Source organism: Sinohyriopsis cumingii, chromosome 18 (genome assembly GCF_028554795.1).
Source record: "Sinohyriopsis cumingii isolate HCF-2022 chromosome 18, ASM2855479v2, whole genome shotgun sequence".
NCBI lineage: Eukaryota > Metazoa > Mollusca > Bivalvia > Unionida > Unionidae > Sinohyriopsis > Sinohyriopsis cumingii.
In genome coordinates, this window is record NC_142978.1 from 20,474,541 (window position 1) to 20,618,719 (window position 144,179).

Here is a 144,179-nt window from a genome sequence, read left to right on the forward strand (position 1 = left end):
TTTGTAAATTGTTCCATCAGTTTGACTGTGCGAAAATATTTATCTTCAAAATGTTTGACATTATGTAAGCAAAATCATTATAATACTTTTAAGAATTTGAAACACGCCTGCTCGGGTGAAACATTTCACTACAGAAAGGAATTCATTACATGTTAAAATTTAACCAGTTAACTAAAAAAATAAAGTTCTACATCACTAATGTTCAACAATAAGGACCTTTAAAACAAATATGAGCATTTTTATGAAAGTACGCATGAATATACACCAAAAACAAGACCCTTACAATCATCAGCTACGACAAAACATTGACTACAAACACCAGTTCTCACTGTCACACATGTTCAGTAGGCCTATCGTTTTATTACATTCTAGTATGTTGTGACTGTCAGACCAGATGACACTTTTATCGATATGTTTTGACTGTCAGACCAGATGACACTTTTATCGAGATGTTTTGGCGGTCAGAGGATCACCAGTCATTTCTAAGCACTGCGTAATATATATATATATATATATATATATATATATATATATATATATATATATATATATATATATATATATATGTGTGTGTGTGTGTATGTATGTATGTATGTATATTATTTCGCAGTGCTTAGAAATGACTGGTGATCCTCTGACCGCCAAAACATATCGATAAAAGTGTTTACTTTTTACATTCGTAGAGTGAATTTGGCATTTACATGTTCTAGCCATAATAAAACACACTGCAACTTTTGTTTTATAAATATCAGAAAGTTCTGGAGTTTTAAAAATTACCAAAAATCTTGGAGAAAAGTGTTAAGATAAACGATGAAATTCTGGACCATCTTTCGAAACGTTCTACAGCTTGATATCATTTCAAAATCCCTATTATGTTCACATTGTTGCATTATTCATAATTCGTTCATTAACAATACAAGAAACTGTACTTAATTTCTGAGAATTAGAAATGACCCTTTCTAGTATATTGTTTTGTAGATTGGGCTGGTGAACCAAACTACCGAAATAAAGAATCAATATGTCTTGAATAGGACAGAAAGTCTTCGCAATATATATATATATATATATATATATATATATATATATATATATATATATATATATATATATATACCTTGAACGCTTGTGAGGATTAAATCCTTTGTTTCGGTCAAAAATATTGCAATATCAATTTTGATTGTCAATGATTAGATGGCTATTATTGGCTTATCCATCAACTTATAAATTAAAAAAATTTACAACTTGATCCAGTTGTCTCCAATCAAATAATAAGTATCTTTCATAAACCTAGAAACTATTGCTTTCAATATAGTTACCCGTGTCATATTTCGATTTCAGCTATTTCGAATGAATTAATCTACTTATTTTTAGTTTTTATTTTATTATTTGGTTTTGGAGCGGTTCGGAGTTGGTAAGGGGGAAAAGTAGCTAATATCGAGGCTTCAGAGATCACATAAACAATTAACGAGACTGGCCAGATATCACATAAACAATTAACGAGACTGGCCAGAGATGCTGCAGATGGTTCAATAGTCGTCATGTCGTCGTCATTGCATCACACAGGTAATTTATATGCTTCACTTTCACGAACTAATGAAATCTTTTTATCATTTTCAAGTCGTGAAAAAGGAGGAATCTTTCTGAGAAAAAAGAAAAAAAAAGAAGAAGAATGACATGTTTTTTTCTAGTCACATTCAACACGCTGTATCACCAAAAGTACCTTTTAACTGTCTTTGTCATTACACTTCATTCAATCAGATTTATTTGTTAGATAAACACAACAGGAAACAATAATAATAAAACTAACCATATGATTCTTCAGTAACATCGTTTGAAGGTATACTTTTAAGTTTCTTTTTACTCCCTTTACTTTAGAGCGGCGCCGTTCAAAGTTGTAAAGGTGAGTAAAACCTAAATAATATAAATATAAGCACCTAACTAAATTTGATTGTCTTATCGACTCAAAACCATTTCTCGTTTGACCTCGGTTTCAGCGCTATAGCCTCCCTTTCAACATAAGTCTGTTTTAACTTCCCATTTTTGTCCAGCGTCCATCTACACAAACATCCTCCCTGATCTGACGAACTCATTTCAGAGTCTGTATTCCTCCGCGGTAAGAATCCCTGGTTCTCAGAATAAGAAGCACTTTTACATGACCCATTGCGCGCACGCCGGTTTCCGTTTACACTAGCCATTTGACATTGAGAGAACTGCAGCACGCGCGGGTCAGGCTTCTTCAGGAGCCTGTACCATTTTTTTTTAATTTCCATCTGGGCCTGAAAGAAACGGAGAATTATATATATATATATATATATATATTATATATATATATATATATATATATATATATATATATATATATATATATATATATATATATATATATGTATGTATGTATGTGTATATATATATATATATATATATATATATATATATATATATATATATATATATATATATATATATATATATATATATCCTTTAAAAATCATTTGATCAACATAAAAATCTCTCTTGGTTATCATCATTTAATTTTCTTGTTTAGCGAACTATCACATGTAAGACACTGAAGGTTCCAGTGATAATTTTTATACGCACGAATGACAGTAAACTATTACCCCACCGCTTTATACTTTATCGACAAAGAATTCGATAGGATTTTTTTCCACTATACAAACGCAGGGATAGTTCTGAAATCTGTGGAAAGGGGGAAATGTGGAGAGGTTCGTAGTAGAAAATATTGATATTCTCTGAACATAGTCGAGAAGGTGTTGCATGTTTCAGATATGAACGATATATTTGGGAATACATTATTATATAAATGCTAACGTCTGTGTACATGTGAGTATTTGCAATTACTCTTCTACGGTTATTTTGATGATGTTCTTTTCTCATTTCTTTTTGTATATATGTTATTTGCCAAACACAGTAACGCATTCAGCTCAGGAAGATACTTGCATTTCCCTTCTCAATATCTTTGTCTTCAACGTACAGTCATTTTGTCTTTCTTTCTATTTATTATAATACTAAATTTGCCGACTCTGAAACATCCATGCGCCACATTTATATGTTAGTTCCTCAATCAGTACCGTTCATCATCACATCTGGCTAAAAGGTCATGCGGTTTTCGTTTACAAGCCTTTAATAATGCCTATAAAATGCATCTGCAACATTTCTGAGATACAAGAAAGGAATGGACTTCAACAAAATCATAATGTTACTTGCCGCCGCAAGAGGCAAAATAGATATCGTTTATAATTTGTTCTTCGTTCTTTATTTGTTCATTCTGTATTCGCTCAGCGTTCGTACTGTTTTCGTTTTCCGTTCATTCATCAATCATTCATCATCCCTTTTGCATTCTAGGGTCTCTATCCTTATTGCACTCTCAGCTCCTCATCTAAATGCATATATATATATATATATTTGTTTATTTATTTTGAAGGAATGTAAGGAATGGTATAAATAATATGATTTTATATATATATATATATATATATATATATATATATATATATATATATATATATATATATATATATATATATATATATATATATATATATATATATATATATATTAGTGAAAAAGGGGTGTCTAAAGCAGCATTATACTGACCTCTGGATTCAAGAAGCAGAACAAAATTGCAACAATAAAACCCTGAAAAAAATTAATATATATTTCCAATTATTGTGAATTAAATGGGCTTTCTGCAATATGATTGGATATTAAAGGTCACGTGATACTGTTCTGAAATTGGTAAATTATTGGACTACTTTCAGTTTCAAGGTCTGTTTATACAGTAAACCAACATTGCAAACACGTCAGAGTGAAGCGCTTGTTTATTCTGTCAACTCTGAAAATCAGTATAAATATAAACTACATCCTGTTTCTCATTTCCAATATCCTTTCATTCAACTGCATATTCTACTAAACACTTTTGGCGTTCGTCTGATACATAGTCCAGCAATGTGGCCGATTACAGTGAATTTTTACTGCACCTTTTTGCTGACTTCGAGCAATCAGATGACAAGGAGCTAGAAGCAATTCTACAATCACCAGAAAAAGATGTATTTTCTGATGTTTTAATGGATATGAAAAGCGTTGAAGATTAAACATAACCACAGAAAATTACTGAAGCCCTCCAAAACCACCCTATTACCGCCGTCATCCAAGACATGCACAGCGCTAATAATAATAACAGCCTGCGAAAACTGGATCAGTCATATTTAAGGCTAATGAGGAGCATTTGCAACGTTTCAAGACGTTATCTTAGGATAAATTAATAGCCATTGAAATAAACCACCAGACGCAACAAGACATAACACAAAGTGAGACATTTACGTTTCCATAAACAGGAATTTAAAAGACACTGGAAAAGAAATCGACATTTTATCAAAGACAAATAATTACAACGTGCTGGTTCAATTTACGCAAATGATACAAGTACTTGTCTAGGGAAATCTGTACAAGTTTTCTAGAAGAGATCTGACAAACCAGCAAAGACCTTATTGGCACACTGCAGCAAAGAAGCACTAAGACGTACTGAATTAGTTACCGAATGATAGACACGTGAACCTGCAAAACCACCAGGGTTCTCCTCCTTCATGCCAGACATTTGCAAGAATGCAAGAATTTAACGCCACACTGGTAACAATTCAAGCTATGAGTGATATTTGGTTTGCTTACAGAAATATTTTGTTTATAACAGACTACAAACGAAAAAAGTTTCTCAAAACATATTATCGCAGACCAAGCATTAAACTAAAAACAAAACAACTTATCAGTTCAGTTGTAGCCAATATGACCACTGGTGGTCCAACTCTGTATCAGCACCTAACACCCCCTTTCACTTCGGATCTAAATCTACATCCCTCATTAAACTCTCCAATCAAACGTTCAAACACTATAATCGTACAGTCCTTTCTGTACTCCAAGACTCGACACTGTACCCAAACAAAGAATATAGCTGATCTTGCGATGCACTATAACTTTAACAACTGCACGTTACACTTTAGAGTAGAATATATTCATATAATGTAAGACGTCTTCCCAGATATTTATGTTGTTTGGGTCGAAGTCTTGCTGTCAAAAGAAATGGTGTTGTGTAGCGTTTTCTTGGTTCGACTTACAGTGAAAGCAGAGGCCCAGATTTCAGGAATATCTCACACATTGTGCAGCCCATATTGACACATTTCCACCAAATAATGCCTAATTGCTTTATTCGGACTATGCCTATCTTTTACCTAATGGATTTAAAATCTGACACAAACAAGTGGACAAGTTACGTTGACATACATTTTAGTTGGTTGAAATGCGATGGAAGCCAACAAATGCTTAAGTTAGTTTAAGATGGAAAATTATTTTAAACGAAAGGAAGCAAAAACTTGCAAATATTGACGTAAGCGATATAAAAATTCCTTTCGTTTTTCGTTAAAGAAACTCATCTCTCCTTTAACCGACTTCGGCATTCCTCGGCTCCTGTCACTTTTTCTTTTATTTTCTTCCCTCACGTAAAATATTCGATGTACTTTTTATATTCCTTAAAAGGGATACTAATAAAGAGTCAAGTTATGCATCTGCTGTATAAGACGTTTGAATATTTGAGATTTATTTATTTTATTAAGTATGCTCTAACTGAATATTAGTATCTAATGATGTTTAAAATATATCAGTGAACCTATAATTACGATTTTTAACATGGTATTCATCATTTAGTGATTGTTTCGTAACTCGCATTTAACCAATCAAAGGCTCATATTTCGATAGGAATATGCACTGAATCTGATGATTTTAAGTCCTGTCTCTTTCCTGATATATAAAACTGATACATAAAATCAATGCAGCATATACACATTCCCTTCCCAATTGCTTCAAAATTGATTTTAGGAAAGCATACTATAACAGCATTAGAGATTCTTACGGCAGTTCCAGTTACCAATATTTGAGTCGACGGGATGTTTTCGGCCATTGTAATTAAATATCTTACAGTAAATTAAATACATTTAAGGAAGGCGATATCATGGATCTCGAAATAAAATATTTCTTAAAGATTAGATACACATGATCAGTGCTGGAAACAATTCTTGAAACCTACCTGGAATGAATTGAAGAACATTTCAAAATAAAGTTTAACGATTTCTGCGGTGGCATTCACATCTTCCGGTAGCCCAATAAAGACTATGTAGTGGACTCCAAACAATGGGATCAGAATAAGAGTTGACTTGGCTATCCGCCTGCAACAGCACATGAAATCTATAGTCATGCAAAGTGGCATTTATTCAGTAATGGCATTCAGACTTTCTTCTTTATACAACCACAGTCACACATACAATTTTCATCACAACTACTAACTACAGCTGGTGCTAAAACTTCAATTGCTACAAATACAGATTTCATCAGTTTTAGCACTAATCATCCTGTTCTTTGATCGAAGTCCTGATCTGAGTCACCATCATCATCTTTTTCTTCTTCTTCTACTGCCGTTAATGTTAAACGATAGCTCTCATGGTGCAGAAGCAACTAGAGTAAGAGCAATGGCGACAAGAACTGGGACACTAACAAGAACTATAATGAAAACAAAAAAGAGAAGAAAATCGCAATTAATGTTACTACTGCTTCTACCACCATAATAATCACGTAAAGAATCACATATGTCAGCCTGATAATGATAGGAAATACATTTAACATCAAAACATCAATTTTGCTTCCAAATATTTGTCTGCATTTTGAAAAAAAACACACATTAACTAGTACATTTATGTTTTTAGAAACCAACAAACCAGGTTACTGTTTCCCAATATTAATGTATGCGGCCTTCTTAAACTGCATCTGCAAAGCAAGTACCAATTTGGAGTGTCGTCAGCTGTGTTGCAACCATCGAGTCTTTCCTAGTGATTTTTATTCTAACAGTGTTGAACGCTTAATGACTTTCCGAAATTGTCCTCAGGGAACTTAACTCTATTATGGCAGAAATATTATGAAAACGTAACTTTTATATTTCCTGTTTTGTACATTTGTACCACTCTTATTTTGCCTGAAATTAGAGCTCGCCTCCTTCTCAATTGGCGTAGAAAATACTGTCGAGTATAGGCAGTGCAGCAATATTGATTCTTGTTTGGTTTTGATCACCTAAGAGTTCAGACTATTTCTGTCCTTCCTACCTTTTATCACCTCGGCCAATGTAGATATGTGAGAAAGCTTGCTGGTAGCTTCTCGTGGGTCAGTAGTTCTTTCCGGGGTTTTCAAGGGTTCTTCCTCCACCATTAATACTGGCCGTCATGTATAGCCTATCTTATGCTGAAAAATGGCGTTAAACCCTATAATAACAACAACAACCTTTTATTACTAACAATTACCTGTATCTATTTGTTCTTTTTCTCGGCTTTTTAGGGTCATGTAGCTTTGTAAATAAAGCTCGCAAAATGTTGATAAAGAACACAAAATTCACCTGCAATGATAAAAGCAAGCATTTGACATTGCACATGATTGTCTCTCTCTCTCTCTCTCTCTCTCTCTCTCTCTATATATATATATATATATATATATATATATATATATATATATATATATATATATATATATATATATATATATATATATATATATATATATATATATTCATTATACGCAACACAATGACGACGAAATCAAACCATTTTTTAAACTAGCCTATGCACCTATCTTTCTCAAAGAGTCTTAGACAAATGCAGACACAAAAGAGAGACAAGATAAACAATAAACACAAAAGGCTTGAAATTACAAAGTTTACATGACTATTTCTAATGGAATTAAAGCTTCAAAAGGTTTTATGTTTCGCCTGCTTCAACTTGACGATATAGTAAACTAGTTGATATTGATTTACAAAGGGATAGGCTGTAGTGCCATCTGTTTTCGTTTTAAATGTAAGCCTAAATTATATCCCAGATATTTCATTAGTTTTGTAATACGAGGAATGACGAGTGTGTGTGCCTGTGTGTGTGTGTGTCTGTGTGTGTGTGTTAGTGGGTTTTTAACGTACGTTTAACAATTTTCAGCTATATCGCTACGACGTATTGATTTTTATGATGTCTAGCACGGGGGTATCAAGACGAATTTAATAACACCAGGAAGACCTCTAAGCAAAACAGCAGTAATTATATATGAGCAATGAGCAGAATGAATGAATCATTTATTGTAAAAATGATAGCTGTAAACAGACGATAATTTTATTTGCGTGTGGTTTTCAATCTGAAGTCTTATTAGTTTCAGCTTCTTCGTTTCCGTTTTCTACGGCGATGTATCAGGTATGATTCCGTTTCACTCCTGATTTCAAAACTCTAGTTTGGCTTGTAAACAACTGCAGTTATTGTTCAGCGACTAGTCTTAAAAATATGGTGCCATAGCTTCTTTGTTTGCAAGTCAATAAAATCAGTCAAGCTGAAATAAACTAGGGAAATGATGGAAACATTTTCAGACTTCGGTGCCATTACAAATAACTATATACAATTTTGGAATTTCAACACCTTTTTGCGTTTTCTGTTTGTCTTGTGTCTGGTTTGTATTTATCGCTAACAAAGGACTCCATAAGAGCCGAAGCGTTTCGGCAGGTTAAACACTAGTTTTGTTCCATCAGCCGTCAGTTTCTCGCATTTATCTTAATCAATCCCAGACACACGAGATGGCTCATTCATTTAAATATACATTCTGAATATGGTCAATCTATATACGTAAATGTTGCGACCAATAGAAGTACCCCCCCCCCGCCTATTCCCATTTGGACTAAAGTTTATGTTTTAACATTAGTCGAAAATAACAAAATTTATTTAACATTTTTTAAAATGCCATCTACCTCAGTAGAGAAACATATGCTTTATTTATATCTAACAAAGACTGGAATATATCACCTAAAATTTAGAAACTGCGAGACACGTTGTTGCAAGACTTTTCGCAGGTAGTTTCTTTGTTTAGCAAATCAGCCCAAACAACAGGAATATTTTGCAACCAAGACTTTTCGCTTTGTCTATTAGTTAACAAAATTGGTCTAATTATCCCCGGCACAAGTGGTTGGCGTTTGATAAAGAAATATGATCATTCCGTCAGTCCATTCGTAAGTCCATCACACTTCCGTTTCCAGAGCACACTTAAAACACCGTTAACGATATGTCAATAAGACTTCGTACACATTTGATACTAGTAGTCCAAATGTGTATTTTGCTATTCACCAGTTTTTCAAGTTATATTTAAGTCCGTTTGTTTGTCAACTCGTTCACTACTAGCATTCTTTTTACGCGGTGGGGGGGGGGGGGTGGGGGGGTGTGGAGATCCAAAATTCGTAAAATATATCTTTGTGACTTATGGTACATGTATTAGAATAGTCACCTAGTACTGTTGACAATTATTCAGTTTCAACGCTTTTAAAGTTTTGTCGATATGTGTTTTCATCTACCCATCCATCGTTTACACTTTCGTTTAAGTTATCCAAATGAAACTTGGTACTTTAGACTTAGTTGCCCAAACACGTGTTGTTATATTCAAAATCGTTCAGTTTTATATGCTTAATGTTTTAAACGTTAGTCGTCCATCCATCCACGATCAACATAGCAAAATTCCACAACTATCTGGGATATTCCTATGAAATTTGGAACACATATTCGACTAGTGGGATGGTTCGCCTTTTTCACAACTTTTCAGTTTCACTAACTTGTATGTATTGCATTATATTTGACATCCATCTTTCCACAATTTATACTTTAATTTCCGGAGCAAACTACGAAATCCTTCAACATATCTTAACCAAATCATGCAGTTGGATACCACGATGCGTACAACGGTATACCACAGATATGTATAAGACCAAAAATATAATATCTAGCAAAGGTGCCTATCGCTTCTTGTTTTAATTTCCGCTTTGTTTATTACTTGAACATCTTGGTCTGCTTTATAGTCGTACAAATGAATACCTTTAGTCAACGCATTAACAAACGGTAGTAAATAACTAAGAAAGGTTTCTACAATCCAAACGTTTCCATAATTTGCAATTGCCTCTAAAATCAACCACCCGCGGTAACCGGTATGTTGGTAATACTGCTTAATTCTATTATACACAAGTATTAGATATGAGGTCTACAAGCAAATTTTGGTATTATGATGTCTTCAGTTTCATTAATTTCTACGTTTTACGTATGCCTGTCGATCCATCCATCTTCATGCACACTTTCGTTTCTAGAGTAAAATTCCCAAACTGCTCAAAATACCCCAATGAAATTTTACATACGTGTCTGTTACTTGGTCAACGACAAATGCGACTGTCGCATAATATACGCTTTTTATGGAGCGTGCAATAAACTTGACTCTTTCTCTCTCTGTGGTCTGTCTGTCTGTCTGTCTCAGTCTGTCTGTCTGTCTGTCTGTCTGTCTGTCTGTCTGTCTCTCTCTCTCTCTCTCTCTCTCTCTCTCTCTCTCTCTCTATATATATATATATATATATATATATATATATATATGTCCCTTCCCGATCCAAACATATAAGTAATGATGAAACTTATGTTGTTTTTTTATCGCAAAAACGATATGCCACAAAAAAGAAAATAAAGAGCACCAGATTTCACAGTATATTTTGCGTTCTGTCTCTTGAGACGATTTAGTCTCACAAAGTAATAAACTATATATATGTGTTTCAAAATAAAACAAATAAAAAGTCATATTTTGACTGCCAGTAGCACTTTAGAATTATCATGTGAAATGAGGGGACAAACATAATACGCTTACCAATATACTTAAAACGATCGGCAATTTCAATATCCAAAAGTATCCCGGATGGTTATTTGTATTCCAACATCTGAAAGGAGAACATAAATATAAATAGTTTTCATTGCCAAATAGACAGTTATATAATTTTTAAGGATGGCAATGATCCAAGACCATGGTAAGCTCCATGAAGTCAAGGGAAAATATAATTAATAAATATCCCAGAGTGTAATATAATAGTCAGCGTCATTTTCACGTTGCATCCTTTTAATTGCCCGTGTTCTTCAGGACCCAAAATTAGCAATCTCAGAGCAAAAGTAGTCCAGTGGCCCCGGCATATGATACCACTTACTAATCAGCCTTGTTGGTTCGGACATTTTAGTCCAATAAAATGCTCTGCTGACTGTGAGGCAGACAAACTGTGTTTTGATTCCTTGACATTATACAAAGGCTGAATTCAAACTTCTGGCATCCGATTGGCTTGCGTCACAGATCACTGATCAGTCAGGGTTTATAATTTTGAGCTTAGTTTGAGTTTAACTAAAAATATTTCTGTAATCTCCAGACCAGGTCAAAATTGAATTTTTATACTACTACAATATTTTCTGCTTTTATAATGATTAAATCCTGATTTCTTTTTTGGTATTAATAATTGTCAAAATAAAATCACAAGAAGAGAACATACAAATTTCTGGCATTGTCAGATAATGAATATTTCTCAGAACTAATCAATTTGCAATGAATATTAATATAAAGCAGAAACACGTTTACCACCTCTCCTCGAAAGAAACGAAAAACATATCGCAAATATAAATTTTGCATGTAAGATTTCTAGTGATACGAACTCTGAACTTTACGGAGAACTTACATTTCTTGAATAATGTTATTGCCAGAGTTTTTTCATTGGAATTATCTTATCATTTAAAATATTGTTTTTCCACTGAGTTTCAAAGAAAATTGCACTGATACAATTACTTGTCGAAAGGCGAACGCTCTGTCTACTCTGGCCACTGGAGCAGTCTAGATAAATGGAAATATTTCATGACTGAAGCGGAAACATTTTATTGTCACGAGAGGCTCAATCAGGAGTGACAATACACAATTTTTCCACTTCGCGAGGGAAATAATTCCTTAGATATTCTGAAAAAAGCATAGAATTTTTTTTCTGTTATAGGGCAAAAACATCCGACTTATATAGATTCGTTTTCCATTTTGTGTCAATGCATGTAACTACTGCATTACTACATCAAAAAAAAAAAAAACTTATCACAATAGTTTCAGGAGAGCATCTTTTTACAACAAATTTATATGTTACATATAATGCTTTAAATTGTATATTTTGTTAAATTAATGAATGTTTTCATGCGAAAATTAAGACATTTTATCGTTATCACGTTTTTTGTGCGGATTGATACAGTGAACAGTGCTGGGGTGGAGATGCTATAAAAATAGAACAGAATGGTAAAACAGACTTCAGAGCTTAACATTATAAAACAACAGATTTTAATGAGTGTGGGTTTACTTGTGATGATTTTTATTTCTAGCTTTGTTTGTCCCGGTAACAGACGCTGCGTGCAAACTTCGACAGTCATTACATTTAAGCCTACGATCGACACTATCCAATGGCTGATTTCTTCATCCTCTTTAAACACGAATATGATGACAGTTAAACTCGCTACACAGTTTTATTACTACATGTAATAAGGAGCTTTTTAGTAAAAATACGTACCATTTGTCGTTGAATGTAACAGGCAGACGATACTTTGTTGGTCACAGAATATCAACTTGCAACAGGCCGTGTATGATTGATGTGGAAAACAAAGGATGTGTGGGTAGATAATTTTTTTGTCGGGTACCCGGCCGGGTCGGGGTGATCCATTACCTTTTTGTAAAATTTCCCCACCCACCATTTCTCACCTTCGTTTTTGTCTACCATAAAACAAAGGGTGTGGAGATACCATAAAACAAAGGGTGTGGAGATTTTTTAATTATTTTCTTACTGCCGCGACAAGTTCAAGATTTTATCGTAAAACCCTGCCGGGCATTTCTGGATAGTGCAAAAGCTGGCCAGGCCTGGTACCCATCCATCCCTGTGGAAAATTATAGAAAGGTTAACACATGAAGCCTAATCTTTGTTGTTTGGGGTTTTAGGAGTTCTTGATGGCTCCTTCTCACTAATTACATAAATTTACACAAGAGGGTCGATTTTCTGGACACATTTTAAGATTTATTCATCGTGATGGAGAAAGCAAGACAAAAGAGGGAGGGGAGGAAAAGATTGAGGTAAAAGAAGAAGAAAAGCATCAAATATGCCTAAATATGGAAATACAAATCTGAAAAACGTACATGAAGGTAATTTAAAAAGGAAGTAGTTCCAAAAGCGATATTCCCGTTGTGACTATCAAGTGGTATAGCTACTATGACGATACTATTTTTCTCCGACTGATATTTTGCAATACTTCATTATGAATATATATATATATATATATATATATATATATATATATATATATATATATATATATATATATATATATATATATATATATATATATATATATATATATATATATATATATATAATATAATATAATATAATATAATATGATATAATATAATATAATGTAATATAATGTAGTATACTATAATATAATATAACATATACCATTTCCTCATACAAGGAGGTTAGAACATTTAGCTCCGATATCGTAAAGGATATGCAATATAATCTGGGGGCTAGGAAGATGAATCTGTTGCAAATCATTATTATTATTATTATTATTCCGGACGTTATCAACACAAGCGACTTAGATCTGAACTATTTTTGCAAGTGTATTATTGCTAGTTTAAAACATTTTTGAGATGCAAATAAAGTAAGCATTGAAATATTACGATTGTGATCGGTATAAGGACTGATACGCTGATTTTGAGGGAATATTGGAAGCTGGTATTTTTATAAGTTTAGTTTTTGAACGCATCGTTCGCTATTATTTTATAATAAAAGAATATAATCAAGTGATGAAACAATACGTAATAAGAAAGCAGCACTAAAATCGACTAAAACAGAATTCAAGTTTATATTCTGTTCACAGAAAGATCTAGTAAATTTGGAAGTAAAAATCACATTCCATTTCAGTACTTCAGTGCTAGTGGCAAAAATCGTCAGCTGAATAAAAGAAATTAAGATTTTCTGTTCTGACTTTTCTCGTCATGAACGAATATGTCATGTCATGAACGCATATATATATATATATATATATATATATATATATATATATATATATATATATATATATATATATATATATATATATTGTCTATGTATATATGTCATGCAATGGTACCGTTTGAATACGTTTGCAAGATCTGAAAAACGATTTTCCCAATACTAATATAATTAGACTCGTAAAGTTTGCTTTCCGAATAAGAGCACATCAAAGACAGTATATAGAAATAATGAATCAATCACCCTATCGATTGTTGCATACATTCATTGGATTATGAAATAATTTTTTTTATTATCGACTTTTTATTGATTCATTCATTCATTATTCGTATGCATTTGCATGCTTTGTTTTCGCGCTTTGCTTGAAGTGCATTCGATGCTCATTTTGCAAATGAGTTCGTACAAAAATCATTTTCTAAATGCATTTTTTTCCAGATTACTTTTTATTTCCTTCATCCAAAACTCCTCAACTTCTTTCACAAAGTGAGTGTGAGAATTGTTGAAGTAGAATGAAGTAAAAAAAACTAAATTTTGACAGATCAGCAAAGAAAGCAATGTTTGTTGAAGGAGGCTCAATTTTCATTAATCACAGCTGTGATATACGTGTAACAACACTATGCGTGTGTTTATGTGAGGTGTGTATATTGTAGAAAGTTTGGAAATGTCTCATTTTGATAGAATTAAGTAGGTTGTCGAAAATGTGGAATAAGTCGCATAGCAGCAGGGAAGTTCTACAGACCAGGTGGCTCAGATAAAATTAAGCCTCCCACACAAACTTTATCCGTACAACCCTCAGATTTCAAAAATAAACCCTCCTGCGCAAATTAATCAGCGAAATTTCGACCCAGGATGCAATTTCAGACATAAAAAAAAAACAACAATTTTTTTTGGGGGGGGTATAGTAAAATTTGTGTGCGATTGCAAGGAAAGGACTGCAATTTTATGAATAAATTTGATCAAGACCGACTCGATACCTACTACGCGGATCATGAAGATTAATCGTGACAAAACCGTGTGGTGTTGCCTGAGCGTGACTGAAGAAATTTTTAAATTTATTTATGTCCATATCGCCGTTGCACCAAGTTTGATGAATGTTTCTCAGCGTGTGAGTATCAACGCCATTGAACACTGATAAAATGTTACAATTATCTCTAATCACCTTTGGAATTTGCGTATATCGCTGTGTCACGTAAATCACATCGGTGTTCTTATGTCGGCCACGCGAGAATATCCTAGCTGGGTTAGTTTGCTTATCCAGCATCACGTCATCGAAAACAACAAGATTATTAGCATCACCGTTTAAACTTTCCACCGATGGAGTTTCATTGATATCCGTTATAAATTCTATTGTACCATCATCAGTATTATCACTAAATTCCTTCAGTACCTGATAACATCGCTGATCATCAACAGATGGCGCAACCAAATACAATTTGTCCCATTTTAACCATCTCATTATCAAATTCAACAACAGCTGCGTCTTTCCAGATCCCGACGGTCCAATGATTATCATTCTTATCGAATTTGGTAATGCCGCGGTGTGTTTTGCTTGCTCGCGTTTCTTCGTGGCTGAAAAATCAATTACATTCATGTTATTAGAATATTATGGATTCATATTGTGTTAAGTGTCGCGCTCGAACTGCTACGATAAATCCAATCGAAGTCGTTACACGCAACAACAGGAATGCAATCAAGGGTGAATGCGCAGTTTGCGGGACAATCAAATTTAGATTTGTAAAAAAAAAGGTAGAAGAACCGGAGGAGACATTGCCGCCTCCATGAAAAATCTGCCTGGGTTGCCCTGGGCGAAATATCCCGGAGAGAAACATTTGCCAGGATATAACTACTGCGGACCCGGTACAAGGCTAGATATAAGACTTAACGATAATAATCAACCAAACCCTGGAGAAGAGCCAGTAAATGCCATTGATAACGCATGCTACCATCACGATCTTGCATATCGTAGCGGAGATTTAGAACAACGACACCTCGCTGATATTAAATTAATTCACGCAATAGACGCAGTACCTAATAAAAAATTCAAAGAAAAATTGGCAACTTGGTTAATAAAAGGAGCAATGAAAGGTAAATTAGTACTCGGTGCTGGTAATTTATAATGGAGCAAATATATTATTCTCCGCGAGGATTTTGGCGAGGAAAATCAGCAATTGCTAAACTTGCCAAAGCGGCAAAAGTAAAACAATCTACCGCTGCATCATGGTTATCAAAGCAAGCAGTTTGGCAAATTTATCTTCCTCCGCCTAAAAAAATACCATATGCGAGTTTCTCCGTCAGTGTACCTAACGAAGTTCATCAGGCTGATTTAATGTTTCTTCCTCACGATACCGTTGACGGAGTCACATACAAATACGTGCTAACTATTGTTGATATTGCTAGCAGATACAAAGAAGCAGAACCATTATCGAATAAAACAGCAACGGAAATTTCAAAGGCGTTTGAGAAAATTTATTCTCGATCTCCATTAACATGGCCGAATCTTCTTCAAATTGATCCAGGACGAGAATTCCTTGGTGCGGTTACTGCGTTAATGAAAAAAAATAATGTTAAAATCCGACGTGGCGTAGTTGGTGTTCATCGTAGTCAGGCTATCGTTGAAAGATTCAACAAAACACTAGCGGAACGATTATTCGGATATCAATACGCGAGAGAATTTATCCAAGATAAACGATCTCACGATTGGGTAACAAGATTACCTCACGTGATTAACGCACTAAATAACGAAGTAACACGAACAATATCAATGAAGCCCGCAATTGCAATTACAAAGACAAATATACCACTAAAGCGAAGTTCCACAATTCCGCCTGTGCTAGGTAGTGTTATTGTAAGGTATTTATATAAGGAAGGAGAAGCGGAGGGTGACAGAAAAAGAGCAACTGATCCAACTTGGAGCGTTACGACACATAAAATATCAGCCGTAACAAGATCATCAGGAAGACCAGCAATTTATTTTCTAGATTCGCTAGCTCCACAACGAGGATTTACCAAAGAGGAATTACAAATAATACCGAAGGATACTCAATTACCGCCATCGTCACTTATGTGAAATTTAATTCTACCTAACTGAGATAATTTTCTTACTCGAGACACAGCTAGATAAACTAAATTCGACCAGGAAATTCTATCATCGACGAGCCAGACCTGGCCATCTACTGTTAATCCCTGCGATGAATGTATCGTTGCTGCGTATCCGAGTTTCCATGGAGATCTTTCCGCGTTTATCGCATCATTGACAAGATTAATATCAACGAAAATAATATCATTCAAAACTAATGTTTTTTCTTCTCCGCATGGCAAAGTAACATTAATATTTTGTTTCCTGGTATCAGCGGGCCTATAGCACAACGGTACCTGCAATGTTGGAAATTTATCACAATGAAGTTTGAATAGCATTTCCTGAATAGCATCGCGAATAATTTTCCTACTAGCAACAATCAAATGATCAGGACGCCACAAAGTTAGAAAAATATCCATCGGAGTTTCGTCAATTATTTTTCTCATCACATCACATTGAAACTTATTAGGTTGCAACCGAATTATTTTTTTAAACTCGGTCAGTAAAATATCATCAGATCTATAATCAGCGTCGATTTCTTCATAATAATCAACAAAGTTTCTGAGCCATTTATGAGGAGATTCACCATCAATAGGATCAGGTTGGCCGTGATCTCCGCACATTATTACTGCGGTGTTTTTTTCTTCTAGCCAACCCAGAAACAATTTTAACATAACTAAATTTACTGTACAAATTTCATCAAATATTATAACCTTATTGATATATTTGTTTCCCATTCGAGCCGAATCCCATAATCCACCGCTGTACTTGAAATAACTGTGATACGTACAAGAATTAACGCCGCGTTGTCTTATTTCTCGCGCTAATCTGTGAGTTGGAGTCAACACAACCATATCGGATTTTGAAAATAAATTTATCGCTCTTGTTGTTTTACCACTACCACCAGGACCGTTCATGTAAACGAATTTGTTACGCGAAATCGGATCGAATGCGGATGCGGCCGTTGATACTTCATCGCATTTATCCTTATGAAATTTATCACAATCTTCCACATCCGCGTCCTCGCAATAATCTAGAATATCTTCGTTTTTTATTCTCCAAGTTCCCCAAGACCCATCAGTGATTAAATTTTCCAATCTACACTGATATTTCTTATCGATATAAAACGAGTCCGTTGCAACCCTTACCGCGATATCAGAAAATTTATTTATCATCGATAACAAATTTATACTGACGTAAGCGAGCATTGACGACCTTAAATGCGTATACTGCGCTGACTCTCCGTCAAGATAACTAATCACGGTACCTAACTTCGTTCCATCAATAATAATATTTTCTCTATTGCAAAATATTCCACGCGACACCGTATCGGCAATAATAAAATCCATCTCGGCATCATTGATAAACAACCTAGCATGTCGGTGTTTATGATCAACTGATCCTCCTTGAGTAAATTTACCAATTATTTTTCTTCCGATATCCTTCGCATTTTCACAATCCGTTGGCAACCACACCTCGGTCTGCTTTCTATACGATATAATCGCTTCACTCACCGTCAATGATATTAACATCGACGAATCCAGCATATATCTCAACAATACCGTAGGGACCCATCTTCGCTGAGATAAATGCCTACCAAACCAAATATAACAAATTTTATGTAAATTTTCAGCAAACTCGAATGAAGTAACATAAGCGAATCCTGTCATGACAAAATCAGGTAACGGTCCGTTAATCGCAACTCTCGTCATCTCACTGGTAGGATGGCCGAATTTAGCAAAGTAATCCGCACAATCACCATATCCGAGGAAACTTCCAGGATAGCATGCGCTCATATCAACGGAAATCATATCCTCGAAATAATATTTGGTATTCCATAATCCTCCATGGCCGTATTCGATACAACTAAGTTGAATATCATTGAGAAATTCATTCCTTGTAGGTTTCCACGAATTTCTCTCTCTGGCAGCGTGAGCAGCAACAGATGGAACAGTAAAGCAGTTCGTTAATAGCTGATCAGGATTTGATGAATACTTCACCGCGATATTTTTCATTGATTCGTGTAATATTTCATCACGGTAAATATCTCCGCGTGGCAAGATAAATTGATCATACTTTTCTTCGCTTGAGAATAACCAAATTGATATTGGATCGGACGCGGCTAGTATTTTGATAAACCTAAACATTGCATCGGAATTGTCTTTCCCAAATTCCACAGGATAAAACTTAACAGAACGATCCCTCGGGAATATCATTACCGACTGTGTCCACGCATGTGAATTATGATCAATAATTTCGATTGGTGTTCCTCGAGAACTATACGGTGATGAATATAATATTTCTCCCGATAATGTTTTTACCGTGATAGGAAATTTAAGTTTCTTGCTTAACGCAGCAACATCGTCAATCGATGCGCCATCAGTAACTGTCTTTGCCCACGTGTTAATTTTATCCAATCTCAATTGAGTCAAGCCAGATCCACGACGAGCGTTTTTCATGTGTTCGATAACTCGCTCGGCAACGCAATTTATTTTCGGAGATTCCTTCATCGTAGGTAGGTTTTTCACATCAGGATTATTATTCAGCCGATAAATTCCATAAACAACAGCGCTAGAAGGATAAGCTCTAGCATAATAAGGACCATCAATTCCCAATAATAATCCCGGCTTCGAATTTTTATCAAAAACGACGTTTTTCTTACCGCCACGTACTGGATCTCGTTTATCTCGAATGATCCAAGTATCATCGGGTATTTGTGCAATAAATTTTATTCCAAAGATAAATCGCTCTTCCTTGTGTTCAGATTTTATATGCTCAATTATCTTTTTCGCTCGCTCCAAATTCATCGTAGCATCAACAGAATTAGTTTTCCAAGTTGACCAGGTATGAATCGCTCCATCATCGAAGAATTCCTTCTTTGCACGATCTACCTCAGGAATGATAAATTCTGCCTCATCAAGATCAAATGCATCCATTATTATATTTTAGACAAATGTTTAAATTATAATATGCAATGCAAATGGATAACAGTCGGATCAACAAAATCATGTGACAAATCCTGCAGAGGTGAATATTGTGGCGCTCATATATACGCAATTCGACGAGGTAACAAAGGACCACAACGGTGTTTAGTTTGCCAAGTTGGCATTCGGGGAAAAACTCGATTGTGTTTCTCTTGTGGTGGGAAAAAATATCGAGAATTACGAAGATACTATGAAAAAAGATCCTCGTCAGTGATAAAATGTGAAGAAGATTATATTAATCGTTTCAAAGCAAATTATGATTTAAACAAAGAGAATATCATATATGGAAATGAAATCAACGATTCCTGCAATGAAAATCTCACACGAGTATAGATCGCATCCAACCATCGAGGGATACGAGGCATCTACCGATGGTACCGTTAGACATATCAGAACAAAGAAACGTGTTGGTCGTATTTGTAATACAGGATATTTCAAATTTACCGCCTACAAAACAAATTATTACAATCACAGATTTGTGTTCGAATGTCACAAAGGACATATCAGGAAAGGACTTGTCATTGATCATATCGACGGAGATAAACTTAACAACAAACTTTCTAATCTTCGAGCAGTAACTCCGAGTGAAAATTCAAGGGTTGGCAATACTGGTGGTATATGGCTACCAGCTAAGGCCGTCAAATCGATAAATTTAGAAACAGGTGAGGAACTTGCATTCGAATCGATGACTGCAGCAGCAAAACATTTCAGTATTAATTCAGCATCGGTGTATCGTGCGGCAGAAAAAATAACTAGCGCAGCATTTTCTTATCGATTTGGCGAGTGGATCGAGTTTTCCTATACTCGAATAATATTTGATTCGGAAATCGAGGATGAAGAATAATTGAATATTACAAAATTAATATAATGAATGAGGAAACTATAAACGACATCATTGGAGCGATTGATGATCTGAAGAAAAAAATAAATCTTTCATCGGAGTTAGACACGAATAAAATTCGATCGGAATTCGAAACAATTGTTCAAGGAAAACTTGAATACAAATACACGCTACCGTCGGAGTATAAATTAATAAAGAAAATCCAGATTGCGATATACCAATCACTTTCGACAGTCAGCGATGATCGCGTCGAGGATTTTGTTAAATTATCGATGTTGGTGGAGAATGCTAGGTTGATTTTATCAGACGCATATGAATCACGAAAAATTACAAGTTCGCGTGTCAGACAATTGAAAAGACTTGTCGATGAAAGTAAAATTAGGGAATCATCTAGTTCCTGAATAATTTCTGTAAAACAAAAAAAAAGATTAATTTTGAAATTTCCCTTGGTTTTTATTTATTTTTTTCGCCTATTTTTCTCTGGGATATAAATTTAAAAATCTCACTCACGATCTTACTAGCAAATTGATACTAACAGTTTCTCCTCGTATATCAAGCAAATTTCCTTTTTGATCCGTTAGTTTGAAATTTATTCTTGTCAACAATCGATTATGACATCGCAGGTAAAACGGATTCATTGGTTCTTTTATTATCAAATAACCAGGAGATGCGCTAGGTGAAAACGAATACAATACAAATCCCTGATTCGCTTGATTCGACACTGACGAATCAACATTATAGCTACCCTCGACAACATCCGCGTGAAGATAAATCGCGATAACTTCCGTTATATTAACGATATCCGGCGATATATGTCGTCCACCTTTGTCAGGATTGTTATTGTGTTTAAGAATCAATTCTGAATGTACTTTTTTAGTCCATGCGGCATGTAATTTCGGAAATAAATCATCAATGGTATCAGTGACGGATTTTCTCATCGCATCAAAATCAGAATTGGGAAATTTGAAATTTGGCAGTGTTTCCTCGGTTAATTCAAATACTCTCATGAATTTTTGTTTTTCTCCTGAGTTTTTGATCAACTCGAATTTGCTAATAGGGAGAACATAGTCGGTAATTGATATATCGTCGACTATCGCCCGAATAAACATATCATGATAATATTCAATATCATTCGCAAGTTGATTTAAAATCTTCACGTGCTTTATAATTTCGCTACATGAACCAGATTTATTTAGGATGCATTCATGAAATGATCCTCGCAATAAATTTAATTGTAATTCGTGTTCTTGAATAAACTCGTCTAGTGTTCTTCTTACCAAGATACCGTCTATGGGGGCTATTATCCTGTTAATGTGGGTAGCGTCGAAGATTTTCACATCTGGGGGGATTTTAGGAAGAGGCAGCCATGAGAGAATTCTTTCGTTAATAAAAGTGAAAGCGAACATTACTAGGTTAAATTTGTGGTTATTCATGAGATTGATGGCGCTGTGGATCAAAGGTTTGTGTTTTGTATTTTCGTACCATCCTTCGTCGGTTGTAAAATCCGATTTTTTTGGTTCCGGTAGTTCTGGAAGGGTTTCCTCATACCAACCTGGAATAATAACATCCGATTTTTTTGGTTCTACCAGAGGTGCGACCTCGGGCCAACCTAATATGTTTCTAATCGATGATTGGTAAATATCAACAATATACGGCGATTTCACTTCTATCATCGATGACAACGTCGGTTCATGCGCAGATATCTTTATTCCCGGAGTAGCATCGCCGGTTATATTTGATATTCTAGTGATAAACTCATTATTCAGCTGATCAATTTCATAACTGCCCGTTGGTATACCAACGACGATCCAATCAGGTGTTCCATCGGGTTTATTTTTATTTGCAAAAACAAGTGAGTTGTTTGACATCAAATTACCAAATGATTTCGATCTAACATTGGGCCAGCTATTATAGACGCGCAATTGTGTTAATGCAATTTCGTTGACGCTGATTGGTGTTGAGAAATTAATGCTAAATTCTGGTTTCGTTGAACTTAGCGATATTAACGTTGTTGTCGGTGGTGTCGTGTTTGTCACGATCTGGGCTAACTCGGACATTATTAATATTCATTTGTTCAATCTCCGAGTAGATACTGATAATCGAAGAAAATTCTAGATCGGATATAATACCGTCATTAAGACTCTCCGAAAGTAACGATGATAATTTTGAGTACGCGTCATTGATCTTAGTTAGTTTATTTTTGTACGAAGATAGTTTCTCACTTGTGCACGAGGATATCTTTTTCGCGATAATATTTAGAACACCGGCAATTGTTGTTGTTGACGAGATTATTATTGTTGCTACGATTGGCGCTATCATTGTTACCGCGGATAGAATTATTCCTGCACCAGCGACCACAGCAGATACCGCGTACACAGCAACATCAATGGTAACTAATCTACGCTGATATTTCTTTATTTTTATCTGATAATCGTCGAGGAGTTTTTTTAGCGAATCCTGCCATGATCTCGCCTGATTGTAACGGTAATCCGATGCAGTCATTTATTAGTTAGTTTATCCAATCAATTGCGGGTATTTGGTAAACATATTCGAAAATTGTAAAATAATTGATCGGTCCCATGGTGGTTCTATCTGGTGGTTCTAACGTAAATGTTTCGTTGATATTTTTAGTTAGTAAAATATTTAAACATCCGGAAGATTCATCGAAGGTATGGTACCATTTATGTATTTTTATTGTTATCTTAAATTTTATCCTTGAGAGAATATATATTCGATATAACCCAGTAATTGGCGCAGAGAAGTTGAATAAATTTTCCTCGGGTTTCCATATGTTCATCCCAAGACCGTACACCACAAACGGTATTAAACAAGTAAGATTACCTGTTCTTACCTCTGGTGGAAAACTAATATTTTTTAATAATCCAATATGTTCCTTAACTATTGTTTCTTTTAAATCATCAATTTTTGTGGCTGCGTCGAGAAGTTTATTGTTCAAACTTCGCATCGTTGAAACATCCGCGTGTATTTCTCTCACAATTTCTCTGAGATCGTCGTGTGATGTTATATCGACCTTTTTGTCAATTTTTTCGTCGTACGTTGATGTATCTAACTTTTGACGCGCCAATTCACGTACCACGTTAATTTCATAGTTGATGGATTTTATTTTCTCATTTATTTGTCCTTGCATCACGTTAATCCCCTTGGTAAATTCAGGAACAACAACATCGCCGAGTTTAATAATTTCCTCGTTGATTTTTTTGCTGAGATCGTCGATTGATGGTTTCTGACCCATCGAGATATTTACTTTGTTAATTTCGGCAAGAATATTAGTAATTTCCTCGTTGATTTTTTTTATTTTCTCGCTGAGATCGTCGATTGATGTTTTATCGATTTTCTGACCCATCGCGGTATTTATTTTGGTAATATCGGCGAGAATTTCAGTGATATCCTCGTTGATTTTTCTTATTCTCTCGCTGAGATCGTCATGCGATGCTTGATCGGCTTTTTTCTTTGCTAGTTCGTTTGCGGCGGAGGAAGTATCGCTGGATGTTTTTATGTCCTCGTCAAATTTTTTGCTAAATTTAGCTAAGGCATCGTCAAGTTTTTTAAGGTCGTTATTTAGCCTGTTAAGTCTTTTTGTCATTCTGTCCTGAAGATCGTCGTGTAATGCTTTATCGGCCTTCAGAAGCAACGTTGCTGATAACTCTTTGTCGGATTTTTCCACATCCGCGATATTGGCCTTCAGGGGTAACTTCGCTATAATATCGGCGATATCAGCAATAGATTTTAATACCATCTCCGATTGGCGAGTAAACTGACTAATGTGATCGCGGTATTCGTCTCGCTTGATTATATCAGTTATTTTGACGTTGCTGGTTTGTAATCTTCCTTCGGTATTTTGAAAAACAGCAACTTCGCCAGGATCCACCTCTGACAGCGATAAAAGATTGTTAATATCGCTCTTGGTTGCAAACTTTGATGTATCGATGTCGACTGCTTTTTTTTCTTTTCTGAAGAGGGATCTACCGTAAATGTCAACCATGATATTTATCTAAGGTATATTCAAATAAAATTTTGCGATAAGAGTTGGATGATTTTGAAATTGCATCAAGGACATTAATTGACTCCGGGCCGCATATTGGTGGATCTGCTAATGTTTGTGTTGGAAGCGTTGAATACCAAACCGGAAGTCTTAGTTTTGACACGTATTTGATAAATTCGTTTGGTGGTGCTAATCCATACGAATCGAAGTAAATAACTTCGCGAGGATTAATCGCGTAAGCAACCCAGTGAGTGCCAGGACCAGAATTTTTATCAAGATTTATTATTCCTGTCTCTGTAGAATTTGGTTTGTCAGGTAGTTGATCTCGCATAAATACGCCTCTGAAAAATTTTATTTTCTTTTTTTTTGCTTCACTTATCAAATCTAAATTTGAGGCTGGTAGGCTCGACTTAACCCGGATCCGTACGGGGGTCGTCTTAGATAAAGACCGGATCCTTGTGCTAGCTGTGCGTCCCGTCTCCTTAATGCCTTTCCTAACAATCCCATGGCTACAAGCGGACCGATAAGAAAACCTCCCTTTTTTTGTTCCTGTTGTCGAATCATTTTGATCAAGGGAGCAGCGATTGCTGCTGATCCTGGTCTTTGTAAAAGACTTTTTAGGCCCCCCCGGAAATTTTTTAGGTTCTCCTCCTGGATATTTCCTCCTCCCTTTTTTTTGCGATATCTTCCTCCGGTAATTTTTTTTGCTAATGCGGAACCTATCCCTCCAAGCGCGCCTAATCCTACTGCCTTTCCAATCGCGGGGAGAGCTCCAGCTATCAATCCTGGAATAGCGGCCAATAGAGGGAAAATACCACCTATTTTGACCATATCTCTGATTGCTCCTATTGAGAGATTCAGGCGAATACCAGTATTTGCTGATTTGGCTCTGGTGAAATGTCCATGTTGATTTTTAGTTAACGATAGTTTGTTAGGTCCACCGTGAAGCTGATTATTTTTCAAGGTTAAACTTAAACCTCGTCGCGCTGTTGTTGCTGATTGAAGCTTTTTCACCTGACCGGGGGTCAGAGTTACGCTGACGTGATCGTATGGCATATTAATAATCACTTAATCTAAATTTGGAATTTATTACATGTTCTCTACGGGAGCGTCGATGACTCTCATTCTACCACTGATGCCTTCCAAGATCATTGTTCTATCACTGAGAATAACCGCGATGGCTCTTGCGTTTCCTCCTGTGTTAATTCTGGCTTTGAAATGAATATCAACAACTGATTGTTTTACCAAATCGAGATGTTCCAGGGAAAAGTAATAGATGGGATAGAGAGTATTAAAATCTAACTGTGATATTTGCAATCCAGTATCAATATTTTGATCACGCCCCATGAAACTTAACAATCGATGATACGCGCGTGCCGTAGATAAAAGTTCAAAATTAATAGCTATTTCCTCGGATGGTTCTTGTTGACCGTTTATTCTCAATGAAACGTTTGTTGCCGCGAATTGATCGAATATCATATGACTATGCATTTGATCGTATCTATTTGCATTTTGAAGAACAATGAAGATATGCCTAGGTGCCGAAACACCCTGTTGTGACGCAATTCGCCAGGTAAATATTCCGTTAATATTAACATCGCAGGAGTCGGTTGTTGTTGTTAGCCAGGACATGACGGATTTTCCCCCTTGATTCATGAATGATAATAATTTTTCTTCCTCGAGAATCGATGGTGTTATTGCTGGCATCCACAGAGTAATTTTAGTTAATAATACTTTACCGGCGTCGTTTGCCCCCGCACCCAAATCTCGCCAGATGGCTCTGCTATTGCCAGCCTCATCTCGAATAAAGGAAATTGTATGTTTTGCCCCGTAAATAACTTTCCTGAAATGCCGGCAAAATCCAAAAATATGAGATAGTGGAATTGCACAGGAGAAATTTCGTTCCCCGGCTGTTAGCATTTTCCTTCGCGTGGCAAATCCAAGATTGTAATTGGGATTGGTGTTAATAATCATATCTTCGAAAGGAGTAGGACCAACGGCTTGAGCAACAACAGGAGGATCAGCACGATTATTCGGTTGTCTGATAATATACTGGACATGATCAGCTTGATTAGAGTTATCCTTGGTGAACATCATACCAGGGCCGGCCGATCTGGTAAAATCATCCGAGTATCTTGCTAGGCCTATGATCGTTGTTGCTATATCAACATTGTCATTGATTGATTCAATCTCTCTTCCGTCGATCATGTAAGTAGCGCTCTTGAATAACGCCATGATACCGTTGTTGACAAATCCGATTTTGAAATTATTGTCATAATCAGTATTATCGGTTTTCTTAATTTTCCCAACAAATTCGATATACGCCTCAGATGGAAGAAAATATCTCGTTGTATCGTGGACTTGAATTTCCTTACGATTAGCTGTATTTGGGTCAACTACGTCGTATGAGAAATACTGTAAATCTCGTACTGATGTGTCCCTACCTACGGGCTCATCCATGTCAAACACTTCATTTGACACTCTTGCGAACATTATTATTAATGATATCGTCTAAAACGAAGACCATCACCTGAAATAAAACTTGTATTTCCAAGATTTGTATTTGCAATTTCATGCGCTAGATTTGTATTTGCAATTTCATGCGCTAGATTTGTGTCTGCTAGATTTGTGTTTGCAATTTCATGCGCTATATTTGCTTTAGCAACTTCCTGTGCTAGATCGTTTATTTTCTTATTTGCTGCATCGTTTATGGTTTTGCTAATTTCGGGTGGCATTTCTCTGGTGATAGGTAATTTGACGGGTCGTTTTTTACGTATTAAATTTAATATTTTATTTTTGACAGCATTGAAGCCTTTACTGGCTAAATTGCCAATACCAGAAACAGCGGTCTCGCCGATCTTTCCTATTGCTTTTAATCCTAATTGTTTGATCGCAGGACCAATTTTAGGTGCTACTCGAGTGACAAGACTTCCAATAATATCGCCAAGTCCATTGCCGTGGATATATTTGTATACTGGCAATCTAGAGTTAACTACGCGGACCTGTCTTGGTCTGCGTTGATGTTTGTGAATAATCATATTATTTCAATTATGTTGTTTTAATCAATGAGTTCATCAACGAGTTCCTTGTAAATGTGAGAATCAATTACACCACCACGAAATAATCGCTGACAAATATCTGATGCTTCGTTGATTATTTCGCGAGAGTTATTTCCAGCTCGTTTTCCTCCGATTAATACTTCGAGGCGAGATACGTCGTTGACAACACTGTCAGGGCAGACTGTATATCCGTGTCCTGTTTTTGGTTCTGAACTACCTCCCCAATCTAATTGATTTATTTTTTCTATAAAATTTATGTAATCAGGGTCGTTTGGGTTAATAGATTTATTCACAGAAGCAAAATACACCATATTGATCCAATCTTTTCTTGACAAATCTGCACGAGAATACTGCGGTCTCAAATATTTTTCCGAGTCTGTAAGACCAAATCTAGCTATTTGAATTAATTTATCTTCGTCACTAAATTGTTCAAGAGCATCGTCAGTAAAAAAATTTGATGGTGTAAATGGTTTTTGTCCAATTTTTGGAATTTCCTTTGGTTCGGTTTCAATTTTACTAGATGAAGGTAATAATGCTTGTTCCTGACCAACTTTTTGCTCATGTTCATATTCATGTATAGCATTGTAAAATTCAGAATATACTGGATCATTGCGTTTAACCGATCTGACATCTCTGTACACATAATATATCCACTTTGTCCATTGCACAAATGTTACATTTTCAGCTTCACCGGGCTTCATAAATTTTTCTCGTGTTGCTTTCTTATAATTATCTGCAGTAAATTTTACAACATCATCCGGACTCATTGATTTTATCATTGCGACAGCTTCATTGGTAAATTTATCGGCACCCGACCTTACTCTTTCCCCCCTCTGGGGTTGATCTTGTTCTTCTTCTTGTTCTTCTTCTTCTTGTTCTTCTTCTTCTTGTTTTGGTTGTGTCTGTGTTTGTGCTTGTACTTGTTCTTGTGCTTGTGTCTGTGTTTGTGCTTGTTTTTTTGCTTGTGCTTGTGCTTTCAACACTGCTTGCACTTGTGCTTTTGTTCGTGCTTGTTGTATTTGTCCTTGTAACCTTTGTGTTTGCGCTCGCACTTGCGCTTGTGCTTGTGCTTGACGTGCTTGTGTTTGTTCTTGATGAATTTGATCAAGCCGGCCAGGAACAACTCGAGTATGTTGCTCGATATCTCTCGTCATGGGAATAAGCCCAAGATCTTTAAGTTCCTTATCCTTTTGTTGTTTGCCATATGCGACTTGTTCGATAACTCCAGTGACTGGACTCAACCATTTTGACGATACCTCACCAATATGATATTGTGAATCATCGTACTCACGAACTTTTTTCTTAAATAATTGTTTTGTTGGAATAAGCTTCTTTACTGCCGCTAATTCTTCTCGCGCTAATCTGGCAGAATGAGGCTCTCCAACTGTGCTAGTTTTTCGACTCATCTTATTTTCAATGATATTATTTTAATGTGAAGTAAAATTAACATTTGCAGTCCTTTCCTTGCAATCGCACACAAATTTTACTATACCCCCCCCAAAAAAAAATTGTTGTTTTTTTTATGTCTGAAATTGCATCCTGGGTCGAAATTTCGCTGATTAATTTGCGCAGGAGGGTTTATTTTTGAAATCTGAGGGTTGTACGGATAAAGTTTGTGTGGGAGGCTTAATTTTATCTGAGCCACCTGGTCTGTAGAACTTCCCTGCTGCTGTCGCATTTTGATAGAACGGAGTATTTTATTTATTTCGAAATAACATTCCAACAGCAGGTACGTGAAAAACTGGATATAAAAAAAATGTAAAACGCAACGAATCGGTCGCAATGACTCGCGCAAGTGGATTAGCTGATATTCACTCATATGTTTTAGCAATGTCATTTTCATCTGTTAAGAGAAATAGGTGCTCGTCACAGGCAATTTATTTTTTTATGAGATATGAAACCAGTCTGTGTTAGGTGGTATATTATATACCCTGTTTAAAAATGACAGCGATTTATTGGCTGAATAGTGGAAAAAAATGGATATAATTCAGAATAAACCTATTCAAGTGTAAATTTTACGCAAAATGTTGACTCATATTTAAAACCATTTCCATTTTATTGCTGTCGCAGCAAAGGTACTACCAGATGTAAGCTGGGAGATTTCACTGGGATGCAAATGTATTGTGGGCACCTGCAATTTTCTGGTAAACGAACAGCGAAGCCTATCATTTTCTTCGTTTTGAAAGTATCACATTGGATAGATCGTCCATAGAATGAAATAGGCTTTTGTCGGTCTTACCACAAACGAGAGTATAGTAATTTGGATAAATAATAACATTACTGTCTCTAAGAACTAAATTAATTGTATTTGCCTGTACAACAAAACAAAAGACACTTTACTTCTAAATTGGCAATATGGACAAATTACTATCAATGGTTCAATGCAAATCAGTAGGGCGGTAGCATTTTATAATCGTATTGTTTTCATTATCCATATTCTCTAGACACGCAAACCTGTTTTATGGGATGAAGGATGCGATTATCTCCTAGATGTTGCTGTAGCATAATTTAATTTGTTGTTGAAGTGCTCTTGATGGAAATTTTAGCTATTAATGGGCCGATAATCACCGTGGCAAAAAGTGAATTTATATCAAGTCTTGAATTAAACGTTTTCGTTTAGACCGTATGATTTTGTTGGTCTTGTTGATTTACGGCACAAGTGTTTTGTGCTACAGCAATTGAAGTAAAATATCATGCCAAGGGACACGCAACGCTAGCCAATCCAAGTTGATCTGATAGTAGGATTCGAACCCGCACCCTTAGGTCGCAAATCTTACACTCTGACCACAGAACCACTGCTGCTCCTGCCTCCATTACTCGACCCTTATGACATGCAGACGGAGCATCGGGTCTATCCTACAACCACATCACTCCTTTTGCTTATTAAGATCAATTACAAGTCTGTTTTCCATTTTGATGTCATCCAGTGTACTGCGAAAATCGTAACCAATCCAACAGTCTCATCAGGGTACCCACGCATATGCAACCATGAATAACACAATGAAGCAAATAAAGAAATCATTTACGTTATAGTTGAATGGTAAGTAGGGAAGATTAAGAAGCTAAGAAACAAGCAATGCATCTGCGATGGAGTGGAATTAAAGAATTTAGATCATTTAGCCGTTCGAATTATATCGAAGCGAGTTCAAGATCGGTGAGTTCAACTTAATAGTTCTGTTTCGTAAATAAGCAAAACAAATACGATCTTATACACCTTAATAGCAAACAGTGACAGCACGGCCTCCATTTACACATGAAAGGTACTACAATCAAAAGACATATTACAATAAAGTGATATTATTTTATTTGATGAAGGGACCCATTAAGTAAACAGGAAGACTGATTAAGATAATTCGAAGGAGGAAAAGAGGTTGTAATATTTACGCACAGAAAGTTTAAAAAATAGACTGAGGAACTCGTCATTTGATTCATTTTGATTTTCCATCAATTCTGTTAATCTGCATTTGATTAATACCGATCAAATGCGTCATTATACATTATAAATTTGAATGGTATCTCTTTCATGACAGGTTCTAACAGTCTGTTTTAAGTTTTATTTTAATTTTCTTTATATCAATCTACATCAACATATATTGTCAGGTGTCAGAATAAATTTTCGATCTTGTATTGTCCCTTAGAATGCGTGATTCATAACACATGTACCAACAAAAACAAATTATATCGGTTTTTATTCTGAGGCGAATCAAAAAATATGTTGCGTTAGCTAGAAAACACTAAATTTGACCTTTGCTGTCGTTCTTTTAAGTTTATATAAACAGTACAACCTTAATCGTTTTCGACTCCTATTGTAATCATGCATGCACAGGTTTGATATTAAATCAATAAAATCCATTTTAAGTAAGAACAGGTGGTCTCCATAATAAAGATAATCATAGTCTGATAGTCTTAACCAGAATTTATTTCGAAATCTCAATCTCAATACAGGTTGAGCCTCCAGAAACAATCTAAAATTGCAATAATCAATAAGTTTAAAAAAATCTGTACAAAGTTCTTTTTTGTTATTTAAAGTCTGGAAGAAATACTGTTCATCCTTATGTCAAATTATTTTAAACACTGTTTGTTAATCTGGTCATAAAATAAGTTATATTGGAACAGGCAACACAAGAGTAATTGGAATTTAAAATTAAAATTAAAAGTCATGCTATCAAATCTGACAAAACTCTAATTTTATTGATTCTGAATATTTATAGCATTAAAACAATCGGTATAAAATATGAAGCATTCATTACAGTTTAGCAGTTCATCAAGTAGTCCAAATAAAAAATTGAATGTCTGTCTTTTTAGCAATCACGAGTTTTTCATTTAATTATGTAAAACCGTAAATAGCAAACTATCTCTCTGCAACTTTTATCTATGTCTGATACATTATGTTTTTTAAATCAGAAAAACTGTATATAAAAAACAACAAAAACAATTTTCGAAAAGAACGAAAATGAACAGTTTCAAGAAACTTAAGTCATATTTAAGACTAAATTACCCCACCCACTAATTATCTGAAGAATTTTCCACAAGAAATCGTTGGCCATATAATTTTAGAGACATTTATCGGCTGAAAAAATACTAAGAACCACAAAGGTAAATATGCGGAAATAACGCAAATTCCATTTCATTGTGCAGATATTAGAATATGTTGACTGCTCCGGTGGCCTATTTAGTTAGAGTGTCCGCCTCGGGTGCGGGAGGTCGCGCGTTCTAGGCCATACCGAGTCATACCATAGACTATAACAATTTTACTACCAGCTGCCTCGCTAGGCGCTCAGCATTAAGAGGTTAGTCGAAGGACTGCTCGGCCTGGTGTCGTCATAATGTGTCTTGGTGGTTCATGATGCTACATGTCTGCGGCATGATGCCGCAGTGCTAGACATCACTATAAACTGCCACACACAGCAGAAATCATAGCGATATGACTGAATAATTGCTAAAGCTACCTTAACAAATCACACGTACACACGCGCACAGAATATGTGACGTTTCCATTTTTTACAACGTCAGTGCTGAATACCTGTCTAAAGTTTAAGTCCTTCTTTTGCCCAGGTAACTTTGCACCTCCTTTTGTAACCCCTTTGTGAGGGTCCGTAAGACTGATACATTTAAAAGCAAGAATAAGATGCTATCAATTCTTTGTTTAATTGCAAAGTAGGGAGTAGACCGGAAGTGATGTTGGACTGTTTGTCCCGTGCTGCCACCTATGGAATTAATGAGATTCTACTAACTGCGATCCCTCATTGGAAGGCAGTCAGCTTAGACCTGAGGTGTGTAGTTTCATTATGTTGCATAATGTAGGAGAACATGTGAGTAATGTTCCCACAATCCATATTACATATACCTATTTATTGTGTATATCCCTTTCTTCAATTGTCTTTAATGTGCCTTACCTCTGTTCGAAATTAGTATTACTCCAAAAAGGCACAAATTAACTGTACCTATCCAAATGGACCGTTCTGGTGGCCTAGTGGTTAGAGCGTCCGCCTTTGATGCGTGAAGTCGTGGGTTCGATCCCCGGCCGAGTTATACCAAAGACTTGGTAATAACAGATGCCTCGCTTGGCGCTCAGCATTAAGACGTTAGTGTTAGGACTGGTCGGCCTGGTGTCAGGATAATGTGACTGGGTGGGACATAATGCTACGTGTCTGCGATATGATGCCCCAGCGCTAGACATCACTATAAACTGTCACACAGCAGACATCGTAGCGATATGACTGAAAAATTGTCAATGCTACGTTAAAATTCCAAGTCACACACACACACACACACACACACACACACCTCTATCCAAATGATTGCTGTAGTCGTGCAATCAAGGTAGAACTGTTTGTTTGCATACGAGATATGAGCGGTGTTACCGAATTAGACTGCACGATGTTATATAGTGTCAGTGAAAGAAAACGATTCATAATACATACATGGCCAAAATTGGATATTGATAAAGAATTCTAGACTGGACCCCAAATCTCATACTCGTCTTGTAATTTAATGCAGGTACAGTAATATATTTTGACAGTCTTGGCTAATCATCGTTATCCTACATCCGAGTTTCGAACTTTCATAAGACTGTATTGGTTTTCATTGACTTTCCAGAGTGCTTTAAATTAAATCGAATTCAAGATGATTATGGGAAACGTATTTATGTGCTAGCAAAATGCAAACGGTTACAAAAATCCTATTAAGACTTGACATATTGTTTTAATGGCCAAAATAAAGAATATCATATGCTAATATTAAAATTACACATATATGTAAATAGGAATGTAGTATTTATATCGAGTATCTGTTTCATTCAGTTTTTATGCCTTATCCCTTAAAGTTGTTAGACCATGTGCCCAATCCCAATGTATCACACTGTGACAATAAAATATATTTTGACAATTCCTTACATTTTGAAATGACATTAATGTTTACGGAACAAAGAAATTTTTATTGTCATTCATGGTGAAAGTAAACAGTTGTCTAATGTCACACGCTTTCTCTTCATCGAAAAATTTACACATGTACAACCAATTTAAACATGTACAACCAATACACAAATCTTATCGTCAGATCTTACTTGCAATTTAAAAAAATGAGACGCAACGCCCATTAATAAAAATCAACAAAATACGAGGGTAAATTTTGGAAAGAAAAGCATACCTACATGTCTACCTACCTACCTACCTACCTACATACATACATACACACACGTACATACATGCCTACCAACCTACCTGCCTACCTACCTACATACACACACACATACATACATACATACATAGATACATACATACATACATACATACATACATACATACATACATACATACATACAAAACACGCACACACACACACACATACATATATACATACCTACATACATACATACATACATACGTACATACATACATACATACATACATACATACATACATACATACATACATACATACATACATACATACATATATACATACATAAATACTGCTGAGATCTCTTTTCTGGAACAATGGTAGGAACGGATACTTTTAAAGTAATGTGTTCGAATAAAAAACAAAACAAGCTATTTTCAGAACAACAAAAAGTAAATGAAATATGCAGATTTGTTCCCCCCTTTATTTAGGTGTGTCCATTTAGCCAGCAGAAATAAGATTTATTCGTCGTCTTGTTTAATTGGCTCTAATGCTTTTAGTTTCCTACCAATACCTTCAGTTGCATTTTGATCCTCGAATTTTGTGTTTTGACTGGTAAAATGGTAAGTCTCTGACAGATATGCAATATCCTTGGCTTCAGTATTCTTTACTATACTATTTTTTATAAACCCTAGAAAGGTTACTAATATTTCTCCTAAATATATGTTTAAATGATCAGAATACACACGTTTTTCCCCCTGATTTAGGTGTGTCTAACGTAAAAGCCCTTTATACATGTCCAACCCAAACGATAAATGTTTTCAAAGAAGTTCACATGTACAGCAGCAAGTCATTAATATCAGGTACGTTGTAGGGAGCAAAAAAATGTGACAGCCAGACAAACAAGTGAACAATCATTATACAGACACAACGCTTCTCTTTGTTTTAATTCTTTTTATTTACTGTTTTAACGATACTTTTTATTTGTATTTATTTCTATTTCATATCATTATAATGTTCAATAATTTAAACTTAAGTTGTATGGTTTACATACTGAACGATGTATCATGTATCTGAAACTTTTCAATTATTAGTAATTTGTTTGTTTAAGGAAGGCTTACTCATTTCTCTAATCATATTGGCATACTCGTCTTCAAACATTATTTTCATTACGCCATTTTTTAAATAATTTTCCACACTGCATGAAAACCCCATTTTAATACTACCGGGCATGACAAACATAATCATCCAATTATTGTAGAAAATGTTAAACTATATGAAAAATGTTATTTGATGAAAAGCCAATTTTGAAAAATATCACAAGAATGAAAACTGGTTGACATCATTGATACAGATGATTCGTTTTTCACACACTGAAACAAAGAAGTCGAATTGAAGAGTTTCACATTCAAGACATAGGACACTTCGCTGAATGAGATATACACTATTTGTAGTATTTGTACTATATGACATGTACTCACAACGTATTTTCATTGGTTATTCTCACAGTAACCCAGGGTAGGACGCTAACCATTGGAGTACCTGAAATAGCAAAGATAGAACGAATACTAAATATACAGTTTGTGATTGTATAACATCAAGGCAAATTCAGTTATTAAAGTAGTACAGAATGGAAAAACTATCCATGCAAATCGGTTTTTCCTGTCTTTTATTCATTCCTTCTTTCCTGAAAACATTAATAATCTAATTTTTGTGTAATATAGTTACTTTTCATAAAGTACACAAACACCGGAGTACAAGAATAAACCGTTGTTTTATGTCGAGAAGGTAAAATCTTTTTAGATATGTTGAATCAATTGCTTATGACTTTTTAAAATATGAAACAACATCAAAATACTAAGATGAGCTGAAACAAATAATTAAAGTATTCATTTTATTAAATGTTTGTTTTCTCGGGTATATAAGATACTTGGAAATATTTTTTACCATAGATTGCAAATCTTAGAAAATCTTTTTTGATTCTGAAGAATCTTAAAATAACATATCTGTTTATTAAAGGTAAATTAGATGTGCCCTAAACGAATAAATAAAACAACCTTTTTAAGCCAATAAAAACTGCAGTTTAAACTAATAATTATTTGATAATAGTATAATACATTTTCCACACAGTACCGTGTGTTCGAATTAGTTCTATGGAAAGAGTAAATCGAATTGAATTTATATAAGTACATTTACTTCCTTACAAACAAAAACAATCTGGAATTTCGATATCTTGTTTTTCTTGTCAGAACGAAATCAAAGAGATAAGATTGCAAATGGTACAGTGTTGCAAACGGTACAGTGTTTCAAATGATTTGGTGTTGCAAAAGATACAGTGCTGCAAACTGTACAGTGATTCCAATGATGCAGTATCCGTTGTTTCTCAATTTTAAAAAATCTAATGTGTGCAATATTGTCAGGTGCATGAGGGTGAATCACTCTTTAGCTCTTGCAAACAGGGCTATAAATATATATATCAGTAAAACTGGGGTATGTGTTATTTGTATTTACGACTCCGTATAGAGCTTTGTTAGATTATGGTCATTATTCGTTTGACTATTGCGAGTCAGTGTTGGAAAAATATATCTCAAACCAAGTAATAAGCCATTTTCTAGGAGCGATGTCATAATGGACATTATTAACGAAAATGTATGGTAGCTTGGATTAGTTTCGTAAAATGACCTCTAATTTCTTAACATAACGAATTCTCTTGATATTCAAATGTTGGAATGTTTAGTAAGTTAATAATTTAGTAGGACTAATTCTTTGTGTTAGGTGTGTGGGTCATGTCTTGTGGAACATGGCGTGAAGTACTTATATTCGGCTTTGGAAAGCTTTTTGTTGATTAATACAAATATGAAGCAAGCAAAATCATGCAAGTGTGAAATTAGAGTTTCATGATGTGTGGTCATTTGGTGATTAGATGAAATTATTTGTTGTCACGTTAACAACGAATCTTGTATTGAGGTCCCTGGAAATAGAAGAAACGATGGGACTCCAACCTGAGTCACGCATGTGTTTGATTCGCTCTGTAGCGAGAACCTTGATTGTAACAATACCATACACATCATAATTTGGGTTAGCGCATGCAACCACCCATGCAAAGACCTGCAACAAGGACCAATCCGAATTAAACCCGGCTTTCTTCCTTTATATGTTCAGTCGTCATTCAGTTTTCAAAAACTTTTAAAATAAAAGCAAAGTTTATTTAAAGATATTTTCATAAATATTTAGTCATGTCGCAGTCAGAAAAAAAACTTTGCAATCTAGTTTACTATAATTGATTTAATAAAACATATATTTTATTTAAAATATGCCTGATTACGTATTTCGTTTAGTTATTAATAATGCAGTAATGAATCACAAATGACCAGAGTCACTGACTCCTAGTCTGAGACAATCATAGCTCCTGATCATACTGCGTTACCGTTCTTTAAATCTCCTGAAAGCAGAGAATTTTAAGGAAACATTGCTGTCTTGCTTGGTTTTGCTGATTTGTAATGGCACAAATGCGCTGAGATACCAACATAACAATGTAGAAAATCTATTGCAAAAAAAACCCAAAAAAACAAACAAAACGAATAGCTACATTAGTTTCGATATAGCGATTATGATGGTTTTTACTGGTTATATAGAAAAGCATTTTTGTAAAAGTTAAATGTGTTAAAACGACAGACATGGGTTCAGAAATAGTGTTGATGGGGAAGAGGCAAGAAGTCTTTGAAATACAAACCCTGGTCAAGAACTAGGGGGAGAAGTTCCCATAATCCCCTGTTTTTTTTTTTTTGTTGTTGTTGTTTTATTTTTTATTTTTCGTTTATTTGTTGTGTTGTATCTCCTTTTTCAATTTTCCAAGATTAATCTTACGCAAGGATACATTCCGGTTTTTGTTTCGCGCTCATATTGAAGAAAGAGTATCCGTCCCCCCTCCCTCCCTCCCCCCTCCGATCTGCCGCTGAATGATAGTTTGCTTTGGTTTATACTTATCTCAACATAGCCTGGAAATTCTTCCTTACCCCAACCCAGAAGCAGGTACCACCGGATGCTTCCTCTTTCGGAGAAGACGGATACCATGACTAATGTGTGGAGATAGAGTCCCTCGACAAAAATCCACATATAATTGGCTGACAAGATGTAATGAAACAGGGTGTATAACAACTTGCATTCCCAGTGCTGTAAACATAAGAAAAATATTCATATCTACTAAGCCTTTGTAACACAAATTTATATTGTTAAAAATAGCATGATGTGACAGAAAACACGATAACCCATTAATTCACGACGCCGGAAGGAAACTACTTATTTGTTTCCATGCCTCTTTCTTTTGTGCTTTGATAATAATTGCAAATAATGGTTAAGCTAAAATTATGTTAATAATTTCTTGAGATTCGTTTTTATTTTTATACCTGTTATGAAATTATATGAATTTAGTTTCATGTTTACAGAATTAATGAATTCTTGACCCTTTATAATTGACGACACACTGTGCACGAACGCCCATCTCTTTCTTTATGGCAATTCACACAGTGTGTACCTGATTTTCTGGCCTACTGACTTAAAAAAATAAATACATATAAATGACCAGCAAAAGTAAATTATAAACACATGGATGATTCTGTCGGATAGCAGTGATTAATTATATATATGTAAGGTCAAATAGACAAGAAAATCAAAGCATGAAACAATACGTTATAGAAATATGCTATAAAGTTGGTAATGTCCAACAGGCTTTGCATCCTGGGACCAAGACGATTCTTGTCTCGATGTCTGCTCATAATAACGCTGGTTAATGTCCATTGTTTCAATGCATTGTACACAATCAGGAATATGTGTGACACACTTGAAAATGTACAGATTTTAGATGGCTTAAACGATTTTTGATTATTATAAAGTCTCAACTTTATTCGTTTGTGTAACGTTCAACAATACACATAAGCAAGTTCTTAATGTACGACGACAAAGGACACTTAAAAAGACATAACAAACACGAATCACACAACTGATATATAAAAAAATGTGTGTACATGTTTAATAAAAAATTTACTGAAACTCCTTATCTCGCATCCATATAACAATATCGGCAAAACAGTATTATCATAAGCATACAATTGTAAATCTAATTGTAAAGATAAAGTACTTGTTCTTTTGGAATTACGGAACAGACGCGCTGTTGAGATTGAAACATGAAAGCTGGCTTTTGATAGAAATTACTAACAACGGCTAGAGATCTGGCGTTCGATAGTAGTTGTTCAATCCGTATTCCGTATCAAAAACCTAGGTCTGAAATACTTAATTACCTTCTTTACGTACGCGCATTTATATTTTTAGGTTCAGTAAAACGTTTATAAATCACGTTTAGTTTTGAACTTCGTTCATACAGTAAAGCTACTAACATTTACGCAGCGTAAGAAAGGGGGTATGAAATAATTACAAAACCGCATTCTTGGAACTCGTCTGATATGGCATATATATATATATATATATATATATATATATATATATATATATATATATATATATATATATATACACACACAATATTTTTGTATGTATGTATGTGTGTGTGTGTATTACATCATACCGGTCCTTCGGTAATAAAAGTTACTGTGTTATTGGCTGTTTCCACATCAGATGCAAATCCCAATCCCTCTACCATTAGCAAGTCTTTGACAAGAGAGATGACGGCACGCAGGATGAAGGAGAAAAACATATTTACATGGACGGTATTTCTTGGACAATGAAGTTTCCTAGGAAACAGAGAAGAATAGGACAATTATATTAAAATACATATCTTAACCAGTAAATCTTACAATATTCTCTTAAATAGCATGTTCTCTAAAGGAACGAATCTTGTTACCATAGCGTTGAGACATATGAGACAGATCATTTATTTTATGGGCGAGGGGGAGAAGGGGCCTGGAATTTCATTTTTTTTATCCGGCACCAAACAACTTGAAAAAAATATTCTTGCTGTGATTTTAGATTAAACATGTAATATATACTGAGAAATATTCTTTTAAATGAAACCCTCCTAATAACGGTACAAAAGAAAATCCCAGCCACATCCCCCTCCATAACTTTTAATGATCGTTTCCTAAAATAATTCTTGAAATCTACACAATTTTAGTTCTTCATATTGATTTCAAATAATCCTATCAATTTTTCAATATGCAATTTATTTTGATAATAATACATTGAAAAACAAAAAATAAACACGCTCATTATTTATTGAGTTTAATGTTTTTTGCTAATAGCACTAAGTATGGTCAATATAGCTAATAGCACTAAGTATGGTCAATATAGCTAATAGCACTAAGTATGGTCAATATTGCTAATAGCACTAAGTATGGTCAATATAGCTAATAGCACTAAGTATGGTCAATATAGCTAATAGCACTAAGTATGGTCAATATAGCTAATAGCACTAAGTATGGTCATATAGCTAATAGCACTAAGTATGGTCATATAGCTAATAGCACTAAGTATGGTCAATATAGATAATAGCACTAAGTATGGTCAATATTGCTAATAGCACTAAGTATGGTCAATATAGCTAATAGCACTAAGTATGGTCAATATAGCTAATAGCACTAAGTATGGTCAATATAGCTAATAGCACTAAGTATGGTCAATATTGCTAATAGCACTAAGTATGGTCAATATAGCTAATAGCACTAAGTATGGTCAATATAGCTAATAGCACTAAGTATGGTCAATATAGCTAATAGCACTAGTATGGTCATATAGCTAATAGCACTAAGTATGGTCATATAGCTAATAGCACTAAGTATGGTCAATATAGATAATAGCACTAAGTATGGTCAATATTGCTAATAGCACTAAGTATGGTCAATATAGCTAATAGCACTAAGTATGGTCATATAGCTAATAGCACTAAGTATGGTCAATATAGCTAATAGCACTAAGTATGGTCAATATAGCTAATAGCACTAAGTATGGTCAATATAGCTAATAGCACTAAGTATGGTCAATATAGATAATAGCACTAAGTATGGTCAATATTGCTAATAGCACTAAGTATGGTCAATATAGCTAATAGCACTAAGTATGGTCAATATAGCTAATGGCACTAAGTATGGTCAATATAGATAATAGCACTAAGTATGGTCAATATAGCTAATAGCACTAAGTATGGTCAATATAGCTAATAGCACTAAGTATGGTCAATATAGCTAATAGCACTAAGTATGGTCAATATAGCTAATAGCACTAAGTATGGTCAATATAGCTAATAGCACTAAGTATGGTCAATATAGATAATAGCACTAAGTATGGTCAATATTGCTAATGGCACTAAGTATGGTCAATATAGCTAATAACACTAAGTATGGTCAATATAGCTAATGGCACTAAGTATGGTCAATATAGATAATAGCACTAAGTATGGTCAATATAGCTAATAGCACTAAGTATGGTCAATATAGCTAATAGCACTAAGTATGGTCAATATAGCTAATAGCACTAAGTATGGTCAATATTGCTAATAGCACTAAGTATGGTCAATATAGCTAATAGCACCAAGTATGGTCAATATAGCTAATAGCACTAAGTATGGTCATATAGCTAATAGCACTAAGTATGGTCAATATAGATAATAGCACTAAGTATGGTCAATATAGCTAATAGCACTAAGTATGGTCAATATTGCTAATAGCACTAAGTATGGTCAGAAACCTTAAATCCCTTAAATCTAAATGTTTTTCTGCTTCCGGAATAACCTTGAACCTGAAATATTTGTTTTCAATTCTTCGCACAGCTAAATGGACCGGTTGATCTTTCACAGGAGCCCATTTCAAACTTGAAATTAAATATGTCTTCCACGTATCACAAACAGTGCTCAGATTAAATGTAATAGTAATCAGTGTTATTTCTAAGCTGATGTTGATAGATTTATTAAACCTTTCACCCAGAAAATGCAGTCATCGTCTTGGAATCGTGGTTAGTGGATCTAAGTGAAACAGACCAGAGCAGGACAGAGTAAAACTTCATTTACACGTAGGTCACGAAGATAATGTTTTTTCAACAAATTGCGTACGTACGATGTTAGCTAAATAACACACAGTCATTTTTTTCTAGTCTTTATATATTATTGATTATATTTCGATTATATATGAGTTCAGTTTCTTTTAACATCGATAAAGTTGCTACATAACCAGTTGGGGTTTATTGTTGCAATTGTTGGTGTGTTTTTAAAATTTGTCAGAGTTACCATTCAAAGAAAAGTATGGTATGCAGTAAATCCTATTATTATCTCTCAAATATGGACATTCAATACTATAACGATAAACATTTCTGATTGTATTTCTAACAGATGGTAAATAGAGCCTTTATTCTCTAGGAACATTCCATCATCGACCAGCTACGATAGGAAATTAGCTATTAGAATATCTGCATCTAGGTTAAACGAGGACAAATTCGATAAATTTAATACGCAATTTGTTACAATATAATCTACTTTTAATGTACAGAAGTTCGTACCTTCAAAAGGATTCAAAATTTCTGCGGGTTCGAACGACGGCCGAATCATACCAAAGACATAAAAAATGGTGCTAGCAGCTACCTAGCTTGGTGCTCAGCATTAACAGGTTAGTGTTAGGACTGGTTGGCCTGGTGCCAGAATACTGTGACTGGATGGGACATCATGATACATGTCTGCAGCATGATACGCCAGTGCTAGAAAGACATAACTATTAACTGCCTTAATGCAGACATTGTAGTGATATGACTGAAAAATCTGTAAAACTACGTAAAAAACCCAAATCACCCAAATATACACTATTTACGAAACTAGGATTGACAGCGATGTTATCTATGCTCGAACTTTTTTATCATTCGTAACCTATTCGACAATCTTCAAGTCAATCCGATCGTAGAGATACTGGTGTTGATTCCAACAGATTGGATCTCGTTTTTGGTGATGTAATTTCTGGCGAATAAAACGTATGATTTTTCTGTAAATTACTGCACAGATATTCATCCGAGGCATCATCTGGTCGCAGAAAACGTAGAGGCGGTTCTGTATGGGCTACTCTTAAAACAATCCTTTAGTTTATGCTAATCATTCTGATCTTAACATTTGTAAAAAGTGGATGACGACCAAGTTAACCATATACCATTATAAAAAGTGGATGATGACCAAGTTAACCATATACCATTGTCAAAGTGGATGACGACCAAGTTAACCACATTCCACGGTAAAAGTGGATAATTACCAAATTAACCATATACCATTATAAAAAGTGGATGACGACCAAGTTAACCATATACCATTGTAAAAGTGGATGACGATCAAGTTAACCACCTTCCACGGTAAAAGTGGATAATTACCAAATTAACCATATACCATTATAAAAAGTGGATGACGACCAAGTTAACCATATACCATTGTAAAAGTGGATGACGACCAAGTTAACCACCTTCCACGGTAAAAGTGGATAATTACCAAATTAACCATATACCATTGTAAAAAGTGGATGACGACCAAGTTAACCATATATCATTGTAAAAGTGGATAACAACCAAATTAACCATATACCATTGCAAAAGTGAATAACGACCAAGTTAACCATATACCATGATAAAAGTGGATAATTACCAAATTAAAAGTATACCATGGTAAAAGTGTATAATTACCAAGTTAACCATTGTAACGTGAATAACGACCACGTTAAACATATACCATTGCAAAAGTGGATAACGAACAAGTTAATCATTTACCATTGCAAAAGTGGATAACGACCAAGTTAACCCTATACAATTGTAAAAGTGGAAAACGGCCATTCAACCATATACCATACATTTAGGAGTAGTTTTGTTAACAAATTCAAAATGTAGTTCGATTATTCTATTATTTTAATAAATTATTTTTAAGTAATGGAAAAGTTGTTTTATAAGTGGAAGAAAGTACTATGAACTACAACTGTGATATGTTGTACAACATACTTTCCAAAAATCACACATAGATATATAAAAATCCTAACACCAAATACAAAAATACTTAAATGTGACCTCCATTAGTATAGTGCTCTGACCTGGAATTAGTTTCTATACCATTTCCAACAAAATTCAGCTTTCTTGTTATGTTTAAGAAATGCATCTTGAATAAATGAAAGAGGGCGAGGTTTAAATGGTTGATTTTATTCCTTCGTACTTTTATGAAACATAAATCTGAAAAAATATAATAATCTGTGTAAGGAGAGGTAGCCTTGGAAGAAGAAGTTTTCCAAAGTACAAATAAATAACAGTTTGATGCTTCAAAGGGTTACAATTGTGGTACGTAAAACACCTTTGATGCTTGAAAGGGTCATAATTGTGGTATGTAAAACATCTCTGATTCTTCAAAAAGGATGACAATTGTGGTACGTAAAACACCTTTGCTGCTTCAAAGGGTCACAATTGTGGTACGTAAAACACCTTTGATTCTTCAAAGGGTCACAACTGTGGTACGTAAAACACCTTTGATTCTTGAAAAGGTCACAATTGTGGTACGTAAAATACCTCTGATGCTTCAGAAAGGGTGACAATTGTGGTATGTAACACACCTTTCCTGCATCAAAGGGTCAAAATTGTGGTACGTAAAACACCTTTGCTGCCTCAAAGGGTCACAATTGTGGTACGTAAGACACCTTTGATTCTTCAAAGGGTCACAATAATGATATGTAAAACACCTCTGATGCTTCAAAAAGGTTGACAATTTTGGTACGTAAAATACCATTGCTGCTTTAAAGGGTCACAAAAATGGTACGTAAAACACTATTGCTGCTTCAATGGGTCACAACCGTTTTACGTAAAACACCTTTGATTCTTCAAATGGTCACAACTGTGGTACGTATTACACCTTTGATTCTTCAAAGGGTCACAATTATGGTACGTAAAACACCTTTGATTCTTGAAAGGGCCAATATTGTGGTACGTAAACACCTTTGATTCTTCAAACGGTCACAACTGTGGTACGTAAAACACCGTCGATTCTTCAAAGGGTTACAACTGTGGTACGTAAAACACCCTTTGATTCTTCAAAGGGTCACAATTGTGGTACGTAAAACACCTTTGATTCTTCAAAAAGGATGACAATTGTGGTATGTAAAACACCTTTGCTGCTTCAAAGGGTCACCATTGTGGTATGTAACACACCTTTCCTGCATCAAAGGGTCAAAATTGTGGTATGTAAAACACGTTTGCTGCTTCAAAGCGTCACAGCTGTGGTACGTAAAACATCTTTGATTCTTCAAAGGGTCACAATTATGGTATGTAAAACACCTCTGATGCTTCAAAAAGGGTGACAATTGTGGTACGTAAACACCATTGCTGCTTCAATGGGTCACAATTGCGGTACAAAAACACCATTGCTGATTCAATGGGTCACAACTGTGGTACGTAAAACACCTTTGATTCTTCAAAGGGTCACAATTATGGTATTAAAACACCTCTGATGCTTCAAAAAGTATGACAATTGTGGTACGTAAAACACCTTTGCTGCTTCAAAGGGTCACAATTGTGGTACGTAAAACACCTTTGCTGCTTGAAAGGGTTACAATTGTTGTACGTAAAACACCTTTGATTCTTCAAACGGTGCCAAATGTGGTACGTAGAACACCGTTGATTCTTCAAAGGGTCACAATTGTGGTACGTAAAACATCTTTGATTCTTCAAAGGGTCACAATTGTGGTATGCAAAACACCTTCTATCGATGATGTATAAAGATACCGAGTCTCATCGCCTACCTTCTAAAGGCTTCGACTTTATGGAGCGGATGGGAAGTTTGATAAATGTGAAATATTTAGCCATGACATCGGCTTTAAAGAAAGCACCACCAATAGTATGGTACTCAACATACCTGCTGATAATGATATAAAAGTGAGCACAGTCTCAAACAGCTTCAAACTTAAATGGCTGATGAAAAATTGTGATTGAAATATAAAATAATGAGCTGTCACCTGTACATTGACGCTCGAACTCCAAATATGGCATGTAATACACCTTCTAGTGACAAAGTACAAGTGTACCAAACCTCACCACTTAATCTTAGACGTCTTTAAAGTTATCAGTCAGAAGGGATTGTCTGACGGATGGACATACAACCAAAAGGACTGACAGAGACGCTGATACTGTACTCACTTTTCTTCAACAAGGCGGGGGACAATAATTTAGACATGAATCAATATATGCGATGTTTTCATGATATATTCATCGATAACACCACCAATACTAGCGACAAAAGTGATGGGAATAACCTCGTCAGCTGTAATATGTCTGTGAAGGACATTGTTAAGGTGTTCAAGGCTAAATCTTATGTAAAACATTTAGATTCTACGTTGTCAAATGTGCTTTAAGTCTTTAAGAATTAAAATAAAAGTTATCAGTGAAATATTGTCATGAACGTTATTGTCGGACTTTGATTTTCAAAATTTGCCTTATGTTCATTTATCTACATTTTCGTTGCATTCTAATAACCCTGCTTTTTCCTTCCGTAATCACTTTCTCCTTGATATTTGTTTGCTGAAGTGACACGTAGTTAGTGCAACCTTAAACTAAACGCAGTTCAAACAGTCACCTTTCTAAAACATTTCCTGGTTTAGAAACACTATTTGTATACAATATACTAGAAACGTTTTAGATAACATCTTCTGGAATAAATCATTTATTTTGCCACCAGTGAGATCAATAAATACGTAAGTAGTTTTTGTTATTCAAACGATTTAGAATATCAATATTTTGACTGCCTATCAAGATGGTTATTTTACGCTTCGTATAGTTATCCTATTTTTTGGTAAGACGTAAAATGTTTTATAAGCATTAGGTTTATGTTGTTTAACAATTTAATTAATAAAAATAATTAACTATTAATTATTAAAGTATGAGGGTTGGTGTAACCTTCTGTAACAAACGATGTTAAGAAACATTTACATAGCTGTTTACAATAATTTGACTAGTCCTTCTCAAAATAATTCCATTCGATATAACGCACTTCTCCTATCTCGTGACGAAAGTACACCAGCCAGTCATGTAACAGCATTCGTAGCGGCCCAGTGATTAACTCTCACAGTTTTCTTCTGACGTAATGATTATCCTGTAGTGCATCTTTCAATCTTTCAGCATTTGAAAAAAAAGTTGCAAGGTGTTAATATCTGGATTGTATCATGGATGATTTAGAATTCCAAGGCCAAGGTCTTGTCAGACCTGCATTACAAACTTGCAAGTGCGTGCAAATGCGTTAGCAGCAGGTCTGAACACCTTTTGCTTCACAACTTCATGTAAATTATATGGCATCTAACGAATGTGGCAAATTATTATTTATTGACTCTTGTGTCATCTTTTACAATGTGGGCAAAAACTATTCTTTATATCTTGAACTAATGTAATGAATGCAACCTTTCGAGACCATTTAGAAAGACGTGCCTTTAAAGGCATTGACAAACTTGTGTGTTCCATACACTATTTTGTCTCTGACTCCTGGGTTCAAAATAATACATACAAGTTTTATCACATACAACGATTTTATTTAACTGATAATAGCGTTCTACTTTGTACCTGTACAATAATTCCCTGCTAATCTTCAAAGTTAGGTCTATGTGTTTTTTGTCAAGCAATCTGGGAACCCAAAAGGCACAAACCCTGTGAATTCTGAATTCCACGGTCAGAATTTCCTTTGCACTTTCGTTGCAATATCCGAATTGTCTGTGATCTCTCCGATAGGAACACAACTGTTTTTCTTCAAATTTACTTCCACATTATAGAATGTGTATTTTAAAAGAGGTGTTCTTGGACTACGTTTGCTTATATCATCTTTAACAGCATCTTTATCATAACTATAAATGTTTCATTCATCTACTTATTCCAGAACTAAAAATTGCCTTTAGGTAAATTATCAACGTCCATGTATATTTTTGTGTAAAGGATTTTCCTGAATTTGCAGAAAATTGTAGTCACTCTGTTTGAAAACAGACTCATTTGCCGGTTTGCCCATGAATATATATATATATATATATATATATATATATATATATATATATATATATATATATATATATATATATATATATATATATATATATATATATATATATATATATATATATATGTATATATATATGTATATATATATATATATATATATATATATATATATATATATATATATATATATATATATATATATATATATATATATATATATGACATTGTCGGTACAGTTTTTCTATAGCATGTGTAGTTTCATATTTCTTATATCACAACGTGTTATATATCACTTCGTGTGATTCTAATTGGTCCAAAATAAGCCCATAACATTATTGTACAACATTCTCTTTACTGATGGGGTGTGGTTGTGGGAAACCCTTTTTAACCCCAAGTTCTGGAATGTTTCGTTTTCAATGAACATTTTGGCGGCCATTTTTTAACTCGACTCAAAAAAGGAAGTTGGGGAAAAAATTTGTATCTGCTGTCTGAATATGGACAATTTCCCCCACAGGTTTTGGGTGAGTCATGTATAACAATATGATCTTAAGAAAGATATCGTAAAACCCCAAGACAAGAACAACAAGAAGAAGTAAAACTAAGGATATTGGTCTAGCTCATCTGATAGCGGGTGTGTGGGGTGGGGTGGGGGAGGGGGGCGGTGTATCTGTAACACAGCATCCACCCTATATGCAAGCGTGGTTTAAATGTTAACTTACAGAAGTAACTAAGCTCACCTCTGTTCGCAGGAGAATGTGGACGTAAACCGGTCTCCAAACTGACAGAACCTTATCCATCTAAAGCATATTTACGCAGTAAATACGTGATGCAAATCCAACTCAAAAAGAAATTTGTTTACGTCTTATTTACAGTATAGTGTTCCAAATCAAATACTGCAAATATCCGGTCACAAATACATTACAGTAAATATGGAAATTTCTGCATCCAGTAATCCTTTTTGACATGAAAATCACAACAACGTAATGTTTCGTTGTGAAAAGTGACATTTTATGGTAAACATGTACTCTGTGCCTGCTGTGTACCATATCAAACAATGTGACATCAACACGCATTGATCATTCAGTTTTGAAAAAATGATTTGATGGCTATAAAATGTTCTTGAATGTTTTTTGATTCATAGTTTGTATAAAAAAAGTACAATCTACTTTTACCTGTTCAAGTTTGTTTGGGACCAAGAGTCAAGGTTTCGCCAAAGCTGGACATCAGTTAACTATTTTCATAAATTCAATATCAAATCATTACCCAGTTGAGATACTCTATATATAAAACGTAGGAAAATATCACCTAGCACGTGACGTCATGAACAAAAATAATACGCCACGTTCTAAACTGGGACGTTTTTACATAAACACGGGCCAGTTTTGATGATTTTGGACTGCTTTGTTTAAAAGAGATTTTATGTCACAGGAGTTTTCGATCAAGTATGGTAATGATGTCAAGTCGTGAATTACTGGATTTTCCAAGTGCAATAATTCTGATAAGCCTCTTAGTGAAATACAATAAAGTTGTTTCCTGCATCGACGACATTATGATCAATAATATTTTATGCCTGTTTTTAATGGCAAGTATGGCAACTTCGCTTTCAGTCCAGCCAAGATGAAATGTAACAATGTGTATATACTTGTTTGTTCAATTTTTAAATGTGCTATTTTACCCTGAATTAATAAAGAGAATCACGTTACAATTTATTTTCTGTGCTAATAAACACAAAACAACTTATTGATATACGATATAAGAAGAAATCTACTTCAATCTGTTATGCACATTGCTAGCCAATACGTTTGAGCTTAAAATAAAAATAAAATATGTTTGTTCTTAGTGAATAAAGGACACATTTCATATCGTGGGTGAAACACTTCAGTATTTTCACTAATGGCTATGCCACTCCTGAAAATACTGTTGTTTCACCCACTCGATGAAATATATCCCCAATTCTCGTGTCAAGTAAATATACTCAGTCTGTTTAGGACAGGGTTGGCTAACTAGACGACCTTTGTGAGTTGCAATACTGGATGCCATATTGGAAAGATATGAAGACGAGAATAAAGGATTTAAGACAGAGTGGGAAGAGGAGTTTGTTTTTGTGGAGAGTAATGATACTATACAAATATTTTTTTGAACATTATTCAGCGTTAGTCAGCAAACTTTGATATAAATAAAAAATTTGAAAAAAATGAGTTATTTCAGGTACGTCATTAAAACCGCACCACAGACAGAACGTATGCGAATATCGGAAATAATACCCTAAATTCCTTTGATGGTGTGGCTCTGATAATTCAGACCCTTAAATATGTGTTGATATGGATGGAGGATTTGTTGTTTTGTAACCAACAAAGTGTTGAAGGTGCCGTTAAAACCCAACCCTATTCTATGAATAATACATAATAATACGACCGCTTCGGTGGCCTAGTGGTTAGAGCGTCCGCCTCGGATGCGGGAGGTCGTGGGTTCGATCCCCGGCTGAGTGATACCAAAGACTTACAAAAATGGTACTAACAGCTCCATCGCTTGGCGCTCAGCATTAAGAGGTTAGTGTTAGGACTGGTCGGCCTGGTGTCAGGATAATGTGACTGGTGGGACATCATGCTACGTCTGCGGCATGATGCCCCAGTGCTAGACATCACTATAAACTGTCACACTGCAGACATCGTAGTGATATGACTGAAAAAATTGTCAAAGCTACGTTAAAATCCAAATCACACACACACACACACGCACACACACACACACACACACACACGCACACAAACACATAATAATAATACATAATCCTTGACAAAAATAAATATACCTTTTGACTGTTAAAAAAAATTCTTTTGGATTTTCATACAAGTATACTCAAAATTATGCAGCTAAAATATTGTCACGCTCGTTTAATTTTGTTTCAGTAAAGCATGAAAAAATATTTTGTTGCACACATTTAATAAACTTGGGATATTGCGCATGTCTGTACAGTCCACATATCTTTAATAACGAACATCGTCTTTGTCTCTTTCCTCCGCCGTAATGTGTCATGTGAACAATGTAGTTCAGAATATAGTTCGCAATGGCGGTACATTACATTCGAGGTTTTTCTCGACTTAACGGAAACGCCAAGAATGTTCCGATTGGTCCTGCTTAGAGTCCAAAAAGATGGCGGGTGAGTTTCGTTGCGTTATCATGCGAAACAACATGAGGCGTGAAACGCCCATTGTAACTTAAGCAGATGTGTTCGGTAATGTATTTTAATTTACATATCAACTGATATCACTTAAGTACTGCAAATAAGTGATCTTCTCTGCCGCTAACCAGAGATTTTGAAAGCCACGTTTGAATCGCCTCAGTATTTGTCTGAGTGAACGGATTTGTCAATATTTCTTGAAATAAAGACAGTCCATGAGCCATTTGGGTTAGTCGGTACAACACGGGAGGTCAAAGGGTCATTATGATATTTGGCATGATCTGGATCCGACGAGACAGAAAAAAGTAACAACAGTACATAACTCTTTGCCTTCTCTGTGTTATTAACACATTTTCAACCATACCCTCGAATTCACCAGGTGCTAGATTTCTAAAGTTGTGCTACAGGGTCTTTGTATAAATTTACTATAAAATCTATTGGTTATGTCGGGCTATTCCAAATAAAACATAATCACCTCCATCTGCCAGTGTAATAAAAGCAATCATTTATCTTGACTAATTTGTCTTATCTTAAATTCATTTTCCCAAAACAAGTTTTGACGCTAAAATCTGAACTAAAAGTTAATTTAAGTATTTCAAGTCCTTTTATAAGACATTCTCTGTATACTTAGTAATATTACAAACGGTTAATGTCAGTTCATAACCTTTTAATTTTCTTGGCGCTGCAGTCATTTGTTTATGGACCACAATTTTCTTTTTTAAGTGAAAAATTGCTCCACCAGTCTACTAATACCGTAAAATGTTTTTAAAATTCTTGCTTGAAAGAGCTATTTTATCTTACATAAATATATATTATATACTGTCTACTTGTCTGGTCGGCCACGTCATTTCGAAAGACATTAGTTTGTTACTGGGAAAGAGAGCTGTGTGTCCTTGTGAAAGGCATCAGTTTGTCCTTGGGAAAGGCATCAGTTTGTCCTTGTGAAAGGCATCAGTTTGTCCTTGGGAAAGGCATCAGTTTGTCCTTGAGAAAAGCGTTTATCTCCCATTTCCTAAGCTTGATATAACCAACAATGTGTTGAAACTGCGATTACAAGCTAATCGAATCTAATCAATGTAATACTAAACCATTCATCCGTGCCAAGTAAAAGCAAAACTATCAATTGTAATATGACGGAAAGGGATGTCTGTGAACGAACATAAACAATGGGAAAGAAACTGCTATTAAGAAAGTTTATTAGTCTTTAAAACGAACCCGTAATCTACTACCGATATTTTTAGTTTGGCCATGTGTCTGGGTCACTTTTATTTCTTTTTATCGTAATGAAATGTAATTGATTGTCACTATATATTCCTATCGGACCAATGAAATTGTGTATGCAATATAATAGAACACATTGAGACTTTATCTCAGAATTTGGTGTTGTTTATGTATTGTTAGTCTTAATCATTCTAGAACACAAGCACTAATTATAACTGAGTGAGATGTTTTGTTATTTACAAATATTTTTATTTGCTTTAGAAAACAAATTTATTCCATGTACTACTATAGCTAATTGATACATATTACTGAACTCAGTATTAAAAATGAATTTCTTTCCACTACAAAATATTTTTCTTTCAACACTGTTGGTTTTGTGGTTTACAGCATTGGAATAATGTAGGGAAAACAGAAGATTTTGCAATCTTAATTAAAAATATTTTAAGTACATTAGAAAGGTCATTAAAACTACTTTACATGGCTATTTTAAATATTGTTTTGCATTTCTGTAGAGAATTAAAAACACCTTACACATCAAAAGACAGTGAGAAGCGGATCGGGAAGGCAGGTTCCTTACCTAAAATAGAGCATTATGAAAACTGCAAAGATGAGGGACACCAGAGATACACAGTAACCGGTTGTGTATAGGAGCTGGATATACTGGAGATGAACCTGGAATAATTTAAATGCAAAATAAATTTATGTACCAACAGATATTGAAAATAATTAAGCTGCAGTAAAATAACCTCCAAAGTTTGCTGAAAAATATGGCATCATGAAAAATACTTAAGAGTATGAAGCTACAAATATACGAACATTAACGGAAATCAAAATCAAAATATATTTTGTACGAGAGTAAATTATTAACAGCAAGTTTTGCTTACAAGCAAAAGCTCATCTTGCAAAAAGAAGATGGCGAAGGCACAAACACAGTTTAAAACATAATGTGTTAGAACTCCAAAGAGCTATTTAGAGTTAGTTTTCAATATGAGACATACATATACATATATAAACGTATCTTCTGTTTCAACATCTATCTGTATGTCTGTGTATGTAAGTTTGTCTGTCGATCTATCTAATTTGCATGAATGCTTGTGTGCGCGTGCCAAAGTATGTATGTATATATATATATATATATATATATATATATATATATATATATATATATATATATATATATATATATATATATATATATATATATATACACACACACACACATAATCATATATTTTTTTATTTTTTTATTTAGTAAGTTAAACAATGAAAGGTGAATATTTCTTTGCTGCTGGACTACTATTTAAAAATCCGTCTGCTTAGAGTTCTATGCTGATTTCTTTGAAAATGTTACTGCATATAGAAAAGTAATTCAGCAAATTATAAAGGTGAATAACAGAAACGTATTAATGAATGTTAATGCCTTATGAACGCTGTGTATCTTTTACACCGACGACTTACATCGGTATATTAGATTCTCCATTCTAAAATAACAAAATGGTTTAGAGATGAAAATGAAGATTTCCATTACTAAAAACCCAAAAGGCAAGAAAGACAAAGAATATTCCCTCTTCGGAAAAGTTTGTTTGTAATAGTCAACTTCGACAACCCCTTTTCCGATACAAGTCATCAAATGCCTAGAGCAAAAAGGAAACTTTAGAAATCAGAACACATTAAATGACTATGAATATTTCACGGCCCTAATCTTCTATCAGATTTACTGTCATTCTATATGGATGTACTTTCATTCTATACGGATTTACTGTCATTCTATATGGATTTAATTTTCCCGGTGCTTAATCGATTGCTTGAATGCTTTTGTCTCTTCACTACACTCCATAACATCCCGTTTTCTTTTGTGACACAATTCAAGAATAGTAGATTATTAGAATGGGTCAGACTCACCCATCGATAGCTGTCGATCTTTTTAACAGTTTGATTTAATAGACTAAACAAAGCGAAAAACATCTAAAAGTACTGTTAACTGTAAGACGTATGTACTCGAAAATGCGAAAATGCAATTCAGCTAGTCTCTAAAGAAAAACAATAAAAGAAAAAACACAGTTTTGACCTGTTTTCCGATTTAATGCTCCCTTCCCAGTTAAAAAACAAATGATCAATGCTGATTGTTGTTGTCGAGGGATTAACATGGCTATACATGGCGGCCAGCATAACTAAATACAGGAATAAGCCGAGAAAACGCCGGTAAGGAATACAGATCCACTAGCAAGCTTTCTCACATATACATATGGCCGAGCCTGAGACTCGAACCCAGGCGGCCAGAGGTGACATGGCAGTGATCGGTAAGGTCTCACTGGATAGATTCGTATTGTTAAGGTTGAAGGCATGAACCTTATTATTGTAAGCCTTGCATTTATAAATTCACACAGAAGCTAATTATGTAATGCGGATTAGATTTACTCTGAGTTAGCCTTGAAGATGGGTTGGCTTATTTGATGACTGCCTCTTACAGTTAGACTAGCAGTGGGTATCAAATGCGTAACTTGGGCTACAAAAGAACAGCCGACTTGCCTTGCATATTTACGTATGTCTGCTACAGAGGTAAATATCTAAAAGTCGAGATGGTTGAGGGGTGATGAAAAGTATGCTAATTTGTTATAGTACTAGTGAACTTTATTCCTACATAAGGCACATACTGATTCTTTTAGCTGCCTTGTCACAGGAAAATATTCAAAATAGCTCTTTGTTGTAAAATATGATCGTAAAAAAGAGGGGTTGGTGGCAGTGTTGGTTCAGTATAAAAGCCACCAGTTGTATAAGGAATTAACCTGATATGGAATTAACCTGATTGCCGCAGTTAAAATCTGATTGATATGCATGCTTTCTACAAAAATCATTAGTTTGTTTTTATTTGTAACTTCAGTGTAAAATTATTATCGTTTTTCTGCAATAGGTCATTGTCGGATGAAAATTAACCATATAAACTGTCATAATGGAAAGCGCTTTTAAATCGTGTTCCCCTCCCCCAATGTATGTATGCATGTATGTATGTATGTATGTATGTATGTATGTATGTATGTATGTATGTATGTATGTATGTATTATGTATGTCTGTGTGTGTGAACTGTTTTTTTATCGTAGCTTTAATAATATAGTTATATCGCTTTGATGTCTGCAGTGTGGCAGTTTATAGTGATGTCTAGTACTAGGGCATCATGCCGCAGACATGTAACATGATGTCTCACCCAGTCACATTATCCTGACACCAGGCCGACCAGTACTAACAGTAACCTCTTAATGCTGAGCGCCAAGAGAGGGAGCTGTTAGTACCATTTTTGTAAGTCTTTGGTATCACTCAGCCGGGGATCGAACCCAAGAACTCCGAGACGGACATTCTAACCACTAGGCCACCGGAGCGGTATATGTATGTATGTATGTATGTATGTATGTATGTATGTATGTATGTATGTATGTATGTATGCATGTATGTATACAAGTATGACTGACTGACTGACTGACTTTATTTCCTCTTCAAAAGAGATTACATCAGATTAAACAAATTCAGGATAATACAAGATCATAAAATAGAACAGAAAAGTGGCAAAGATACAATAGTAATACAATAGTAATACTGTGTCAGCTACCGTATTGACAAAACGAAATATCTCAATACGTGCAATTATGCAAATCTGCAATCATTTGGCTGAGCATGGCACTGATCTTTTAACAGATTCTTGATGATGATAATATTTCGAAAATTTAATACGTCTATAGTGTTATGTGCTTAACATTAAGTTCGAGATAGCAACGAAAATGAAATGGAAAACTTATAACAGTGTAATTCTATATGTAGTCTTTTCATATGATACATGTATTTATGCATATATATACTTGTTTGCGCGTATGCGTGCGTGCATGCATTTATCTATGACTGACTGTCTAAATGACTTAATTACCTCTTCAACAAAGGTTATATCAGGTTACTAAGATACATGTTATACATATCATAGGATTATGAGACACAGTATAGACGAGAACGCAAGCATGATATATATATATATATATATATATATATATATATATATATATATATATATATATATATATATATATATATATACATCGTCAACTAATGCATTTACAAAACGAGATATATAAATACAGAAAACCATATAGAAATCTCTAGGAAATATACATAAACAAATACAAAAACAAATACATAAACAAATACATAAACAAACACACACACACATACATACATATATACACATATACATACACATATATACATACACACATATATCCATATACACATACATACACACACATTCATGTACATACATACATACATAAATACATACATATACATATATACACATAAACATATACACTGTATACAGCTGTCATACAACAAATGTGTGTGTGTGTGTGTATGTATGTATGTATGTATGCATGTATGTATGTATTACTGACTGACTGACTGACTGACTTTATTTCCTCTTAAAAAGAGATTGCATCAGAATAAACAAATTCATGATAATACAAGATCATAAAATAAAACAGAAAATTGACAAAAATACAATAGTAATACTGTATCAGCTACCGTACTGACAAAACGAAATATCTCAATGCCTGCAATTATGCAAATCTGCAGTCATTTGGCGGAGCAAGGCACTAATCTTTTAACAGTTTCTTGATGATGATAATATTTCGAAAAGTTAATACGTCTATAGTGTTATGTGCTTAACATTAAGTTCGAGATAGTAACGAAAATGAAATGAAAAACTTTTAACAGTGTAATTCTATATGCAGTTTTTTTTTCTTCATATGACGCATGTATTTATGCATATATATACTTGTTTGCGCGTATGCGTGCGTGCATGCATTTATCTATGACTGACTGTCTAAATGACTTAGTTAACTCTACAACAAAGAGTATATCAGGTTGCTAAGATGCATATTATACATATCATAAGATTATGAGACACATTATAGACGAGAACGCAAGCATGATATATACATCGTCAACTAATGCATTTACAAAATGAGATATATAAATACAGAAAACCATATAGAAATCTCTTGGAAATAAACATAAACAAATACATAAACACACACACACAAACAGCTGTCATACAACAAAATTTGCGGATTTGACAAGAAGACTTTGGCCTTTAATTGTTTATATTTAATGTTAATGTACTACTTACTTTTAATATCATGTTAGGGCATGTTAGTTGATAGTAGGACACACATTTTATTGTAGAATGAAGCTATGCTGTTTGCGGTCACCAACATGAGCCTATCTGATACGTCATCGTCAATAGACGACATGCAGTCAACCCTGCTTCCAAGAAGTGTCTCCAACAATATATCGTCTTCTTGATTGAATAAGTTAACCCCGTCTCTCGCTTCTAAAGAGTCAATCACTCTCTCAAAGAAAACGTTTCGTTCCTCAAGCAGCATTTCGCAGCCTAAAATAAGATGTTTCGCTCTGTCGTCAGTCTCTTTTCCACAGAGTTTGCATACCATAACTTTACCAACAGGCATGATATATAGTTTCATTACTTCAGAGAGAGGCCATAACATGGATGGAAATTTACGCCCAAGAAACCATACATTACTTGGTTTTAAGTCCAAATGAATGTTTCTGAAGTGAATTAAATCATCCCTTAGTTCCATATTTGCTCTCCAGGTAGTTTCTTCATGGTTTTGGATAATATCAATAATATGTCGATTCCAGATGAGTTTTTCTTCAGTTTGTACTCTTTCTGCATAGTCTAAAAGAACACTTCCCATACCATATTTCTTAGTTATTTTGTCAATATCAGGTATAAATCCCGTCTGTTTTAGCGGGTTGTTCAGATACTGACATAGGCGCATAATGAAAATCTTTTTCCAGATAAAAGTCCAATCGCCCTTACACAATCGGTTGAAAAAGAGCAATTTCATCCTGTATATGTATGCTTCCATTGACCAGAGTCCTAAGGTACTACTCGTTGCCTCCGTAGGCGAATATTTATCGAAAGCTTGCATACGTCGCGCTGCATATCTCTGGCATAACTCAAGTTCTTCTATATTTGTTTGTGATACCTGACCATAGTTCACATCCATATAGGACCGAGGGTAGAATAATTCTTTTCCAAATCTTCAGACTTGTTAGAGGTTTCATTCCTCCATCTCTGATACCAATAAAATATAAAGAGTTTAACAAGTGTTTGCCTTTATCACATGCTTCCTTTATCGCGTCGTTTGGTTTTAAGTTGTATTTTAGAGGTATGCCGGCATACTTCTTACTTTTGACTGCCGGAATTGGAGATTTGTCGAGCATAAAAGAAGGTATACCAGTCGTTCTTTTGTTAGTAAACAAGATGGTGCAACTTTTATCTGCATTATATCTTAATCTCCACCTTTTCGCATAGTCGGAAATTGTATCAAGCAGCTGTTGCATTGAATGATGCGAGTTAGACATTACAGTTGTGTCATCTGCTAATAAGACACAAGGCAGGTGGAGATCAACAAGATTTAGACCTCGCCAAGTGTGATCTAATTCCGTGATCAAATCATCTATCATTACAAGAAAGAACCAGGCAGACAAGATACGGCCCTGTCCTACACCCTGCCTAATATCGAAGCGTTTGGACAGCTTGCCCGCATATAAAACAGAGCTTGTTACTCTCTCAAACGAATCTTTCATGATGCGCCAGGTCTTCCCTTTGATGCCAAGTCTGTACAACTTGTAGAATAACCCGTTATGCCAAACTGTGTTGAAGGCTTTAGCATTATCAAGAAATGTAGCATAGACAGGAGTATTTTTATCCAAATAGTAGCATGTAGATTCTTTGATACAGAACGCTGCAGTGATACTACCGCAATTATGTACATGTATGTATGTATGTATGTATGTATGTATGTATGTATGTATGTATGTATGTATGTATGTATGTATGTATGTATGTGTGTGTGTGTGTATGTATGTATGTATGTGTGTGTGTGTGTATGTATGTATGTAGAATATTTGGTTATTTCACTTTCGATCAATGAAAATACACATACATATGAATGCGTACGAAAAGTCACACACACACACACACACACACACACACACACAGATATATATATATATATATATATATATATATATATATATATATATATATATATAGAGAGAGAGAGAGAGAGAGAGAGAGAGAGAGAGAGACGGAGGTTGAATAAGTGGATACATCGTATGCAAGTAATCGATATGTACCAATGTTTTACTTCTATGTACAAGTCAAATTGAATAGCTCAGACATCAATTACTCTGTTACTCGATATAACTCGATTGTCCGGGACCGTGGAAATCTGTAAACTATCTTAGACTATAACATAACAATTACGATCCTGTAGGACATACATACATACATGCATATGCATATATATATATATATATATATATATATATATATATATATATATATATATATATATATATATATATATATATATATATATATATATATATATATATATATATATATATATATATATATATATATATATATATGAACATTCCAATACAGAGACCTGACCAAAAACATCTGGTATACAAAAAACATTCCAGGTTTAAAAGCTTTTGCAAAAGATATATCACACATTCAAACGTTCCGTAATAAGATACAAATCTGCAACTACAATGTTTCAGATGAGTTATTATTAAAAGCACAGTACGCTGGTATGATGGAGATTATACTGATACACAACAGTGTGAACAATATGGTGTGTGTGTTTGTCGGTGTGTTTGTGGGTGTTTTGGGGTTTTAACGTAGTTTTAGAAAGAATCAGTTATATCGCTACGATGTCTACAGTGTGACAGTTTATAGTGATGTCTTGCACTGGGGCCTGATGCCGCAGACATGTAGCATGATGTCCCACCAATTCACATTATCCTGACACTAGGCCGACCAGTCCTAACACAAACCTATTAATGCCGAGCACTGTTAGTACCATTTTTGTAAGTCTTTGTTATCACTCGGCCGGGGATCGAGCTCACGATCTCCCACATCCGAGGCAGACGCTCTAACCACAAGGCCATCGGAGCGGTTACAATTTGATGCACTTTCCAGAGTAATTAGTTTCGAAAATGATTACACGATGTGAGCGAGTGTGCAATTTGTTAAACTTGTATTACTCATTGCTCTAACGATGTCACAAAATCTGTGACAGCGTTTTTAAAATTAAGATTTTTTCGAGTCGTGTGTTTTTCTCTTTTCACAGCATATATAATTTGTGACAGTTACTCAACTTTGCAATTATGCTGAAAATTTAGCTATGTTTAAAATGTTTAAGGAGTAGAACGATTACACAGAAAGACGCATGAAAATCAGAAATATTTGTATTAATTTCTTTTCTAACTGTTCCCTTATTAACAGAACATAACACATCTGAGAAGTCAACTACAGCAGTAGCCTGTAGTTAAATAAGAAAGTTGTGTTTAAGTATAAAAAAAGAAGTATTGATTATAACAGAACAACTTATGACGAAAAGAACATACAAATTGTTTTTAGTAAATTATGCCTTTTCTCAGATAACGGTCGTGATAGGCAAAGTAATTTCCTTAATGTTACACTTAATATTCTTCATCCCAAATTGGCATCGAAATAACTGGAAGGGCCACTGAACTTCCAATTATTAAACAGTGTGTTGAGGTCCCCGGGTTTTCTTGAAAATCTGTTACGGGGAGTTTCGTAACAAACGGAGTGAAACCAGTCTTCGGTGCAGTTTCCATTCTAGAATAACCATTTTCACAAGAACTCCTAAACAAAATTTTTGTAGACATGAGTCTCTTTTAAGCAACTTTTAACTTCGAGAGATGCTGTTTAACTGTATACCAAGTGTTTATTCAAACATTCAAGGTTGTTTTAATTCCATTTTCCAAGCGCCCGGCAGCATTTTTTACTTACATGTTTTTTTAGTCAACTCACTAATCTGCAATCTTTTTCTCCTTCAAATTACTTGGCATCAAGTCGTTCCAGGAAAAGATGCATCATGTTCGTTGTAAAATTTAAATACTGCGTATAATTTAAATGCCACGTAATGTTCCTCATAGATTGCAATCTGAACCAATAATTTTAACATGTATGTATACCTTTCTTTACCATCGACCAACGTCCTTAAAAAGTATATATATATATATATATATATATATATATATATATATATATATATATATATATATATATATATATATATATATATATATATATATGTGTGAAGATCCATGTGTGTAAATAATTTACCGAGATGAGCGTAGACACTTCCGATGAGCTGGAATGTTTAATACAGTCGGTATAATTGGTCCAGGAGGTATTTGTGTCGGGATGTATGTACCATCGGCCATCTGATATACATTTACGTGTGGCATATCCTGGAGGAAACAAAAATAACCAGTATCAAATATAAATACGTTTTCCGGTAATATTAATTGTGATGGCAAATTATATCAATCGTTTGGAAACCAGACCTCTGGAAAGCAACAACCTCAATAATCTGAAGAATTTGCATCTTAAACACGAAAAGATTAAATATTTATATATGGCAGGCTTGAACACTTCAAACGTATAGTAATTTTATATGACCCTTGGGTGTTCCTTTTGAGTCTCTGCTTTCTTTGGTTTACTAAATAGAATTCACCACTTGTGTGTTTCTTTTGAGTCTCTGCTTTCTTTGATTTAGTCGATACCACTTGGGTGTTTTTTTACAGTCCCTATTATTTATTTATTTTTTCGATCCCATTCGCCACTTGCACAAATCTGACAGATGACAATGTTGAATCTGCGGTAAATGAAACCTGAATGACATCGTTAAAAGGTAGGGTTGTTTAAGTGCATCATATCAGACCTGAACTCCACCTTGATAAGAACACACGTAGACCGGTATGCCTATAGAATATATACAGAGTGACCGATACCAACTACAGCACCGATACAGAATGACAACATACTTGCTAATGCGAGCCTATAGTTTGTTAATTTTGTCATGAATGAATGCATTTTGCAATACTATATTTTCTTTCATGGCTTTACAGTTATGAACATACAGAAAAAAAAAAGAAACAAGTTAATTAAAAACTTGTAATGATGACAAAAGTAGTTAATTAATTAACACCATCATTATCCTGTTTATTTACTGATATCCATATACGATCATGAAGGTGATAATTCATTTAGACGAAGACTTCGTCTGTTGTGAAATCCGAATTTAGAAATTGATGAATTGATAAAGTAAACAAATGGGTGGTATTAGAAGGTGCTTCTTTAATTTTTTTAATCGTAATATATCATGCAGCTATCAACACGGACGTTTTGGTCGCTTGATCGTGCGTCCGATCATTTTCTAGCCCAATTACGTGGTCCGTGATTATTATCATTTTGGATGACGGTATTCCTGTTTAACTGTGCCAACGCTTGAGGTGGTCCTTACAGATGACCATGAAACAGACTGCACCCGAATCTCGAGTAATTAAAAGCTCCCGCAAAATATTAACTAAAGCGGAAAAGAATACGTATTGATACACGTTTGGCGCCATTTAACGCCACGGCGTACTAAACTGTTAGCGCCATTAAACACCACGACTACTAATCAGGATAAAGGTCATTAGGTATGCATAGCCCATTGTGCGAGATCTTTACATAATCGGGAACGTTTTGCAAAGTTAAGTTTGCTATAAGTTGTCACCATTCAAAATAAATGCAACCATTGAAGTTACATATGTCTCATCATTTCATATTTATTTTACACTCTTTCGGGAAAAAAAGTACGTGGAAATACTATACCCGTGGAAAAGAAACCGTTAATGTAGTTAGGGCAAGACTGTTTCCGGATCTGATTTACTGGTGTCGCCGGCCAGCACATAATACCATCCCATGTCGCATTGCATTGTGGGCCTGTAATCGAGACAAGAAATTTATATGTATGCAAAATGTTATTTAACTTGAAACACTGTATGTTAATTTATTTTTTTCTAGGAAACACGAATAATTAGTATTTATTTAATAATTGAAGTAGGCCTTACAAAGTTTAAGAGCTTTATCGAAAATTGGAAATTCGTGGAAATACCTTTAGGTCCATTACACGGCCCAGTAACAAATGTTGATACTATGCAAAGGTATTATTGTTATATTCGTATCATTATATATATATATATATATATATATATATATATATATATATATATATATATATATATATACACACATACACACACACACACAATAGTTAATTAAGGTAATTAAAGCAGCGACATATGCGCAACGGGACAGACTTTGGTCTAGGAATAGGATGTACAGACTTCACATAAGAAACGTAAAGAAACATAAAACATGTTAATATAATGTGTTATTCCCTAAGGATCGCTAGTGATGACAAAATGAAAAATGCGTCGTGTCAGGATCGACCAAATGCCGCCCAGCATCTAGTGGCATTATTCTTGAAGCGAGATAATTATTCAGCATCCAGTTCAAGCCATCACATATAAGACACATATAGTTTGCAAATGCAGCCCAATAATTCGATTTATGTATCTTTACTGGATAGTTATGATTGATTTCAATTTTGCCTTTGACCCAACACACGCTTCTGCGTTGCTAGTAACTCCGTTAGAACAGAGACAAGGTCAACGTAATAGATCTCCTTATTGTGAAAAATCACCGACTTGTCAAATGTGATGAATTCCAATAACATCGACTTGTCAAACGTGATGAATTCCTTTAACACCGATGTGTCAAACGTGGTGAATTCTTATAACACCGACTTGTCAAACGTGGTGAATTCATATAACACCGGCGACTTCAAGTAGTGACTTTCTGCTCTGCTGACACATCTGAGACGACTTCGATGCCAATTTGTTTTAGGAAGATCTTAAAATCCTTTCCTAGAAGAAGTTTATGGTGGGGAAGCAGTCAAAAACTAAAAAGAATACACTGCGAAATGTGTGGATACCAACAAAAGAATGATACCTAATATCTTTTCCACTAACATAGAGTAATTGTAGACTATAGCAAATAAATACATCGGCATCAAAATAGTTCACCTATGGACATCAATACAAGTGAATACATCTCCAGGATAGGAAAGCCTGATTGTTTCTTATTAATTGCTCAAATAGTTTCTTAGGTAGATGAAAATATTTGAATTAGAAAGGCTAGGACTTAAAAAGCATTAAGTTCTCATCGCATGAACATGCGTTCTCCCAAAACAATAATGCAGGATGTCATGCACGACGCCAGCTAGTAATTGGCAACAAATGATACACTCAGCATAGTATGTTAGCGCTTGAAAATAAGAACAACAAATAGAAAAGAAAATAAACATTTTGTTAATAACTGAGGTTTTACACCGACATTCTTCTATATCAGCAATCTGCAGTGGAACCAGCTATTAAGTATCGTTAAAGCACCAGATGACCAAAAAGAAGTCCACGCCAGCTTGGGACCATTGGCAGCAATCTTTCGTTCAGCATATGCTTGAATACAACGTTTCACACGTACAATATCTCCTATCCAAATGTGTATATCCCTTAGCTACGAAGATGCAGATAGCAGGCCTAGTACATCAATTATATACGTATGTACCAGTAATCTGGTACCCTTCATTCTTCTTTACAAACCTTTACAAACCGTAAGTAGCGTTGAAAGGCAAGGTATGGACTTTAAATATAACGAAATTCCATAGAATATATGAGGCGTGGGAGAATGAGATATGGATAGATAACATGTCTATCCAGCTGTAGGAAATTCCTTTGATGAATCTTTAGCAAGCGAAGAAGAAGAAGAAAAAGAAGAAGAAGAAGAAGATGATGATGATGATGATGATGATGATGATTATGATGGTGGTGGTGGTTTTGAAATGACACAGATTCAAACCAGCGTTCAAACAGCGCGAAATGTGAAATTAATTATGCATTTTTAGCTTATGTCACCGCAGATATAATCATGACGGAATTTATAGATCTAGTTATAGTAATATGATTTAGTTGTGTACATATTCAGCAAGGACGCCAATTCCTTAGCTTATCGCAAGTACCCAATAAATGTCCACCAAATCTGTATACAAAATAATAAGGCTAAGTTTGATCACAAGGATATGGCTTTTATCAGCGTACGAGACTAATCTACAACGGACAATGATATCCGACTACATAATTGATCGGCCTGTATCTGGGTATTAAAAGAGAGCTATCATAAAACAAGAGTTTGGAACAAGAGTTACGTAGCAATACAATTAATATCGATACTTTAGAAATTAATGCATTTATCTTCTAAACGCAAAGAGGAAAACGGTATTATTTTACATAAATCGACTATCTTGCAAGTTTCAATGTGTTTCTTTGGAAAGATATGCTGCAACACTTACGCTATTCATCACGACGCAAAGGAAGCCCGCAAACTTTTATGTTAGAATACTTGAGCAGAGAATTACATACAAGTGATGGGGAATATTTGATCAATAGCTCTTAAAGGACCTTTATGATGCAGGTGAAGCTTCATAAATTCGCCCATGCATCAAAAAGATGGTGTGAGGAGCATCCAAAATGGTATGCATACTTAAAATGGGATAATCGAATGATTATTTTGTATCATGTTTTCTCTGTCTACCAGGAAAATGAACTAATTTTCATTCGAATATGCTCAATGTGTTTCAAATGGCAGTATAAAGGTACCCTGACCGTTTTCCCGAGCCTCATCCGGACAGGACCGTTATGATCGGAAATTAAAGTCTCGGTTGCGGTATCTATAACGCTGTACTATAATGACGCCGGAAGTATTTTGATTCTGCATGCTATCGATTATGTTGTTGTATGTTGGGAGTATGTATTGTGGATCTTTTGATTTAGATGTCATTTGAAATTATCATAACTAATGTCCTGACGTTGGCGAATCTACTTGCTTCGTTTAGAGTACGATCTATAGACGTTTTCGAATGCAGTCGAAGTGATATACTTATACTGAATACATGGTGAAGACGATGCCTTTTACGTCAATATAATGAGTTACTAATGACACTGTGTTGCCATGTTTATGTATACATGACGCAAAATTTACATTCTTAGGTTGCCATAGTACCATATCTATAGGACAATACAGATATACAAATGTATTACCATATATATTTAATCGTGTAAAGGCACAGTAATCAATAATTCGTCTTTTTGGCGTAATAATTTTGTCTTGACCACCTAGATTAAAGAAATATCCAGTCATGACAATTCAATCTTATTTATTTAGTCATCTCTTTCAATTTGGAAGAGCGGCTAGATATAAAGACAAACTTAGTGCTAGATGGATAGAAGAAAACGCTTTTGCATAGATAGATAGGTGTACATATCAACAGATATGCATACTTACATTCATACATACGTACTTACATACAACCTAGCAGATGAACAGCAGTAAATCACACAGGAATACAGACAGCAGAAAGATTCGTGATTATATATACAGTGCAAAACCAGTTCCTGACTTACCTGAGAGCTTTCGACTCTTAGTATTTTCAAAGGTAAACATCAAATAGAGACCAAACAAACAATAAACACAACAAAAGTCGAAATGCTAAAACTTTACATACTTTTTTCCATTGGAATCAAAGCTTGAAAATATTTTTATGCTTTTTATGTTTCGACTGGATGGCTTCAGGTTGACTGATGATGCCATCGTTTTTTTAAACTTAAATTGAGGACACTGTAAATTATATCCCGGATATTTAATTGTTTAGATAATAATTGCGGGTGAATGAGTAACTAATGACCAAAATAAAAAATATTTAAATGTAAATATGATTGCTGTAAAAAGATGATTTTGTTTACAAATGATTGTCTTTATGTAGTCTTCTTAATTTAGGCCGCTTGGATTCAGTGTTCTAAGGCGGCCTATCCAGTAAGATTCCTTTTCTAAACTGCTTTTGAAACTGCTGTTGGAGTTGTGAGTAATTGCAGTTAGTGTTACATCACTGAAAATGATTTGCAATTGGACTTCTGTCCAGCATTTTTATCATTCAATCCGATCTGTAAATATTGATCCTTTTGTGAACAGTTTTTCAGTTTTTCCAACATACAGATCTTATATATGATGTGATACATTACACTCTCTGTTTGGACCATGTAAGTTCAATTTTTCACTTGTTGCTGTCCTGGAGACCGTGCTGGTCTCTATCATATGTTGACAGGTTTTGCACTTTTTATGACAACAGGGACCAGATTTGCTAGGGGTGGGGTGGGGGTATTGGCTTGTGATTGGTGTTAGCTTCGCTCTGACTAGGGTGTCTTTGAGGTTGTTTGGTCTGCAATAGGCTACTACTGGTTTGCTCGGGAGAAATATTGCTTAGTGTGTCACAAGATTCCACATGCGGCCATCGGTTCTGGATGATTTTACCTATTTTGCGGTTTTCTGAATGGTAGGTCAGGATACATATTATGCGATCGACCTTTTCATTCTCTCTGTAATTTAGTAGGTAATTGCGGTTTGTTTACTAAGCCCTTTGAGCTGCCTCATTCGTCAGGTCCTTTTCGTAGCCTCGGTTCGTCAAATGTTCAGATAACTCTTCAGATCGTTTGTGGAATGGTATGTCTTTGAAGCAGATTCTGTGCCTGGTTATACAGGATCTTCTGAATGCAATGTTTTGGATGACAATTGGATGTGACAAAGTTCAGGTGTTTATCAGTCAGTTTTGATTAGATGCCTATATTATGTTTGTTTTATATCAGTCTGGTTGTTTGATTCAGGAAAATGTTGTTTGAGTTGAAGACTTCTGCTGTTGATTTTACTGAATTATGGAAGTTGTTTGTTTTTGCTATGAAATCATCCAGATTTTCTCTCCCATCTTGCCATTTCATTTCTATATCATCATTTCTGTTGTCATTGCGTTTACATTGAGATTTGGAGGTAGGTTTGATATAGCTGTCATTATTAAGTGAAACGTTATTGAGTTTTATGACAAGCTGTCGAAATGTAATTAGGAAGTTAGTAGGCGGATTGTCCACAGTTCTTGTCTCCCGTGCTTCCGTACATGCCTGTATCCCGGTCCAGCAAGGGATCCCGTGGATATATATATATATATATATATATATATATATATATATATATATATATATATATATATTAAAATGAAAAGTGTATATGTGTACAAAGCTATTTACATGTACTTCGCTACATCAATGAATAACATACCTGTGTATGTCCCAGTTGATATTATAGTGGATGCTTCACACTCAGTACGAGCCTCTACAATAGCTTTATTCTGCTCGGACTCGCTTATGATGACTTTTCCCTTTAAAAAATAAACGAAAAGGTAAAGAACTATCAAACCATCAAGACAACGCAAAGTTAATTAATGGTGTGGCATACAAGACGAATAAATCTTATACGATATAACAATATAAGCTGACGAAATGAATCTGCCAAGAAAACTGGACCATATCAGCATGAAAACGTGTATTTTTATGTACACACACATAGAAGAATATATATATATATATATATATATATATATATATATATATATATATATATATATATATATATATATATATATATATATATATATATTAAACATATATAAAAATTGCAACAAAAAAGAATGGCACAAAAGAATCTTCAAAATTTATTACCGTCTCAAAATATTCGAAATAAAAGTTTGCACACAAAACAAAAATTAGTTAAGAAGAAGACTGGTATCTCTGTATATCAGAGAGTGCCAACAAATGGCATCAGAGTGACATGAAACTAAATATTCTTGCTTTCCTAATACATGGTTGTAAACAGCTCTGCTTTTTCGCATTGTGAAAGCGGGGTAACTAAAGATGCACGATGCTGAAACGTGGAAATCAAAGAATATGGCATTTGCAAATCAACTATTCTGATGAATCAATGTCCAATCCAATCTCTAATTATAGTTGTAGGTATAAAACCGAGGACCATTTCAAACGCTAACTATAGTTGTAGGTTTGAAGCCACGGACCATTCCAAAGGCTAACTTTAGTTGTAGGTTCGAAACCGCGGACCATTCCAAACGCTAACTACGGCTGTAGATGTGCAACATTACCTAATTAAATAGCAACGTTTGGATGATTAGACACGAATCAGTCCATCCAATTTTAGACGCGTAAACAGTTTATCGTTCTATAAAGTAGAGAAGTTCAAGTCTGTATAAATGAAATTATATTTTTATATTTGCACCTAACTGTATCGATGTTTGTTAGTCATCTTATCTCATAGATTTAATTCTGTGTGTGATTAAGTAACTTTGATGGAAAGAAACTTCAGCTTGCTGTATAAATTCATAATTAAGATTATACCATTTCAAAGCTGTTAAGCAACATTTCATCGATTTACAAAGCCCCCATAAGTGTCCTACAAGCCTCATGTATGAAAAGGTTATATTTCCATAATACCTTAATCTCACACGAAAACTATCACGTGGATTCATAACCTCGAAACTAGCAGGAAACACTATATAATGGAGAAATCGTCACCAACCTTTTTATGCACGCTAATTAGGGATCCATATTTATTTGGAAATAACTGGTGGAAATATTGCGTCGAACTAGAAATTTCATCATTTTGTGTTATTATCCTTATATTCGTGTGGACGATACTATATCCAGTAATGTACAATAGCATCGATGTCATTGACAGGACGCTGTCAAAGAAGCTTGTCTCGTTTTACAGACTTGATACACGAGTAGCGGCATTTATCTCTGCGGAATAATATAATTCCTGCTTAATGCTTTCAGAAATTAAACTTGATCTTGACAACATGAACTGAACACACACACACACACACACACACACACACACACACACACATATATATATATATATATATATATATATATATATATATATATATATATATATATATATATATATATATATATATATATATATATATATATATATATATATATATATCCCACGGGATATCTTGCTGGACCAGGATACAGGCATATATATGTGTGTGACACTGTTTCCATATTCTAGCAGGTGTTCTTTTGAATTATGTAGATAGTAGCATGGACTTCTAACGGTTTTCACGATTGTTTTTATTTGCTGAAGTAACTGATTACATTATGCACAGATTAAAATGCGTTTTGTGGATGTTTAGTTACCAGCTTTTCCTCACAAATACCAAACTTATGTCACAAATCTATAAAATGGATCGGTAGCGATATTATGCAATCTTCAAAATCCGAGTTTTGAAGACATAATAGGTTCATCCATTGTATGATTCACACAATGTCGCATACTATTCATTAATGTACACTCAGTATGCTTTTGGCTCTCTGGTTTTTGATACAATCTTTATGAAGCTGCTAACTAGACGTCGACCATACAAATTATAATGCTGCATAGAGAAAATGATATGAACAAATATGTACAGCACCACTCGACGATATATATATATATATATATATATATATATATATATATATATATATATATATATATATATATATATATATATATATATATATATATATATATGTATATATACCCTATATTGTGTTTATTTAGTTACCTATATACTCGTATCTTCATGAGTATGTATCGATCACAGAAACTCTAAATAATTCCAGTGATCTTTCCCATTCGTGAAAAAGCAAATAAAATATAAAATTGCCACCCACGTAATGCTGTCATTTGGAAAATGATACTAATGCGGGAGTAAGACCAGACAATCGAAACGTTCAGAATGTCTAATTTAGTAGAACGCATTGTTCATTTATCATTGCTTAAAATCATTCGGTTGAAGTAACATATAATGTTGTTGCATGATAAATGCAAATGGGTCAGACATTTTTATTGGGAGTTTAGCACAGTGTTAGGATACAATATGCCGCGTAATAATTCATGCCTTGCACAGAAATTAGGTTAGCAATCAGAATCTGTAATAAGCAAAACTGTGGGACTTCTGGTCTTATTCTCCACTGCCACTAGTTTGATATTTACGGAATAAAAATGAAAATTACTGTAGAAGTCTAAGATGAGGAAGATTGCATTTTTTACACTAGAGGTCTACAATCGGCATGACTATATTTGCAACTGATATTTGATCATTGCCATTGATATTTATACAGAAGTATTTTATCTGAGTGTAGATTTCACTCTTGACAGTTTGCTTCCGTGCATTATCGAGAATTCAATACGTATAAAGATAGAACGCTCTGCCATACATCACAAAGTCAGGTAAAGCTAGTCCTGAAAAATGAACATCGTAGGTGGAACAGAATATGGTATGTTGCAAGCCCTTTACAAGGTATTGTATTAATGTTATGCCATTGAATCCGCATATGGAACTCCTTACAAAGAACTGTATCAATATCACGAGAACAAATGAGAATATTTTTCTAAGTTCCACTATGTATCGAGCATTTTTATCAATTACCCCCTTCATAGCCACCACTTCCAGCTCACCAATCGCAGGCAAATCATGGGCCATCTTCATGGATTCGCGACGATCCTTAAAATTGAAAGTTACAGGATATGGCAGAGAATCACATCCGTAAACGTTATCCAAGTTGGTATTGATGTCTGTCACAGAGTTTCACGGTATAGTCTTTGCATAATAGTTGCTCTCCTTCTCTGACATTTTTACGTGATAGTCATTTACCTTTGATACGTCACAAGCCTATATCCTAAGGTATCCAGCGTGCTTCTTCAAAATATAGTATGTAACGTTATTTCGTCTGTCGATTGGCATTTATTAATAGGTTCAATAAAACAAATATGTTTTACAAAATATTCAAAACTTTTGAAATACTCCTCTTATGTCATGAAGCAGCGTGGCATATATTACTACGTGAATTATGTGACGACATAGCAGACATGCTGTCCTTGAAACTGACATCAAGACGATAAAAAGGGGAACAGCGCGTAATAATGCGTGACATGAATACTTCAAAGCATCTCTATTTTTTGTAGATGTGTGGGTATCAACCAACCAAAATCTCATCCTAGATATCGTTTTGATTCCGACTATTATTTTCATATTGTGGCTCAAGACAACTTGTTACATCTATCTACCCATTTACAATTCAAATGAAACGACAAGCTATGCAACTTTGTGACAGAACTGCGTGAAGAAAAAGATCGTAAAACAAACTCTTGAACCATTTAATGATCACTAAGACAATATTCACTTTCAAGCCTTAATATACGTACCCTTATAAAGATTGATGTTAATTTTAAGCCACCACCACACCCCCGGCTCGTAATTATACAGGTGTACAATGTTTCAATACAAAATTACTTTCAGTTAAGATAAACTTAGCAGCTACGGTACCCTTTATACATGTTTACATTAAATATAAATATAAATAGTCCGCAATAAGATGCAACCGCATCATTAAGGAAGATATGCTGATCTATAAAAACGACATCGACGGACGGTACTAAGGACAAAACACAGCGGGTAGGGGGGATAGGTGAACTAAAATGGAAACAGTAAACAGCCATTTTGTTTAATTCATAGAATATTGACAATAAGCCAATATCTGTTAGACTGATTTACAAGTGGCGATATGCAAGAAATCTGTGCATCAAAATGAAAAAATATGTTCGATATTGCTAATTCTTGGCCTGGGATCGGTCTATCTAGTATGTAGTCAATAAATCTCTTTTCTCTTTCTTTTTATAATTAGGTTTGAATTTACAACCAATCCTGGAAACAACGCACGTGGTCGAGACATTTTGTTTTTTATTTTTTCCGGACGTATGATACGGATTTGTTCTTACTTTTACACGAGAACAACGCATCTTTAATACCAAGCGCTAACGCTACTGGTTACAAGTAGGTTTCCGGCAATGTTATAACAGAAAGTCACAAGATACCTATCAAAATAATTACTTTTCCGTTGAATACATATCTGCCGACGTAAATGATGAACTTATTTTTACTATTTATCTTTACGTAAACATAATAATTTTAACTGCATGCAGTACATAATTACCAAATAGGCAGAGTAGGCACCGGCCTAGGGGCCCCGCGACAACGGATCAAAATAATATTGATAAAAACGTATTAATAGATAATTTGCGAGGGCGGCCCCAAGATTTCGACTGCTTAAGGGCCTCCACATAATTTAATCCGGCACTGACTAGATGTTCATATATCGAATATTGCAGGGTATTATTTACAGACTGACCAAAACTAATTGCATATCCTCGCATTACAATCATGACATAAAGCTATATAAAAAAAACAACAAGTCGCATGACGAGACTGGAAGAATAAGACACTCTATTGAAATACCATATATTTATAAACTGAACTGATTTGGTAGCATAAATCCACATACCACCATATAGGAACCACCCAGCCTCCTTTTTTACCCTGGATTAGTCAGCTAACTCACCAAGCAGCAATGCATGTGTTGTGTAATGAATATGGTTGACTATATATATATATATATATATATATATATATATATATATATATATATATATATATATACGGCGCCGTAACAAAAGCGCGTAGAAAAAAAGCGCGCCGACAACTGCGCGCAATGATAAACAACCCGACAATTACGCGCAAGACAAAAGAGCGCATGTATAAAAAGATAAGGTTGAGAAGACAATTAAAAAGGTTAACTGAGAAGACAATAAAAAAATGTTAACTGAGAAGATAATACGCACAAGTAAATTATACAATCAAAAGTATCCAAATCAAAGTACGTTCGTCTTAATCGCCGTCTCCAGACTTTGGTCCCAACATATGGGACCGTACCGTTAGAAGATTATTTGCGAGGAATAGCTCATAACATTAACAGCTAACATTTCTACTTATGATTTATACATAAATCAGGTTAGTTTTGCACAATATTCTCCTTTTTCAATATTTTAATATGTCAATAATAGGTTTGTTAACATTTCACAACAAGTGTTTATAACGTTTCAACGGAAGTGTTCAGGACGTCAGCAATATAGCTGGCCATAAAGGATGGCAGATGGTTTAGAACATAGAAAAGATGCTCTTGAACCTCTCAGCTAGGTTTACTGTGTTTACCAAACGGATACACATGTGTAAACTGTGAAAACCAACTATATTTCTGATACACAAGTAAGCTGCATGAGCAAAAGTCAAGGACCAAGTATCTAAATCAAAATGTCTCTGTTTTTCCAGTATCAATCTGAAGAAACACTTTCAATCGCAAAAGGTTCAAGTACTGAATCACCAGTGCCGCTCATTAGTTTACATATAGTTTTAGTTTTCAATTTGTCCTAAATGTTGTTTAACAGAATTAGATGTTAAAAATCAAGCAGTTAAAGCCTGAAACCAGCAAAGATTTCTGGTGACGTCATCAACAGACTTACACACCATGGGTGAACAATGGAAATTTCAGGCTTTGCGATACGTGAGAATCAATTTTCGCAGTTCTGTTAACAAACTGTTTTTTAGTTTGGTAGTATGTATGTATGCATGTATGTATGTATGTATGTATGTATGTATGTATGTATGTATGTATGTATGTATGTGTGTGTGTATGTATGTATGTATGTATGCATGTATGTATGTATGTATGTATGTATGTATGTATGTATGTATGTATGTATGTATGTATGTATGCATATATTGTTGTTGTTGTTATAGGATTTCACGCCATTTTTCAGCACAAGATAGGCTATACATGGCGGCCAGTTGATATGGTGGAGGAAGAACCACGGAAAAACCCGGAAATAACCACAGACCCACGAAAAGCTACCGGCGAGCATTCTCTCATACTCACATTGGCCGAGCCGGAGACTCGAACCAACGCAGAGAGAGGTGAGATGGCAGTGGTATGTCTGTATGCATGTATGTATGTATGTATGTATGTATGCATGTATGCATGCATGCATGCATGCATGCATGTATGTATGTATGTATGTATGTATGTATGTATGTATGTATGTATGTATGTATGTATGTATGTATTTATGCATGTATGTATGTATGTATGTATTGTGGTGTGAGGGGTTCTCATGGAGGGGTAGTACGTATGGTAGAGGAAGCAGTGGTACTCCCTTGGGGGTACCTAGATCAAATTTGGTACACACTTGGCGCTCAGCCCTCACCTGTGGCTCCAAGAAGCTGTAGCATGGGCAGCGGCCACACCACGGGCAACGTCTTCGACTGGCCGGCTTAACCAGGTTGAGAGTAACCGACGGATCTCAAACACTCGGTGAGTTAGGGATTGTCAACCATTGCATGTGAAATCTGGACACGGTGGATTGAGAGGATGAACCACCAGCTGGTCAACGGGCAGGGAGGCGGACCCAGCAAAGCGATGTGGAGCGCTAAGAGCACAGCAAGACACGTATGACTCTTTGGTCATCCATTACATCCACGTCCTGCAACTGGACAAAGAGAATGAGGCTGACACAGCGCAACTCCACCTCACGTTAATCCAATTCACACGCAAGTCATGTATGTCATCACCTGTGCCCAAGTCCTGCGGCTAATAATGCTGATGCTACCCCTACAAGGGAAAAAACAAGCCACACTCAACAGTGCTTATGCACCAACTATGACCAACTCGGAGGAAGGCAAAGACAAGTTCTACCCGGACCTGAAAACTCTGATTGCTTCAGTACCAAAGTCAAACAAGCTGATCTTGAGGATGTGCGCAACATATGTTCTACTGATTATACACACCGTCTTCCGTCTGCCTAACCGTAACAAACAACTTTGATGCATTGGCATCTTGATCGACTACATCTTTGTCCGAAGAAATGACAGGCATAATGCCCGCGTGACCAAGGCCATGTGTAGTGTTGAATGCTGTACAGACCACAGGCTACTGATTTCCAAGATGAATCTTAGAATTCAACCTCCAAGACGTCCACAGTGAATTAAAGTCCCAAAGCGACTCGACATCTCCAGGCTGAATGTCTGCAACACTGATCAAGCTCTGTCTGAAGCTCTGACAAGCCAGCTAGAAACCGCAGAATCTGATAACAACAACGTAGAGAAACGCTAGGCTACCTTCAAACATCTGGTGTACTCTACTGCATCTGAAACCCTTGGCGTCACTGCGCGAAAGCACCAAGACTGGTTTGACGAGAACTGTGAAGAAATATAGTCCTTGCTATAGGGGAACCATAGTCTCCCTCGTCCACACAACATCGACACCAAGTCCGCTGCAAATAAAGATTCTTTCAGTAGAGTCCGCCAAGCTGTGAAGAAGAAACTGCGCGAGATGCAGGACAATGGCTGAGCCGAAAGGCTAATTATATTCAATCCATTGCCGACAGACAAGACATGAAGAATTTCCATAATGCTCTTCGTGATGTTTATGGCCCAGTAACATCAGGCACAGCCCCAGTCCTGAGCTCCGATGGCAGTACCCTCATAAACGAGAAGGAGAACATACTGGATCGCTGGGAGGAACACTTTGTCGGTGTCCTCAACATACCCTCTTCCGTCCACGATGAAGAGATCAACCGTCTAACCCAGGTGGATATCAACAAGAGATTGGCTGACCCTCCAACAGTGCTGGAAACTCATAAGGCCATTGAGCTCCTGTCTAGTTGGAAAGCTCTAGGAGCAGACTCCATCCCAGCTGAGATCTGCAAGTCTGTTTGGCATACGATAGTGGAAAAACTAACAGAGATGTTCTTAGGATGTGGAAGAAGAAATGAATCCCCCAGGAATTCAAAGATGCCTCCATCATCCACATTTACAAACGCAAAGGCAATCGCCAAGCATGCGACAACCATAGAGGAATCTCTATACTCTGCATCGCAGGCATGGACCTTGCCAGGCTACTGCTGAACAGACTCACAGAGCACCTTGATCATGGCCTACTGCCAGTAAGTTGATGTGGCTTCAGAAAGGAGAGAGGCAATATCGACATGATCTTTGCTGACAGGCAGATGCAAGAAAAGTGTCTTGAACAAAATATCCCGCTATACACAAACTTCGTGGACCTGACTAAGGAATTCGACACGGTCAGCAGGGAAGGCCTTGGAAGATCATGGCCAAATTTGGATATCCAGAAGTCTTCACTGAAATGGGGAGGCATGTTCATGATGGCATGCTTGCAATAGTCCAGGACCATGGTAACTATTCGGAACCCTTTGCAGTTACGAATGGTGTGAAGAAAGGATGCGTCTTAGTCCCCACTCTCTTCAGCCTCAAGTTCTCCGCAATGTGGATGAATGCTTTCAAGGACAGTGATGCAGGAGTAGGTCTCGAATACCGTCTGGACGGTAAGTTATTCAACCTGAAGAGGCTTCAAACCAAAAACCAAAGTCGAAATTGAGAACATTCGCAACCTCATGTTTGCAGATGACTGTGTCCTCAACTCCAGCACGCACGGAGGCAGGCATGTTACAGAGCATGGACCATTTTTACACAGCGTGCACCAACACCGGACTCACCATCTCTACCAGCAAGGCCGGGGTTGTGCATCAGCCAGGTCCTGGAGAAGATTACCTAGAACCATCCATCACTGTCAATGGACAGAAGCTCAAAAATGAAGACATGTTCACATACCTCGGCAGCACCCTTGTACAAGCAGTCCACATCGACGATTAGATCAATACCAGGATTGCCAAAGCCAGCGCATCATTTGTCAGACTCCGCTTAAATGGCTTGGATAGGAGAGATATCAAGCTTGCCACCAAATTCAAAGCCTACGCAGCGGTGGTTCTCCCCATCCTCCTCTATGCTTGCGAGACCTGGACTGGGTATAGCCGCCATGTTACAAAAATGAACCACTTCCATATTGGCTCCCTGAGAACACTACTAAAAATCACATGGCAGGACAAGGTGCCAAACATAGAGGTGCTCACTCTGGCCGTCATGACAAGCATCCACACTAGGCTGTGCAAGGCACAACTCTGATGGGCTGGTCATGACGTCCTCATGCCGGTAGAACGCCTACCTAATAAGGTCTTCTATGGAGAGCTACAGCAAGGAAAGAGATCTCACGGTGGTCCAAAAAGAGGCACAAGGACAACCTCAAGGTGTCACTGAAAAACTTAGGCACTGACCCTGACAACTGCAAGAGTGTCGTTGCTGATCGATCTGCTTGGTGCAGTCAAATCAATGCCGGTGCGCCAGACTTTGAGCGGAAAAGACTGGTGGATGCAGCTGAGAAACGTGATCTGCGCAAATCAAAAACAGCAGTTCCACAAGTCTCAGTCAGCAACCTGTACATCCATGTCCCCACTGCAAAAGACTCTTCGAGGCCCGGGTCGGACAGAATAGCTATCTCCGGACCCACCCACCCCAGTGATTCGATGACATTGAATGGTCCTCATCAACACCGTTGAATGAACAGCATGTATGTATGTATGTATGTATGTATGTATGTATGTATGTATGTATGTATGTATGTATGTATGTATGTATGTATGTTAACGTGTGTGTTTACTTAAATAAAATTTAAAAAATATATGTAGATGCATGCAGTAATTATCCATGCTTTGCGAAAACCATCTTTATCGCGCGACGTGAAACATGCGGGGAAATTGTCGACATCAGTTGCCGCTACAAGCATAAATTGCGAGCAGCTATTTCACGAACTGACATTCACTTGTGGGAGCAACAGACGATAATTAAGTCAACATTCATGAACTCCATCTAAACGTTGAAAGTGCTCGAAATCAAGGAGGTGAAGCACCAATGATTATCTCCCCAGAAAGTTCAATTGATGTCTCGCATTTATTTATATGATAGTATTATCTTAATAAGCAGCGCAGTAATTTGAACCAGAGGTCTGCTTAGATTTATCTCCTCGCACTATACAAGGTTAATGCGAGAAACACGTCGATTTCTGAAGGAAAATGACCACTCCAATGAAAAGGAAAAACGAAGAGAGAATGAAGACTGGTACAACACAGGGACAACTGGTGCTACAAGCTTGATAATGAGAATATGTATAATTTTGACTTTGGGTCATTATTGTCGAACCTGCAAGCAGGGCCAGCAGCAGAGAGGGTGAATAGACCACACTATGTAAGGTCTATTTGCGAAGAAAATGCTTTCAACAAATAAGAAACTTATAAACGTAATAACGTCAAACCGAAGCCTATAAATGACCGAGACTTTCTCTAATTGAGTTAGCTCGGGTTGTTACTTTATCTTTGTCCTTTGTTTTCAAATTTGTATGTGTGTTTGTTTACCCGTCGGACACTCATGTTCGGTCGCACCCTCTCTGCTGCTGCTTTTTTATCCAAGGATTTTAACAAGACCTAATCCATATCGCGACCGAGAATCATGTAAATTTATCGTGATAAATCCGCATGGGGTAGCTTGCGCTTTTAAAAAGAATTTTTAAACTTAATCATATTCATGTTCCCACTACGCCAAGTCTGATGAATGTTTCTCAGAGTGTGTGTATCAACTCCATTAAACACAATTAAAATATTACAGTTATTTCTGATCACTTTAGGAATTTTTGTATATCACTGAGTAACATAAATCTTATCAGTATTTTTGTCTTCCTCGAGAAAATATTCTAGCTGGATATGATTGGTATGTTCAGCATCCCATCATCATACACTACTAGATTATTAGTAAATTCATCAAGATCATCGACACATAGAGCTTCATCAATATCGGTATAAAATCAAAAATATTTTCATTCAATAATTTTGTATTTTCATTAAAATCTTTAAGCTCATCGTAGCTTCGTTAATCATGTACACATGGTGACACTAAATATAATGTATCCCACTTGAGCCATCTCCTTATCAGATTAAGCAACATTTGCGTCTTACCAGACCTATGATAGGCCTATGATAATTGCTCTGATATAATATGGTAGCGCTGTGTGATGTTTTACTGGCTCTTGCTTTCGTGTCGCTGAGAAATCAATGATAATAATGTTGTAGAAATATAATAAATAATATGATATGCGTTCGATGTAAAACATTTGCACCAACCAGTAATTTAGCAACAATTATAATAAAAAGCAAAAGAAATGTACTTACAGGAATATGCTTAAAATGTGGTACACAAAAGACAAATTTATCAAACACAAAGTGTCTAGTGGTGATATTGCTACTTCTCTTGAAAAAATACACGGAACTCCAAGGGCTAAATATCCTTTAAAAAAAAACATCTTCCTGGATATAATTATTGTGGTTCTGGAACTCGACTTGATATCCGACTTGAGAAAGATCAACCGAAGCATGTTGAGTATTCAATAAATACGATTCATCAAGCATGTTACGTTCATGATATATCGTATAAAAATCAGAATCAACAACAACGACATATTGCAGATGTGAAGTTGATTCACTTGTTAAATTCCGTAAAAAATAAATCTCTCGGAGGAAAACTTGCCAGTTTCTTGGTGAGATCTGCGATGAAAGGTAAATTAATGCTAGGGATCGGTAATTAATCAACCCATTATTATAATTGAATCATTTATTAGAGCCCAGTAGGATATTGGAAAGGTAGAGCAGCGATTAGTAAGATTGCTGATGCAGCAAATGTCGAATGTTCTGTTGCTCCAAATTTATTAGCACGACAAGTAATATGGCAAATTAGCTACCACCACCTAAACAAATTCAGCATGCACATTTTGATGTCACCGCTCCCAATGATGTTCATCTAGCAGATATTTTATTTTTACCACACGATACCATTAAAATTGGTAGACGTTAATCACGTACATACAAATACGCGTTGACTGTCGTTGAGGTTGCTAGTAGATATAAAGAAGCAGAACCACTATCAACTAAAACAGCAGCTGAAGTTGTATCTGCGATTGAACGAATTTATCAACGAGGACCCTTGATATGGCCGAATTTACTACATGTTGATCGTGGCAAGGAATTTCTTGGTGTAGTACCATCTCTGATGAAAAAACATAACGTCAAAATCAGACAAGGCCATACTTCGATTCATCGTGATCAGGTAACTGTTGAACGATTTAATCGAACACTTGCTGAGCAATGTTTTGGATATCAGCATGCAAAGGAAATGATTTAGAAAGACGAGATCTCGTGAATGGGTTGCAAGACTACCAAGTTGATAGCTGCATTTAATAATGAAATTACTCGTTCAATTTCTATGAAACCCATTAAAGCAATCACAAATAAACATATACCAATACAACGACATGACTCCTTTTCAAAACAGCCAGTACTGGGTATTGTGACCGTAAGATATTTATATGAACCTGGTGAACGTGAAGGTGATAAAAAGCGTGGTAAGATCCACGGGTCGACCAGCAATTTACAGATTAGATTCAACTGCTCCTTGACGTGGATTTGTATGTGAACAATTACAAGTAATTCCTGAAGATACACAATTACCACCGCATTCACTTTTGTGAACTAGAGCCTCGATGTCGATTAAATTCAAGACAGGTCAGCTTCACATTTTCGCGTGTGTGACCAAAATTACTATTAAATCTGTCTACGATAAATTGTCTTGGGTTATTATTTGAATACTACCACAACATTAGTGTGTTACAGCTTGCACAATGATTATTTTTCTGTCGTTTCAGCGTCATGATAAATTCAACATCGAGTTAAAGTCACGTTTATGTTTTCCTTCACATTGTTTATAACTAACTAGATTTGTTCGTACTACATCATTTTCAATAACGTTATCGCTATTACCAGCAGTTCCTGTAAAGTCTATAATAACCCTCGGCAGCTGAGACACTGCGAGATAAACTAAATTTGACCATTCGATTGACCATCAACAATGCAGATATTAATATTAGAAATAGTTAATTCCTGAGATGAATGAATCGTTATAGCATGCCCTAGAATCCACGGATATTTGTCCATCGTTAACGCGCTCTCATCGACACCGACAGGAACTAAAACAATATCATTTAACACAAGATTTTGTTTTTCTGACGATCCTGGTATATCAACTTCCATATGTTGTCGTTGCGTATCGGCTGGTCGATAACACAATGGTACAGGGAGATTTGAAAACGTTTCTTTATGTAACTGAAATAATTGTTGTTGAAGTGTATCACGAACCATCTTTCTACTTGCAACTTTTATCTGGTTTACACACCTGCAGAAAATCATTCATGGAAGTTTCCGGATTTATCATACTTATTACCTCACATTGAATATGATTTGGTTGTAGTATGATTAATTTCTTAAGCTTTCTTAATTTTGAATCAAGTGCTCTATGGTCATCAGTTATTTCTTCATAATTATCAACAAAACTCCTTAACCATTCGTGTGGGGACGGTTTTGTAAAAGGTGATGGTTGACCATGACCAGGACACATTATTACAGCACTATTTTTTGTCAACAACCAATCAAGAAATATTTGTAGTGCTTCTAGCGGCACTGTACTTATTTAATCCCAGATAATAATCTTCGGAAAACATTTTTTACCCATTCGTTCAGATGTCCATTTGTCTCCCTTAATAGGAAAAAGCTTTGATAAGTATGTGATTTAACTCCTTGCTGTTTTATTTCCTTGGCGAGCCTATGAGTCGGCGTTAATAAAACCATATCAACTGAACTGGGATGAAATAATTTATATCACACGTGTTGTTTTACCAGAACATCCAGGCCCATTGAGATAAACTGTTTCATGCCTAGCCACAGGAACATATATTGATGATGATGATGATGATAATTTTTCTTGAGTGTTTTCATAATAAGTATTTTTACACTCGACATCAGATGTTTCATCATAACTATATAATTGTTCTTTTTAAAGTCTCCATCCACCCCATGATAATTCGGTGCCAATATTTAGTTGTTTTAACAAATCTACATGTTTCTTATCAATATAAAATTAATCCGTCGCTACGGTGAGTTTAGGAAATATAATTGCCATCGATAATATATTTATTGAAACGTATGTGAGCATCGAAGATCTTAAATGAATATATTGCGGTGATTCACCATCAATGTAACTCACAATTGTATCTAATTTAGTTCCATCTGACAAGATAACTTTTCTCGGCTGATATATGTATTGTTCGTCATTGTATCGGCGATACTAAAATCTAATTCAGCATCTCAATAACTAATCTACAACGGCTTCGTTAATGATTGCGTGATCCTCCTTGTGTAAATTTACCAATTATGTTTCTGCCTGGATCCTTAGCAAGTTTATTTTCATAGCCAATTACATCTTCATTTTCAAATGGATCCCAAGATTTTTTCTTTCTTCTGGTAAACAAACTTGTTTTTGTAGACGATATGACATTAATATTTCACTTACGGTCAATGATGATAAAATTCCTGAATCAAGCATGTATTGCAACAATAATGTTGGTGCCCACATTCATTCTGAAAAATGTTTACCAAACCAGGCATAACAAATCATATGAAGATCTTTAGCAAACCTAAATGATGTAATTCGTGCAAAACCCGTTACATCAAATGGCAGGGGTCCGTTTACTGAAACCCGAATCATTTCATGTGTTGGATGTAAAAATCTCTTAAAATATTCTGAACACTCACCCGCTCCAAGAAAACTTCCCGGATAACATTCTACCATATCAAATGATGTGATATTTCTGTAATCGTATTTGGTATTCCATAATCCACTATGTCCATATTCGATGCAACTTGATATTACATCATCGAGAAAATCAAACCTAGCAAAATGAACCGCGACTGATGGAATCGTAAAACAAAAACTCAGTAAACTTTCATAGTCAGGTGGTATATTCAGCGATAAATATCGCTGAACAAGATGTTTCATTTTCGTATCAAGAAATTCTGTTCGATAAATCGCACCATTGGGTTTTATAAACTGATCGAATTTGTTTTCTTTGATACAGATATTTCCATCAGGTTTAATTACTTCGTCAAGATTTTCTTCAGAACTCTTAAATAACCACACCGATACAGAATCATTTTTACTAATCTTGTTAATACAATAAATATATTTCCTTGGTAAAATTTGACTTTTTATCTCGTAGAAATATTGTTGCAGATGTCCACGCATGCACATTATGATCAATAATATTTATCTGAGCTACTTTCGATAAATATTTTTGCTCGTATAAAATATCTACGGTTATTGTTTTTAATGTTATTGGAATTCTTAGGTTTTTTTTCTCCAGTTTAGCAACATCGCTTGTAGACTCTCCGGTATCTTTAACTATTTCTGCCCATGATTTATATTTTTACGTCCTAGATATGTTAAATCATATCCACGTAACGCGTTTGCGAAAAGTTCCGTAACTCGTTCCGCTACACAATATAGTCTTAAAGCCAAGGATGAAAATTTAAGGATTTTTCAGTGGATATATTGCACAAATAACTACAGTCACAGGATATGCTCGTTCATAACACAGTTTATCAGTTCCTGTTAATATTCCTGGCCTGGAATTGCTATTTATCGTAACAATGTTTCCATTGTGAAGCTTGGCACGAATAATCCAGTCATTAACTTATTCGGTATCTACCAACACAAAACATTTTACTCTGAAAATATGTTTGATTGTCAAGATAATGGTTAACTTTTGCTGCTCGTTGGTCGTTCATTGTGGCATCAATACCATTTTCATTGCTATATTTAAATGATGTCTACGTATAAAAAGCACCATCGTTGCGATATTCTTTCTTTACGTCACGAATACTTTTAATTAGATCATTATTTGTTTTATAAGCTAGAACTCGCCTCCGTTAATCGGGGGCTACTTTATCAAGATCAAATTTATAGGCAAGATCATTTTCGAAATCGAATGAAAAGTCATCCATATAATATGTAAGCAAATATATGTCCATTTATTACATTCTATATTCATAATGACCGACCAAAGAAAAACAAATGTAAATGGTCGTTAATTGGTTCTACGGATTTTTGTAATCGCAACAATGAAAATGAATATTGTGCATCTCACACACAATACATTAAATGCGGGGGTAAGGTGCCAATTCGTTGCATAAATTTCCAACGTGGAGTACGAGGAAAAACACAATTATGTTTAGAATGTGAGAGTAAAAGATGCAGAGAATTAACGCAGTATTATAGAAAGAAATATAACAATGATGTTATTAACATCAAGGAGTATAGGGATACATTTTCAGATATATATAATTATGATAGAACAGTTATCTTTAAAAAATGAAATTTTCCATTCTGAAGCCTTTATCGATAAATGTGGAAACTAGGGGAATCATATATGATATATGATATATGTAATTTCCGCTAGTTTACACAATCGGCGATATAACAATTATCATCAGAAAATGAAATTTTCTAAAATGGAATTTTTCATTCTGATACTTCTATCTATAAATGTGAATTCGCGCGATAATCATATATTAGAGAATCGCGTGAGGTTTGACCCGATGGAAATCTGCAATTTGACTGATTTTCTTTGATAAAATCGACTAAAATAGGTGAAAACATTATGAAATTTAGTCAAAATTCATCAAAAAGCTTAGATTTTTTCAGTCATGAAATATTTGAATATTGCATTATCGTAGCAATGGAAGAAAAAGAATTTGTAAAACACCCGATAATTAAGGAATATGAAGCATCTCGCGAGGGATTCGTGGCAATCTTAGACCCCTTCCCCTTTTTTAGAAGTCTTTATTCCTTTTCCTCTTGCTTTATTTAGTGACATTTCAGCGGCGGTTCCAACAGCATCAAGTGCAGCTGCTTTTGCAACGGCTGGAGCTGTGGCGGCTATTAACGCTGGTATAGCTGCGAGAAGTGGGAATATACTATCTATTTTAACAATATATTTAATGGCGCCAGCAGAAAGATTGAGTCTAACGCCAGTCTTTGATTTTTTGGCTTCATTAAAATGCCTAAGGTGACGTTCCGACAATCATAGTTTATAAAGAATACTTGCGATTTGTTCTGACTTTAGTGATATATTTGTTCCAATATTCTTGTTTGATACTGACTGTAGCTTTTTAATCTGACCAGCAGTCAAGGTACTACTAATATGATGATATGACATTATAATATCATGACCGATTTAATTACACGTCGTTTTGTTAACAATGTTTACATGTTTTCTACTGGGGCATCAGTAACATTGTTTTATCGCTGAGTATAACAGTGGTTGCTCTGTAACCACCAGCGGGTAGTCGAGCTACACAACCTCGGAAGTGTATATCAACGACAGATTGCCTGAATAAATCTAAATGTTCAGATGAAAAGTAATATATTGGATATAGCGTTGTGAAATCCCGCTGAGATATTTGCAAACCAGAATCAACATTCTGATCACGCTCCATGAATGTCATCAACCGATGATTCGCACGTGCAGCACGATTTTGATACAGACTCAGCAAAACTTCTTCAGAAGGTTCTTGATGTCCGTTTTGTCCTCAAAGCAACATCAGAAACTTCAAGTGTGTCCAAAACCATTGGATTTTGTTCCTGCGAATCTACTCTGGCATTTTCCTAAAACGCGATGAATATATGCCGTGGTGCTGACACCCCCTGTGTGATGCTATCTGCCATGTGAATAACCTAACAGCATTACTTTGAATACTGTATGTGGTCAATGTCAACCATGCTAATGTTGGTTTACTACCCTGACTCATAAAAGAAAGTAATTTTTGTTCTTCGTCGATCGACGGAGTCATTATTGACATCCACGGCGAACGGTTCGTTAGTAATACTTTACTAGCGTCAACTGTGTCGATTCGCCAGATTGCATCATTGTCGGTGGCTTTTTAATAAAGTACCACGGTGTGTTTAGCTCCAAATATAATTGTTCTGACATTTCTACAGAATCCAAATATATGCGATAGTGGAATAACACATGAAAACTATTCTTCTCCATTTAACATTGATCTGCGTGCGGCAAATCTTAAATTGAAATTGTCATTCATCGATGTAACTGCGTCCCCAGCTGCATTTAGTCTCACGTTGCTATTCTCGGGGTGATCAGTGGTATCCTTTACAAACATCATTGACGGGCCAGCTGACATCGGGTAATCATAGCTGTATCTTTCCAGATGCATTATCGTCGTCGCAACGTCGATATTTTCCACGCATGATTCACTACTTTTTTTCCCGTCAATCATATATATGGCGCTGTTAAATAATGCCATAACACCATTGCTAACAAAACCAGGCCTATCTAAAAGTCCGTACGCTGCATCATCTGCTTTCAAAGGTCTACTTTTTATCTCAAACACAGGTAAGAAATATCTACTTGTATCCTGAAACTGTAATTCGATTCTTCCACGTGCGTTAGGTACACATACGAATTAAGAATAATACTGATAATCACGCACCCATTCATGTTTGAGAACTGGAGCATCCATGTCAAATGATGGATTATATACACGTTTGGACATCTTTATTATACTCGCTATTGTTTAACATGAAGTCCACTTCGGACAATTTCATATCCTGCTATCAGACTTGCAGTTATATTGTTTTCTTTTTCTGATAGTGGTACACCAGCTAACTCTGTTAATTTTTTATTTTGAGCTTGATTTATTATTTTACTGACATTTGCAGGCATAATTTCGGTGCTAGCTAATTTTACTGATTGCAGTTTTCGACATATTAATCGTGCTAGTCTGTCCTTAATTGCTGAGAATGCATTATTAGCAACATCACTAACAGCACCAATACCTTTACCACGAACAAAGTCAATAGCTTTCATTCCCAGTTGCTTTGCGATCGGTATTGCTTTTGGGGCTATCCTTCTAAATAGACCCTGAACAACATCGCCGAATCCATCTCCATAGATCGCTTTGTATGTTGGCAATTGTGAATTTATCACTTTAATCATGATCGGTCCACGTTGAGCATTATGTATAAGCATCTTATTTTCTTGTCACTGATCTAATTACATAAAATCAATTACTGTGATAATCATCAATGATTTCATCAATAAGAGACCGATACACATTAATATTCATGATACCGCCTGTAAATAATCGATGACAAATACCAGCTGCTTCATTAATGATTTTAGGGGAATTATTACCGGCTCGTTTTCCGCCAACAGAATTCCTAATCGTTGAACATCAGCAAGGACATTATTTGGACATGGAGTAATAAGACCAATTCGCTGAGTAACAAGCAAATATAAAGTAACAAAATGACATAACCCAATTAGAATAACTCGCGGTCAGTAGAGGCTTCGGTGTGACGTTATTAAGTTTGTATTTTTCATTTTCGTAGAAAGCTTTTTTTTAGAAAATGGACCTTCCAGAAATTAGTCTGTTCACCCTCTCTGCTGCTTGGCCGACAAGTTGAAAAAATTGATAAAGCAATGTTCAAAATCACACACACACACACACACACACACACACACACACACACACAAAACACGTTAGGAAGATAAACCTTTACAAATAAGCACAAACATGTAGTTCTACAAAATAATAGCTTCAAGATAAAGATTTTAAAGTTGTGCAAAAAGTAAAAGTAAAAAGATATAGGTAAAGATTTTTAAAATGTCTTAAGGACAAAGGTGACGATTTTTAAATTTTATAAAAGGTATATAACAAAGATAAAGGAGATTTTAAAATCCTGTAAAAGGTATTCAAAAACGGTAGCGGTTAAAATAAAATAAAATATATAAATTTCAGGGTCAACATTAGTGCTAAAACCCAAATTATATCTCAAATCTTTCCTAAAAGTATATCATTATAAAGTTTAACGTTTAAAGTTTATAATTATTTAAGTTATAACGACAACAACAATAACAATAATAATAATAATAATAATAATAGTAAGAAGAAGAAGAAGAAGAAGAAGAAAGAAGTACAACAAGCAAGTCAGATTTTATAATCAACACAACATCGTTGCATTCGTTGTCATTCTGTCTTTATCATTATCATTATTATTATTATTATTATTATTATTATATAGACTGCAGAACAATTTAGATAGTATTATTATTATTATTATTATTATTATTATTATGACGTAGATTGCAGAACAATTTAGATTATCCAGTACAATAATCATCATGGTACCATCCTTTGATGTAAATGGAGATGTCAGAAGATACATCTGCATCGTCCCACGGGTGACTTCGAAAATATAACTTTTGGCCTCAAAGGCTAGAATGTCAGCCTCTATGCCACTCCTTCTAGTTGCTTATATTATTTTGGTAACATACAATATTTTATTACTACTGTCTGCCGAAACATAATCTTCACGCTAAAGGCTCTTTAGATGACCCAAACAAATACAGCGACATCTCTCTTAGATGTCTTAAATAAAATTGTTACCAATATTTTAAACCAAATCTTCATTCAGTGATGGGAAGCTACAAATAGAATTGAAGAAACTCAGGCAGGATTCCGCAAAAGCTACACGGTGATATCTATTATTTCTACACTTCAAGTAATGGTTCTAACACATTTGAGTAAAAAGGGATCGTTTTTATTGTCTTTTTGTAGACTTTTCAAAGGCTTTTGATTCTTTTGATTATATAAAACCACTTACTTGCCTAGGTATCGGTGGAAAATTGTTTGAAGTTCTAGACTTCATGTAACAAAACGTACTTTTATGTATACAGATGAAAGGGCAACATACACAATTCTTCAACTGTAATATTGGCACCAGACAAGTTTGCGTATTATGCCATAATAGGTTCAATCAATAAATGGTTTAGTATCAGACCTCCGATAAAACTGCCGTGATCTGGGTATAAATACGTGCGATTATATTCCAACCACCCCCACCCCAACTTATCTCAACGAAAAAAAGCAAGAACTCGCATTCAAGCAAACAAGTCTCTACATATAGTGAGTATCAAGCAAAATAAGTTAGAATACTCACATACAATTTAAACGTTTGGGGGTATGAATACTCACATCTAATTTAAAAGTTTGGGGGTATGAATACTCACATACAATTTAAAAGTTTGGAGGTATGAATACTCACATACAATTAAAACGTTTGGGGGTATCAATACTCACATACAATTTAAACGTTGGGGGGTATGAATACTCACATACAATTTAAAAGTTTGGGGGTATGAATACTCACATACAATTTAAAAGTTTGGGGGTATGAATACTCACATACAATTTAAAAGGTGCACGACAAGTTCTGCACCAGCTTTCTTAACCTTCCGAGAAATACATACTTCCATTTTACCACTGGGATAATGTGGAAGACTATCTCTATGTTTTGATTACTATTGTACATGTATTCAGTATTGGATCAGATTGATTAGAATGGGTAATAACCGATATCTAAGATAATATTATGTTATGCTGAAAGAAATAGACGAGTCGGGTTTCAAAAGTTAAAGACATACAATTCAGATATGGATTTCACTCTAGCTGGTTCGCACAGATGTAGGAGATGAAAACAGAATGTTTAAATAAAATTATACAACGTCTTAAATAAATAACCCAAGGCTTTTCACTATAGGAAATTTTATTATACTTTTACCAATCAACTCTACACAACAATTAATTTACCAACCCATCTTCAATACGCATTAAGCAGTCTCCGTTGTTCCTATCATAAATTAACTATAAAGGAAGGAAATTATATTGCATTCCCCCAAATAAACGTATATGTATTTGATGTGATAGTTATATGATAAAAGACAAATAGAAGATGAATATCACTTTGTTTTATAATGTCCTTTGCATGCAGATCTTATAAACAAAATCATACTAAGATTTTGTTAGCACCAAGTACCCTTGTGAAGAATTCTTTTTTTCTCTGATGAAGTCAAAGAATCATGCGTTCATATCTTAACTTGCACAATACGTCTTTTGAGCATTCCACAGAAGCGATCAAATGTACACGTAACTAAATGATCTTTTAGGGTTATTGTGTTTCTCTGCCTATATAGAGTAAATCACAACTATATATTATATAATGCTAGTTTTCTGATACATATTTCGATTGTTTTAATTATTTATTTTAATTTTTCTTTCCTTTTTCATCTCACTGTGTTAAATCTGCTTGCAATTTGGCGCACTAAATCACTGCAATATTATTGTCAAACTGAATTATTATGGGCCAGTGACCTACATCACCAATTACATATTGTCATTGCAAAGTAATTGTAGCATTATGTGCCTATCGCCTACATTACCAATTACCTATTGTCATTGCAATGTAATTGTAGGTATTATGGACCTATGGCCTACATTACCAGTACAATAGTGTCATTGGAATGTAATTGTATGTATAATGGGTCTATGGCCTACATAGCCAAAACAATATTGTCATTGCAATGTAATTGTAGGTATGATGGGCCTATGAACTACACTACCAATAAAATATTGTCACTGCAATGTAATTGTAGTATTATGGACCTATGGCCTACATTACCAATAAACTAATGTCATCACCATTGCCACTGTCACTACTACTGTTTCCTGTGAACTTTTGTTTTGTAATACAATCCAACAAAAATGGCCAGAAAGATGAAAATGATCATCAGAAATCAACACCTGTGCAAATGTAGTGACAAAAACTAGATCTTTGTTTCTGGATTCTAGAGATAAAATCAATACCGGCAGGATTACATTGAAATTATTGTTTCTCGGCATGAAAACCTGTATACTATACTGTATCGCATGTTGCTCGAAAGTGTCTGTCAATGAAAACACTGAGGAGAAGACTTTCCTTCTATAGTGACAAAGACATAATTATACCAAATATAGTAAGAATTTGGGAACCAGTTAACAGTTTCTTTCGAGATGTAAATTTTTATTACTAACAGTTTTCAGTCTTATTTTAAGTATAATTTTAGTTGAAGAAAAAGATATCTCTTTTGTATACGTCTGAAACAGAGGCACCTAACGTGAAAGACGGCAACTCACATCTTAACTGGGCTTTGTCCATCACGCGATTGATACAAGAAAATGTTTTTAAAAAATGGTCGGTTCATTGGTTGTCCATAAGAATATTAAGGAAACCAAAATATACCTGTACAAAGACATAGTTTTTTCTCTATGTTATTTAAATATCAGGAATAACACAATCATAAAATTAAAGCGACTATGTACGATGGCTAAGTGAGTTAATTAAATTAGTAATAAATCTGGTTCTTTGAATGATTTTAACTTGCCGAAATATCTATAAAACACTAAACAAAAAACGTTCACTCACTGAATATGCTGGATAGAGACGGTTTTCGCTTGAATAATAACTTTGTTATGTGTATCCAATTTATACTGTGTAATTGATATTTGATCGCGGATACGGTTTTTGCCTACCTCGCTTTCATCATAGTTTTAAGATGTTTGCTAAAGTCTGAGTTTAAGACCTAACATTGTTTATGAGCTCAGAATGTTGTGGAAGCGTACTTATTGACGGTCTGGTGGAATCTTCCACCGGAAAGTTGGGACTTATAAAATTATCATTGTGTCTTGGGTCAAGTGAAATTAGTATATATAGGATTTGCTCATCTCAGCTTAATCTCAGTCTTTGAGAATCTATTATCAGAGTTCATAGTTGTATTCAGATAGGACTCTGTAAGAATTATTTAAATTATTAATTATTTAAATTATTCATTCTTTAAATTATTCATTTGATTGGCAATGTGCTCGTTGACTGTTTGGATTAAAACGCTACTTTGGGATTATTGAGAACTCACTCAAAGACATTTTGAATTGTATCGCTGTGGCACATTAAGACATTCACGAATATTTGAATTCATTGGAATTCATTCGGGACATTCTTTTATATGTAACTTAGAAGAAGAAAAAATATTTGTTGAATTTTGCTGAACTTGTTGGTTTCCTTCTTTCTTATACATAATTTAAGACCTAGAGCCGTAACAACATCCAAATGCACCAATGTTCATTCATGAAACACCCAAAGCGTGGGCTTCACCACTGATACATACAATTATTATTTTCTAATTACAGCAAAGTTTCATGTAAATAGAAGTAATTTGAGAAATTGAAGGATATATGATTTTCAATGGATGTATAATGACGAAAAGGGATGGTAAATGCAATTATTAGCTCTGTTAGTGAATGTGTTCCTTACGTCGCTGATAATCTATAGAATATGCGTATGAATCATACACGTCTTGCTTTAGATGCACCATGTTTCTGTGTTTTGCATTTTGTACTCCATTATCTAAGAAACCGATTCTTTGTTTCTTTCGTTTCTGTTGGTTTTATCGGGACATTAATTACACAGCTGGTTATATCATGAAGAGGGAGGGTATGGAAGTTTAGTTCCATTCCCAAAAACGCACAGTCGACTCAGGCTGGCATAGGAAGGTATAGAAGCCATTGGATTGCCAGTCCAATGCTCTTTCAACCAAGCTGCCTGTAATCGATGCTAATCGAAAGTGCTTATAAATATGAAGCGATGATTGCACTGTGGCAGCATATGCAAATTGCACAAAAACGCGAAGAATAATAAACGAGAAATATTTGTAAAGATATTCATATCATGCCAATAACCTTTCAGACAGAGTAGTGCCAAAATGTATTCCCGCTAACTTGGCTGCATGCAAAACCCACCCACGCCTTTCTTTAAATGTTATTCTAGTAATAATCGGTAAGCCGAGCCCCTACAAAGCGTTTAAAAAGCTGCAACATGATCATCTCAGAAACAAAGATTAATATGGGAGTATGGAGAAAACTAAACCTAAAACTACCTTGATGTAGGCAAGAACAGAACGGCAGGGACGAGAATATGATTTCGAGCACTCTGGACGTAGGACCGGTAAAAGGTTTCAAAATTTGACACCAGAAATTATTTTAGTAGTATGATACCTAATTGCCATAAATTGGATGGAATTTATCAACAAAAAAGGAAAGAAATTATAGAAGAAACAAATTAACATTCATTTAGTCTTATTGATTCATTTGACCGCGACTTCGTAACCATAGTAACATTTCGAAAATAAACAGTAGCAAACTGTAATCAATTAACGCTTAAAGAAGTTAATAAAACTGTAAATCTAAAGCTTAGTTATAGAAGTAAAGGACAGGATCAGACAGGTTAATTTCTAAAGGCATGTGTCCTTTTTCTGTAAAATCGATAAATATTTTATAAAATTTATTTGAACGCTCGTCCACACAAAAAGGAAGGAATAATAATCTGTCTACCAATAGGTGATAAACCCAAACAGTTCCTAAGAAACTGGAGACCCAATTCATTTTTCAGTGTATGAAAGATCCTAAGAATGTATACCTAGCAGGGACTAAAACATTGTCGTTGAAACCGATTTTAAAAAATGGTCTTATTTTAAGATTTTTAAGATAGATGCTTTGGAGAAAACTTTCCTAACTAATATAATCTTACGCTTAACAAGCGCACTCTGTAGCTCTGGCTCTGTCTAATTGTCTATCTCTCTCTCTTTATATATATATATATATATATATATATATATATATATATATATATATATATATATATATATATATATATATACAGATTAAGATAGACAGAGATAGATAGAGTATGATAGATAGATAGATATACTAGCACAGAACAATAACAATATATCTGGAATACACCTTTTATGGACATTGGAAAGCATTTGTGGAAAGCACTTGATTCAATCGCATTTTCTGTCGTTAATAAGTTTCCAGATTTTTAGTTTAGGAAATTATTTTAATGATGGATATCATCATTTTATCATGGTATTAAATCCGCTATCATTGTTGATAGACAATGTTCATCACAGTTTAAGACCAAGATAACACGCAGACAAGAAACTGTTCTTTTCCCTTATATATGCACTGGATGCACATACATACTGACTTAATACGGAAATGTCCAGATGTAACTGCAATTTTTATTAAGGATAAAAACAAAATCATCCACTTCATTTCAGAATTTGCATTCGCCTTGGATGTTCTAAAATAAAAGCCTCTTAAAGACTCTTTTGATCTTCTTTTATGTCTTAATATTACAATATTGCAAATTTCAAAGCAGTATGGTTCGGAAGTAGTATGGGTAATAATAATAAACTGAGAGAGAGAGAGAGAGAGAGAGAGAGAGAGAGAGAGAGAGAGAGAATGACGAAGATTATGGAAGTGTGGAAACAATGCTCGTTTAATAATAAAACAACAACAACAACAACAACAACAACAACAACAACAACAATAATAATAATAATAATAATAAATAACCATCATCATCAATTACGCATATTATGAAGTATAATTCAGAGTAGGTAGTTTTAATTCTGTCCATGCAGGTGCCACGCGCATTTATTGTTTTCGCTGCGAAAAACTTCAGATACAAGATGTTTTCATCTCGAAATGTTTTTTGGGCAGGAGTTTGAACTCTTGCTACCGAGTTTAATGTGCCAGCCGAGATTGTATATTTCGTACTTGGACGTAGCGATAGTGAACATGATGTAGATGATGAGGGACACTTTTAACTTGTTCCAAACAAATGAAAACGGAAAAAACACCTGCGTCAACTGTCACGATATTGTGTGGAGCAGAATGTATATGCATTATATATGAACAAAATGTCCTCGGGTTTCGTTTCCTCGCACAGATTTCCCCACTGGAGGTTTATTTTTAGGCGTAGGTTTTCGTAACTTGACCCCTGTCAGCTTAAAGCTATAATGTGACCTTTTCAAATGTTTTTGTTCAATAATTAAATATATTGATATATTTGTTAATTGAGTGTTTCAGGCTTGTTGTTTTTTGTTGTAGGGTTTAACGCCATTTTTCAACACACGATAGGCTATACATGGCGGCCAGTATTAATGGTGGAGGAAGAACCCGGGAAATCCCCGGAAAGAACCATCGACCCTCGAGAAGCTACTGGCAAGCTTTCTCACATACCCACATTGGCCGAATCCGAGACTCGAACCCACGCAGACAGAAGTGAGATGGTAGTGATCCGTAACGGAGAGCGCTTTAGGCCACTCGGCCACTCGGGGCCCGTTTCGGGCTTGTTTTGTTCTTGAAACTGGTGTGAGGCATATACACTTCTCATTGTTACTTCACATTATTTAGATAGTGAAATACCAATAGTTGGCTACGAAGTAGAGTTGGCCATCCAAAACAGTAGGCACGTGACGTTCAGGCAAGCAGAATAGCTGTAACACGACCTGGCCGACAACTATTTGCATTAAGCCGTTTAAATAAAGAACGCTTTTCAAAATTATCACCCAGGGAAAGGGCTTGTGCTTGCAACGTGGGCATCACTAAAAAATAATAATCGGACATGAAAAAAAAAAATTAGGTATAAAGGTGGGGTTATTGCATAAACTTCTTTTGCTATGAGCTGATATTGACTTGCCAGGTAAAGGAAGTACGATCATTATGTTCTGTTTTATTAGAGTTATCTAAAAATATGGAACTTTTTGACCTCACTCGTGAGGGGTGTTTTTGTGAATTTTTATTTTTAGGCATCTGGATAGGGCATTATATTTGTGCATAAAATCTTCATACAAAATCTTGGGTTCGGTTTATCCAATGATGCGCATTCAATGTGTCTTCAATCAGAAATCTAATTTCCACGAGTCATCTGGTCGTAAATTTGTCTACAACTAGGTTACTTGTAGCAATATTCAACTGTGTAGGTATGTGAAATATAAACGTTCTTGATATCCCTTGTATGTGATATAATTATTTAATATATTGAATGATTTAGAATTGATTCTAAATTTACAGAGAGTCAGACCTATGTCATATAACGCCATGGTATCAGACAGCATATGGCCTGTTTCAAGTTAGACCTAATTTTACCGAACAGAAAAATTTATTTTAAGTATATGTTGCATGAATTGAATGAGGAGCAACGTTCGTGTTCTTTTCATTCAGTCAGATTATTCGTGTCGGACACGGATTTATGTACAAACTTGGTTATTAGAACCTTAATCTCGTACAATAGTTCTGATGATTTGATTTAATGCGCAACGAAGCAGATTCGTATGAGCATGCGTTATTTATGATACTGTATTCCTACTTACAGTACAAATGAAATAACCTATGATATGTTTTGAACAAACCGATCACATAACACCGCTTTGTACACTGTCACTGAAATATAAACTTAATATAACAACGGTGACGTAAGTGGAACTGTGCGGTTTCGTTGCCAGTAAAGTTTACAAGGCAGCAAAGATACTCGTACTCGTTTTGCCGATTGAAGTATCTACATTTCCGTAAAGGCATCAACAACTTTCGTATATGTTTCCATTATAATGGTTTATTTTTTATGATGTCCAGCACATTAGTTATAAGATGACAAGAAACAGAATTATTTAAATTGCGTTAACAACTAACTTTGACAAAAGATTAAAATCAGCATAAATTTTATTGCATTTTCTAAAGTTAGCTATATTTTATTACAATGTTTAATGCAAATTATCTTTCTTGAAGCAGCAAAAACACATTTGCTTCTCTTGGCATCCCACGTAAAAGTCAATACGTTAGCTCAATGACTATTTTATATTCTGTTTAGGCTTTATTGCCGATGTCTGTTTAATGCAAATAATATTCTTCAATGGGTTGCAAATCGGGGGTAGGGGGTGGAGGGAACTAAGGATCATTATGATTTCGGGCAAGATCTGGATCCCTAGGGATGTACAACGTTGCCGTCTCTGTGTTATCACATTTTCAACCATACCCCGAATTTGCCAGGAACCAGATTTTTACAGTTGTGCGGCATGGTCTTTATATCAATCTCCTACAAATTATTAGTTGTTTTAGACAGGATATTAGCATTAAGATCTAAGCTACTCAAGCTATTCATTGGTTTAGACAGGGTATTAGCATTAAGATCTAAGCTACTCAAGCTATTCATTGGTTTAGACAGGGTATTAGCATTAAGATCTAAGCTACTCAAACAATTCATTGGTTTAGACAGGGTATTAACATTAAGATCTAAGCTACTCAAGCTATTCATTGGTTTAGACAGGGTATTAGCATTAAGATCTAAGCTACTCAAGCTATTCATTGGTTTAGACAGGGTATTAGCATTAAGATCTAAGCTACTCAAGCTATTCATTGGTTTAGACAGGGTATTAGCATTAAGATCTAAGCTACTCAAACAATTCATTGGTTTAGACAGGGTATTAACATTAAGATCTAAGCTACTCAAGCTATTCATTGGTTTAGACAGGGTATTAGCATTAAGATCTAAGCTACTCAAGCTATTCATTGGTTTAGACAGGATATTAGCATTAAGATCTAAGCTACGCAAACTTTTCCTTGGTTTAGACAGGATATTAGCATTAAGATCTAAGCTACGCAATCTATTCCTTGGTTTAGACAGGGTATTAACATTCAGATGTAAGCTACGTAAACTATTCCTTGGTTTAGACAGGGTATTAACATTAAGATCTAATCTACTTAAACAATTCATTGGTTTAGACAGGATATTTGCATTAAGATCTAAGCTACTTAAACAATTCATTGGTTTAGACAGGGTATTAGCATTAAGATCTAATCTACTGAAACAATTCATTGGTTTAGACTGGGTATTAACATTAAGATGTAAGCTACGCAAACTATTCCTTGGTTTAGACAGGGTATTAACATTAAGATCTAATCTACGTAAACAATTCATTGGTTTAGACAGGGTATTTGCATTAAGATCTAATCTACTCAAACAATTCATTGGTTTAGACAGGATATTAGCATTACGATCTAATCTACTTAAACAATTCATTGGTTTAGACAGAATATTTCCATTAAGATCTAATCTACTTAAACAATTCATTGGTTTAGACAGGATATTAGCATTAAGATCTAATCTACTTAAACAATTCATTGGTTTAGACAGAATATTTCCATTAAGATCTAATCTACTTAAACAATTCATTGGTTTAGACAGGATATTAGCATTAAGATCTAATCTACTCAAACAATTCATTGGTTTAGACAGGGTATTAGCATTACGATCTAATCTACTTAAACAATTCATTGGTTTAGACAGGGAATTAGCATTAAGATCTAAGCTACTCAAGCTATTCATTTGGTTTAGACAGGGTGTTAGCATTGTGATTAAGAGTTAAGCTAGTCAAGCATATGCGTTTCCGAGCATAACAAAAATAATTTTGTTATCTTCACTGTTTTGTCGTTGGAAGTATGATTGTCCTTATATGATATTCAATATCGTAACATTCGTTTCACACTAAGCAAAAAGTTAAAATTAAATAGCTTATCTCCTTTGATAGAATATTTTATTGCTTTTGTATATGTGTAATGTATCAGGGTCAAGTTTCGACCATTTGTAATTTTCTGGATACTGTAATAATCAGACCGTGTTAGGGAAATATATAGTTACTCCTATTGTCAGTGAAAAAGTGCATCACCAGCCAATTAATATTGTCCGACCTTTTCTCAGAACTAAATCGTCATATACAACATCTCTCATGCAGTATATGCTTGTTTAAAATGTCGAAAGTTAATCTTGTTGTCTTGGATAAGAGTTTCTGATGAGATCATACATTTTTTCCTTTTCCTTTTCTGTGTATCGTTGGTAATTGCATCCTTTTGCTTTCAGGTAACGTTGTTGTGGTTAAAAGGGCGTAGAAGTACGTTACTAGAGTATATGTAAGTTCGAGTTTTATTATGAAGGATCCAACAGAAATCATATATCACGGTTTTCCTCACCAACAATGTATAATTCACAAAGTTTAAACATATCCACATAAAGCTGTGAACGATAGCAGACTTTCCTAGAGGCTGCCTAAGTAGGAAATATTCTCTCAGTTCCTGTAATTGCACAGGGCCGGAACCTTCAGATGGTGGATGTACTCTCCCATCCTGCGGGACCCTTGCCATTTACTTCGGCAACCCCAGAAAGGTTCCACCGGAAGACAAACAAAGCTATTTTGGCCACATGCTTGCACACCAATGTAGCAGCAGCTAAGGAAATGCCAGAAAACTATGCTGCTGTGATTGATGAATGAATCTTGTCTCGAGAATTAGAGGTGATCAAACCAACTTTGGAAGAAGTGGATTCCATGCCTCTGAGTGGAGATAGTAGGAGCCAAAGTAAAGATGTACTGTTTGGTACATACCAAGAGACCCTATAAAGAAGAGTGAATGAACATTTAGAGGGGAAGAGCCTGGAGTTCAGCTATAGAGCAACACTTCCTAATAATGTGTTCGGCACTGGAGAAAATGTATGAGCCAATGCAGAAACAAATCAGGTTTCATCTAATGTTTGTTGAAAGACTGGAGGAAGGCAGAGGCAAAACGATAAGTTACTCTTTCAGAAGAAAAATGCTGCAAAAGCACACCTGAAGGTAGCCAGGAGATGTCTGACCTCAAGAGTGCATATGAGGAAGCAGATGGGTGCGTGTCGCTACATGCATCACACGTTGCTGAATAAAAGGGCTTATCAAGCAGTAGAGATAAGCTTAGAACAAAATCATGTGTTCATTGTTTGCTTGGCATTCCATGATTGTGTCAGGGCCCCATTGTTTAGGCAAAGTGGAACTAAAGCACCCATAAGAGTTCTTGATATCCAGCAAAAAGCAGCTGACACAAATGTTTGTCGGGTCCTTCTAGGCATGTATCCATACGGGTCCTTATAGGCATGTATCCATATGGGTCATTATGGGCATGTATCCATACGGGTCTTTTTACGCATGTATTCGCACGGGTCCTTATAGGCATGTATCCATACGGGTCCTTGTAGGCATGTATCCATACGCAGGATACGACACATTCAACACATTTGCATCTAAAAGGAAAGTAAGTGCTCTCCAAACTCGGAGTTCCAACAGATAGGCGCAGAAAGCACTCTCAGAGTTGGTGGAAGAATGGACAATGACAAACTGTTGCAGTTTATGCCTCCTTCTTTATGCAGCCTAGTCTGTTACACAGGAAGCATCTTATTTATGGTATTACCTATACTGTACGAAGAAAGGTAAGACTAAGAGTTACCAACTGCCTTCGTGCAAAGGCTGCGTAAAGGAATATACCAAAAGGGAGAATTTCCAAGCTGTGATAAGCGTAGGTGTCTGAAGAGGGACACAGGAACATCCAACATAATGGGAGAGGCTATAAGTAGGAAAACAGGATGGGATGTTTTTAATATGGGTCTAAAGACAGATTATTTAGACTTAAAATGTAGGAAGGCCCCGTTATACTCCCCCTCAACCTTTTCCCTGTACTGTTTTGATTAGTCATGCAACAGACTAACGACAGACTAAACGAAAAAGAGATAAACATAGCGATGGGCAATTAACAGATACCTTTTTAAGTCTCCCAGGCCTACCATCACATCTCTCTCTCTCTCTCTCTCTCTCTCTCTCTATTAGAAAAATACCAACAAAATGCCTTTCAAAAACGAGCGTGGCTGATTTTTTCTCCTGTGATATGAGACGATGTCTCTGGACCTATGAATGATGGTAAAATAAAGTCACACGAAACAAAGGAATGGGGAAAGGTAAAAATTGGAGATCAAAACAATCGTATGGTTGGTGACAATGACTAAGTAATAATGACTTAGATGAACTTTAAATTCATTTAAATGTTTGAATTACCTCGTGATGGTTACTCAGTTCGCTTAGTTTATATTTTCAACTCGTTTAAATATGCTAGCCAATATGTGAAATCCAACGTGCTTAGTGTTCAAGTAGTTAACCACGCTATGCTTGTAGTGTTCTACTTCGTTATCTAAACTGTCTTTCTTCTTTATGAAATAAGCGAGTCAAATACTTAGTTAATCAATATAAATGAAAACAGAAGTTCAAAATCCAAAAAGAAGCAACTTATAAATTTACAACAGAGATTGGTATTACTCGCAAAAGGTAAGCAACTAAATTTCGTAGCGGACATACTGGACAGGACTGTTCATATATTCCGTCAAAAACACAGTTGCTTCTGGTCAATCTTAACTAAATTGGAAATGCAAGTATGTGATATAAATAAAATAAATATACAATATCTTTAGTGTAATATCAATCCTCTTACTTTTAATGAAAATATTTATACTTATCGCAGTATGACCATGATACATATATGTGTGTGTGCAGCATGTACTTTTTAAAATCGTACTCCTATTAGTACATATATGAGATACATCGAGTTTTAATTGCGATGACGACATCGAAACTTATTCGCCAAATTAAAGAGAAAAACATTAGAAATAAAATCTTGTCAGGGTTCATAGAGTCATGGAGAGCAAACAGAAGACTAGGTATACCTGATATTCCATGATTCTTCCGTAGTTCTAGAATGCGTCCATTCAAGATCGAAATGATTTCCACGCAGATTTATGTAAGCTTGTAATAGTACATTCTATTGTTAATTGAATGAGAATCGTTGCCGGTAACTCGGCCAAGGTCTTGGATATAACACCGATAGCCATTTATTTGGTTTACATAAGACTCGGTAACTCGATGGATAAGATAAGAGCAACATGTAGGTGTGATATTTATGTTGCCTTCAAGGCTCTCGCAAGCGTATTAAATATTGTTTTAAAAATACACTTTTGTTGATAATGTATTAAAATGAATAACGAAAGATGGTGAAAAAAAAAATATGCAGTCCCGCAGCAATTTCCTTCACTACTTCGTGTGTGTGTGTGTGTGTGTGTGTGTGTGAGAGAGAGAGAGAGAGAGAGAGAGAGAGAGAGAGAGAGAGCATTGACATATACACTAGAATTTAATTTCATATAAGGGTCCTCTATCAAACTCGACGGTGGCATGATGCTGGAGGTGGGTCTTTTTAAAACATTCGTCATCCATAAACAAATACACAATTTTATGTATAGTATTATTATATATAAAAAGCATGTAACGAGGTCAACGAGGAACCGTGGCTCGCAAAGCCTGGACATTATTCAACGAGTTTCATAAATTAAATATTAAATCACAACCGATTTGAGATTATATTGATCACATAGTTTTATTCATTTGATGTGTGTAAAAAATAGCCCCAAACAATGTTGAACTAGTATTAACGTTTAAAAGTAGTTTGTACTTTTATGCAAACTATAAAACAAAGAACAAGCGTGTTTCCGAATAAACATAACATTTTACACAGACATTATCATTTTTAAACACAGAATGTCCAATGCCTGTGATGTTACATTGTTTGATACAGTACCAGTTACTGTAGAGTACAGTAGACGATCCATGTTTACCTTAGTGTCATTTTTACAACTAAACGTTACATTGTTGCAATGTTCATGTGAAAGGAGGATTACTGAATGCAGAAGTTCCAAAAATTTACTGTAATGTATTTGTGACCGGATATTTGCAGTATTTGATTTGGAATAGCAGACTACAGAGGACGTAAGCAAATTTCTTTTTGAGTCGGAATTGCATCACATATTTACCACGTAAATATGCAGTGGTTGGATAAAGTTCTGTCAGTTGGCTGGCCGGTTTATACCCACATTCTTCTGTGAAAATTGATGAGTTCATTTACTTCTTTAAGTTAACGTTTGAGCCCCTCATGCACATAGGGTGGATTCCATGTTACAGATATGCCACCCCTCCACCCTACCCCACACGCCCGCAATCAACTGGGCAATACCCTTAGTTTCACTTGTTGTTATTCTTGTCTTATGGGTTTTACGCTATTTGTCATATGATGATCTGTTATACATGATATAAGAAGTCCCTGTGCGCGTAAATTGGCTATTTTCAGACAGGCGAGACCATTTAAAACGAACAACTCTAGAAGGAGGGCTTAGAAGAGTTTTTCCACGATCATAGCCAATCAGTAAGAGGTTAATTTCATTGCCGTATCTGGACCAATCAGAATCACATAAAATGATGAGTAAAACTTGTGATATTAAAAATATGAAACGGCACATATTACAGGAAACTGTACCGACTTTGTGATAAAGCCATAATTCTTCAAGACCATAATTGATCAATAGTGAAACTATGGCGTAGGCCCGGTCACACATTGTCTAATATTTTCATTACATATTTTTTGCTTTGTTTCGCTACAAACATTTGCAAGAGATGTTATGCCACTTGCTCTAAATTTCGGCACGTGGTATGAATGCAAGGGGAAGGGTGCTTTTGACTTTATGAGGTCAAACGCTCATTACTAGAAGAATTAACAATTAACATAAGCAGCAATGCCTTCCTTGTGGAAAACAGCAGCTGCAACAACAACCGGAAATTTAATAAAAAGCCAAAAGAATTTATGTTCTAATATTTTATATATCTTAGACTTTATTACTTTTTACAAATATTAAGACTAAAGTGATTATCTTTGCTTTTTCCTATTAAAATCAGTAGCAACACGAGCAATATAGTCTGGATAGTTACGGGTACTGATATTTGTATAAAAACGTTCTTTGTTAAATAAATGGGAGTTGGCTAGCAGTACGTATATCAGAAGTCTGCAACACATTAGTGGCAATATCAAATTACTTTATTCTGATTAAAGAGTAAAAATTCAAATCTCCCAGGCAACAAAGTTCTGTGTCTCCATGTAAGTGTCGATATTTGAATCAGAACTGGAACATTGTGACAGCGTATCGACGAAAAAGTTAATTATCTTGAAAGTAAATTGTATAAGCGCTTAGCATTTCCTTATTGACAACTAATCGCAAATTAGCCAGAACAACTCTTATGGCAATTTCTAGTTTAGTCTCAATCAACCAGACCCTTAAGTGACTTTGACAGATCTATACTAAGAGAAGTTGGAAAAGGTCAGCATAATTTGATATTACGTGTATCGATAGATGTCGTTTTGAAAAAAAATGGATCCGATCTTTAAATATTTACTTTACGGAAGCAAATATACAAGCCAACATGAAAGCGTTGCACATCTACGCTCGATCATGGTGCTCTTTCCGTATGACGTATAAAGCATCATAAATTTTAACGGTATATAAAATTGGTACTGGAGCAGACGAACAGACATGGATCATGCACTCGATTATATCTTGGGGACATGTGACCGAGGCTTTAACGAATATGACAATGAAGTTTTCGCTACATCATTCACAGACTTTACCAGAATCTTTCTGAGCGTACACTCATTTTTATGGATTTTATGAAGACTGTCGCCGGCAATGATCTTTGGGTGTTGAATTAGTTCATAATACCTTAGAAACGTGACAGATATTACAGTTGCCAGTCAAACACACATAACACGCGACACCCAACGGAAGAATATTCCTTCGAGAATAAAGAGCATGTATTAATGTCGACTTACGTTTTGTTTACAATTCATGGCAATCTGGTGTTACCCTAGTATTATGAGTATTGAACAGAAGAGCATCTGCCGATGCAAACTCTGCATGCTCAGTGACGTTCTGATCCGCCGATAATGCTTACATGATTCTGTATACACACCCTCAGAATAAGTATTATGGGGAGACAACTCTAAATGTTTCAGACCACATAAGATTCCGTTATAAAAATGGTGCATAACTCAAAAATTTACATCGGCCGGGATCGACTTTCAATGCAACTAAACGGCCCGCTCTGTGTCTATAATAAAAGCATAAATACACATGCATTAATAAAGGACACGGCCAGCACAAAATGTGTCATCCGGCCGCATGTATGTATGTATGTATGTATGTATGCAGTTTAAAAGCATGTCAGCACAATACCGGTTATACAGTCCAGATTAAAAGTAAAGTTTCAGAAATGTACTTGCATCAATCGGTAATAGAAACAACAATCAAACTTTAGGAAGATCCGTCTTTCCAAATATAATTTAAACATAACCATGCACTCGTACAAGATTGAAGATGAAAGGTAGAGGAAATAAATAGAATAATTTTGATAACAAGCAGTCACAGAGATCCACATTGTATACCCACGGGTATGACAAACGGGCAAACTTTACCATGTAATTAGGACATAGTTATATTCTTATCCTAAATACAACATGTGACTAATTAAACCATTCATTGTCACAACGTTTTTATTCTCATCCAACTAGACTTTGATTCGTTTGCGTGAAACACATATCACTTGCCAGAGATACCCGCGGTTTCTAAAGCGACTGAGTTTAAGTGACCAACCTTACTGTTATATACAATTTTTGCATATGATACTTTCAGAGGATGCTAGTAGTGATTTACATGGCTTTTTTCATTACAATTATTGTAGTAAAGTGTCCCAATCCATCCGCGCCCAACATCTGAGTTGCAGAGTTTGAATTAAAAAAAAAAACTTATTATGCAAAACAGCTGATCCCATCCTCATCAACCAAATCACATTACGATGTAAGATGATAAAATAGTGCCATACAAACCAGAAGAAACTGTATTATCAGCATTTAGTGAGCTGCATCCTAATCTCAGTCAGACATGCAATTTCTGGGTAGTTTTCTCTTGTTGGCAGTAATTGACTGAATCCCATCTATTTGATAGGTTCTGAAGGAGTGCAAAAAGGGTTGGTCCTGATTTTTGTTGGCAGACAATTATTAGCAGTTCACACTTACTCTCATTTGTATGCATAAAAAGGTTACAAGATATCATGCTTCCAGTGCAAGTGCCCGATTACCTTCTTAAAGTACTGACAAAGTTCTTTATATTCGAAAATTACAGATCAGTTTTTAAACCAATAATCTATTTGCATACTTGACGCCAAATTTCGATTAGTAGAAGCATGAGCTGACGATTTTCTTTTTCTTTCAATGTTTTTATCTTCTCAAAACTGGCCATTAATCGAGAAAATGCCAAATATTAGATCCTGTGAAATTAATGACACAATCATTGATGAAAAAAAAAACAAAAAAAAAAAACAAAAAAAAAACAAAAAAAAAAACAAATATGCCAATGCTGGTGACAGTACAATATTTTCTGACATTCTTAAATGCTGCTCGGTTTTAGTAAGACTGCTTTTATATACATACAGTCTTACGTGTCAAGTTCGAATCCCGACGAAGAATCCAAGATGGAAGACGACGACGTATGCTGCAATCTGTAGTGTTAACGTCTACAGTTCCTTGTAGAAACAAGAATTATCACTCCGGTTTCTGTCCTATTACATGAGCACACTTATTTTCCAGAAAAATAACAGAATTAATCCTTTTGAATCCAAGTAATTTGAAATAACTCCAAACCAAGTAATTTGAAATAACTCCAAACAACACAACATACAACAACTAACAGTTTAACAGTCCATCTTCTACTGAGATTAATTCTCCAAAACATGGGTTATATGGTCTTTCTAAAACGTAAACAAGCGGTCACGTTATCATCGTCTGGAAGGTTATAGAAACTACGTATTTGTTAATGGTCACGTACACCCAGTGTGACCCTGACGAATACCAATCATTTTCCTCTAAGAAATAAAAAAAAATTAAAATTTACATCTTAAAGACGAAGTCACATCATTACCGCGAAAACAATCAATCATTTAAAATAAAATAGAAATTGTTTACGATGGTTGCTACAAATTTTGAAACAAGGTCAGGATTTAGATCAACACCTGGTGTTTATAAACTAACAGTCAATGTCACACTATTTTATGAAACAAGTATCATCTCTAGTGAATAAATTTACATTACAATATCATGTAATGCAAAATAGTTTTTCTTTTAACTGACAAAAAATTAAATTGAAATAAATATATATTCAAACAGCGACAAGTAAATCAAAATATACATACCAGTTCCCCTCATAAAGAAACAGAAAGATTTATACATAAAGCTTTCTTTTTACCACAGACTAATTATAAATGAGGTTAAAAATACTCGTATAAATTACACCGTGTACACGAAATAATACATTGTTATACACGGGAAAGTGCGTCTGCCATTAAATTATCTTTTCTCTTGTTGTGCCTGATGTCAGGATTATATTCCTGTAACAATAAACTCCACGTTAGTAGTCTTTGATTGTTATTTTTTATCTTGCCGATGAAATTAAGGAGGTTGTGGTCACGAAATACAATAAGAGAGGAAGGAGCTGAACTAAGGTAAACTTTAAAATGTTGTAATGCCAATATCAAAGCCAAGCATTCCTTCTCGATTGTTGAATAATTCCTTTGGTGCTTATTTAATTTCTTAGAAAAATAGCACACTGGATGATCAATACCACTTTCATCTTCTTGAATCAAAACTGTATCAACCCCAACATTACTTGCATCAACAGAAAGTTTAGAAGATTGACTGAAATTTGGAGCCGTAAGAACTGGCGCGCTTTTAAGTATGGCTTTCAACTTGTCAAAAGCCTCCTGACATTTTTCAGTCCAAAGGAACATGTTTTTCTTACTCAATAAATTTGTCAGGGGTTCAGCAATTAAAGAAAAATTGGAACAAAATTTTCGAGAGTATCCGGCCATACCCAAAAATCATATCAGTTGCTTTTTATTGACAGGCACGGGAAATTCAGAGATAGCCTTGACCTTAGCATATATAGGTCTAACTTGTCCATGTCCGACGATGTGTCCTAGGAAAGTTACACTAGCACGGTAGAACTCACTTTTACATAAATTAATTGCATCTGTGAGTCTGTCAAAGAATTTACGAATTGTTGCTAAATGTTCTTTCCAGGTGTCTTTGTAGATGATGTAAGAATCACAATTGTCTAGACCAGAGGTAATATTCATGAGACGTTGAAATGTACTCGGCGACCCTTTCATCCTAAACGTCATTACTTTATACTGGTAAAGTTCATCTGGAATTCATGAATGCCGAAATTTCCTTTGCTCTTTCCGTTAGTGGAATCTCACAAAAACCTTTCAGAAGGTCAAGTTTGGTGACATACTTGGCATTCCCGATCTTATCAATACAGTCATCGATTCTTGGTAATGGGAATGAATCTGTTTTTGTCACACTATTCACCTTCCTATAATCAGTACACATACGGAAAGTTTTATCTGGTTTTGGAACAAGTATGCATGGTGAACTCCAGTCACTTTAATGGGCCCTATAAAATCATTACAATTTTTGATGATCTCATTTCTGATATTATTAATCATATACGGTCAGAACGTTATTTGCTATGAGAGTCGGCATCTAACAGGTTTTACACGATAAACTTATAAAAGAGCAAAATTAAACCCTTCCATGGTTTCAAGGATAAATTCGATATTATACACAAAGACTAGTTCTTAACATTTTTGGAACAAGAGAGAGCCACAAGTCAAAGCATGTTTCCCAAAGGAGCATGTATCTGATCATAATTTATACGGACCAGTATAATACTGTTGGCGATGTCCATTCTTCATCAATGATAGTGAAAAACCCAGCCTTAGCTGCAGCTGTCCTGAAGAAAAAAATATCCGCAAAACATCCATTCATGGGTTGATTAGTATCTTGTGGATTCTAATCGAAATAAAATTTATTATGTGATCAAGTATAACAGATTTGGCCAAGTACTTTATCAACCATTCTTTTAGGACAAAATTCCTATAAAATCCGTCACTTCCCGCACACGCGGGTTTTGCCGTCAAGAAAAAAACAAGTTGACAGCCATACATTCTTGAGTATGAAATAATCTCATCAGCATGTAAAAGGGTAGCTGTTTTCCGAAGTCTAGAATTCCAGTTATATCGTAATCTGCCGTAAATTATATTTCTTTTATTCTTTTACAATAAAAAGTATGTGCTATGAGTGAATAACAGATATATTTCGTCGCGTGAGTGAAAACCTTCAGTACCGAGTTCTTTGATGAAATATATCCACTATTCACTCGTCTCAAACAAATAATCTCTATACAAGTGCCCGATCGGCGAATTTGTGAATATATTGCCAGAGTGTGCTTTACATAAAAAAGAAACGTTTATTTTGGAGAAATTCGAAGTCACGACAACACACACACACACACACACACACACACACATAAACACACTCGCTCACTGGGAGGGCGAAATAGTTTTATATTGTATTTTCTAATTTTATTTAAAAATAGCACTTATAGCATCCGTTAAAAACATCTTTCGAAGATACATGCGCAAAGGAGACTGATTTCCCTCAATTCCGCTTTTCAGTAATCTAACCCTTCGTGTGGATCATGAAGATTTCGCAACCGCAAACAATTATTTTTACCAATTGAACGTTGGATCAAATAACCCGAGCCTTGTCATTCTGGAATTTCTTCCAAAACAATTGCACTCGTTATGTGTGACCATATTGCTTTGCACCCTGGTCATAGTTCTATTATAAATGTTTGTGTCTTTAAGAGGATAATATTATTACGGACATGCAACGAGGGGTGACTTTATATAAGATTTATAACCTGAGAGCGAGTAAGTCTATTCGGAACAGCTCTAGGTTTGTGGTTACTTCGATGAGATTAAAGATTTGATAGTGACTGAATCCATTCGGAACCGCTCTACGAATCCTGCGAAAAGAATGAAGTTCAGTTCTTAAAAAAGTACCGCTATTAATAAAATTAAGAATTCCAGGGTTTTAACGTAGGGATTAGAATTAAAAGACAAGTGATGACGGGCTGCCAAAGGCCGATTGTACGTCGTTAAAAGACATTTACATGGTTCCAGACTGTGTCAGTAATATTGACCGGATCTAATATTCAGCACTTTATTGATTGTTAGCCAGTTTTGAGAAGAGAAAATTATTGTCAGGAAAAGAGAATCCTCAGCTTTTGCTTCTATTCATCAAAATTTGACGTCAAGTATGCAAATAGATTATTTGTATAAAACAAAACAACAAATTTGTAGTTTTCGCTTATAAACAACGCTGTCAGTATTTTAACAAGGTAATCTGGTACTTGCGATGGAAGCATGATATCTTGTAATATTTTGATGCATATACATGAGGGTAAGTGTGAACTGCTAATAATTGTCTGCCAACAAAAATCAGGACCAACCCTTTTTGCACTCCTTCAGAACATATCAAATAGATGGACGTCAGTTAATTACTGCCAACAAGAGAAAACTACCCAGAAATTGCATGTATGACTGAGATTAGGATGCAGCTCACTAAATGCTGATAATACAGTTTCTTCTGGTTTGTATGGCACTATTTTATCATCTTACATCGTAATGTGATTTGGTTGATGAGGATGGGACCAGCTGGTTTACATAATAAGTATTTTGGCTTCAAACTCTGCAGCTCAGATGTTGGACGCAGATGAATGGGGGTACTTTATTCTAATACTCGTAATCGAACGAGCCGTGTAAATCACTACAGGCATCATCTGAGAGGTTAAGAGGCAAAAATTGTATGCAACACACAGGTGGAGTCACTTAAACTCAGTCGCTTATGCTAAAGGACTCACGGTCCAAATCCAGCTCCCATATTAAGCCTATGCAAACACCATGATATTAAAAAGTCAATAATTTAATATTTTTGAGTGCTCATGATCAAACGTATGTTTATCAGTACAGATGAAAGCTGGATGTCAGCTTCTGTGTAGTGGAAAGGATATGAGCCGTGGTTTTGTCTGGACTTGCATGTGTTTGAAACATATGTTTTTTTTCCGCACCAAAGAGTCAGGTGCTAATTTTGGTAATGAGTGTTCCAAACTCAAGAATGTTAAAGGACTGAAATTCCATCAATAAAACACTGTCTCTATTGTTTTTCACTTATAACTCGGATAAGCTCTCAAAAGATTCTTTTTCCTAAAGTATAACTTACATTATTAACCAATCCTGGTCAGCCAAACCCATATACATATTCTAATTTGTTCACCCATTTCCAGACTGGTTCCGATTTTTCCATATCATTAGTACCATGTGTCCAATTGAAACCACATATATATCCAGGATTACTTTTGTCTATTCAGTCTCTCTACTTTTTATCTTGTACGACTGCATGCTTAGGTTTACATTGCATTTGGAAAGTTTTAACTTCCTAAGTTTGTTTGATCGGGGGTTCTTTTTCCAATTTTTACCTTCACCTTTCTGGAACTTCACTTTTAATCTTGACTGTAAATCCGATATTATGCTGACATGCTTCTATGACATGCTTACATATATTCATGCGTGCACATACATACATACATACATACATACATACATACATACATACATACATACATGCATTCAGACATACATACATACATACCTTGGCGCTCAGCATTAAAAGGTTAGTGTTAAGACTGGTCTGCCTGGTGTCAGGATAATGTGACTGGGTGGGACATCATGCTACGTGTCTGCGGCATGATGCCCCAGTGTTAGACATCACTATAAACTGCCACACTGCACACATCGTAGCGAAATGACTGAAGAATTGTTAAAGCTACGTTAAAAATCCTAATCAAACACACACACACATACACACACTCACCCCTACCTACCTGCCTACCTACCTACCTACCTACATACATACATACTCCCCAGGGGCGGATTAAGGCTCACTGGTGCCCTAAGCATTGACAAATCTTGGTGCCCCCCTTCTTTCCACGCTGACCGACAGAGGTCAGAGTGCACTGCGCCAGCAGTGCTCCTTGTGGTACACATGGGAAGATAACCCTAGGGTGCATCATGATCAAGAAACAGAACATTATGATCAATTTGTACTAGTTTTATCAATTTTGTTTACAAATCTTCATTCGTTTTTTTTTCTTTTCACCCTTTTCTCAACTTTGTGGTGCCCCCTTTGGCCCTGGTGCCCTAAGCACGTGCTTAGTCTGCTTAATGGTTAATACGCCCCGGATACTTCCCCAACTCCGAATCGATAAAACCTTATTGAAAGAAACCTTTGGTGCGGCTCTGGCTTGAGTATCGGTATTATATTTGGAAGTAGTAAATTAGGGAAAAGACAGGTTATTTGCTTAGCGTGCAAAACATTTAGGATTTGAAAGCTATAAACAAGATCAATGTACAATATTGCCTCATTCAATCTGATAAGAACAATCAGCAGAGACCTACACTGAGAACAGCCTATACGTAGAGGTCATGAACTAACAATAGATTATAAATCACGCACTGTATCAGTGTCTCCCTTATAGCAATGTCCTACTAAAATACTAGAATATTCAGCGCCAGAAACAACAGTTATGACAGGGGCCTCAAACACGTGGCCCGCGGCCCGTATGCGTATCATGTGGCCCTCAGAATGATTCGAGTCACAAGGTGTCATGCAAGATAACAAAGGTGATACGGCCATTGGGTCATCGAAAATGAACTCACGCGGTCCCAGGATGGTTTGAGTCTGAGACCCCTGAGTTATGATGTCCTTCGCGATAGGGATAAGTATGATGTTGGGTTCCTAGATGTTGCCTAAACATTGGAAATATAAAATACAGGTAATACAACTGAGACAAATGTATGGTACTAAAAAGTCGTGGAAATTTCGGAAGATAAAATGCTTATTAATGTTAAAAAGAAATATTCATTGAAAGCGCGTAACGATATGACTTTAAACAGCACCGGCCGTAGCAAACGCGCGGCCTGATGTGGTTGAATTTCGGAAGGGCATGGATTTACGTGCGGGGCCCCCTGTACGCACGGCTTTCGGAAATAAACTTTTAAACAAGGTTTAGATGATACTGAACATAAAATGTAATTCCAACACTTAAAAATTACTCTGTCTGTCTCTCTCTCTCTCTCTCTCTCTCTCTCTCTCTCTCTCTATATATATATATATATATATATATATATATATATATATATATATATATATATATATATATATATATATTTATATATATATATAACGTGCGGTGCCCCTGACTTTACAATTAGTATATTCTTCTCTGTGACCCATTGAGATTGCTGGGAAAATATCTTATTCTGATTTAAATAAAAATAGCGTCATATTATAGAAAGGCACGATGTTATAAAAAAAGCACGATATTATATCCATGCTATTATTTGTAATGGAAAAGCACGGAATGATAAAACTTTAAAATTAGGATATCCTTCCATAGGATCCATTGCTGTTTGTACCGATTAAGATTGGACTAGATGATAGCTGACCGATGATCAAATTGTATGAATGCCTTTGGATCCTTTTAAACATTTTAAACGTTTTCCAAAGCTTACCTTATGTATCTTAACGATAAGACTATCGTATCCATTTCCGCTCGAAGTGGCAAGTTTACATCGGGGTAATTATATGCCATTAGAAAAATTCGACATACATCATTCATGTAAGGCGGACGGGCGAGTCTTTTTGAAAAAGGGGTACGCTGCTGCTAAGACCCGGTATATTTGACGGTCACTGAAACAACTGATTCCGTATTCGAAAATAAGCGCGCGAGGGATGTGTCATCAACGAACCTTCTAAGTCGGGTCAGTTATTACTTCCGGGTCAGTGACCCACGAATGTAGTCCCAGTCTATTTGTAGAGCATTTATTTCTCTCTCAGTTGTGTGGTAATACAAGAGTTAGATTTAGGCACTCTAGGCATTGATTTAAAGGTAATTGTTTTTTCACAGAATCTGAGCATTATGTTACAGTTGTCTGTGTGTATTTCGGAACAGTGAACAGTGAGTACCGAGTCACTGATGCTGACCCGGAAGTGAAATATGATCCATTGTATGTTGCATTATTGACAGTCCAGCCTGTCAAAGAAATGTCGGATAGCCTATGACAAGAACTTTCACAGTGAATTCATCTTTGAAGTTGCTTTAGATTAACAGATGATTTATTATGTTTTGGATACAGTGGAAAGTTCAGTACTGAGAAATAAATGTAGAGACTAAATGGGGAAAATTATCGTAACCATAGTCCAATAGGGACCAAGACTTTCACTTTCTGGGCCTGGGATATTTTTTTTATTTTTTGGCTCTCAAATAACTGGTAAAAATAACTTCTGATTTATAGCAAGATAGCACGATATTATATTCGTTATTTGATCCGACAAAAAATAATTATCTTGAGGTAAAAGAAATTAATAACCTCTCGGCTCAAAGAAAATCGCAGCCACCCCTCGCCAACAATTAATTGGCATTTAACTTGTAGTACATGAATTTGCTATGCCTACGTTAATTATTATATAAGTTGTCATCTAAAAACTCTAACAAAAGTGGGATGATTAAGCTTACACTATAGATGACAACAGTGTATAGACATTAACCAGAATGCTGATTAGAATTGGAAATAGTGACAAGCCTACAATTGTATTGCATACACTATTCATATAATAAGCAGGGAAAGCTTGTGTGAGATGCGATACCCGAACAAGAAATGTATCAGAGAGCGCCTGTAAACGTTAAACACACGACTCTACAAACGAGAAAATATTTAGTGAACTCAAAGGGAAAACAACCGCTCTCCTGAAAATCTTAAAACTCTCGTTCTTACAAAGGATTGCACGTACTTAGCATATTATTATCGTTGAATAACTAACTTCATCCTTGTTTAGCTCAAAATGTTTCGAAAAGATGGATTTGGTCCTTATATCCATTGCAACATAACGTTCGGCAATCATAATTTCATACATAACATAACACGTGTCAAACGTGTGATTAAAGGTTCATTATATGATACTAACGTTTGACGTATACAACTATTTTGTATATAAAAAAATGCACAACTTTTGGAATTTATTTTTCGTGAAAAAAATGCTGTGAATATCATTCAATTTGAAACAAGTTTATTCAGGGATTTCTGTTCATTTCTTACGGGAAAAAAGCTGTGGTAAACCGGTATAACGGCAATACCGCGCACCTGTAATAGATACGATAGCGTTTGCAAATAAATACGGAAGCTCAGTTTAAAAGTTCAAAATATTAAAAATAATGAAAAGAATCGAATCATTTTCATACACGTTTTTAAAAATATTGTTATGGCAATGTTGTCTTTTTATTCAATTTGATCTTGACAGATGTACAAGTTGAGATGTCTCCTGTGCAAACCACTTATCTTCACTAATGCTATTATATAAATCAGGTGATCAGGTCAGGTACGCATGCGTACTAAGTTGACAAAATCAGGTACGCATGCGTACTCAGCGATTGTTGCTCTATTTCGTAAACAGTTTATGCGCTACTTTTTTTTTCTGACACAAATCAATGTATGTAAGAAATTGTTGTTGCATGCATATATATATATATATATATATATATATATATATATATATATATATATATATATATATATATATATATATATATATATATATATATATATATATAAAGAGTTTTAACGGTACGGAAGCACCATGATAAGTATATCGTGCAGAATAAGGTTCTAAAATTGTAAATACCAAGAATTGTACAAAAAGCTGAACCGTTCAAAATACTTGAAAATATGAAGTACAGCTAGAATGAAGATAAAGGGTAGAAAGACATTTAAGGACTTTTAAAGCAACCGCTGGAGGATAAACACTTCCAAATAAACGTAAACATTAAATATTAAAAGATAAAAGGTAATGATGTTAAAATTATGTACTATGTAGTAAAATAAACGATAAGAGTAACAATATAAAATCTGTAAAATATAGGTCAATATTACTTATATAAACGGCATTTCCTCAAAAACTCCTAGATTTTCTACGATGGTACATCGTCATGACCTTCCAAAAGTGAGTTCACAGCAAAAACTATATATTTGGTGCTATTGTTCAGGAAGAAGAAGAAGACGAAGAAGAAGAAGAAGAAGGAATTATGACGAGAACAATTATCAATAACATTGTTTACCTCATTCGTCCGAAATCCCTGGGCCAAACATGGAGGAATTATAATGGATAGAAAAACACTAAATGTCATTCTTGAATCCACGCCAGCTTAAGAAAATTAAGATGTTCCTGAATCGAGTTTTTACTTGAAATCAGCAGCCAATGAGTTGTGGCTAAGTTCCGTTAACATCCATTGCCATACTAGTCGACAAAGCCTGTTAAATAGTAATCCACTCGCTCTTATGCAGCAACACCTGTGAATCGATCTATGAATGTCGCAAATTGTGCTCCAATGATAGAAAATGGAACAAACTTTTAGAATACATATATCAACTAGTTCGCCTCAAGCATCGTAAAATCACATTTCATTCCGAATCATAAATTTGTTTCCGATCCCAAGAATCCTTTCTTCTATTGGTTCCTTTCTAAAGCGATTACGTTATCAGAAAGATACAGTTGAAATTAATCATTCCAATTAAGAATCGAATCTGTGGTTTAAAAAAAATATTTAATCCTCGCTACGTATTCCTCTCGTTTTGTACAGAAATTCAAATAATTAAATCATAACGTTGCTCTCAGCCTCTGATTTAAATGTTTGTGGAAATTTCTCAGCTGAAACAGTTAGGCCGTAGAACAGGTAACAAGTTCTAATTTTGACTTTCTTCCCGACATTCTGCACTGATATATTTTCCATAAACTGACAGAAAATATTCAATTCAATTTATTATCTGTTCAAGTTACTAAGCTGACAAAATATGATTATACCATTTTTTTATTCAGTCCCGGTACATGAATTCCACATGAGAAACGCGCGCTAAAATTATACAATTTTGAAAGATATTTTGTTTGCAAATCGACATAAAAATGTGATCCTGCATATATATTTAATTATGAAATTTAAATTCAGAGCACTAACAAACACTGGATGAGAGAAATTAATACAATGTATATCATGTCGATTCCGAAAGAATATTATTCAAACGGTGTGGTAGATAGCAACATCTTGTTTGGCTCCACATTGAAGTCTCTCCCAGGTATGTATGTGGCACAGTAAATCCTATACTGCTTGCATCGATCTGGCGTGAAGCGTACAATAATCGAAGTGTCTCTAATTTTACCTCCTCGGTAAAGAGATTATCAGGAACTCGGCCATATAGGCAGCAATATGCTGATCGAATCCTTATCCCATGTCTGTTTTGCAAACTATAAGAAGCGCGAGAAACACCACGAGAGTACTTTCATTTCACAAACGCGATCTCATTATCGAATAGTAATAGTTTTCATGGTTTAAGAAAGAAAGCTTAAATGAGTTTCATGAAGGAAGCACACCAAAAATCAAGCAAACAATCGAAACCGAAAGTAACAACTTCCATTCTCTTACACTGTAACATATAATTCAGTATTTAAATTAGTCGTTCAGTTGCCGGTTTACAGCTTAATCTATTGAGTTCATATCTAAATGGGACAAACAGATGTACTATGTAGAAGCCCTAGTTCTCCTGGCTAGCTACCACCAGACTTGGATTTCCCAGCAAAATAACCTTCTGGGATATAAAGAGTGATTTTGTTCACAAGGCATTTTAGCAAATATTCCTTCATAAAAACGAATCAGATGTTGCTCAGATAACCTCTGACGCATTGACGGGTTAAGACGGAAGCTAACTATCACCTTGAATACACTGACCTCACCCACACACACTCATATGCACATTTGTTGTCTTCCAAGGTCCGAGAGTCGACATAAGACTGTGAAAGCGGACAAGCTGTTCCATACGCTTGCTTGCAAGCGGTATCAAGAAAACACTTTGCCAGTTTCAATATATTTGCCCGGCTAAGTAAGTTATAAATTACATTCAACGACACTTCTAACGTGTTGAGTATGTTCACACTTGAAACGTATATATATATATACATATATATATATATATATATATATATATATATATATATATATATATATATATATATATATATATATATATATATATATATATATATATATATATAGAGAGAGAGAGAGAGAGAGAGAGAGAGAGAGAGAGAGAGAGAGAGAGAGAGAGAGAGAAAGTTTTCGCGCATTTTTGGTGGTTCTTTGCGTTCGACCATACCCCATCTTTTGGTGGGGAAGATGGCCATATGGTTATTGTGCATGAGAGTTTGGTGACAGTTGCCGGTACATGCGGCGTGAATTTGAATTCTGCTTTGAACGTATTTTAATCTAATCTGTTGGATTATATCGCACGATTGTTTTGCCTATTTTCTTCATTTTTTTTTTTAAATTTGCTAACGGTTTCTACACCTACTGGGAATGATTTATTGAGATATAAACATATATAATTTTTTCAGTTAAAGATTAATGTCTATTCTTTTTTGCATGCACATTGAATATTAGGCTGTCTTTTGTATGAACCCTACAAAGCATTAAGACCCATTACCGTAATTTCGAACATAAGGTGAACACTCTTCCAGTTTGAGTGGACCAGAATGGCCGAGTGGTCTAAAGCGCTCGCCTGTACCGAGCACTGCCATCTTACCTCTGTCCGCCTTGGTTCCAGTCGCGGTTTCGACCAAAGTGTGTATGTGAGAATGTGAGACGTGTGTATGTGAGAAAACTTGCCAGTACCTTCCCTGTGTCAGTGGTTCTGACTAGTTTTTTCCTCCACCACCACCAATGTACTGTCCGTCATATATAGCCAATCATGTGCTGAAAAATAGCGTTAAACCCACAAGAGTTATATATATATATATATATATATATATATATATATATATATATATATATATATATATATATATATATATATATATAACATTATATCACATTAGCCTTTCACATTAGCCAAACGTTTTTGTTGAGGATACATTACTAAAGCTATGTTTGTGTTTAATACATTTTAAAACAGTAATAGTATAACCAGTCGTTATTTTTATTTATTGCAAGAGCCAAATTATTAAAAGAAAAATGACTTTTTTGTCTCTTTTCCTTAACTACTAATTGTTTTTCAGTGATTAGTTCTAAATAGAGATGTTCTAAATGGAGACGAGTAAATTTTATTTTAAATTACCATATTTATTATCTGATGGTGATGTGCATCCCCAATGCTCAAAGGATGTACAAGGTGCTAATGGTTAGTAATAGCAGACCAATATAAAAGACAAATTGTAGAATATATTGTTGGAAAATTAAAATAATCTATAAAATAAAATACATAAACAAAGAACACGCATTCTCCATATAGAAATAAATTTAATAAAAACGATTTCTAAATAGAATACATTGACTGACATATTTACAATGGATCGCAACTAAGACCAAACAATTATATGTGTGGTTCAGGTTTACATAACCCCAAAAAGTAGGGTAGGTCGAAAGGCTTTTTTCCCCACGAATACAGGTATGCGTATTATAATTAAGGTTCACCGCGAGTAAACGTTCCACCTTAAGAAGCATCTTTATGTATTGATGTACCTCCGGCAGCAAGTTTTGTTGATGGAAGAAGACACCAGGTACTCTTCAATCCAGTTTCAAGTGTAGAACCAAGAACCTTCTGCAAATAAATGCAATTTCCTAACAAACAGGCTCAAGTGGATTCGGACCTCTGCAATTTATGGTGACAACTCACAAACAACACCATTATCTGTTTTATATGTTTCAATTTGTTCCCTTTTGTTATAATGTACACATTTAACATGGCAAAATTACTGAATGCTCGAGCTCTTCGATGGAAGAAACCATTTGTAAATATTTATATTTAAAATTAAATCAGAATTCTGGGACTGACATTTACATAAGTCTGAAAATATTTTAAATGGGCAGTTTCATTTCGGTTTCCTGCATGGAATGAATGTGTGTTTTATATAAAATCGGCAAGGTGTGTGTCAGACTTGATTTATACTCGAGACATTTCTTACCTTGTATCCGTCCTTGTCTGCAGCTGTCGGCAAAACCCGAACAAAGTATCCGGTCTTCTTTCATGCTGATGACTGGGTGTTTTGACTAAAACAGGCCCATGAATGTCCAATCAGGATTCACTGACAATAAAGTTCACAGCGAGTAGAGTGGAAGGGACGCTTCTTGCACACACCATGCTGTTTATAGTTAATGTCCGTTTTATAAGCAAAATGGGCCAATAAAACCGAGTATTCCGATTGCTACTTTAGTATGGTCTAAATAGGTGCAAACAGTCATTTCCGCAGGCGGGGCTGGCGACTTGCCGAAAATTTTTAGCGAAGAAAAAAAAAAACGTTGGGGTTGGAGGTTAAACACTAGGGTCGGTCGGGTAATCTCAACTACACATATAAATTCCTTGGCCTAAAACTTGTAAACATTTTTTCTAATATGCGTTCATGACACTCTCTACTTGCAAAGTAACACAACATTTTGTACATATATATTTTATCAAAACGTGTACAGGAACACAATTTTTTTACAATGAGTTGTAATTGGTCGACACAATTAAAATTTATTATATTTCCGCTCACAACAATAAATCATAAATAACAGTGTTGTTCTATGATAAAGAATTATCATTTCGTGTTATTTATATGTTGGGCAGGAGCAATAAGAGAACCTCTTTTGCCTATATGAACGCATTATGTAAGAAAGCGAGCAAAAACATATGTGGCGCTTGTATCGGTATATTTAAAACTTAGCGAAATCTGAATCAAACGTGAGTACATATCTCTCACATTTCATGTACATCACATAGTACTGATTGATATATTCAGTGAGAAATAATTAAGTCTTCTCGATTAATACTGTCCCATATCCACGACCAAATAAACGTAGAATGACACAGGCTTTGTGCCGTGATAAATTCAGAATATGGTAATATGTCCCTTGAAGTAAAGCTTGTTTCGCACTAAACGTAGTAGAAGACATTTCTTCCCCCGCTATGACACCTGCTATATAGTGCTATATAGAAAGTTTGAGTTCCGGAGTTTAAAATATTAAGTTTCACAATACATACATATATATATATATATATATATATATATATATATATATATATATATATATATATATATATATATATATATACACTATCAACTGGATTCGATATTGTTGCTACCTATAATGCAGTACATAGTCTGGGCAAGAGAAAAAAAATAGCAACATATGCAGACTGGTGGAGGGTTAAAGCCCCAATGGCGCTGTTTAATATAAATTTCACCATTCATCCAATCTAACTAAAGTTCGGAAGGAAGGAAATGATTCGTCTGAGAAAGGTATCTGACATAAACCGTTCTTTGAAATAATCAAGATGTTAGGACAATTATTATTCTACCTTTTGGACTTTCACACTAAGAAGAAAATAATTTAAAGTATTGCACATGCTCAAAGAAGAAAAAGAAGCAATGAAAAATTTCAAATAAAAACTATTTTTAAAGAAATCACAAAAATACTAGGGCCAGAAGCTACACCATACTACTATAAACAGTTGTGTGGATTGACTGAATACTAATAGATCACTTTTCTTCAAATAAGGAGACAAACATTCACCGAAAGCTAGAGACTAGTATCACTTACATCTGCATCTTGAAAACTCCTTAAACCTATCTATGTTAACACCTGCAGTAGCACTGTTCGTTGTAAACTACTTGAACATATATTCTAACACGTGCTAAACCAAAGTACCGTCATCTTCGCTGGCAAAGGTGCGAAGATGTTAACCCCATCTACACCTTGGCGGATGGGTCAGATAAATCAGTGCTTTGTCCGAGCGACGTCTATCGGATTCGGTCAATGTGGGTATGTGAGAAAGCTTGCCAGTAGCTTCTCGAGGGTCGGTGGTTCTTTCCGGGGATTTCCATGGTTCTTCCTCCACCATTAATACTGGCTGCCATGTATAGCCTATCGTGTGCTAAAAAATGGCGTTAAACCCTACAACAACGTAGATCAGAGCACGGGTGCTCGTGCATGCTAGCTAGGCGATAGAAGCCGTTACGCGCGGCGCGAGTTCAGTTCCTTCCATATCAGTCTGCTTAAGAACGACCTCTTTGACTCTCAAATAATTAACAAAGCTAGAAAAGTCAAATACTAAGGGTCTCTGTAATCATTATTTTATTGTGGCATATCTTGTAATTAAGCCTTAAAATATCAATGTTGCAAGAATTTTTTGTTTTGTTTTGTCTAATATTTTTAATATTTAATGATTTTTATGGAACTTCTGGAGAAAGACACTTAGTTGAGTAATTCTTTAAATTTGCGATTTATTCTCCAGCTGTTATCAGTTGGTACTGAAGCTAAGAAAAATTTTGAGCCATATTATGTGAGATTTAATCAATGTCATTTATTTACGAACGTTATAAAATGTGAACTTTCAGATGACTTATTTGCCTTAAAAATTTTCTTATCGGTTAAATTAAGTTTCGGTTTAAAACCATTACTTTATTTTTGAAAGTTTGCTGAAATTACGTTTTGCAAGTCACTGTATGATTATTTTCTGAGCTACACACCACAAAATCGGTAAGTAATTATATTCAAGACAATTCGTTATTTTCTCTTTTGATTAATAGTTGCACTACTATTTATAGTCGTAATATTTTCTTATTTATTTCTGGACTCTACTTATAGCCTTGTCGGGACCTGTCTCCTTATGAAATGCTAATATTTGCCATTTTATAAATATATAACCTCATCAAAAGGAATAAGATGACTTTGAAACAAGAAACACAAAATAATTCAGTCTTAAAAGGGACGAATTTTACACCAGTGACGTTAAATCAATATTTAGAGCGCGGAATTAGAAACCGTCGTTTATAAAAGCTCCGTTGTCACTAGGTCAACCTACGGTAAGTGCTGACAAGCATAAGTCATTTGATTAATTTCTTGTAAAGACAATAACTTGTTCATGCCAACAAACAAAAATTAATTATTATTCAGCGCAATAATCTATTTGTTGCCGGTCTTATTCGGAAATCTGTTTTTTATGCCTACCAAGTTTCCTTTTCTTCGGTAATATTTCTGACGGACTCTTTTAATTCGAGTAGGAAAGAAGGCAACAAAATACCAAGAGATTTTAAGGGTGGCTGTCGTAATTGGGGACAGCAGTTTTTGTGTTACTGTTTCCATCAATACATGCATACAATTATACCTCCCGAAAAAATGTAATTGTACATAATTCCAAATTTTGTAAATGAAACGGAATTTCTGCAATACGATTGGCTGTAAATGGTCACGTGATACGGATCTGGAACTTTTTACACATCAGTAAATTCTGGGACTACTTTCGGTTTTTGTACTGTTTGCAATATAAATAAACTTTGCAGACACGTCATTGTGAAACGATTGTTTCATCTTTTAAATTTTGTATACAACAAATAAATATACCCTCTACATACTTTTTCCAATAATTTTTTTTTTATTGAAATGCATAAGTTTACAATTTGGCGTTCGTAGTCTTGCAAAATGGCCGAATACGGTGATTTTTCATTGCAATTTTCTGCCGAGTTTTTGGAACAATTAGATGACAAGGAGTTAAAAGAAATATCAACAGCAGTTGAAGCAGATGAAGATGGATTTGATGATAATGCGATGGATGTTACAAAAGCTAAAAATGAAACAGATCAACAGAGATTGATAAATTCCCTCACAGAGCATCCTCTGACCTCAGTCACCCTAGCCATTCGCAACAACAACAATAATAGCGTGGGAACTGTGCCTGTCAATTTGAGGCCGCTGAGGGATATAAACCAAGGTTCAAGAAATTATCCGAGGAGGACTTAAAAGCTACAGTATTGAAATAAATCAATACTCAGAGGCAACTAGACGAAATACAAAATGGGGCATTGCGTTTTCAATGGTAATTTTTTAATTTGTTTTATTTTAGCTTTGTTCGCTTATTTAAAACAAAGGTGTGTTCGTGCTGGTGGAATGTTGTGATATGACCACTTATACAAAATAAAAACAAATATTTATGAGACCATTATTAAAAGACTGAATAGCGTTTTCAAATTGTAAAACTATCATCTCCGCCAATCTGACTTAACACCATTGAAAAGGTGATTGTTTTGATAATTTAACTTATTTGGTATGTGTAGTCATTAATTCCTTCCAGCACTCCAGCACTCAGCTATGCAACCAAACAAAACATATGGCTGGTTTTGCGGGTAACTCTACATTTAAGATAACTGAAAAGGTCTTTTTTAAGTATTATCGCTGATGAAAAAAAAATATAAAATGTTATTCCTGTACAGGACATACTAAAATTAAAAAAGAATGTTGTTGTTATTTTTATATGAAAAGAAATGCGCTGACTCCACGGGTAACCATTGCCTAAGATGTAAAATATGAAGTTGCCGATAAACGTAACTGTGACAGTAGTTACATTTCATTTGACATTAGATCACTGAACGGGTCTTCATAAGTATTAACGCTGTTCAGAATGATATAAAATGTTATTCCTGTATACAGTTTATTTAATTGTTACCTTTATGTTACTAAAGGATATCATCATCTTGGTCATATTTCCGTGTTGTTAATTGATAAAATCCATTATGATTTCAGGTGTGAATGGAAATTTAATCCAGTACACTTGTTCATTCCGTGACAGCTGTTATTATGTAAGGTCATGGTCATCTGACGTAGCAGATGGGACTGACTAAACTTGAACAAGACTGTTGTAAATGAACTAAATGTGTTGAAACCACCGGTTGCCATTGTCTAAGATGTAAAGTGTGAAGTTTCTGAATAAAAAACGTAAATGTGAAAGTAGTCAGTATGCTCGTGTGATTCTGTGCAGGTTATGTATTATGGGGCGATGTGAAGCGGCGAATGAAAGGAAAGTACGCGCTACTTAAATTGGAATGCATTGTTGAAAGAATTAAGTTGATTTGACGAAAGAAAGGACGAAATTGGAATTATAAGGATTAAATGATCATGGTTGGGTATTTATCGATGTGTAAATTTTACCTAATCACTCACAAACTTAACATAAACTCCTTCGGACTTTATTTACTTGATAAATACCCAACAATGATCATTTAATCCTTATAATCCCAACAATGATCATTTAATCCTATAATATCTTTTAATTAAGGAAATGCATTATCCACGTAGTATAAATGTAATCAACCAGTGCTGCTATTTTCAACATCTTACCTCTAACAAAACATAATGCATTCTTAAAACTTACGATTTGTTTGTGAAACAGACACTGAAATAAACATATACATTTCTTCTCCTCTTTTCTAAACTTTGTTACCGATTAACATATCAGATCCAGAAAAGGTAAATAAAATCACAAATGCATAATACAAAAAAAAAACAGCCCCCAAAACAAAACAAATATTGATGCATTGTTTTTAAATATATGGAATGTAAATGCAACATTTCTAGAACATACATGCATAATATCACATCAACTAAGCAGAATGCAATTTCATGCGTTAAGCAAAATATAAGAAATAGTCACTTTCCTACATACACCCCTCTCTATTTAAAACATCAATCACATATAAGACATACATCGACATTATTTAATGGGGAAGGGGGCTGGCAGTTCCCTTAGAATTTTCATCTCAAAATATTTGGGGTATTTCTATCGGTGATGAAATGCAAGCAATTTGTTTATTATACTGTTCTAGAAAGATTCATCAAAATTGATTACATGTTTTATACAGTCTGCAAGCACCACTGTAACTAAATACTGGAATACACATCCATATTCATATTGTTTCAGTCGTTCATTATGCAGTTTCGAGTAATGTCTTGCACATCTTTCCGTGGCTGTTACAGAATTGAAATTTGTTGAAAGAGGAAAATATATGGATACAACTAACTTTGACCAGTCGGTAAAAGATCCGTTCAGATTGAGTTGGCTAGAAGAAAAAGATTACAATAAGGTCTTTTTTTCTCGGAACCTTAACTTTCTTGGTGCATGAGCTGCAAAGACAAAATTAGCTGGAAAAAGTACTCCCCTAAGATACTAAAACGAAAAATCACAAACAGAGAAGATCAGGTTTAAATACGCAGAAGGTTCCAACGGCTTTTCAATCACGTTCCTCTTTGAAAATGGCTGTAAAAGCCTGTGGCTTAAAGAAAATGTTTCGGGTCAGCCGACCATCCCAGTTTTTCGTTGCCGACATTAGCACCTATTTCACCCCTGGGTAACAAAATTACCAATAAATAAATAAATAAATTAAATATTTTAAAAAAATCCCGAAATCGATATCGTCATCTCATTGAGCTGGTTGATCCCAGTACTTGAAGTGCTTTGTACATTATACATATATGCTAATCATTATACATTTTTAAGAGAACGAGGCACACGTTGTTCAGTGTCTGATTATGGAGGATTTGCATTATATATCTAAGTATACGTTCCATGGATATGAAGTATAAGTATCTGGCGGATGCTGCCGATATCTTCACATTTCGTTCGCATCTTCTGGTCGTAACATTAGAATCATCGAAACGATGCCACCTATAATTTCTCTATCTAGAGTGATTCTAGACTGATTGTCAAACATTGATTATTTGCTGTGCACAGCGACGGTTTTAGGGCTGTGCGGGTCCGGTGCGAAATGTGGACAATGACAAACCCCCAATTTAAAGTTTGATTCATTAAAGAGATTCTGTGAAATATCCATAGAAAAGTACAGGTTTGCTTGTATATATATATATATATATATATATATATATATATATATATATATATATATATATATATATATATATATATACTTTTATTGATTAATCCGCAGTTACGGAATGGACATATTTGTATTTTCCTCACGGTGTGTTTATTGAAACCATTATCACTAGCCAACTAGATATATACGTTCCATTGAAGGTTGAGTAGGTAGTAGTAATGCCAAAGTCGTTGCCTTTTGGGCAATTAGGACCCTTTCACCATCCAATATCAGTGTGGAAATGCGTATTTAGTTTGTTCCTTCTACTTACAAACTGGTACTAACAGCTTACTCGCTTGGCGCTCAGCATTAAAAGGCAGAAAAATGCATTACTTGCAAAAGAGCAAACAAAAGAAACAAAGAATTTTCTCTGATGGAATATATTACTCTTACCTTACATGCATTGTGTGCATGGCAACAAAATCCAATGCATATGCATGCAAAGTGTGCATGGCAACAAAATCCAATGAAGCTACATGCAAAGATTTCTATTCAAAGCTATAGGTGTTAGTCAGCTTGTTTTACATTCAGATGTTCAAAGTTTTTCTGTAATTTTCTAGCTGTTTGACAAGATTCTATTTTTAGTGTTGCACAAATAGCATGCGCTCTATCAAGCAGCTACGTCTACTTCTAAGCTGTTTTACTGACAAACCTCTCCTTCTAAGCTGTTTTACTGACAAACCTCTCCTTCTAAACTGTTTTACTGACAAACTTCTCCTTCTAAGCTGCTTTACTGACAAACCTCTCCTTCTAAGCTGTCTTACTGACAAACCTCAACTTCAAAGCTGTATTACTGACAAACCTCTCCTTATAAGCTCTTTTACTGACAAAGTCCAGCATATTTATTGATTTTTATCGTCATTAACAGCTGTTGTAAAACAAACTACATAGTTTTGTTTATATTGTATATATATATATATATATATATATATATATATATATATATATATATATATATATATATATATATATATATATATATATATATGTATGTATTGCTAAGTCAATTGATCGACACCTATTTCTTTCATATCAACTTAAACTTTGAAAAATGCTGTTCCAGGTAGATATGGTAGAACAAAATATCTACTAAGGGGAGGCAATTCAGGCCTGGAAGGAGGATTAAATTTTACAACACACAAATAAGGAATTAATTTGCATATTCATACGGTAACCATGTATCTTTTTTTTACAGCTATAGTTAGAAGTTTATATTTGTGTTTGGCATTCAGACTTGTGATCGATTTTGCCTTTAAATTGTACTCATGTTATGAAATTTAGTGTTGGCACGGAAAAGATTAAAATTGAAAGTGTATATACTTGATGAAATAAAATAACAGTACGATTTATGTTAAAACTGCGCCTTTTGCGACCAATCTTATTTATTGTTGGCATTTGTTTACCTTGACATTTTTTTGTGAGTGCCTAGTCGTGAGCACTAGTTGGCATCAATATGAAACGACTATTATAAGTGTTTTCCCATTTCCAAAAGCTATGAAACCGTTGCAAGTTTATAAATTGTTGTTTTATCCATGTTCTACCCTCCCATTTCCATTTCCTTTTCATATAGCTACAGCGATTATCACTAATGAGAATGTCTGCATTATCTGCTGTTCTTAATTAAATGTATTAAAATGTTTCATTTACACCCATTAGAAAGAGCATGAAACTGATTGCTGACTGCACATTTGTGCAAGAATAATTAACCCAGTAGAAACAGCAAGCAAACTGTTAGCTCGCTGCAAATTTATGCAAGAGTAATTTTTTTCTGTGCAACTTGTTCTAGCACGATTGTTTCATTCTGGCACTGAAAGCCTTTACCCGTTCTCAAATCGTCTTTGTGATCCCAACACGGATGTGTATTGACAGTATGGTTATGAATAATAACATGCGAATATAATGATAACGATGGAAGGGTAGAGGGTTGTTGCTCAACGATAGACCAGATTGTGTGTGTGTGTGTGTGTGTGTGTGTGTGTGTGTGTAAATAGACTGGTTCCCTCTGTCAAATATAGCGATAACATTTATATCGCCAAAGGAGCGATATTACTTTTGGAACTGTTTTCTTTTACCATTTAGGAAGTATTCCTGCCAATGTGTATGTTCTTCAGATCTGCATTTCCATATTTAGGCTTTGTTTTCTCCTTCTTCTTCTTCTTCTCTCTCTCTCTCTCTCTCTCTCTCTCTCTCTCTCTCTCTCTCTCTCCTTCGTCTCTTTCCCCACATCACGAAGAACAGATCTTTAAATGTGTCAAGACTGTTGACCCTCGAGTTCACATTTATGTAATCAGTGAAAAATCGCCGTTAAGGTTACATCAATATGAACCCCAAGCAACAAAAAAGCAGACTTCAAGTATGAAAATTGTTATAAGATGTTTTCCATATGAGTCATGCAAATTATCAGTATATCAGTAACTGAACTATGTCCTGCTTTTGAAAACAGTGGAAGAGATCATGGATGATGAATATACATGCTTGCAAACTAGATGTAGGTAACGATATAACACTTGGTATAACTAAAGGTAGGTTAACATATAATACTTGGTATAACTAAAGATAGGTACAGATATAACACTTGGTATAACTAAAGGTAGGTAAAGATATAACACTTGGTATAACTAAAGGTAGGTTAACATATAATACTTGGCATAACTAAAGGTAGGTTAAAATATTACCGTTATTATAACCTAAGACATTTCTGCGTGTAAGTTTTGTTTTTGGTACTTTTCTAATGTCAAATGAAAATTATACAAGAAGGAAAACCTAAAAAATTAAAATAATTGTACGACTGAATCAGAAATTTTTTTCAGAAACGTAGCCCACCCCGACAAAGAAAACAGAAAACACTGACGAACAACCCCACAAAAATAGAAACAAAAACAAGAACAAAACAATAGAACAAGACCAATATAGAAGCTACAACAGCTAATACAAAAATCTACGAGAACCTACCCTGTTTTACGCCATTGTACATACTCTTACATTCATGATATTTAGAGATATTTATTGAAAGGTTGCTGAAACACGTTTACATTGCCTATTCTTTCAATAGATTCTTAATATGTCGCTTACTACAACTCTCAACTGTGTAAACACCCGTCACCTGTATTGTTTCATGCAAGAACACTTTGTTCTTTGCTAACATATATTGGGTATATGTAAGGTTGCATTTCCCATAGATTTTGTCTATTTGTTTCTCACTTGTCTTTCATTTAATAAAGAAATATTCTTGGTACCATAATGTAAATACTCCCATGTTCCGGACATAACTTTTGTTTAGTTTAAATTGTTTTATCTTCGAAAGTAATTCTGTCTACCTGATAACGAACGTGCGTAATTCGAACCGTCCGGCTACAATTTGTTACTGGTTCTCGTATGTGTGTATGTATGTGTGTGTGTATGTGTGAACAAGAAAGACATTGCATATTATCTCGTCAATACCGAAACGTCAATGGCTGCAGATAACATAACCGCCATTGATGAATAAGAATTGATAACGACTGTAGCTATTATCAAGACAAACTATAACGTAACCTTGGAGACAACAATGTTCAAATAAGGACAGTGAACATGGAGTAAATAACTGAACTACTGTATGTAAAGTACTTTTCTTTTTCTGAAGAGAACTCATCAGTGCATCAATACTAAGACTATATCAAACATTATATTACATTTTTTGCCTTTAGTAGGATCTCTCTCTCTCTCGTATGTGTGTGCTTGAAGCTTGTATTGCTGTATGCATATTTGTATGGCTGAAATAATGCGTCTAATTAATATTTAGGGAATTGTTATCTATTGGAAATGAAAGATGTTGCCTAGAGACTGATTGGTCCCTTTTAAACTCATCGGACTTTCTCTCTACATGAAATCATAAAATCATGTATTATATACATAAAATGCGATTTCTTCGAATAGACTTATCGTGCCGACAAAAATGAGAAACAAAATGAATCCAATAACTCCAGGTTTTACTCTTATACATTGTACAGATCCTTCTTCCATGTGCGTTTCATTTATGCACATTGCCAGTAATAGCGCTGATCTATGTGTCGTTTGGGCACAACTATAAACAGCTGAATGACCGATTTACCGATTTTATTTCAAGAAGATATTGTTGGGACTACGAGGGTGCCTTTTATGTTTTTTTCATGTTAAAATCCGTACATAATGCATTGATCAGGGAAAAAGAATATGTTATGAGAGACTACATATACGTATCGTATCCAAGACGTTTACTGAAAAGTAAAGACGACCTAAGTATGGAACTGAGCTGAAAACGATATACCGTAATTATGTTTAAATATTTTTACTTTTGTAATTTTGTGTGAAATATTGTTTGAATTCATCAAAACGTGAATTTTTTTTATAAAATATTATTTAGCATAACGTGCCTAAAATCCGCTAACTATTCGTCAAATTCATAAGAACTCTAACTAGGTGTCGTCAAAACTATTTATTTAAAACGTTTCTGTTTACTCTCATTAATTTTTTTTTTCTTTTCTTCTTAGTTATTGTTTTCTTCTTTCTATAAGCGATTTATCAAGCATAGTCAGAGGCTGATCAGAAAACCAGACTGAAGGATGCTGGTATTGGAATTACTTTCTGACATTGGTTAATGCATATATGACCATTGATATTGTTTAATAATGAGTGGCCGTATGCCAGTTCTATTCTGCCGTACATGTTACAAAATTAGGTAATAATGGCAAATCCTCATGCGATATAAGCTATTTTGATATTTTGTTAGGATAACGGTAAATGTATTTGTAACGCTCTATATAGGGTGTGCATGTAATCTTTAAATCTCAGGAACTGCATTGCAGTTTCATCGGTAGCATTGTATCTTTTAACGCACGTCGGAACTACAGAAACAAAATGCTGGATGTGAAATCTTGGAAAAGAAGAAATGAATTAAATGAATTAAATAATTGCAGCCCGAGAAACATAATATCGGCTATTAAAGAAATTGTGGACGAATTCGATGTTATATATGTCTATCAGAGAGTAAACTTGATGATACGGTTTCAAGTCACGGTCTTCAAGTAGACGATTTTCATTCTCCAGGTTTTAAGGATAGGTCAAATATGGTTCAATGAGTAATTGTGTATGTATCGGAAATGTTGCGACATGAAAGAGCTAGGCGGTTTAAACGGATATGGACTGAAGATGGGAGTCCCATGGGATTAATGGATGTCAGCTACGAGCAATACAAGAATGTCAAGAGACAACTTAGAAAACTTCAAGCAATCATACGACGAAAGTGAGATAAACGATTCACATGAAGTAACATAATTAAATATTCGACGATTCTGGAAATTATTTGAAAGCAAGGTAAAGATGGCATAAACTCTATAAGCCATTTCAATGGAGAAACAACATGCATTTCCCAAGAGATAGATAACATATTTACCAAGTACTTAAATATACATACCAGAGAATAATTAAACCTCTAGCTCTACATTCAGAAAAGAAACCGATCTTAGAGGTCCCGTATTTAACAAAAACACATGAAAGGGCTATGCAGATAAACAACATGCAATCTACAAGAGATAGCAAATTGATTTGCCGAATAGTTTAAACACCCATATATTTTATAACAATAACTCATTATAAGGTTAATAAAGAGACAAGTAATAAAGAACCCGTTATAAAGGAAACCGTTATCTTTGCTGAAATAGCAGCATTCATAAAAACAACGTGGGTTACTTAAAGTGTCGAGGATATATGCTGTATAGAACGAACGTATAAAATATGCTGGAAGAAAAACGACTGAAAGTATTACAACTCTATTCAATACTAAAACGAGATGTTATCAAAATCTGACTGGAAAGTCAGCCTCATTGTACCGATCAACGAAGGCTGGGGAAAGTGTGCAAATGATACTGAGAGCATCAGGGTACTATCTTTGTAGGCGTTGTGTGCAAAGTATTAAAAAGAACTATATATAACAGATTTAACGCATGGTACGAAACGAATATGCTAAATGTTTCGAATACTCAACAGCGGGAGCTTCAAGAGGGATTGAGTTGCATAACGGCATCGTTGAACTTACCTGAAGCTATCTTCAATAACTTGGAATTAGAATCAAAAGTCTCGGCCGCATTTTGGGACACAAGGAAAGCACGTATGAAACAAAGGGCTTTTCATAAAGCTCTCCCTTTACGGAACCTTTTGGCAAACATGTCGCCGTAATAAAGGAATATGTATATCAATGCAACAATTTTAGGACTAGATTGTGATACAATGATGATTATGCATGATCCGCTGGTCTGTCTGTGTATTTCTTATGGGTCCGACAATCCAGATCACAGTTTATAAACTGTGGCAACATATGAACTGCGCAGCAACCATCCACCAATCCTCATCTAGAAAATTTAATGTTTTATAATCTGAATTGCATCAATGGAGATTTGCACAGCATTGATGACAGCTTAACGGAGACTCGTTGTCGTTTCGGTGCGATTACTCTCAGCCATATATTCGGGTTTTGCAGATATAATCGCAGGGCAGTTTTAGAAGCCAATCACATTAGTCCTATACCGAAAGGGCAACAACAACGATAAAATTATGCGTAATGCTGATGTCGCTGGTTATAAAGTTGTTTTGTCAAAAATAACATAACGGATGCCTGTGATAACTCCTTCGATGACCTCAGAGATCCGTTTGTTGTCGTTTATGGGGTAGGCAGTGACATCACTGTTGTCATTTCTAACGCGTGACACTGACTCGTACGAAGATGGTGTTCTTATCTTACATGTTTCGGCTCGAAAAAACAGTAACACAAGAAAGAGAGAAAACATAAAGCTTTGAAAAATTTAACACATTTTTATTTCCCTGGAAAAATACTGTAAAAATTAAAAAAATAAAAACTTACGGTTTTAAGAATCAAATCCAAAAATAATCCAATAATAATTGTGGCGTTCTGTCGTATTGGGGTGGGGTTCTCCCAATATAATTTAATTAAATTAAATTGAAAGTTCCACCCTGGCTCGTTAGGTTAGAAAGTTAAATTAGTGATGATGTAGATTTACAGCTCTGAGCCCCCAGTCAGCAATACCGACGGTTAAATTATAAAGAACACGAAGATGAAATTCAATCAATAACAATTTAATAAATGTGATAATTTAAAAACGATAACTTCCAATCACTCGTCTTTCCCTCGACCAAGTGACAGCCTAATTCATCCCGTGATTTACAGTGTGAGTTCGATTTTCCCCCTGTCCTTGCATCTACTCATCTATTTCTTCCCGCTGATTCCTTCCTTCTTTCCGTTCCTCTAACTCCTCCTTTGTCTGTTTCCCTCTTTACTATCTCCTCCTCCAACTTCGCTCCAGACTTCACTTCACCTTTCTTCTCTCCTTTCTTCTCCTTTCCTCCGTCTCTCTATCCGAGACTACGGGACCAAACTTTAACTGGTCTGTCCCTCAAAGCTTCCTGTGAAAAACCACAAGGCGTTAATAAATGTTTTATCGAACCTCACCTCACACTATAACGACAATTAACCATCAGATAGCTGTCACTGTTTCGGCCACGCATGCATACACATCGAAATTCCCACACACTTCTTGCAGGGTAAACAATGGCGTAATAACACAGTATCAGCGAATTGTTATACAGACATCAATACATTGCGTCACGTCAGTATATGCACATATATATTTAATCTCATCGTACTACAATTTGACAAAATCAGACGCATGTCTGTACATTACAAATATTCAACAATGGCAAAATCTATAATCATATGAACATATGTGTTAGTCTACTATAAAATACCCACATAGTAAATTATAATATTAACTCTTACGACGGCTGGCAAGCTATATAATTCTTTACAAATATCAACTCATTTCTTCAAATATGCAAACATATTAACAAAACAAAGTAATTCTTCGTACTACGATTCTAGTACTAATAAAGTATACATACGACCTACAATTAAAATGCAGTCGCATTCCACAAAGACCGAACAAATATCTACTGACCTTTTGAAGCTTTCTGTACTTAGAATTTCCCGCTCTAAGATTTTCCCGCCAATAACGAATGGCTATTCGGAGTTACGCTAACCTCTTCTCTGGGTAATTTCTCTCAGCGAACTAACTTTTGCCGGAAAACGCAGGGATATCATTCTACCCAAATCAAGGTCTCCCCCCATCTCGATTCTGATTGGGTGGCGCTGTGCCCCTGTCCAATCGTCTTAGCGGCCAGTTCAACCTGTCTGTCTGTTTGCAGGGGAAAGAAGTTAGGACACTCCCACTTCTTCAGGCAATTTCTTTTGATCTTGGAAACATTTCGACACCTAGGTGATAATTGGCTATCGGGCGCCTCGCAACTCCGATGTCCGGTTTTTCGATTCTAGCCACAACAGTCTTACGTAACGGATTAGTGCTAGCCTTCGGCAATGTTCGACATCAAACAATGACCCGTCAGAATTACCTTGATTATACATGTTTCAAACTGGGCTACTCTGGGTCGGGGTAAACATGACAATAATCCACGAATAAAATTTTAGAAGTCCTAATATTGAAATGTTCTAATGATCTGAAGTTAGAGTCCCGACGAAAGAAACACAAACAGTAATCCGGTGTTTGAAATCCAAATAAAAATTTTAAAAAATGTCTTTGTTCAAGAATTCTGCATGAACACAAAAATATTTCTAGAGAAACGAATTAATCTTTTAGAATCGAAATAATCTGGAGAAACAATTAACATATAACTCGAAAACTGGCCACAAACAAAGGAAACGACTGGACATCAAGTTTTTAAGGGCAGACTGTGAGATTTCTCTCTAAGCATCACTATTAAAGCTCAGCAATGAGCAATTTTGAAAATGCCTAATTGCGAAATAGAGGATCACGTGATGATGTTTACATATAAAAAATAACGTAGTCCCTGTATGTCCTTATTAAGAACCAATCATTTTACTCCGAGAAAAAAAAACAGTTGTTTACTTCACTAAAACTATTTACCAGTCTAGGGTCACGTATTTAATACAGCCTCAATCTCAACCTTATTATTCCCACAATAAAAAAATAAAATAAAAAAGATCTTGTTCACGTCGCTGTTACTAATGTTGAATTAAGGTCGGAACTAGGTCAGCTTTAAGTGTTTATAAAATGAACAGTCAAAGTCAAACTATTTTTTGGAAAACTATCAAGTTCCTAATAAACGAAACTACATTGTTTTGACATAAAAAGAAATTATCAATAGAAAGATTTTAAAAACTTACAAACAAGTTAATCAGATATAAATTAAATCAAATATACATAACCGTGTTCAGAAGTAATGGTGTTCAGAAGTAATGGTGTTCAGAAGTAATCATGGAAAATGTCACCGCATCAAGACACGTGGTTATGGTGTTTAGAATACGGCTCATGTAAACGGCGGACAGAAATGCAATATTTCACCGCTTAGGAGTGTCTAAAGTTTCGTTGCGGTTAAAAGGATATCAGGAACCCTCCGTAGAATGTCTCCATGAAGGTCATACATATGACAAGCTTAGTCGTACAAGGGCTGAAAAAAATTGACACCGCTCTGCATATTACCCAGCATGACTTCACCACGTTGTACTCGATTTTTTTGGAATCCATTGGCCTATTTAAGCAGTCCGTGTTTTACATGCACTTTTATGTACGTGTAACGCAGTTCCCCGTTCCTAATTTCAGATGTATTTATGTGATTCTCTCTGATGAACTGATGTTGTCTGGACATATGTGTCCGGATAAGGATCATTAACGCACCTATGGAAAAATAGCTAAGTTTTCTCATAACTCAGCAACACGATTAAAAATGTCTGGTGCTGCACGAGCCCTATTAGCTCCAGTCCTACGGTTGATGATTTTGTATCACAGCTAGTGTACTAATATAGAAAAGTCTCGTTCCTTTTACACCATACAGCGAGTTTTGTTAGGAAACTGTCCACTTTACGGGAACAATATTGAGCTGTAAGTGTTTGTGAAATATCAAATTGCATTAAATGATTGCTATCCATTTTATGTGATAGCATTATTTTTATATATCTGTTATTTCAAAATTTAGTCTAACTTTTATAGATAGTCAGACCCATGTTACATAATGCTCTGCTATCCGATAGACGATAAGCTGTTTCAAGTTAGCCGTTTGTATGATGGACAGACAAATTGAATTCAAATATATTTTGCATGCATTAAATGAAAAGCAATTTTGGAGTTCTTATAATTCCATGAAATTATTCTTGTTCGACATTTATTAACTTGGCTATTATAATAATAATCTATGTACAGTAGTTCTGATGAAATGATTTAAAGCGTGATGAAGCCAATTATTGTGCATGCGTAATATATATTATTGTATTTGCACCTTACAATGTCTCATGTACTACACAACGCAGTCATTATATTTTTAGCTGTTATTTTGGATTTGGAATTGTGTGGCTTTGTTTAACCCGTATGCTGTTGTGGATGGTCACGTTGGCTCGGAGGACAGACTGGTTTACTCGCACTGAGGGACCAAAGCTTGGGGACCAAATTGTATGTATTGGATAAGGATGCTCTACAGTGATCCTTTGGCGGAGCGGACTAGCTGACCATGCGTGGTGGCTCCTTGACTATTTGACGAGAACTGTGGAAGTGGAGATACGTCATGATCGTCATCTAGACACCAAGAGATATATTGTTCCATATATAAATCATTATAATTCAACATCGCTATTCGAGGAACATAAATGCTTTAAAATCGCTATACGAATAAAATCAACTATACGTGCATCCTACGTACAGATGAAAGGTACATTTTTCATATTGATTGTTTCGATATTTTTTTATACAAATTCTATGCCATGGATTATCCTTGGTGATTAGAGTCATATCTTTCTTATGTTTGCATTTATCCTATACTTTGATACTATTGGTGGAAAGAAATCATACCCTTTTATATTTTTGTAACATTATATACATTGATCATCCATGGTGATAGACTCATATATCAATCATCGTTGTTTTTAAGTTCCATACGTTGATTCTTGTTTAATTACTCACAGAAGTGACATGTTCTGATTAGTTCCATTCAGGAATAATGTCATTTCCTTGTATCAGTTACACTTTACTGTTAAATCGATTGCTGGTCTTAACGCGCACGATTCATCAATTGTTCAATTACATTACAAACAAATATCTCATTCACGAAATTACTTTCAGTGTCTTTCTTAAATCCAATTCCAACCCGGCTTTGTTGAATCCAATTCTAACCAGGCTTTGTTGAATCCAATTCCTACTTTCAGTGTCTTTATTGAATCCAATTCCAACTTTCAGTGTCTTTGTTGAATCCAATTCCAACCCGGCTTTGTTGAATCCAATTCCTACTTCCAGGGTCTTTGTTGAATCCAATTCCTACTTTCAGTGTCTTTGTTGAATCCAATTCCAACCCGGCTTTGTTGAATCCAATACCTACTTTCACTGTCTTTGTTAAATCAAATTCCTACTTTAAGTGTCTTTGTTGAATCCAATTCCTACTTCCAGTGTCTTTGTTGAATTCAATTCCTACTTTCAGTGTCTTTGTTGAATCCAATTCCAACCCGGCTTTGTTGAATCCAATACCTACTTTCACTGTCTTTGTTGAATCCAATTCCTACTATCAGTGTCTTTATTGAATCCAATTCTTACTTTCAGTGTCTTTGTTGAATCCAATTCCAACCCGGCTTTGTTGAATCCAATTCCTACTTCCAGTGTCTTTGTTGAATCCAATTCCTACTTTAAGTGTCTTTGTTAAATTCAATTCCAACTCGGCTTTGTTGAATCCAATTCCTACTTTCAGTGTCTTTTGTAGAATCCAATTCCAACCCAGGTTCATCCTATGAAGGGACGTTTGTCCGTTTCAGGATTAGTACGAAAGGACCCTTAGATGTGGAAAATACATGTGACGGTACAAATAAATAGGAAAAGTCAGAAATTCTGTCAAAGGAGCGAATATGATCTATCATAAAAATAAAATATTGTATTATGCACCTGAAGTTTATTGCTTTAATCACATCATGTTACATATGATCTAGTCATCACGGAAGAAGAAACAAATCAAAAACATATAAATGCTAGAGAACACAAGTGGGTTCCTTAGCTTTAGACAGTTCTTGTAACAAAAAAAACACATTACACCACAAGACCAGGCATCAAATCGAAGCAATTTATCTTTAGCTTTTATTCATTCAAGAAAGTTGTTTGTCTAACAAGCAAGATGAACTGTATCATATAACATACTTGAAGTTTAAAAATATTAGTTGAAATGTTTCGTATGTGTGTTCTATAAATAAAGAGACATAAAATTTAAAGTTTCCTTTGAAACTGCTTGCTGTTCAATGATATATCGTCTTTTTCACCAATGTCAATAGATTTTATCTTCCAAAAACAAACGAGCCCAAAACATTATTTTGTTACTCTCATTTAATAATAATAATAATAATAATAATACGGAAAAAAGGCACAGTTGTGGTCTACTTGTCACAAACATTTATTTCAGAAATATCGATAACATCGAAAAATTTATCACAAAACATCGATATAAATATGTTCGATAACATCGAAACATTTATCACAAAACATCAATATAAATATGTCGTTGAAATCAGTATTCAAGCATTGTGTTACAACATCTCCTAAATTAGTCATAGTCATGTTTATTTACGACACTCGTGGAGTCTAAATTAAGAACATTCCATTGTACATGGTAGAGGGAAGTACACAGATTCATCTCATTCTTCAAGATAAATCTGTAAAATTCGGAATAATTTCGCCATATTTTCAACAGCCCAAGCACCGTTATTAGCATACTTGTGCAGGGCTGATGAGAAACCTTCCCAAGCACTCGTCCCAGTGACGAATGAGTTGCAAGATTGCTTCTTTCCTGCCTTCATTACTCAATACAGTACAGGTATAAACTACACTCCTTGCGCTTTTACTAATGAACCATATGCACCTGATACAATCTTGATATTAAAATGGGTCAAATAAATGTGTTCTAATTAATGGCTCCTTAGTTAAACATATCATTAGAGACAATATTTATAACACGAGAAATTGCAATTGGACACATATCCACTGAATAATTAGTGGTATTCGCATTTTCAGTGAAACGTTTAATTAATCTAATATTCCTATTCAACGAACTATCACACATCTGCAAGATTTCGATACTGGATTAGTAAAGAGTAAAATAATGTCGGCATTTTATTATTGTCGTCTGGTCAGACTTCTTACGCTTGACCCAGATCACCTGTGTTTCCAAGACTGTGCAGCTTAATGAGGTATTTAATTGATCTCCAGACACACGGGCAATATATATCACTGGCTACAAACATACAACCTCTCTCAAGAACTACTGCAAAGTCGACAAAAACAGAAAATGTGTTAGGTCAGACCGGTTTCTTCTAACTTTATCAAACACCCACAATCCGCCCCAGTTGAATCAAATTTAATAATGCGATTGCAAATTAAAACTCTCGTGTGCTTGGTTCTTCAGTCCACAGGCTATTCCACGTGAAGATTTACATATAGCATATAATTACACTAGTGATAGTAACACTTGCCTTATTTCCAGGACAGAAAATATAAATTTCCAAGAAAGTCATGAATTAGAAATCTCCTCAGTCACTACATAGACAGAACTGTACCCAACATGCCTATTGTTCTGCACAGTATAGTACTGTTGCCTACCACGTTTTCCAAATTAGAACTGATGAAGGTTAACAGTATAAAATACACGAATTACTTATTCTTAATTTAATATAACATCCATCGCTTAAATGTGAGAAGACGGTAATAATATGAAATATGAAATATGCATACAACATGTGTATTTAGGGTCGACTGGCTCCAATATCACGTGGTTCCAAGCTGACCGTTCTGCAATACTTCCAACACAAAACAATTGTATTTTTTCCTTTCTTTTTTTTCCTTCTTTAAGTGCTGCATATATAGCTAGATTCTACTTGGATAATTATTCGTATTTTCGTAAAAGAGTATAAGACCTGATGACCTTTAAATAAAGTGCTAGGCAGTAAGCGTAGCTCATTTACACTAGATATGTTAAATCTGCTATCTATATTGCAAACATGCAACGTTACTTTAATTAAATTGAAAAAAATTGGGCTAGAACAATTATATATGTGAATGTTTGTAGCAAGACAAGGAGATTCATATCGCAGAGTTAAATTATTTGTCTCCCCAGGAGGGTATGCCTCGTGGGGAGAACAATATTTTAACCCTTGACTGGGATTTCCTATCTCGGTGCAAATCCCAAATCCCAAAACAGTTTATATTATACTTACAGAAATATCTGCTGGCATCTTCCGTTTGCCATGACAATGTATAAAATAAACTTTCAGTCTTGAAAATGCTGATGGTCTATGGCAACTGTAAAATTGCCCTACCAGATGAAAACATGAATATTTATTGTTATGTTCCAGTCTGTATGTAATCGGCTCAGGGACGAGCACCTAGTAAAGGGTTACTCGGTGCAGTCAGATTGCACCCGGTCAGAACAAGATCAGTGGTTTACACGAGCCCTGACCAGGTGCAATTGCCACCTGTGTCCTAAATAAGTCAACAAATCAGTAAGTGTACTCATAGATACAGCATACTCCCTAAAAGGTTCTACAATATGAATGAAAACTTGACAGTCTTTAGGTTATATGGGGGTTCTTAAAATAGTCACCGTTGTATGAGATATCAATAAAGATATACTCGATATTATCATCTGGTATAAAATCTCGAAACCTATTAAAATCATTGGCCTGGAAAAGTAACAACATGGACACACTGCTTTGATTAGTTCCATTTAATTTTCAAATAATCTTGTACCATTCCTATCTGATTAACAATCATATATTGCGGGTGCAGAGTATATAACATAGACGATAATATCATTGGCGATTTTACAATTTGCACCCTTGAGTAATAAAACAGCACAAGTTTAAAAATTGCACATATTCGTGCTATATATTAAAGTTCGTGATATCACAGTTACGACTTCTTTTGTTCCAATATAGCAAAAAAGATTTCACATTCATTCAAAGCAAATCTTTAAATCGCTCTTCTCCCTCAAACCCCAACACGTGTTTCATAAAATCGAATCTATCATATTACTAAAATATCTTTTAAATTCTATGCAACTAAAATATTTCTTTGAGCATTCAATATTCCCCGCTGTCATTCTGTTCAATTTATGTCTAATGTCGACATGTTCATCACTAATGTATATATGACTGATCTTATCCCATATTCTTTGTTCGCTTTAATGCACTGTATCTGTTTCCCACTGTTACCTTGCAAACTATTCGATTGGATGACATACTGTTCTTGCTAAGACTGCTCGAGTAAACACGATGACATTTTGTTGAGTTCTTCGTATGTAAATCAACACGAAGACACTTCCATCAATAAAATGTGTATGATGATATGATAAAACTTTATGATTGTTATTCCTTACATCAGTAAAAAAAAAACTGAATTGACTTTTCTCCGGGTATCACGGTCATACAAAAAAGAGAATAAATTAAAACTTCTTTTGATAACCGGGTCAATTTTTCCATCGCCTTTCGTCACAGAATATGGCGATTGGTGAATTTGGCAAAATTAACTTATATGTGTCGATTGACCTTGTTGACAGTACGCATTGTGTGTGCTCGCTTGATTTTCGTTATGTCGGTTTGGGGCATCTTAAGGATAGTACACATAAATTACTGTTCACTTTCTTAACAAGAATAGTCCGATGATCCATTGAATCGATTACACGAACCTCTCCACAAAGACGATTAAGACTGTTTAGAGTTACTTATCTGCCTTAACTGGCGAAGGCCCAGGGTTATTCTACACCGTTCCATTTATTGCAAAAAGCAGTCGCAGAACGACTTGAATTTCGAAGTTATAGAAACCGCAAACTTCGATGCAGTCAGAACTTGCTCGTTCCATTTAGGTTTATGTATATGATACTTCTCGTCTACACAATCCCAGATTCACACCAACATTTAGAGAGCTGAATAAGACATCCTCACAGCTGAAATACCTAGGAGATTGTAAAGAATTACAGGAAAAACAATACGTGAACATGTCATGCAAAATCTCCATGAATGGTCACCATTGAAACCCACGCCAGCAACCATTGCATGTTATTATGAAATTTGCGAAGCCTTCGAAAACCTTTAATTATGACGGTATACTCTTCCTCCTTCTTGGCTGATCTTCGCTATATCTTTTGTAGATAACATTATTGAATATATTTTTCCTACATTTGAAAAACAAATCATACCATACTTTTAGATTAAAAAACGGTAATCGTAAATCTTCCTGCTTTTGGCAATGAGATGCCAACGTTTAATGATATTCTTGGGAGAAAAGGTAGCAATTATTGATCCTGGTATTCCAGTGCTGCTTATGTGTGGACTATATATCAATTAAACCAAATTTCAACTATA

The 144,179-nt window shown here is 35.1% G+C and overlaps 1 protein-coding gene across 1 annotated transcript; it reads right to left on the minus strand.

Moving 5' to 3' along the window:
* Positions 1 to 1,145: 1,145 nt before the first annotated feature.
* Positions 1,146 to 117,717, minus strand: LOC149776189 (secretin receptor-like). Its single transcript, XM_089942505.1, has 13 exons — positions 117,126 to 117,717; positions 69,074 to 69,173; positions 63,686 to 63,796; positions 62,150 to 62,277; positions 53,491 to 53,585; positions 40,116 to 40,281; positions 38,551 to 38,707; positions 36,016 to 36,076; positions 10,747 to 10,816; positions 7,356 to 7,447; positions 6,095 to 6,233; positions 3,616 to 3,657; positions 1,146 to 2,276 (listed from the first exon to the last, which is right to left on the minus strand). Exons 1-13 carry the CDS (start codon positions 117,192 to 117,194, stop codon positions 1,962 to 1,964), a joined length of 1,545 nt encoding a protein of 514 aa, XP_089798631.1. The 5' UTR covers positions 117,195 to 117,717; the 3' UTR covers positions 1,146 to 1,961.
* Between the last annotated feature and the right edge of the window lie 26,462 nt (positions 117,718 to 144,179).

What these genes read in the sequence shown, in the direction of transcription:
- LOC149776189 (XM_089942505.1), bottom strand. Translation starts at nt 117,194, where the DNA reads ATGACATTTAGTGTTTTTCTATCCATTATAATTCCTCCATGTTTGGCC. An exon ending in AAGTGTCTACGCTCATCTCG is followed by an intron (nt 53,586 to 62,149) that starts GTAAATTATTTA and finishes AAATTATTCCAG; the next exon opens with GTTCATCTCCAGTATATCCA. An exon ending in ATAACCAATGAAAATACGTT is followed by an intron (nt 10,817 to 36,015) that starts GTGAGTACATGT and finishes TTCTCCTTTCAG; the next exon opens with ATGTTGGAATACAAATAACC.